Consider the following 144179-nt stretch of genomic DNA (forward strand, 5'->3'; position numbering starts at 1 on the left):
TTTAGTCACTTTGTACCATGGTGTTATTATTGCCGATTGAGGACTTAGTTTAGTCACTTTGTACCATGATGTTATTATTGCCGATTGGGGACTTAGTTTTAGTGACTTTGTACCATGGTGTTATTATTGCCGATTGGGGACTTAGTTTTAGTCACTTTGTACCATGGTGTTATTATTGCCGATTGGGGACTTAGTTTTAGTCACTTTGTACCATGGTGTTATTATTGCCGATTGAGGACTTAGTTTAGTCACTTTGTACCATGATGTTATTATTGCCGATTGGGGACTTAGTTTTAGTGACTTTGTACCATGTATTATTATTGCCGATTGAGGACTTAGTTTTAGTCACTTTGTACCATGTATTATCATTGCCGATTGGGGACTTAGTTTTAGTGACTTTGTACCATGATGTTATTATTGCCGATTGAGGACTAAGTTTTAGTCAATTTGTACCATGGTGTTATTATTGCCGATTGGGGACTTAGTTTTAGTCAATTTGTACCATGGTGTTATTATTGCCGATTGGGGACTTAGTTTAGTCACTTTGTACCATGATGTTATTATTGCCGATTGAGGACTTAGTTTAGTCACTTTGTACCATGATGTTATTATTGCCAATTGAGGACTTAGTTTAGTCACTTTGTACAATGGTGTTATTATTGCCGATTGAGGACTTAGTTTAGTCACTTTGTACCATGGTGTTATTATTGCCGATTGAGGACTTAGTTTTAGTCACTTTGTACCATGTATTATCATTGCCGATTGGGGACTTAGTTTTAGTCACTTTGTACCATGGTGTTATTATTGCCGATTGGGGACTTAATTTTAGTCACTTTGTACCATGGTGTTATTATTGCCGGTTGAGGACTTAGTTTAGTCACTTTGAACCATGATGTTATTATTGCCGATTGGGGACTTAATTTTAGTCACTTTGAACCATGGTGTTATTATTGCCGATTGAGGACTTAGTTTAGTCACTTTGAACCATGGTGTTATCATTGCCGATTGGGGACTTAGTTTAGTCACTTTGTACCATGATGTTATTATTGCCGATTGAGGAATAAGTTTTAGTCACTTTGTACCATGATGTTATTATTGCCGATTGAGGACTTAGTTTTAGTCACTTTGTACCATGGTGTTATTATTGACGATTGAGGACTTAGTTTTAGTCACTTTGAACCATGATGTTATTATTGCCGATTGAGGACTTAGTTTTAGTCACTTTGTACCATGGTGTTATTATTGCCGATTGAGGACTTAGTTTTAGTCACTTTGTACCATGGTGTTATTATTGACGATTGAGGACTTAGTTTTAGTCACTTTGTACCATGGTGTTATTATTGACGATTGAGGACTTAGTTTTAGTCACTTTGTACCATGATGTTATTATTGCCGATATAGGACTAAGTTTTAGTCAATTTGTACCATGATGTTATTTTGTCGATTGAGAACTTAGTTTTAGTCACCTCATACGACCATCATTACGTGTAATATGGTATGTTTATAGCGCCATATGACTTTTGTCTTCAAATTTAGAGTGATTATTTTTAACGGCCTATCGACAGTCATGGTCATTTTGGGCCAAACAATACTAAGCTCGCGTAATAGATTTTAATTGGTTGGAATATATAAAATTTTAAATCTGTTGGGTTAGATGTTGTCGAAAGATGAAACCTCTACCATTTGCATCGCGTCGGTTTTCATCTGTTGCATCGAGACATGACGAGAGTTGGTACTTGCTACGACAGCTCGATTTGTTGCATGGAAATGAAATATATTCATACGTATGGAATGATGTCACGTTTTGGGTGTCAATTATTTTTTTGTAGACTGCAAATATACCTAGTTAGTTTAAACGTGCCTCTGCCATCCGAATGTAAATACAAGGCTTTATCTGGGTCTCCGAAGTTTATAAAAGACAACCGAGAAACTATCCCGACCTGAACCAAGGCTCCAAAATTAGTTGCCTCTTCTGACATTCAGTAAGTTACAGCAGACATATTCTTTCCCCGATTGTGCACGATTTTGATAAAGCATTATAACTTTACAAAAACTTGATTTGATTCGTTCCTAGAACATTCAACTGAAGATTGTCTCGATTTATCTGAGGGATTACCAAGCATTGAAATTTTAATGACATCTCTGTGAAAATGGCAGGCCGATCGTTAACATTCTCCCTACCCCTATTTTCACCAATGTTACCAACGTGCACGACTTTAATGCTGCCATTTACCTTGGGTTACGTATAGTGGAGATATCTACATAATTATATAGTTCTATGATAAGGCATAATTGTACCAGCATAATTCGTACCAAGGATTTCTGACAATTATTTGTGGTCTTCATTTGGATCATAAAATTCTAATAACAGTTTGGTGATTGTGTTTCCTGTTTCGTCTGTACGGGTGTGAGAAAGAATGTTAATTTTAATGTGATTTTAACTACACCCGGTTTTGAATAGGTGTTCATGTATCCGGAAACCATCACTAATCATATGATATAGGTAATGTACAGTCAGACTATCGCAGAGCCCAAACTCTCGAATCTCCAATCCCCAAACATATTGTGTACAGTTATGTTAGGGACATCATACAGCTGTTCCATCTTTCTAGTCATCGCCAGTGATACCAGGGACATCATACAGAGGGCCTGTCGTTAAAGGACTCGTCAGTGATGCTAGGGACATCATACAGATGTTACACTCTTCTAGGACTCGTCAGTGATATTAGGGACACCATACAGCTGTGTTACACTCTTCTAGGACTCGTCAGTGATATTAGGGACATCATACAGCTGTGTACACTCTTCTAGGACTCGTCAGTGATATTAGGGACATCATATAGCTGTTTTGTCCCTCTAGAACTCGTTAGTGATGTTAGGGACATCATATAGCTGTTTCGTCCCTCTAGGACTTGTCAGTGATGTCAGGGACATCATATAACTGTTTCGTCCCTCTAGGACTTGTCAGTGATGTCAGGGACATCATATAACTGTTTCGTCCCTCTAGGACTTGTCAGTGATGTCAGGGACATCATACAGCTGGTCCGTCCATTTAAGACTCGCCAGTGATGTCATGGTCATCATTAAGCTGTTTTGTCCTCTAAGACTTGCTCGGGATGATTGGGCGAATAAAGTGGAAATTTATGAATTCATCAGTTCAACTTCTCAGCCAATCGAAAGCATTGAATGGCATATGCCACTCCTTGCCGTGTAAATTATCGAAAAAAAAATCCTTGGGTGTCACTTCAATTGAAGATTCAGTCAGACTTTGGTTAAAAAATATTTTAACACTCCACCCCTTTTTGTTGTTGAGTATAATGACATACATTTTATATTATTCGAATGTGCAGTCGAGAATTACTCTGGCTGAGATGCTGATTATTTGATAAAAATGTAAACATGCAATATTCCTTACATCGAAGGCACAAGACATATTTTAAATTTTGTAACATCCATCTTATCTCTCAATTCTAATCTCTCTCTCCATTTCCTCCAGTTATAGTTTTCTGTTGTCTACCGGTGGTCACGTGTCTACTATGATGTGAAATGTCCCGCCATTGTATATTTCATTTTGAGATGCACTTCTTTGTGTATCTCTAACTCATGTTTTATGTTCAAATCTGCTGTACGTAACTGAACATCAAATATTGAACAAATCGTTTAAACTTATGTTACAATTTCCTTGCCTGCTTACAGCCATCAGTTTTCCAACAGTAGAATGTTATTTACAACTGGAATATCCCGGCCTAGCGACTCCAAAATCTCTACAGTGGATAGTTGTTCCATGATGAATATTTGTCATTTTTCCTCGTTGGTGTCTTAAATTCTGATATAAAATGATTTTTGCTTTCCTTTCTTTATTGTATTCCATTATAAATTATTTTCTCCTGAACATTTGATATAAACTTTTGTTTCTTAGTCGGCTTTTGATGACCACAAATGCCAATAAATTGGCCATTCGAATCCTTTGTCCATCTGTAGACGTGAACGGGCCATAGTTATTGTCGTCAATGTCATCACATTTTTCTGTAGTTTTCTGATTATCAGATTTCGCTCGTAAATGAATTTGTTTAACTAGGAAATTTGACTGCTTACACTGATATAAACTTATAAATCGTGTGTTGATCGATGACGGAAATTTGCTAGTTACACTGTCATCAGTACATTTAAAGATCGGGAATCTCCCCACTGGTCAATATTGAGAGGGACTGACCATGTTCAGAGATGATAAACGTCCCCGGACTGGTGTCTATTAAATCATCATTCCACATCAAGCTTGTTTCCGAATACCGAATGTGTAAATGGTATATTTTAGCTCACGTTTTCCTGAAAGATGATGTTGTTTGTCAGCAGGCTGCAACATTTAAAGGCAAAGGTCAAAAGGATGTGAATTTCTATAAAAAACAATCTGATTAAAATCAGCTGTTACATGGCTACGTTTACTATGCACTACGCCTGAACGTAGTGCATAGTAAACGTAGCCATGTAACAGCTGATTTTAATCAGATTGTATAAAAAAAGGATTTTTTTTTTTTTTTTAGAGAATACCGATAAAATAACGAACCCAAGACCAGGCGTTCTTGGAGGGTAAGCGTTTTCAGCTTCAACGACAACAACCGCCATACACATCTAGGCCGAATCCAGTTTAATCTTCCTCTTCAAAAGTAGAACTAGATTTGTGACAACAGAACCACTAGGCATATCAACTACCTTTGAAAATGTCTGATTTTATAACGTACAATGAATAAGAATATTTTAAATGGAATCCATGATGTCGATCATAAAACTTCCCCGTGGTTTTCGTCAAACTGCATCTCTCCCAAAACCTGTGAGTAATTGTTAGCTGTCCCTGCTAATTACATGTACCATGTACGTAAAGATTGGTGTAAGCGGCTGTTGCTGAAGACCATGCAATGACCTTCATTCCAAGTTCTACAGGTATTTTTTTAAGTGAGGTTGTCATCAGCTACTACAAGGAGACCCCCGCCTCAAAAGGACACTGGCTGTTTCACGAGGCGATAAACCCAGAAACACAAACAATAAACTTACCAGTTTGGAAAACCCAGTCTTGTTTTCTTTAACTTGTCTAGACAAGAGAGGTCAAGGTGCAAATTTAAATTATCGGAACCAACATCCACTGTGTTTTGTTGTTGATGTAAAACCAATCCTACCACAAACACAACAATTCCACGGATGGTATTAAACCGTGTCTGTAGCTCAAAGTATTTCACTGTAAAATAATTATATTTTTATGGAGATCTTATAAAGGTTAATGATGATGATGTTTTTGTGTGAGTGGACATTTTCTTTATGTATCAATACAATTGAAAAAAATAAAAAAATATATATATGTATATATAAATATTTATAGAGGTTGTATGGTTGACGATTGACATATATCGCATTGGGAAACAATCTATTTTGTTTTCTGTGTTCCGGATTTGAACCAGATATACATGGCGGATGTCGTCGATGACACATATGACGCTTACCCTACCAAAACACCGGGTCCAGTTGCCTTGTATTCTTTTTCGGCGGTTTCCGTGTTAATCTTTTTAGAATCACGATTTTGCTCCAACTTTCCCTCCGTGTTTAACAAACTAATATTCCAAGTCTAACACAAGATTATATATTAAAACAAATCTAATATCATTTGTTATCATGTAAACTTCCATAAATATATAAAGATTTAAGCCGCGAGCTCATGCAATATTCAAGTTCACATCCATTATCGATAACCACAAGACTTGTAACGATATAGGGCCAGGATTGGCTGATTAATAAACAAACATGACGTAACCCTCACGCCATATTTAGCTACAGTGGCGCCGGAAAGGCATATCATCATATTTCGGTATAATTGTCGATGAATATTTAACGTTGCTTTACACAGATATAATGGCGTTTCTTTGTTACAAATGTAGCGATAATAAAACCAATTATACTTTTTCGTGATAGTTTATTCATAGTTTCATTTTCAACAAGATGTATTGGTTTGGAATTGCTGAAAAGCAGAGAAGTCTTGCAACATGCCAGTCACGAAATGACGTCACAGTGACCACGGCCTTTTGTAAAGATTAGTGAAGAAACTTCACTCTCCATTATTAATTTTTTTTGTTACTTGTATTTATATAGGTGTAGACTGTGGACATATATATTTGCACGTTTTGTATATTTGTACCTTACGATTTCTCAATACATAACCCGGGCCTATCCTGTCCATGTATACATGTTTCTGACACCTGAGTGAGACAGTGGAATGTTTGAGGACATGCATCTCGAAATCCTCGTATGCGCATGCGCAGTCATATCTCCTCACACGCCTCAGCCCCTCGCACTCTCGCTCAAAGCTAGGACAGGGAGCTGGACAGTCGAGCAGTAATCCTTGGAACGTGTCTTCTAACGACCATGTGATATTAACATTTGGCACCAGGGTGCCATTGCTGTGAGCGGATAGGTGCAGTCAAGATCACATGACGTGATTGTTACGTCATTGTGATCAACCAGAAAAACATACTGAAAATATCAACAAACAAAGACAAAACATACTGAAACTCTAAACTGACAAAGGCAAAATATACTGAAACGGTCACTCAAAAAGACAAAACGTACTGAAAATTTTCAACTCAAAAACACAAAATATACTGAAACGGTCACTCAAAAAGACAAAACGTACTGAAAATTTTCAACTCAAAAACACAAAATATACTGAAATTTTCAACTCAAAAACACAAAATGTACTGAAATGTTCAACTCAAAAACACAAAATATACTGAAATTTTCAACTCAAAAAGACAAAACGTACTGAAATTTTCCACTCACAAACACAAAATATACTGAAATTCAACTCTCAATGATTAACAAACTGAAATGCTGATGCTAACAATAACACGTATAAAACTTGTTGTGATCGTAAACTTGAAAGCTTTGCACGTGCTCAACTTCCTTGTTTTGTCGGCATGACGACACTGCTAAATGCAGCCCGTGTCACATTCATGTACACTAATGGAACCTTTAGACATTTACGAGAATTTTAATGTTTAAGTTACATGATTCGGGGCTTTCATATTTACACTGGTACCGTGTATTTCCCTTGTCGGTGGGTTATAAACCCTTCAGTACAGTGAACTCAGACTGTAACACGTAATGACCGTGCATTTCCGTCTGCGTACGTCTACACGTGTTACAACAGATGCCCGTGCATACTTCATTACTGGCATATTGCGACCACATGTTTGATGATAATGACGGGGCTCTTCATCAGTGATCTGTAGTACATGTATTTGTATTTACTTTTTAACATCTTCTGAATCGCACGTAAGACCAGGCCTGGCGAACCTAGATGAACAAATGTACAAAGATTGTGTTAGATGGCACTGTACAGTAGAACATTTGTGTAACTCATGAAAACTGGGAAAAATAACATATTACAGAAATTTAAGCTACATAGAAGGACTAAATAAGAAAAACAAAACATATTCAATCATTTTGGGGTTTCATTATTACATAATAAAGTTAATTATTCACCTTCAACAGAAGGCGCCATTCACCATTTCCAAAGTCACAAACGCTGCTAAAAATAAATAACATGAAATGAACATCATCTGTAATCATCCATTTTCTCCGTGTACTCCGGCTTTCCTCCATCTCCAAAACCTGGCACGTCCTTAAATGACCCTGGCTGTTTAGGACGTTAAACAAAAACAAAAACAAACCAAACCAAACAACGAATTAAAAATTTTAAACTGGGGATTTATCTTCCTATTTCACAAAATATTCCAGTCACGTTTGATGGTATCGTATCCAAAAAGATAAAATGTAAACTGTGTTCATTTTACAATAATTGCGAAACAATATAATATATAATTACACTCATCACCCTTACTAGACCGGATTGAAGCGCGCAAGAGGTTTTCCTATGGGAGGAAACCGCGGGAGAACCTGGAGGAAAGCCACGTGATCTGGCAGGTGACCCCGTACCTTTTCACGTCCGAACGGGGAATCGAACCCCGGTCGTCTAGGTAGAAGTGTTACCACTGTGCCACCCGAAAATGGTAGCTGTGTTATAAGCTACAGGTCAACAGGTGCGATGTGTACAGTGGACCACCGCAGGGCATCCCTTACTATCATATAGCTGTCCCGTTCTGCCATGTCATACGGCCATGTCACACGGCCATGTCATAAATACCATAAGACACATCTGTAACAACACTATTGTGACGTTATAATAAATATGCACCGTTAATGATTGTCTGGTAGACGGAAACCATCCGAGCCGAATGTTTTTGCTTATTTTCTCAAAATAGCAATTATGTGATAAATAGAATCTTACACTCGTGGCTATATGATAAGAACTTTTTTAAACTCGTTCAATAAAGCTCGTGGCATATAAAATTATTGAAATCGTTTCATAAATTTCATAAACCACTCATATAAGATCATCTATTAAGCCTCTTCATCCGTCTTCTACGTATGTTAGTACGTTACGCCAAAGTGTGTCAGCACTCTAGCGGTTTCATTCCTGGATGGATTTTGATAAAACTTCATTGACTGACCCATATAAAAGACCTAAGGGTAAACGTTGGTCAGTTATAGAATAACACACGTGTACATTATGTACAATGTAAGTTGTTATGAACACAGGTATATTTTCTTAAAGAAACACTTACTAAAAATGTCACATTTTGCTATATAAAGGAAATAGCTAATCTGTTGCTGCTGAAACGACCGGTGATGTCTTTGTTATTAATTTGTTTGATAAATCGCTAAAGTAAAGAACATCAGCTTTATATGCATGCAATGTTAATCTAAGTATAAATTTTGAGTATTAGTTCAATTTTTTTTTTCAATTTCTTTATTGACTGTAGGCCATATGGCCCATAAGTACATATTATAAACAAAACAATACATGATAATGGCATAGAACAATCAACAGGTACAGAGTATATCGAATTATCTTATACTAAAGTACTCACTTGACATTGTACACTAACCGTAACAAAATAAAAGAAATCAAGTATGTGGTATATCCGTCAATACACTAACTACGTATAGCCCTCACCCCTGACGGCTGCATACCTCGCCCGCACTCATTCATAAGGTCGGCTAGTAGATTAGAGTGTGCCAGTCTACACACACTGCCGATACACAGTCTAATATTGGTATATGTGTACCCAAGTACAGCACATGTGAGTGACGTACAAGTGGTGACAGTACAAGGATTTTACCACGAGGTTTAACTGTAAACAAACACACGACAACACGGGAGGGAGCTTTGATGACGTACACAGCGAGGAGGTAAGTGTTTACAAACATTTACCTGTAAGTGTGTTCAAACTTGTTAATGTACGTAGATAAAAGGTGTTGTGATGTTACACCGGAAGTATGACATTGTCTTACTAAATCTCCGCTGGACTTGTCGACACCATATCGATCTTTAACAGTCGACATACTTGAGATACAGACGGCCATAGTGTTCATTAGGCGCTGGGAAACAATGTAAACACGGCCAAGACTATATCTCTCAGTAGAAAGGTTATGTCATACATGACACCAGATCCACACAGGTATTTAGGCCATATCTGTTGAAAATCAGTGTTACTTTGATTTATTTTTTATAAAATACTGTTTTGAGATCACATGTATGTGCGACTTGGCACTAACTAAGGTGAGGCAATGGGTCTTAAAACTGACCCAAATACTTTACCTGTATATTGTAAACATGTCCGCTGTTTTAAACCTGTACGTATCTCCAAAAACGTTTGTACGCTTTAAACCATTTACACGTACATATCTTATAACGTGCAAATTAATGTATGTGTACACATATATATGACGGTGGTGACCGGTACTGGATTGGTGACGGTGGCGACCGGTTCAGGGTTGGTGACGGTGGTGACCGGTGCCGGGTTGGTGACGGTGGTGACCGGTACCGGGTTGGTGACGGTGGTGACCGGTTCAGGGTTGGTGACGGTGGTGACCAGTACTGGGTTGGTGACGATATGGACTGTTCCTGGGTTGGTGACGGTGGTGACCGGTACAGGATTGGTGACGGTGGTGACCGGTACTGGGTTGGTGACGGTGGTGACCGATACTGGGTTGGTGACGGTGTGAACCGGTACATGGTTGGTGACGGCGTGGACCGGTACTGGGTTGATGACGATGGTGACCGGTACTGGGTTGATGACGATGGTGACCGGTACTGGGTTGGTGACGGTGGTGAACGGTACTGGGTTGGTGACGGTGGTGACCGGTACTGGGTTGGTGACGGTGGTGACCGGTACTGGGTTGGTGACGGTGGTGACCGGTACAGGGTTTGTGACGGTGGTGACCGGTACCGGGTTGGTGACGGTGGTGACCGGTACTGGGTTGGTGACGGTGGTGACCAGTACTGGGTTGGTGACGATGTGAACCGAGTACATGGTTGAGTGAACGGATCGTGGACCTGTCCTGGGTTGATGACGATGGTGACCGGTAACTGATTGGCTGGCACGATGGTGACCGCGTACTGGGGTTTGTTGACGGTGGTGACCGATTACTGGGTTGGTGACGGTTGTGAACCGGGTACCTGGTTGGTGACGGCTGGTGACCTGTACTCCGGTTGATGACGATGGTTGGTGAACGGTAATGGGTTGATGACGATGGTGACCGGTACTGGGTTGGTGACGGTGGTGAACGGTTACTGGGTTGGTGATGGTGGTGACCGGTACAGGGTTGGTGACGGCGTGGACCGGTACTGGGTTGGTGACGGTGGTGACTGGTACTGAGTTGGTGACGGTGGTGACCGGTACTGGGTTGATGACGGTGGTGACCGGTACAGGGTTGGTGACGGTGTCGAATGTTACTGGGTTGGTGACGGTGGTGACCGGTACTTGGTTGGTGACGGTAGTGACCGGTACCGGGTTGGTGACGGTGGTGACCAGTATCGGGTTGGTGACGGTGGTGACCTGTACAGGGTTGGTGACGGTGGTGACCGGTACGGCGTTGACGACGGTGGTGACCGGTACTTGGTTGGTGAGGATATGGACGTTTACTGAGTTTGTGACGGTGTGGACTGGTTTATCGAACATTCCTTATTTAGACTAGATAGCAGTATAATTGGCGTGTTGTGGTTACAGCACAATATCGTATTGTATAAATCAATGTGACCTGGACTGACAGATACATGTCTGTCAACCTTCCAACACGTACACAACCTGCTATATACTGTAAAACCTCCAGATTTAATTAGTGTTAAGTTGATCTGGTACTGCCTGATGTCGCGACGTCTAGATCAGTCACAACATTTACAACGGAACTCCTTACGAACCCTTGTATATCCACCATATAAATGTATATTGTACTTTGTAAATTGCAATTTTCCCGACCAGGTCGGCTAAATCAATAAAAATACCCCGACCATCAAGGCAAACATAATTTCCCCCTGAAGTTGGTTTGTATACGTTAAACGCTATTATTTGTTGGACGGAGTGACCTTGACCCACTTTCAAGGTTACAGCGCTAAAATTTGTTAAAAGCTTTCAATTACATTGTATTATTTAGTTAGTTATAACCGAAATGGAGACGAGTAAATGTTAACTCTTGGCTTGTCTATTAATACCAGTGTAGCTAACGAGCGTGAACATGCGATACAGGCCAATTGTGCCTTACGTTATTGTTGAAGTACTAGTAGTATATAATTGATGAAATTTGAATATCAGGTTTTCGATCTCTATCCAACGAAGACCTCAATGTTGACTCTCTGTTTACGGTCAAGCTGGATTTGTCTGCTGTCCAGCTTGAATTGGACAGCGGTCAAACGGTCGATATGTATTACACGAAGAGTGCTGTGTTTTTTTGTTAATTTTGTAAACAACCGCTCAGACCGACTGGCAAACTTCAAGTAAGATGATTTGTTAGTATCCTGCTTTAAGCTCCTCGCCGATCAGCTCTGAAGCCATGATATAGGTTTATTTTAATAGATGACGGCAGACCGATACACGTTTACCTATCTCCCCCATGTCACCAACAATATCGGGAGATACCGGCGCCTCAAGTGAGTACCTCGAGTGTGTTGGACCATACTGCGATCCACCAGGGCATGTTTGCTTTCTCATTCCACGGCGATCATTGAGGATCGATAAGTCACCAGGACTGCTTTCAAGGGGTTTCTATTCTAAACCCGTGTGTAAGGTAAACACTGACGCAGGTAAGGGGCTTCAAGTTAAACACGGCACCTACTTACACAACAGTATGTATGACAGGATGTTCGTCACGTGCTCCGGACCTGTCAAAAACGTTTCGTTACAATATCAGAGGAGCTTTGCGTCATAAGTATATGATATATACAGCACATTTGCTGAACGGTGAGATATATTTGGCGGCGCTTTACCCCACATATATGTTTGGTTGGTAGCGCATTTCGCGTTGGTTCTGTATGATATTGGTGGCGCTTAGCTCTTTGGTTCTGTATGATATTGGTGGCACTTAGCTCTTTGGTTCTGTATGATATTGGTGGCGCTTAGCTCTTTGGTTCTGTATGATATTGGTGGCGCTAAGCTTTTTGGTTCTGTATGATATTGGTGGCGCTTAGCTCTGTTTCTGTATGATATTGGTGGCGCTTAGCTCTCTGGTTCTGTATGATATTGGCGGCGCTCAGTATATGGTTCTGTATGATATTGGTGGCGCTTAGCTGTATGGTTCTGTGTGCTATTGGTGGCGCTTAGCTCTACGGTTCTGTATAATATTGATATGAGCTATTTGATGGCGCACATGAATGTTTTATTTGAAATGTTTGGACGACTTGTCAATGAGAAATAGTTTACTAAATGATTATATATATATATCTTTAATTATGTTGTGACATATATGAATATGCATAAGTGTGACCAAGATGATAGCACCAATAACTACCACGAACAATAATTATTATTACCACGTTATATACACTGTACCACCCTGGTCTTATATTAGAGACGTTCTGTATAATGTCATTGTCTACTCAAGGAGTTCAAACAATTCAATGATGTCATGTACGGATCCCAATGGAGAGGAAACCACGACCAATAATTCGCTCTGATACATTGTATAGACCTTTGGTTGTGGCCAAGGTTTGGCGCCGTTCAGAGAGAACATGTCTCTTGGCCTTTACCTCTTATCGATATAGTTTTGTTTTCTCGTCAACCAAACCTTATCCATTTCGGACCAATCTGCAGTTTATCGCTACATTGATCTTTCGTCTTAAACGCTGAGAAAGCAGCGGCGATTTTAGACGGCTTCCTTGTCATCATTGGGATATTTATGACAGCGAGCCAATTTCCGTCTGACGAGTCTGGCACAGACATTTGTACCAAATAAGCACGTGATTTCTCGACCATAATACCCCACTAACACGATATCTACGTATATGAGTTTTAGTCTTAATGCTTAATAGGGGTCAGTAATTATTACTAAAGCTTGATAAATCAGCGTCGACGTTTTTATGTTTTCCGGAATATGTCTACTGCACATATACATTAATAAATGTCCTATTTATCGTGCCTGCAAGAAGACAAAAAATAGGGAAATTCAAGAGTAAATTTAACATTTGCTTTGCCTTTGTTTACTTGCTATGTTCGTGGGTAACCAACGATTCTGGAACATCCCCTGGATTTGCTAAGAACAATTCCAGACCGGGCATGATCTTGGACAATGGAGCATAAATCCCGATTGATTTAGATGTTCAAGCTCAGGCGCGGATAACCATCGGTCCCTGTCAGATCCGCCGTGTGTGATCTAAATGTAGCCCTGTCAAGATCGGCCGCGGCTAACCACTATTCCCTGTCGTCGGCCGCGGGTAACCACTATTCCCTGTCAAGGTCGGCCGCGGGTAACCACTATTCCCTGTCAAGGTCGGCCGCGGGTAACCACTATTCCCTGTCAAGGTCGGCCGCGGGTAACCACTCGTCCCTGACAAGGTCGGCCGCGGGTAACCACTAGTCCCTGTCAAGATCGGCCGCGGCTAACCACTATTCCCTGTCAAGGTCGGCCGCGGGTAACCACTATTCCCTGTCAAGGTCGGCCGCGGGTAACCACTATTCCCTGTCAAGGTCGGCCGCGGGTAACCACTAGTCCCTGTCAAGGTCGGCCGCGGGTAACCACTATTCCCTGTCAAGGTCGGCCGCGGGTAACCACTCGTCCCTGACAAGGTCGGCCGCGGGTAACCACTCGTCCCTGTCAAGGTCGGCCGCGGGTAACCACTCGTCCCTGACAAGGTCGGCCGCGGGTAACCACTATTCCCTGTCAAGGTCGGCCGCGGGTAACCACTATTCCCTGTCAAGGTCGGCCGCGGGTAACCACTATTCCCTGTCAAGATCGGCCGCGGCTAACCACTACCCACTGTCAAGGTCGGACTCTGGTGATCACTAGGCCCTGTGTTCATCACGACCGCCTGTATAGATTTGTGATACAACAGTGACCATTTTCACCCTTCAATCGTCTAACAATATTATATTCATTTTGATATAAGTCAAAATTAGGCAAAGCAATTCATGCTTGTTCATTTCTTCGCGGACGCATCAATATTTGCATAGGATTACATTTACTGAATGCAAAATAAAGGTATCATTTTTATCGGAGTTACTTCCCTTCGTTTTAGCTTTACATGTATACAGTGTTCATGCCAGCGCCCGGTGCCCGTACGCCCGACGTGGTTAAAATCTATGGTAGACTAACTAATACCATATGTTTATTTAGCATCGTATCTTTTTCTAACTCCACGTTAAATCTGCCAGGACTGTAATAGTAGTGACAGATGTATTAAGTTATCGCTACGGACAAAGCATATGTCATCACCTGAACTCGGCCATATGTTATACAGCATCACGATAAAATGCCAGACAGTACTTGTCGAAATCATCACAAATTAAGCGGGTTTTTTTTCTTTTCTTTTTTAAAAAATATTGTTACGAGCGTCAGGAAGTTCTTTGTGATGACTCGCCTAGTTTGTTCCCGAAGTTTAAACAGACACGGCATTTATCTACTTTTATTACGATGTGATGTTGACTCACTGCCATGAAGTGCCATTGATGCATCACGCTGGCATTTAAATGGACGTACAGTAATTATAAGTCTATGTTTGCCGCTGGGTTTATCACATCGTTAACAGTCATGGTCATTTTAAGCGAGGTCTACCTGTAGTAGCCGGTGGCTACCTCACTGAACAACGTATCGGACTGCCGAATGATAGTCTGAGCAATTAAGTGTCTAAGTCCATCGACACCATATACATGCAGGGCGGTCTGTGGTTTGTTTTTCCTGAGAAATTAAGTGTTTCGGGTAGGGATTGGACAAAACATTTTGAAGCTTCACCGAGAGAGCGAAAGTAAGCCCGTTGACTTTGTACAAGTTTGTTATTCCACACGTTGACTCTACCTATTTGCATAATTTGCCTGATGATATACTTTGACTCTACCTATTTTTACAATTCGGAAAATACTTCACTTGGACTGTACCTATTTGTACGATTTGGTTAATGATATATTTGGACTCTACCTATTTGGACAATTCGGTTGGTCAATGAGGCACTTTGACTCGACCAGTCTGTTACGGCGAGTTATTCCGGTGATTTACCGTGAAGTTCAAGGACAGTCCGATCTATATCGGTGTCCGAACTTAGATCACGTCGGTCCTTCAGCCAGCTAATTTTATGTACGTCCCACATATCACTGTGAATGGATGGAAATAAATCAATTCCCTGCGTCTATGATCGTAGTCCGGATACGGTCCATGCTATTCATAACTATATACAGTGTACAGTGTATATAACATACAGTTGAGTGTAGACTAAAGGTTACACCCAAGTGCACTCCGAGTGCACTCCATTTGGACTTGGAGTGCACTCCGTTTGGATTACAGGTAAACTTGGAGTGCACTCCAAGTAGACTCCGAGTCTACCTGGAGTCCTATAAGACACCATGTCTGCCCCAGGTCTATATAATCAGACTGTAGTCCGGATGCATATTAGGTAGTCCGGATGCCAAGTACATAGTACATATGCCCAGTAGGTAATCCGGATGCCCAGTATTATACGTGTAGTCCGAATGTTCTGTACGTAGTTCGGATGTTCTGTAGTAATCCGAATGTTCTGTACGTAGTCCGAATGTTCTGTACGTAGTTCGGATGTTCTGTACGTAGTTCGGATGTTCTGTACGTAGTTCGGATGTTCTGTACGTAATCCGAATGTTCTGTACGTAGTTCGGATGTTCTGTACGTAGTTCGGATGTTCTGTACGTAGTTCGGAGGATGCCCAGTACGTGGTCTAGATGCCTCGTACATAGTCCGGGTGTACAGTTCGTAGTACGGATGACAGTACAGTGCGTAATCCGGATATACGGTTCATAGTCCGGATACACAGTACGTAGTCCGAATGTACGATGTACCGATGTACAGTTCGTATTCCGGATTCGCAGTACGAAGTCCGGATGTACAGTACATTTGTACATATCTAAATCACTTATCATTACCCTCGTGACGTTGCATGTTTTACTAAACAATAGACGATTAAGTTTAACATGGATTTTTTCTGCCGACCTATAATTGACTAAATCTATAGTTTTTACATAATATTGATCGAAGGGCGACAGAAGGCCGAATGCCTTTCTTATCTTGGAAATGAATTATTTTTAATTGCAGTATGATCAGTAGAAACTTCACCTTCACTAGTAGATACGTGTGACATAAAAGGCCTGGTGACACTACATAAGCCCACGCAGAGGGATAAACGATTGTTTCTCGGAGACAATCTGATATGTTGCGTGACCTTCGGAATTAAACCCTGAGTGACAGGTTAGCGATGGCGTTATACGTATTGATATTGGTAGTTGTAACATTTCAGGCTCCGGAAAAGCATGTTTAATTATATAATACCGTTGGGATTTTTAAATCGATCATTGCAATGTATTATTTACGTGTAGTTAAACTTATTCGAGCTTGCCATTATTTGCATATTTTTGTTGATGGTACACGAGGCTTGCATTTGCTATTTATCTCATTGGTACTGTAACAGAGCGCATGAAAAATTAAATTTAAATCACTGCCTCCGCTAGGGATCGAACCCGGGACCTCTGGCTTACTAGTCTTACGCTCAACCGATCGGGCTAAAGAGAAGATCTCTCTAGCCGAGCGGTATATTGCGGCTAGTATTTACCAGGGTTACATACTCCCCCTCCATGAAAAGAACTCGTCCTCGAGTCTCCAGGGGTAACAGCGATGCTTGTGGAGCAAGGCTTGAGTATTTTTCCCGGGTCCCTACATGGGCGCCAATGTAACAGAGCGCATGAAAAATTAAATTTAAAGCACTGCCTCCGCTAGGGATCGAACCCGGGACCTCTGGCTTACTAGTCTTACGCTCAACCGATCGAGCTAAAGAGAAGATCTCTCTAGCCGAGCGGTATATTGCGGCTAGTATTTACCAGGGTTACAGTTCCCTCCTCAGTTACCTCCCTTACATACACAAAGGACCGGTAGCAAGTATCCATCTTGGGTAACCCGGATTACCTGCTATTGTTTTTCTACTCTCAGCTAGACTTCGCTTGGAAAATATGTTTTGTATTCATAAGTGAGCGCAGTCTAGCGGTAAGAAATGGTACTAAGGCAGGTAATCCAGTCTACATCCTTGAGTAGGATTTCTTGCTACATCGTGTGCGCATCTTTATGCCGCCTGTCACGTCGTCATGGAGATGGTTACTTCCGCATCAAGTGTGTTTGTCATAAGCACATTGGACACTGTTTGCCTGAAGTCATTTTAAGAAGTGAAACATAATGTTTATCAAGCAAAGGATATATTTACTCTTTACGCTGAAACCCAATGCTTTGTATGTTTTTTTCTGCGTCTTAAATTGATATTAACCAATGAAAAAAAATCAGCATGTTTATCCATTATCGGACCGTTGTGAGTGGGGCGCAAGCCAATCGGAACACAAGGGATTCCGAATGAGCGCGAACTTGGCGGAGATTAGAGAGAATTAACCCGACGAGCATACAGTTGTATGTATATACATGCTGGAAATTTCAAGTCATGATAAACTATGTAGGTGTGTTTCCCTGAAAAGCATTCGGATTTTTCGCAAGAGTTATCTCCCTTTGTTTTTTTCAGTATTTGAATTTTGCATACCCCCGAAACGAAAGTGAGGCAGGGGTGTAGTGAAATCAGACGGTCCCGTATGTCTGTGTCAGAATCTTGTCCGGACGACTCCATTACTTTTTGAAACCCGTTCCCCTTTTCCCAGATATTGCGTCTAGTTCTGGTCCGTAAAGCTTGAAATAAAACAAGGAGCTAAAACAATTCAAAAAATTAAAACATATATCACACTTGCCCAAAAACTATTGTACGTACAAAGTTGTTTAACTAGAGACGACTAACAATCATCGCCAATGATATGGAGCACAATTACTAAACTGGTGTCAAAATGCAATAATTACGATTTTGAAAAAAAAAGGTTTTAAAGTTACTCGAATTTGAAGCAAATTCTAAAAATGTGCACTTGCAAAATTGACCAACTATAGTTAACCAACTCAAAGCACGGCAGACAGCGTGTCGAACATATCTTAAGGGAGAAAAAACACGTCCGAGATTTAGTGACAAAGACACGTGCAAGCGAAGATACGGAATGCATCATTGTATGGAGGGCCCAGAGATTGTACACAGAGTGTCAGTAACATACTTCTTCAATGGAAGATGTTTGTTTTATTTCAGTGTATAAATGTTTTATTTCAGTGTATAAATGTTTTATTTCACTACAGCGACTCCGTGGGTTTCATTTTATTCCAACATTCTTTCATATCCACGAACCGTCGTGGAGTACTGCATGATCCGTCAGAGGTGAACTTTACACAGACCCAGATTGAGGCAAGCAGATGGCTTGTTAACAACTAACTACGATCTACTACTGATCGTGTATGTTTTCAGTGACGAGGAACAGTGAAATTGTTGATCCACAATCGCGAGGAAGTACCAAAACACAATGGTGATGTAGAAACATTACTGAGATTTACACAGAGCCCATGAAAATATGTAAAGTAAACCAGACGATGTGTTCCGGAATGCCAACCGTCTTCGGTTTTATCGACGACCCCGCCATATAAATCTAGGTCGGATCCGGAAATATTATGAAGATGAGAAACATGGAAGTGGACCAGTACCTACAGGCACATTTCGATAGTCCAAAAATAGCTTTAAGTCTCAACGAACAGTAACACAAAACGAAAACAAAGCAAAAATCAACTTGCCGTTCAGGAGACCCTGTTTGATTGTTTCCTTAACATTAAACACCCACCAAAGTAATCGTGATATTCAAGTTAAGTTTATTTCCAGTACAGGATTTTGCACCAGACTCGGTGAACAACAGTGAAATTTTAAATTTTAAATAATTACAATTGTAACGTTGAATTATGTCAAGGACATCAGATTTTAAATCAAACTTTAGATTTTGTTTTTTTCGGGAAGCACGATGTTGCTATTGAAAAAGGTAAAGTTGAACTATGAGGGTTTACTTCATCGTTCTTATCATAACGCCGTAGCCTATGGTAAGATGACGAAGAGTTTATATCCGATGTTCTTAAACAATATCAATTTTTCTTGATGCGATATCGAAGGACTATAGTCTGTTTCATATTCTGGTAAGTTCCCTTCATGAACCAGATTCCTATGAAAAACACACGGCAGAAAGTCGACAGAAAGTCGACGATGAACTGCACAGTCTAACGACATTTCAAATTACAATTAAAAAGTTGTCCATCCAGCAAAATCCAACTGATATCGGATATCAGTTTTCAATTATCTGTCGCCACACGAGGAAACTTGGTACCATTCTACAGTATTAGATTACGTAAGAGTGTCGAACTAGATGTTATACAGGAGAATCGTATGTGTATGGATACTTACGTATATATAATTACACTTTGTCACCAAGACGCCGTGGAAGCTACAATTATACAAAGGACACCTGCCAAATTTGATTTTGTGACGGACTTCTGTCTAAAGAGGTATGGTCGTTTTCCGCTTATCCTGACCTAGGCCACGTACAGCGATAGTCTGGGCTAAAAATACAGATAATACAGTACCAAAATAGATCGTCATGGTCCATTGGCGCGCTATATATGTGTTGTGAACGGTTACATGTATGTAGTCAATCAATACCATAGGAAATCAAGTTAAATTGACGTGTTAAATAGGAATTTTACACTACTCATCCATGTATGCCTGTGGTCGACGCTGCAGTTCATTTACATTTTACTTTGAATAATATGGAGTAAATCGGTTGATTTTACTCTTTTTTATCCAAGTGAAAATTTTCTATCTTAACATTTCTATCTTGATACTAAATATTTTATATTGAATATGCATTTAATGTTAAAAAAAATTCTTTCAACTATGATCAAGAAAAATTATATGGTAGTATTCTTAGAAACATAGAAAAATATGAATAAGATACATCTTGAGAAAAATATGAATAAGATACATCTTGATGATTTGAACTCCGAACCTTCGGGTTGCTAAGCGATGATTCTACCATATGAGCTATGCGGACTTATGGAATTGCGAACTTTATGTTATCGGTTATTGTCAGTCTAGTTAATGCGAAAATTAAAATATTTTATCAACTACGTTTTTTCAATTTTTCGATACCAGCGCATCGGAGGACCACTTTTTAAGAATAGGATTTTAGTTGTCTTTTGGTACATATAATAAAATAAAACATTGTAAAAGTTGGTCTTCCGATGCGCTCTATGTCAAAAAATAATATGAATGCGGGAAAACCCCCCTCGAAAGTTGCAAATAGCCCGATGATGCAACTTTACGGTCACTTAATGAAATATCCATTGCAACGAACAAACAATTTTTTCGCAAATAAGATTTTTTATATGTTATAGGTTTAAGGTTTGTATTCAAAAACTCAGTTGTTAACAATAATTTTTTGATTTTTGAAAACGGTCACCATTAGGTCGAAACAGGCCAATATGCGCCATACCTCTTTGATGTTATGACCGAGTAAGCCGTTTGTTATATCATAGAGGTAGCTGGTAGTGTCTGGTTTATATCATATGAATAAAATCTCCTACTGATGACCACGGAATCATAGAGAGGATGACGTGATGGTCGCCTTCTCATAGAGTAGAGACAGTATCAAAGATGTCACCTCACCGACAGCTTATGTACTATATACGTGTCAATAAAATGCAAAACAAGAAATATCTTTAAAACAGATAAACGGCACAGTTTTAATGCTGGTAGTTATAATGTAAAACTACTGGTGAAATAAATCAACGAACTAATGCGTTTCAGCACGGATAACAAATTTATATCAGTTTGAATCATTTTTGGTGATTATGAGACTGCATTTGAATCAGGGATATAAATTAATCCATTAATGTGTCATTTGAAAAGATACATTCACTTATTCAGCTTGCATTCAATCTTATTTTGTTTCGTTTTTAACTGCATATCTGCATTTTGCATTCACCGCAACATTGACCAATCACATACTTCATTTTGACCAGTAACGCCACCTGTCGCGTCATATCCGGGGCCAAAAGAATATTATACGGCGTCCTACCCAAGTCGAGTAGTGGGAGAGGAAGGTTCTTGTATCGGAGTCAGTGGGGCTAGAGGGTGGGGCCGGGGGGTGGGGGTGGGAAGGGGTTGCATGTACCGGTTACTAGTGCCGGTCTGCGGGTATAGCCTGTGTAAGGTGATCGATATACATGTAGATGACTTGCCATGGTTTATATGTGTCAGTTACAAAATGACAAATGTCGTATATCAATGATTTATGAATTAATTGTCGGTTTCTCTGTGGACAGGCCACTACATGGTTGTCCAAAAGTGCATCTAGAACGTGTATACACGATTTACGATAGAATTCGAGGTCAGCTGATTGATGAGGTTCAAAATGACATTTTATGACTTTCATTATCACTTGTATCTACTATAACCCATTCAAATTAACATGTCATTAACAGTATCAATTTTACACTATAAATATACACCCTCGAGGTTGACCAATTAACACCTAATTAAGCCTATTTATCAGGTATTGAGGGCTGGTTAGGTTTCTCGGCATGGAACTTTGTGTTAATTTGACACGGTCCAGTGACTCTGACGTAATACGGGTCAGTCGTCAGCGTGTCGCACCGTGACAAGGTTGTCTTGCCGTTACGTAAGGGGCGAGATTGACCTACTTATAAGTAATGATAAGTTTATTATCATTTAAAAGCTTCGACCAGAGGGTACATACCTAGTTCTTCTTCACAGAAAGGTGAGTAATTTTATCAACACTTTAAACAACAAGTGTCAAATGCCTTGATCTGAGTAGGGCCACGTCGAGAGCCCTTGATATGAGCACGAACTTTTATCTTCAAGTCCTTGATGTGAGTGTAGGGGTCTAACATGCGTAGTATGAAAGCCGACTTCACGAATACAACACCAATAAGTATATATAATGTTCGTAATATCAAACTTTATTTCTTGTACACGTACCTTGACCACTTCAAATAGGTCAGTGTTTGTCAACATATTGCTTTGTACACACGGTACAATGTACAAAGGTGTACTAGATATACGTTACAAGTGTCTTATGACATTTTATAAACATTTACATTAAACAGTGTATATTTTGTAGTTAAAGTTTATTTCTGGTTCAGAACTGTTCAGAACGGTCCTCTATACCAGTCTCAGTATTTCACATATAATGATATTATATAAGTAAATTTCTATAAACTCCGATATACAAATACAAGTGTACATGTAGTTTGGTATACTAGCTTTGTGATAGCTTTAGTAAATTTGATAAACTAGCTTTACAATTGAAGATATTTCTTGTTTCGATAGTTATCTAGTTCATTTTTAACTTACTTGATGCAGAGACAACATGTTCTGGTAAGTTATTCCATACGATACAGTTTAAAAAAAACTTTTTTCACATTCGTAACCAGCGTTTGGGTATATTTTTAGAGTGTCCCTTGGTACGGTGGCTACCAGCGACATCTTTCTTTAATGTAATAACACTGCGACACTCTTTGTAAGGTTCAATGAGGCCTCCTAGGATTCTTATAAAGGCCAATGTTGATTAATAGAATCTTTCCCTACCTTGAGGGTGTGACAGAGAAATCTCAACCTGAGGGGGAGATTCTTGAATGTCCAACCCGAGGCTTGCCGAGGGTTTGGACATTCAAGAATCTCCCCCGAAGGTTGAGATTTCTTTGTTACACCCTCAAGGTAGGGAATGATTATTTTTCTCCCACCTCTTTTCTTTATGTGTTTTCCCATCGGCGATCTCCGTCTGTTTGTAAACAAGTACACATGTCAAAAAAACCGCGGGAAATATGCACACATTTCCATTCATCCATTTCACGTGGGAAGACGTCACTCACTCATCACTGTCCGACTCGGAGTAAATCACACGAGGTCGCTTTGAAATCGACTTTGTGTTGTCATTATGGCTGTGGAAATGGATGTTAAATGTTCCCCCACTGATTGTGGATCCATAAAACACCGATCTTGTGACATCGGACGGAGTTGGGCACAAGGAAATGCTGTTGTGCGATCTTTTTACTTGTGACAGTTGAACAATTTTGTCGCGATCGGTGCAAGTAGGTGCACTTGTGCTCTCAGTTTCAGTTGTAGGCCTACAGTTGGGGGATTCATTTGTATTTGAAAGAATGGCAGACATTTTTTGTTTTTGGAAACTGTTCAGTTGTCTGTAGTTGTTTAGAGACTGGGGATTTTTGTATTATTGTGTACACAATTTGTTTGTTGACGTAGCAGACGACGTAATGTAAACAAAAAAAGTAGTTCCGGTAGTACTTCCGGTGAAGAGAGTGAGCGCGTGCAATCTGTCACACCCTAGGGTATGACAGATTGCACGCGCTAAAAAAGACAGAGAAATCTTGTTCACTCAAAACGGGAGACAAATCAGTGAAAGGTGGGAGAAAGATTCTTCATTCTTGAAAGTATTTGGTTGTCCTTTGTTGAACTCCCTATAGATCATGAATGTTTTTTGGAGATATGGCGCCCATCTTGGACTTGCATAGTCCAGTTGGGACTTAACTTATACGTATATTTATATAATGAAAAAAGGATTTAGTGCTTGTAGACTGGGACGTCCATCTGAGTAATGAAAACATTTCTTTTCTTTACTTTTACTGATTTAAGGTCTTCGAATGTTGAAGGTCGGGTTTCAGAATGGCCTATGAAGCAAATACGATAGTTTGTATGTGCTATTGGCAGCCTCTGTATGCCTACGTTTACAAATTAAAAATGTACAAACGTGAGAGCATATAGCGCCCTTTTTGTGATAAAAAAAAAAAAAAAAAAGGTTTTTTTCGTAAAATGCTACCATATCATTTCTTCACTTTTTTAGAAAATGAAACATGAACATGCTGATAATATCATGTTAGATATCATATATGCAAAGCAAAGAGTTACAATTTTGAATTTGAATACATTAGAAACAGGAGATTTGATGGATTTTAAGTAAGAACATGCATTTTTAACGTTAAGCGAAATGTTCTGAAGGTCGAAAATACAACTTCCTATTCCATTCGTAAGTATGTGCTAAAACATATTCAAACAGTATAAAATAAATTGGCTAAGATAGTAATTAGATTTGTGCAAAGTAATTATATTCATTGCCAATGTTGCTATGTAATTTTTAAAATAAAACGAGCAAAGGGAAAATCTTTTTTGCATTGATTGTCAAGTGAAAATAAATGTTTTATACTTGGTTTTATTAGTACTCATGGACTGACAACTACACTAAACACCCAATAAAGTGTAATTTCCACTTTCACAATGGCCGTCATCTTTCCTGATAACCACAAATATTAAAAGTTTTTACAACTGCTGAATCAATTTCCTGACAAGAACGCTACTAGATAGATTGATGTTGTTTCACACATTAAACTGCCTAATCTGGAATCCGATATCGCCTCCCCGTCCTAGAATCTGATTGGCAATGTCAGTGTTGATCTACATCGTAGTTAGTGCCTGATGATGGTTGGCAGCGAAATCTACATTACTTGAGGTTTGTCTTAAACGTTTTGACCTTTGGATGCAAAGCCTTACTGGTTTCCAAATGCATGTAGTAGCCTAAATAGTATAGGATACTGGCTACGTAGGCGCATATTCACAAAGGTTCTCTGACCAGTAGGACTCTGGGGAAATAATCCTTTATGGGATTGATGGTGTCGGAGCTGTCATACTGGATCAAAATATTGAACTTTAAACTGCTGTTATGCCTCGTGTGAATCTGACATTGTAAAATGTCCCGTGTGTACCGATAGCTTCAGATCTCAAAGTCACCATAATCACTGGGATGTGCTCACTGATGTAACCAGCTGCCAGTGATATTTGGTATGTGACACAGGATATTGTCCAAAGGTTTTCCATGTCAATTGTTGAAAAATCACAATTATCCGCAGTCGCATCTAGCTTGACAAATAGTGTCTTGGCCCTTCTGGTGAGGTCTGGCTCATCTTTCACAAGCTGAGCTAAGTTGCTGTGAACACTACGGCGCGCTTCCATTTTGTCAGGCAGCGCCCTAACCTTTGCGTTTCGCTCGTCCTGGTCTTCTGTCATATAAGGGATTCTATTTAGACATACTGTTGCTATTCTAACGAGTGCCTCAATGATATAAATGAAATGGTTGAAGGCAAAATGTACTTTGAAAAACCGCCATTACGTGAATCGTCCGTAATATGACTCGACTACGCATCCGGATTTAGTTATGGATCCTTAAGGTTAGCTTGTAGGTGGTCATGTTGACTCTGCCAAAGTTTTAGAAAAGACGGCATCTTTGTTGTCAAACCACCTGATTCCAAATCTGGCAAAACATCCCTAAATCCTCCATCAACAACGACATTGTCATCTTTCTCCAGCCAGGGGAGACTATCGATGATGACTTTTGTAGTTTTCGCGTCATTATCGCTTCCAGGAAAGTATCCTACTATATCCAGAATCTAACCATCAGGCAGGCTATGATGATGAACTTCAAATAGTTCCGCTTCTTCTGGTCACAGTAGGGGATTCTCTGGAGCTTGTGATCAGATTTCTTGGTAATAAATATATACAGTGTATGTACCGTAAAATATGGTAGTTGCCCGCTTGCCAAAAAATGCTTCGGAGAACACTGTGTTGGGCTCAAAAATGTTTCGCTTCGTAGGATGTTCATGTCCAAGGAACATCGGAGCAATAGATATACTATGGAATGAAATGTTTTCGATATACACTGGAAACTGACATGTTAAAAAGTGTTGAATACTGCTTCCATGATATGTCTGTCTTCACTCTTTCCCAGAAAACAGTAGGTCATCATCGTGGTTTGGAGTTTAAATACCCAATGTCAATAGAGGACGAATACTATGAAAGATTTTCTAGAAACATATACTGTATATTTAAAAGATCATTGATGATTTCCTTTGGTCTGGAAAGTAGCTGAGAAGTCAGCATTTCTCATCGGTGTGAATTTCGACGTCAGAGTTAATATTTGTTTCCTTATGAGATGATATAAACAAATTCGTGAGGACATTTAGTGATTATAGATGAGTTGGTGATTTCGGCGGTTGTGCAAAACGGCCGAGTTTTTATAGAAACTCTTCATACATAGTGTACATTTTACGTTGGAAGACTGGTCATAAAATAGATCCTCTATGGATAATAATGGGATGTTCCGTTACGTATCATCATCGACACCAACGTTTTAATCTTCAGGTTGTGGCTTTCGTTTCTGATAATTTTAGAAACACTTCGCACACATGCCAATCTCAGTAAAGTTATTGTCATCTGCTTTTAAAACAAAGCAACAAGTTGTGCTGGGAAGTCATATGTTTCTAGCAGATTTCTTGAGTTTTTATGTCTCTCCTAAAGACAACTTTACAACGCGCGCTTATACGCCTATCTCTCATTGTGATAACGGTACTGTATTATGTGTTTAAAGTTTTCCTCAGACGCGATTTTTATCAATAAGACATAAACGCTTTATCGTAATATTTCAAATCATGGTCATAGAAGCTATTTACTTGAAGAAAATGTAAACAGTAAGTTCAAAAGAACAATGAGATAGGGGTATACGGGATATATTGTTACAAATTATGTTTAGTCAGTATCGGCCATGTAACCTATCGTATTTAACTTCTTAATTATAATTAACTCTGATGGTCATTTAAGGACATGGCTTACATATGTCGGCATTACTTGTATGCGTACTATGGGTTGTTATATATTACGAAATTCACATATGTGAATTAAGGTTTGGAGTGATACAGGGTGGTCTGTTATGTCCACTATCGTTCAAAAAGTTACTGGGATGACACGCATCAAAGCCAAAAACAAATATTTACATTTGCTCCGCATTTCCCCATTGACACAATGCTAAGAGGCAGTTGCCGCCAAACGCCTATAACACCCAGTGGGTCATGTGACATTAAAAAGGCGGGATTTTTCGGCATAGCCGTCTAATTTTCTTTTGGCCCCGGATATGACGCGACAGGTGGCGTTCTGGTCAAGATGAAGTATGTGATTGGTCAATGCAGCGGTCAATGCAAAATGCAGATATACAGTTAAAAACGAAACAAAGTTAAAGGGACCTCACGGTAAACCAATATCTATTTTGTATTTTTTATCATATTATTGGGTATATCTTTAAAAATAAATAACCTTCTGAACAATGACCATTCGAATTTGATGATGTATATACATAAAAACATCAATTATTAAAAGGTTATCACTCTGAATATGCAAATGTTGTGACTTATACGGAAACAAAAATGGCTTCCAATGTGAATCGACTGCGGTTGAAAACTATAACAGCTTCCGCAATGAAGAGAATAATAGGAAAATGGGTCAAACACAATCCTAGAATTAAACTTGGGAAGCAGTACAATAGATTGTAACAGTTCAAACATGAAAACAGCAGTAATACGGACGCCGCTCGTATTCTGCTTGATTGTTTGATAGTAGGTCATGATACTCTCGGTAATATTTACACAAATACAGTCTGTACCAGTACATCGCTACTGTCACATATATGAACAGTGTTTACACTTATTTACACATAAATAATATTTACAGACCGTGTTATTTAACATTTAAACCACTGTGTATAATATCTTATCCAACTAACCCAGATGGAATATAGATATCGCCTTGTAAGCTATCGTGTGTTTGTGTTGCCACGATTTCAAAACAGTCACGTAATGATCTAAAAATAATTTCCGCGCTAAATTTAGAGGGGGATTCCCAACTAAATCGAGTGGTCAAGCTGGACATAGGGATTGACTGTGAACATTGGAACAGCACAGAAACATAACTGGAAAGGAACAAAACGCGTACATACACTGAAAATTGCAACGTTTTTACCGTGATGTCCCTTTTAAATTGAATGCAAGCTGAATAAGTGGATGCATCTATTCAAATGACACATTTGCAGTCTTATTATCACCAAAAATGATTCAAACTGATATAATTTTGTTATCCGTGCTGAAACTGCGCATTTATTAATTACATCGTAGTTCGTTAATTTATTTCACCAGTAGTTTTACATTATAACCACCAACATTAAAACTATGCCGTTTATCTTTTTTAAAGATATTTCTTGTTTTGTGTTGGTTTATTTTTTTTCGAAGTTGACGAAAATGGTAAGACAATGTAAATGTAAGTATTGAACAGTGGTTTTAATGTTGTTATAGTCGATATAGCAGCAAGATGTATGGTGGGCAAATGTAGCATGGAGACCCTAACGGGTTCCCATGTCATTTGACCACCATACATCTTGCTGCCATATCGACAATAACAACATTAAAACCGCTGATTGGGCAGGGTTAGGATAAAACGATAAATGCTAAAGCTCTCTTAACGCGATATCATTTTCAATGAACTGAATATTGAAGACATTCAAGGTGTCATTTGTTAAAAAAATGACCCTTTCCTGAAAATGCTTAAAAAAACGGATATTATCGACGGTATACTTACTGTTTTAGTATTTTGGTATTTAGTTTGTTTCCAAATTTCCTATTTCGTTAATAAATAGGCATTTTTTATGCATTTTGTGACAATCTGCATTTTTAGTTTAGTAATTTCATTACGTCATTTGTTAATTAGGTAAGTGCATCGTCTATATATTTTGGGTTAAATGTTTAGCCAAGGGAGCTAACATTAATGGCACAAAGCAATATTTCGGTGATTGGTCGCTAAAGTAAAAAAAAAGTTTTTAAACCGACCCCTATGGGAAATTAACTTTGCCGGAAACCCCACATTTGGAAATATAATTGCACCAATATATTTCTCCGCTCTGGATGTCAACAGAGTTTAGCCGCGGAGATTGTAAGCATACAAAAGGTCCCCTTGATCTAATTTGTACTATTGAGTAGCCACGTATTGCCCCACATGGTGTCAACTGTCAAGGTCTTTCACATTCGGTATCATCTTTGTATGTATTTCCTTAAATAGTGTCCATGTCATCAGTAAATAGATGTCTGATTGTAGAAGGGGCCGCGATAGCTCAGTCGATTAGAGCACCCCGCCAAGTAACCTCAGGCGAAGATCCAAGGTGCGTGGTGTAAGGGTCCCTACCCATGTTGGTTTGTGTTTCTCGGGAAGCTGAGAAATTGGCCTGTCTTTGCTGTTGTGGTTATGTTCATGGACAAGACACTTTATGCTTATCGCTCTGGATGGAATGTGACATGACTCCCGTATGTTGTTCAGTGAGGTAGCAACCAACTACTACAAGGAGATCCCGACTCAAAATGACCCCGAACAAGCAAGCAAACAAACAATTGTAAAGATCTTTGAATGTCATTTACTAAATAAAATCAACAAAAACAAAAAAAACAAACAAAACAAGAGTGGTCCTAACATTGAGCCTTGAGGAATTCCCGACGTTACCCTTCGTCCATAAGTCTGTGACATTTACCCTTACTTTCTGTTGTCGACCTTTTTAAAGAATATTGGTTCCCAGGAAATCATTTAATCGGAGAAAGCATAAGCACTTGCTTTTGTTGATTGATCGGTTGTGCGGAACATTGACAAATTCCTTTCGATAGACCATATAAATGCAATTTATAACCTGATTTTTATCCAGTGGTTATGTCCATTTATGCAAAACCTCTAACAATTTTAGTGTAGTTGATCTCTCCTGATATAAAGAAAAACTGCTTACATTCATAGATATATGTGTTTATGACATGAATTGTGTGCAGTTGCAGTTATGTCACGTGAAAAAATTACGACATATCATCTGGTCATTATACACAATGGATTTAATGTAAACCGATTATGTGCATTCTATATCGATGTCGCTGTAAGTTCACTAAGATTTTGTATCTCGACCCTGATCTGGAATGAATGGTTAATGTTTGATCCTGGTTCTAACTATAGCCGGAAACATATATCTCGTGGAATCACGCTGGCTTTACATCATAACTGATGGCATGTAACGATATTCTCGTCAATTTAAAATTATTATCAAGGCCCAATGTGTAATATTTTGAATCCGAAATCACAAGAATATTTTGATATACACGCTTGCATATTTATCAATGATGGACCTTTTGTCAGGTCAATATGGTTATCAAGCGAGGGGAAGCCGGCGGTCAGTATTTTAGGTTCAACACAATATTAACCGAATCAAACGTTTTTTTCTATCAGATATGGAACTTGTTTACAAAAGGATAGAATTGCATTACATTTATTTTGATAGATGGAAATTTATATTCGGCGCATTGTAACATTACAATAACTATGACATCAGAAGCGCAGCATATAAATCGGCGTTTCTAAAAATAAACACAGATCAGGTTAATATCTTAAAATATTTACTTCCACGTGCATGTTTTTCTATTATAACACCATTACATGTATCAAAAGTCTTGATTTTGATATTACATTGTATAGTTGTGGGATCGCACAACGTTATAAAATGTGCGATGTGCATGCGATGTGCGCACGATATAATAATTGTGCGATTGTATCGTACAGGCGAATATGAGCACGATGTGCGATCGAAACGAAGTGTGCGATAGCTATCATGGTTAATATGGATTTAGAAATTCAGCTAATGTTAAAACGTTCGGAACGGTTTTTATATAAATATATACGTCTCTGATACGACTCATTTCGTATTTTTGTCATTTCGTAATATCGATCGTCCGATCTTACGAAACCACACAGTTGTGCAATACAATCGCACAATTGTGCGCACGATATGCTCGCGCTGTTTTTGACTTGTATGAAAACTACAAAGAATACCAACATTATAACGAAACCATAATTCCAACCAAAAATCGATGAAACGAGGCAAAATGTAAACATAAATATAGATTAACATGGAGACCATTGAAAGGTTACAAGGAAAATAGGACCAGGCGCTGCGGAAGAGTAAGCGTCCTCTGTTTCCTCAAAACACCCGCCATGCAAATCTAGGTCACGGCGACACCCGCCATACAAATCTAGGTCACAGCGACACCCGCCATACAATTCTAGGTCACAGCGACACCCGCCATACAATTATAGGTCACGACGACACCCGTCATACAATTCTAGGTCACGACGACACACGTCATACAATTCTAGGTCACGGCGACAACCGCCATACAATTCTAGGTCACGGTGACACCCGCCATACAATTCTAGGTCACGGTGACACCCGCCATACAATTCTAGGTCACGGCGACACCCGCCATACAATTATAGGTCACGGCGACACCCGCCATACAATTCCAGGTCGGATAAAACCTAAGGTGCTGACAACCTTCTGATAATACCATTATCTTATAATTGAATATGCAGACAAATACACATAACAAGAAACATTTTTTAGCAGATTAAAAAACATTTGAACATATAGGTATTTTATCAGATTATCATAAATTATTCTCCTAGACAACTATACCATAAGATTTTTGCCATTTTGAGGTTGCCAATATACTTGATGTGAATATATAATGTATGTTGTACTCGGGGGTCGATATGGTCCGGTTGTTCTAAATTTAGAATCGTAGAGTCCGTATGTTTTATATCGACCTGCAACTGATGATTTCTTATCCAATAAGAACAAGGCATAATCTTGACTCATTTCAATATCAGATACAATATAGCAGTTCCGTGTAATGTCATACGATTTAATATAATACAATGTAATAAGTCAATATTACAATGCTAATGGGATTTCTGGTGCTGACCGAAGTAAAAAAAATCTGAAGAGAGCTGACGAAAAACGAGTGAAAAACGGAAAGACTTAAAAAAAAACAAAAAAAACAACCAAACAAACAAAAAAACAAAAACAAAAAAAACAGAATTCAATCAGTGTTGGTAAAATGCTAGCTTGAAAATTGTAGAACTGGAAACAATATTTGGAGGAAGCTTTGATATTCCATTAGGGTATGGTTCGAGGGAAGAACGAAATCTTTGTTGTCTGAGTGAGAAATGTGAAAAGTAAAGTCTGTTGTTACGTCTGGAATGTTTAATTGAAAGGTATCAATCACTGATGACCGTTGCTGACCTAGTTACTGGTCACTTTGACCGATGTCGAACCTAATTTTGTGTGTGAACAGTGCTGACCTAGTGACATGTCACGGGTGGTTGGTGCCGACCTATTTACAGGTAACCACAGTTGGTCGGTGCCGATCTAGTTACATGTCATTTGGACGGGTGCTGACCTAGTTAGAGGTCATGGATGGTCGATGCTGACTTGTTTACATGTACATGTCATGGTGACTGGAACCGACCAAATTACAGGTCACGCATGGTCGATGCCGATCTAGTTACATGCCACGGATGGTCGATGCCGACTTATTTACATTCCATGATGACTGGTGCCGACCTAGTTACGGGTGACGGATGGTCGGTGCTGACCTAGTTTCTTGTCGCGGATGGTCGATGTTGACCTAGTAATAGGTCACGGATGGTCGGTGCCAACCTAGTTACAGTTCGTTGGTGACCGCTGCCAACACGAACTCCGACTCAGTTGCTTGGCACAGTTCATGTGCATGTTTCGTTAAACATCCCATACCATCACAGCCCGGTATTTGACAGTATAGCTCTGAGCCATGTAGAACCGAAACCTTGACACATTTTTGTTGAATCAGAGCAGTCATTGTGAGACTGTTGCGTGCATGAAAGTCAAACAATGTCAACAACAATTTGTGTCCGATGGAAATGTTAAATACACATGCACTTCCTTCTACACGAACACGTGCGCACGTGCAATGCTCGCGGGATTGTCCCGATTTACACGGACGTGGCAGATAAGGCTATACGGTTGCCTTAACTGGGTCCCAAGGGTGATATTCCAAAAGTCCTTCCCAGTGCCGATAACCTGAGTTGTACAAAACCATCTATAAGGTAAGTGTTCTGTGCTTAGAACCAGACGGACAGACAGTTAACTGTATTACATGATCCTACTGCTTAAGGGGCATCTAAACAGCAAATCCAGGCAAAACAGTTGATATTTTACAAGGCTTTACATCCCTACTAGGGTGCAATTTAATAGAAGTAACTTGATAAAATTTTGATATGTATCATGTCAAACTGTGGGCCTTGCTGTTGACATTTAATTTGTTCAGTAGTTCGTAAATTTCAACAAAACATGAGAAAAATGCATGTTTCAGGGGGACATAATTAACTCATTTGTATCGCATTTATTGTGCAAAACAGTCATGTCGTGTTGCTCACAAGGGTCTAAAGCACAAAATAGGAGCATTGGTTTGACTAGATTGGACTTTATGATATGTATTAACACTGATTTTATTTAGACCTTGAAATGCAAATGGCGGTTGTGAATAATATCACACAATTATGGCATATAAGAAGGTATTTCAAACGTCAAAAATGCTCATATTAGATACTTTAGAGAACTCTAGACATGGCAGGAAGACTGTGTTTAGGAAAAAATGTTCATCCGTTGAGTTTGGGGTAAAAGATATATATTTCTGAAAAAGGCCCAAAACTCACCAGTTTGACAATTTGTCTTGAAAAGGTCATTCTTACTATAATCAGATGTCTTAAATGTATGATATAGGAGCATTTCTAATGGCCGAAATGCCTCCCTTTATGCCATATTTGTGTAATATCATCCACAGCCGCCATTTGCATTTCAAGGTCAAAACAAAATATGTGTTTATACCTACATAAAGTCAAATACGGTCAAACAAATGCTCCTACCCTGTGCTATAGACACTTGTGAGCATGACAGCTGAGCTATTTTTCAGGTTTGGTTATCTTTGTGACTTAGAATTATTCCATGCTACAACTTACCACAAAGTAACTCTATAGAAGAAATTGTTAGCATCTACAACAAATTATATGTGATTTTAAGACACTACATGTCCAAACAAACATTTTGGTATATTACATGACTATTTTTGTGCAAATTTTAAGATATTTATTCGTGTTTGAAATTCAACATTATTCTGCTGTATAGATGACCCTTAACTACACGGGCTCAATTGAAACAATTTGATATAATGTAGTAATGGTGTTTTCTTCTTTGAGAAAAATCAAACAAGACAGACAATGGAATCAATAATGATCTAACTCTTTAAAATTGTACACTGGGTGTACATTGTGTTCATTTGAAAGGAAGTCCCTCATTTTCTTAATTCCACACTTTCTGCGCCAAGTATCAGTCAATCTTTCACAGTTCTATATCTGTTTGACAAACACTCTAAATTGTATATCTAAATCCAAAACTGTTATCAACCTCTGTGTTTTTGTACCATTTATTTGGGACACACATGTATATAGATATATATATAGGGTTATAAGCTTGTGAGGGATATCATGTATAACCATGATTTCGCGTTGTCGTGATTTTGACTTCCGAAACCTTGTAGGTTTTCTCGATATAGCCCAGATTTATAGTGGACAATTTACGGTAGCAATATAACGCCTTCCTGTATCGTCTACTTGTACATCCGACAAGATAGATATTTGTAGAGATTTGAGCTTGCATTAGTTCACCTTTCAGAATGAAACGAGTTATACAGTATATTGGCCTACATTATCTACCTGTACACTCTAATCACGTGATATATGGACACTTATTTGTCAAGGTGTATCTTCAGATTGGTGTTTACAACTACACGGGTTTCAGAATTTCGTTTAAAATACTCAATAAACAACTGATAAAACACTTAAATGCCTGAGTAGATAAGACCGGAATTTCATTTTAAATGCACACATTTTTGACAATGATCCTTTGTTACACAGATGCGATATTTATCGGGGAAATTTACATCTACAGTAATAAAACTTGGCAAACAGTGTTTGACTACGCTGGGTTTATAATCCAGTCTGAACACCTCGCATTGTTTGCACAGAGAGAGGTGGTCGGCTACGCATACTTTCGGAATCATTAAAATTCCACCATAACATAACTTCCGGTCAGCGATTTCTATGATAAAAAAAACCTGTTTTTAATAATCGCAATCTATCGTGATCTTTGTTCTAACGAGAAAATACGAGATACAGGCTGATGTAAGTAAGCGGTCATGGTGTTATGGTGTTATATTCAGAAATCTGTCATCACCTTTGGGACAGAAGTGCGACAAAAGTTATCTGCTGTACATATTTAATCATTCGGGCATTTATCTCTTAGTTTCTGAATTGTTTCCCCCTAATATCTTCCTTGACACTGTCTCACATATGCCGTTGAGCTGAATGGTCGTCCCTTTGAGGACATCCTTGGTAGCCAAGGCTTCTGATTGCTGAATGTGAGACACAATTTGATTGGATGCCTTGGTATTCAAGAACACGGCAGTTTGAACAAGACTATATCTGCCACGATTTTGTAGAGTGTACGCGGTCAGAAGCATTGGCTAGCCAAAGTGCTGTGAGGAAGGCTTTGAGTGTCCCTTAACACTTTCTACCCTGGAGTTAGATGTTCGCCCTGTGAGCGACTTGGGTTTCCCTTAACACTGTTCGCCCTTGAGTTAAATGTTCGCCCTGTGAGTAAGGATTTGGGTCTCCCTTGACACTGTCTCACATTTGACCTTGAGTTAAATGTTCGCCGTGTGAGGAAGGCTTTTAGTCTCCATTGACACTGTCTGCCCTGGGGTTAATTGTTCGCTCTGTGAGGAAGGTTTTGAGTCTCCCTGAACACTGTCTGTCACACTATTGACCTCGAGTTAAATGTTCACCGCTGTGAGGAGGACTTTGGGTCCCGTCCCTAGATCGAGACAAATCGAATTGTATTAGATTGAAATTGACTGCTCTGTTTCACGCTCAGCGTGAAGTAGGTGTTAAGAAATTGTGAATGTGTTCTGCGTATGACATTTCAGAGTGATTGCGCTATAAGAACGTCTGGTAGACACAGACGTCATCTTGTGACCTTACCAGTGCGTAAAGCCATGCACTAACGATAATGTTTTAACAATTAATCAATACACCCACGCGATGTATTGATGACGGTTTATTTCTGCTCGTGCCTCTGTTCGTCTGAAACATGGGGTGGTTACGTTGTTAATAACCTTACTAAACTACGCAGATTTTACAAAGGCAATTGTTCCCTTTTTAACATTGCACGACACAATGTTGGTTTTTTTTTTCTTTAATTTCTAATCTCGCCATGTTCAGGAAGAGATAAAACGTTCTTGACGTTAAACAAATGACTACTTCCGTGCCAGAAACACATGTGGATGTACAGACAACATGCATTCTATCTAACCAGAAACATTTCACGGGAGATCCCGCTCTTTGATAGATGGCAGTCTGATGATATCAGGCGTCACAGCATCAGGATCTACCGAACGTTTGTCTGCAGTGAAGCTTAGCATCCTTTAAATAAGTGTTTCAGAGCCTTTTGATAACGGGGATTTGAAAGGCCGGTACTGCTTATAACGATATGCAAATGTGTTTAGGGATAATTAAAATGTAAATTTTATAGCATCAATTTTCTGATTATGTGCTTGTGTTTAGAAATCTTTAAAATAAGTTGAAGTGTTTTTGTTTATTTGAAGTGAACACGTATTACACATAGCAGGCCATTGATATGCATGGTTTAGCCTTTCTTTACAGCCGAAATCTCAGTGTCGTATCTTAAAGACTTTATATATTTACATACAAGAGGCAACTACAATAAATTAATTCACACATATAATAAAGGTGATTAATTACAAGTAATTATGCACATAATTATATATAAGTTATACGTATGTATACATTTACTGGCGATGTCTGAATGCCTGTTTTCCTGACATTATCTCATTAAATTGTCCGGTCAACCAGTAGCAGGAATGGAATGTTTAGATACCTCGCATTTTCGCCTAACGGCCACCTTTATAGAGTACTTCTTACTGCGGACTTTCATTTTCCAGTGCATTTGGCTTTGTCCTATATGCCTTTGTTTTCCGTATATTGTAGATGTATGTGGTGTTGTTCTGGCCGTGAATGTTACAATTATTGTAAAAATTAGACACACATGATATTAACACCTATCTCTAAATTTGAGATCTTATCTTTTTTCCTTGTATCTCCATTGACAACTTTTTGCCTTTAATTAAGCGTTCGCCCATGTAAGGACTTTTGGTTTTGTCCACTGTTTCTCCTACTTAGTGCTCAGCATTTTGCGAATGGGGCGACTGGTTCGCCCACCACAGGTACCTGTACTCGTCTCGTCTGCCAATACTCCCAATATGTATTGAATGTATTATCAGACGAGGCGAGTACCTGTGTCGGAAAGTTGTCAGTGTAATGTGACCGAGTGAGAGTTCTTGCTTGGTGTCTTCGACAGTACGTTTCAGTGAGATAGCACTATAAAATCGGCATCAGTTCCGCGCTATCACAAGGAGACAATCACATAGTGCAGCCTCCCAAAACACACACACACTCACCACATGGATGCATTTCCCACTTGGGGAGGCCGTCCTTAAATGACCATAACTGTTGATAAGTCGTTAAACAATACAAACCAAAGTAAACGGAGCAATACAAATTGATAGTTCAATACAGAAGAACCAAAATAATTTAAACTGCATGATACAGCTGTTTCGTACCTCTAAGATTTGTCAGTGATTTGGGGCCGCGGTGGCCGAGTGGTTAAGGTGTCCCGATACTATATCACTAGCCCTCCACCTCTGGGTTGCGAGTTCGAAACCTACGTGGGGCAGTTGCCAGGTACTGACTGTAGGCCGGTGGTTTTTCTCCGGGTACTCCAGCTTTCCTCCAACTCCAAAACCTGGCACGTCCTTAAATGACCCTGGCTGTTAATAGGACGTTAAACAAAAATAAACCAAACCAAACCAAAGTCAGTGACGCTAAGGCCTAAAAACAGGTCAAAGGTCAAAATCTGGTTAGGGATGTGTAATAGCTCCATCATTTTAATAGATTCAAAACTTGGCATGCAGGTTACGACAAACCTCGGAGAATAAAGTCCACCAGCAGTGTCTACCACCTACCATCTATGACAAGTACATCATATTGATATGCTGTTGTAGTGTCTAGAATATACTCTTCGTAATGTATGTGTATGATACTGATGAGTCGGAAGACTCAAAAATAATAAAGAACTTGATGTACATATTTCTTACGAGTAAATATTAAAATGTATCGTAGTTTTTTTCGAGATTGTTTTCTTATGCAAGTACAAATATTTTTATTTTCATGTAACATGATAAAGAATGAAGCAGATAAATAGGAATTCCTTTATTTTTTTACCGTCTTCATGAATAATTTTTTTTTAATTTTCACACGTTAATATTGAAATAAATATCACGGGCACAACGTTTTTCTGTGGTTGTTTGAAAGGAGACTTCATACGAAATGTAATATTTTCGCATTAAAATGTGCATGCCATAATTTACATGTATATTGCATTCTCATATGACATACATTTGAAGATAGTCGTATGGTTTATGATCACATGAAATCAGATATGTTTTCGTTATGAGTCAGCAAACATTTAATTTGCAATAAACAAATAATTTTAATTCTGTCATATGAAATTTAACACGAACAGAAAAAAAACTTCAACTGATCTTCATATCCTTACGGTGGCGAACTAGGTGGTTTCTTCTGCGGCATTCCAAGCGAATGTAGTTTCGAATTAATCAATATGGTGTGAAAACGTTCAATTGTACGTTATACCAAAAATAATTTGATGTTTAAAATGAAGACGGAAAAGATTGTCATTTAGAAAAATTCATTAGTAGCGGGGATAACAATATCATCTATCACAACTTTGTCTTACATTATAAAATGTATATTATAAACTTGGGACTCAAATCTGTAAAACATTTCCCGATAATCTGAAATTTATTTCTGTATTTCGCGCTGTAATTACGGTTTTATCCAACAGAATCCCCATTTTCTTAGAACTTGTCATTATCGTCAGATACAGTTCTACTTAGAAGCACGACAGATGTTCTTGTACTGCCCAGTAGGGAGATATATACGAGGCCCATTGAGGTGTTGACGTTGTCGTGTTACGCGACGCCGAAGATGAAGAAAAAAATATAAATAGTTGTAGTCACCTGTCATAACCTGTTCATAACGGAGATATCTCTGGTTTGTTCTCGTATATCGGTGTGAGAATGTGTATTCATGTAGGCCTACAGCTAGTATATTACATACAAACAATGTGATACCACTCTTTGCGTACATATGTACAGTTGATAAAGTCCATTGATTGAACTCGCGCCAACACAAATGAAATTCCATGTACTGTTCTGACAACAAGATTGCATGGAATGCATACATGAAACAGTTTATGTGGATATTACGGCAAACTTGAAATGGCATGAAATTTCTTCTGAATCAATTTTGAAATGAACAGTTTAAAATTTACCGTGCTCACCCTGTAACTACATTCGGTAGAATTACTGAGTTTCATTTATATGCCAATAGCAGTTTAAGTGATCTTCTCGCCCGTTTAATACGTGCATGCTGTCTGCATTGTAATTGGTATAAGCATACGTAATAGATTCTTCGACGCTTAAATTGACAGTTAATTCAAATATGGAAATCAAATAACTGGAAAAGGTTTGCCGACTTGCAATGATCCGCAATAAACGATTCTGATACTATTCGACATGAAACCAGACTGTTCAGAAGAATCTACAGACGTTTTAGTGATACATAGGATGTTTTTACATTCCTTTTTGGGGAAATATATTTTTAGATAAAATTACTGAATAAAGTGTGGCTAATTTTAAAGTAGATTTTAAATTAGAGCTTAATTACAATTAATTTTTCAGGTTTAATTAGACCTACCAGTTATCATGTTTGTGAAGACGTTGCCGGTTTCAAGGTCAGTGGGGTCAAACACAATACAGTTACTCTCCATATGTACAGATTTATTAATCCGAAATAGGGACTGAAGTCTATAAACTGTCAAGGATATCTTATCTTTGCGCTATTTGGTATGTAGACTGTTCTCTATTGTCGGAAATCTAAATCATGTAAGTTTTATCAAAATGAATTTCATGGTCCTATAATACAAATATAGTAAACTCTTCAGACAATTTCTATTAATATATATCTACATGTATTTAATTTACTCTATGTACAAGTAACTGGTTAAATCGACTATATCCCTCGACTTCGCGTACCTGTGTGTTAGTCTGGGAACTAAACAACCCTGCTGAACTAAAACACATCTGCTCTCGGATTCTTCCGTCGAGCCAACAAGGCGAGAGGTGGGCGGAGCTTGTTACCGGAAACGCAAGCAATTGTTAGCTGTAAGCGACGCATGAGAAATTTCAAAGTTGACGAAGTAGTTGTAATTTGCCAAGTGAGGCAAGGGCAGGCAGAGCTTATTACCGAGCTCGTTGTCATTTGCCAAGCGAGACAAGAGGTGGGCGGAGCTTGTTACCGAACGCGCCTTTTATGTGCAGACCATGGTTTCTCAGTTTTTGGCATTGTCACGGTTTTCTAAAGCAGATGGCGATCCTTTGTCTGTCTGGAAAACTATAGACAGTATTGGTAGATGTCGGGTTGATCAATGCGATCAAGAATTGAGAATTATAGTTTTACTCTCGGCATGAAGATGGGTGCTATGTTACAAATCACTGACCGGGTATTCGGACACGAAATCAGAAAAAGAAATAAGTTATTCCAGTGAAATGCTAAAAATGAAACGCAGACACCATGGTCTGTATATTTAATTCAATCTGGTTGCTTTGTGTTCCATTACCATCTAAATGAGAGGACACCTTTTAAATATCCCTCCGGTCCGTATCGGTATAATAAAAAAGGTAGAATATGTGATTGGGGGAAATATAACAAGTTAGTTGTGGCCCTCGACCTGGTTTCGGATAGCTAGAAACTTGCTACATCCCTAAACCCTATACTTTAACTGATATAAAGATACATAATAATTCCAGGTTTTTGTGTCATGAATGTCATTAAGCATCTTTATATTTTCAAATCACGATTTGTTCCATTCGTTTGCGACAGACAGTTATCGCGTGACAAACTTGAACTCGTTTCCAGGATTCCTTTCCGTCAGGTCAGATTGTCACTCCGTGTTGCCTCCGTCAGAAAAGACTGGCAGCGATTTAAAGACCATTATCTTCCTGGTATGGTATCGTGGTAATTACAAATAAGTATAACTGATGGCGCATTCGATCAGTGCGATTTGGCCCATGCTGTTTCTGATCATTTAGCCCAGTTTGACAGCGCGGCAGTTTCCATATACAGTTATCACTATGCAGGAAGTTCAATAATACCGTCCATTTCCGGGTTGACATTTTGTTTTTGCGTTGTCGGTTGAGCGATGCTTAATTTTAAACTGGAGTCTGACTTTCTTCAAGGTACGTGTTTATTCTTAAAGGGATTTCACTTTAGGGTGCAATAAAAAGACAACATTAAATTTGAAGGCTATTTCTGGGGATTTTCGCTTTCATAATTGGATCACGGTTTGAGTAAGAGGAAATTCTTTTTTCGGTATTGACAATATTCAAATGAGCTTGTTACCTCAACGCTTTTCCGGGCAAGGCTCGTCCAACTGCTAACTCCAGAACGGACCGATGATGGTATTGAATGAGACGTGTAAGAAGTCGGCACCACAGCAAACCTCGCACAAAGTGGTTTATATTTATGTGTTTGTTTATATAGCCATTTAAATATAACCGTGGATCCAGTAGACATTACGGTCTTTGTTCATGGCATGTTATGGCCAAACAAATACACGCATCTGCCATTCACTTGCCGCAACGCATCTATAAAGCTCACGAACGCAATATTGATGATCAATTCAAAGACATTGAACTTGCCAGCTTTTGTAAAATGTTTTTTCAAACTTATTTGATATGATTGAGTTTACGTTTGTTTGTTTTCGGTAAGTGTCAATATACAGGTCATAACCTGGTCTCGTTAAACCAGTAAAGTTTTAGTGTCTGCTAGAGGATGATGGGAATCAAAATTGATGCTGTCTGGGACTTCTAGAACGAGTTGTCGTTTTTTGTTTGGGCACGAGTTGTCAGTGTCATTGTGGGGAAAGGTGTGCTCTGTTTAACTTTTGGGACGAATTGTCGGATAACATTGGGGACTAGTTGGTGGTTTAACTTTGGGCACGAAATGCCGGTGTAACATTGAGGGAAGGTGGCAAATTGTCAGTAATGAAGAGATATTTTTTGTTTAACTTGCATTGACAAGAAGTTCGAGTTGCTATAAATACAGCTTTTGTGTTTCTGAAAATGACCGAATGCTGTGGCTGTTGTCACATGACCACAAAACTCCAAACTAGCAGATAACTTTGTGTTTCACTACCTGTTTGTGTCATAACAGACATTTTTAGCGTGACGTCGCTAGAATCTTCGCGTGAGATCCGTCTGTCGATACTTGTTTATTTGAACACAAACATCAAGTCATAGTTACAAGAACAGACTGAGTTCATCCCGAGTTTGAAATGTTTGCCGTTGAAGTATTTACTCCTTCTTTGCTAAAAACATTGAAAGTGTTTTGCTTTCAATGATAATGACGTCCTAATTGACTCGCCATCTTTAGATTCCACTGATGTACGACCAATTATCGGCTCCGGGTCAGATAGTTGTCGGGTAATTTCATCAGCACCCTCATTCAACGTAACAGCGTAATGAGCAGAGATAGCAAATGGGTCTCTAAAAGAACACTTTTCCGGTTTTAAACCACACAAAAGAGGTTCCCCAGGCCTGGAGTTTAATCACCTTTATGATGTGGGAAATTCCCGGGGTATGTACTATAGAGGTCTGGTAGCCCGTATATAAATGGCACTACTTATCGTTAGAGTACAAACGACACTAAGGTTTTAAAGTATACGTGGTACCTGCAACACCAAGGTTTAAAAAAGATGCTGATATATCGGCATAGAAAGTGCGGAAATTCAACTTTAAAGTAGTTAATGTGTAGCTGTGTAGAACAGAGTTAAGGAAGTCCTAACTTTTGGTTCTTAAGCTTACACTGACTAGTCTTAGAAGGTACAGTTGTATGATGTCGCTATCATCACTGACGAGTCCTAGAAGACACAGTTGTATGATGTCCCTGTCATCATTGACGAGTTCTAGAAGACACAGTTGTATGATGTCCCCGTCATCACTGAAGACTCCTGGAAGACACAGTAGTATGATGTCGCTATCATCACTGACGAGTCCTAGAAGGTACAGTAGTATGATGTCCCTATCATCACTGAAGACTCCTAAAAGACACAGTTGTATGATGTCGCTATCATCACTGACGAATCCTAGAAGACACAGTTGTATTTTTATATTCATTACTCAATTCGTTTGTAAAGGTGCTCCTCGCTAGTACACTTTTGTACAATATTTGGAGGCAAATAATTGCCGGTACAGAACACGAACTCGGCTGAGAGATCATGTTCTTTCAATTTGCAGGTCTTTGGATTAGGGAATTAAAATATCAGAATTGGCCTGCGGGAGTACAATATGTTTACATACTACTCTAGTCCTCCGCAAAAACATTTCTGGGTCGGTGTGTACTTTAAAATGGTACAGTATTATACCCCAGTCTCGCAGTTATGGCCCGTTTCCTTGTATGATTCCTGACATGAGCTCATCCGGAGGTGGAGACAGTGAATTTCTCTCAATTCAAGCTTGTTGTACAATTTTATTTGTGTTTATTGTTGAACTGTTCTCTGTTTCCTTTGGTCCGAGAGTGCAGGACTTCCGTATTTTCGGAAGGTCTTTGCCGATATCGCTCTGTACATACCCATTAGCGGAAGACGCAAATTAAAAATTAACTGACACCATCGGATGCGCATAAAATACATTCAGTATAAATGTTGTCATCTGACATTATAACCTTCAACATAAACGTAGACTTGGAAAAATCATAAATTCATAATCCTAGTTTTAATTGTACGTAATATCCTCGCATGTATAGAATGAGTCGCGCAAACCCAATATCCAGATTTTATATATTTTTTTAAATTCCCTCATGAGTCGACCTTATTTTATTGACTCGACTTTGTGATAATAGAAATATATGGAAGTCACATTTCACAAAGATTCCTACATTACAGGAGCGCTGTACCGCCGCGTTAGCCTGACATCAGCAAAACAGTCGGTCTTTAAATCGATTTAATGAAATTCTTATCAACCACGTCATAAAAATGTTTTAAAAATACGGATGTCGCCGTTTAGAATATTAACGAAACAAAATTTGATAAAATGAATGTTTTATATTTCAATTAATACTTTAATAGTCCGTTTTCCGTTTGCTTCGCTACTTAATGGCGCAGTACAAGGGATGTATTGATCATACTTCCTTGAAGGAACCAGGAAAAGACGGGAACCGACGATATCCACTTCCGTAAGTCATGTTGAATTATCAGCCCTACATGATGTCCGTCTGTCCGTCTGCTGTTCCATGTGACCGATAGGTCAACGACCTGTCTGTCCACCTATCTGCTATCTCGTGTTACCGGTAGCGGTTTCGGTCTGTCCGTCTGCTGTCCCATGATACCGATACATCATGATCAGCGGCCCTATATAGTGTCCGCCTGTTGTCTCGTGCGACCGGTAGCTATAGGTCAGCGGCCCTACACGTATATTGTGGCCATCTGTCCGTCTGTTGTACCGTATGACTAATAGGTGAGTACAATAGGCTAATAGGCCCTTTATGTTGTCATGCGACCGTCTGCTTTCCCGTGTGACCGATATGTCAGCGGTGCTTGATAGTGTCTGTCTGTCCGTCTGCTATCCCGTGTGATCGATAGGTCAGCGGTCCTACATGATGTCCGTCTGTCCGTCTGCTATCCCGTGTAATCGATAGGTCAGCGGTCCTACATGATGTCCGTCTGTCCGTCTGTCCGTCTGCTATCTCGTGTGATCGATAATGGTACAACGTAAAGCGGCATCCCTCCCTCCGATTGTTATCTCGTAATGCCAATATAACTCGGTCTCTGACGAGAAAGTGTGGATCAAGATTATCGACATCTCGTGCTTAACGAGAAAGTGCGGATCAAGATTATCGACATCTCGTGCTTAACGAGAAAGTGCGGATCATCGACACCTCGTGCTTAACGAGAAAGTGCGAGTCAAGATTATCGACATCTCGTGCTAGATGAGAAAGTGTGGGTCAAGATTATCGACACCTCGTGCTTAACGCGAAAGTGCGGGTCAAGATTATCGACATCTCGTGCTACATGAGAAAGTGTGGATCAAGATTATCGACACCTCGTGCTTAACGAGAAAGTGTGGATCAAGATTATCGACACCTCGTGCTTAACGAGAAAGTGCGGATCAAGATTATCGACACCTCGTGCTTAACGAGAAAGTGCGGATCAAGATTATCGACACTTCATGCTTAACGAGAAAGTGTGGACCAAGATTATCGACATCTCGTGCTAGATGAGAAAGTGCGGGTCAAGATTATCGCCATCTCGTGCTAGATGAGAAAGTGCGGATCAAGATTATCGATATCACGTGCTACATGAGAAAGTGCGGATCAAGATTATCGAAACCTCGTGCTTAACGAGAAATTGCGGATCAAGATTATCGACATCTCGTGCTAGATGAGAAAGTGCGGATCAAGATTATCGATATCACGTGCTACATGAGAAAGTGCGGATCAAGATTATCGACACCTCGTGCTTAACGAGAAAGTGCGGGTCAAGATTATCGACATCTCGTGCTAGATGAGAAAGTGCGGATCAAGATTATCGACACCTCCTGCTACATGAGAAAGTGCGGGTCAAGATTATCGACACCTCGTGCTTAACGAGAAAGTGCGGGTCAAGATTATCGACATCTCGTGCTAGATGAGAAAGTGCGGATCAAGATTATCGACACCACGTGCTACATGAGAAAGTGCGGATCAAGATTATCGACATCTCGTGCTTAACGAGAAAGTGCGGATCAAGATTATCGATATCACGTGCTTAACGAGAAAGTGCGGGTCAAGATTATCGACATCTCGTTCTTAACGAGAAAGTGTGGATCAAGATTATCGACACCTCGTGCTTAACGAGAAAGTGCGGGTCAAGATTATCGACATCTCGTGCTAGATGAGAAAGTGCGGATCAAGATTATCGACACCTCGTGCTGCGATCAGTAAGTGCATAATTTCTTGCTCATTTTTGTACTATCGGAAGTTGGTAAAATTTGCTTTTGAAATATTGGCAAAGCAATTTCTTTTATACATGTATAATATATGAAATAAAGACACCTGAAACGAAAAAACGTAGAATATACCCTATGTACACTGTATGAAATGTTTTGGTTATATACCAGGTTTCTCTACCGTTTACCAGCAGACAGACGAAAAAACAATTTAATGATATACACAAGACAATCAATCAAAGATGCATGTAGAAGTCTTTGTATAACGAACAAAAATCAATCTTTTCGCTGATAACGACTCCACACTTGCCTTTTATACGTGATTCTAACGAGTAGGAAAGTGTTCGCCACAACACCAGGGTGATCTCGTGCAACCCGGTATTTCCGTATCCTATGCCAAATGCGCGGCCGTCTCTTGGCAACATTTCTAAATGCCGCCAATGTAATGCTGTTATCTTGCCCTATTCAATGATACTGCTCCACTGGTCTTCCGGTATGGAATTAATTTGTAATCCTGGTCAGGTTATATAAAATAGGGGAATATTAACTACAGTGTTAGTACATCATATAAAATAGGGGAATATTAACTACAGTGTTAGTACATCATATAAAATAGGGGAATATTAACTACAGTGTTAGTACATCATATAAAATAGGGGAATATTAACTACAGTATTAGTACATCATATAAAATAGGGGAATATTAACTACAGTATTAGTACATCATATAAAATAGGGGAATATTAACTACAGTATTAGTACATCATATAAAATAGGGGAATATTAACTACAGTGTTAGTACATCATATAAAATAGGGGAATATTAACTACAGTATTAGTACATCATATAAAATAGGGGACTATTAACTACTGTATTAGTACATCATATAAAATAGGGGAATATTAACTACAGTGTTAGTACATCATATAAAATAGGGGAATATTAACTACTGTATTAGTACATCATATAAAATAGGGGAATATTAACTACAGTGTTAGTACATCATATAAAATAGGGGAATATTAACTACTGTATTAGTACATCATATAAAATAGGGGAATATTAACTACAGTGTTAGTACATCATATAAAATAGGGGAATATTAACTACAGTGTTAGTACATCATATAAAATAGGGGAATATTAACTACAGTGTTAGTACATCATATAAAATAGGGGAATATTAACTACAGTGTTAGTACATCATATAAAATAGGGGAATATTAACTACTGTATTAGTACATCATATAAAATAGGGGAATATTAACTACAGTGTTAGTACATCATATAAAATAGGGGAATATTAACTACAGTGTTAGTACATCATATAAAATAGGGGAATATTAACTACAGTATTAGTACATCATATAAAATAGGGGAATATTAACTACAGTGTTAGTACATCATATAAAATAGGGGAATATTAACTACAGTGTTAGTACATCATATAAAATAGGGGAATATTAACTACAGTGTTAGTACATCATATAAAATAGGGGAATATTAACTACTGTATTAGTACATCATATAAAATAGGGGAATATTAACTACAGTGTTAGTACATCATATAAAATAGGGGAATATTAACTACAGTGTTAGTACATCATATAAAATAGGGGAATATTAACTACAGTGTTAGTACATCATATAAAAAAAACAGTCATCTACAAGAACAAACTACACGATAATGTCCGTAAATTAGGGGGATTCGTTAAAGTCTGAAAAAGGATAAAATAAAATGTCAACAAATTAGGACAGAATATATGATAACGTAAGTAGTACCCTGGTTCACATAACTTAGTATCATTTCTCTCCGCTAGGCTGCGCTCATTAATACAAATTGTATTTTCGAAGCAAAAGTCAATCGTAGAGTAAAATTGGTACTTGGACAGTCTGACTAGGTTAATAATGAGGACAACCTGTGTGATGACGTCTTCAAATAATGACATGCTAACGTCAGTAAACAAGGACAAAGTACACGATAATGTTAGAATACAAGGATAAAATACACGATAATATCAGAACGCAGGGACAAAGTGGTGGATAACGCTAGCAAACGGGAACATATTCCACGATAACGCTATCAAGCGGGAACAAAATCCACGATTACGAACATAGATACACCGTCAATAAACAATAATTGTTTATTTACACTATGTATGTACATAATTATGTTCCATTTAGCCAACACATGTGCCGAATCCGACGTCCATGCCGCTAAAAGTTGAGTCAATGAAACATATCAAATTAAAAAACAAAAATTGAAAGGTATTGCTTCCACATGCAAGCAATGAACGACACAATTCGAACATAAAACAATACATATATATAACATGACCGTGCTCAACGACAAACGAGAGGAAACAAAAAATATTTTGATCCCAAATACGAGAAAACGGTACAAAAATATAAAGCAAACAATGAAACTGGGGAAAACACAAAACACATGAAATGGAGAAAATACAAAAAAAGCAAATGGAGTGGAGGAAATACAAAACAACGGAAATAGAGGAAATACAAAATATAGGAAATAGAGGAAATACAAAACAAAGGAAATTGAGGAAATACAAAATAAACATAGGATATGGAGGAAAACAAAAACAAAGGATGGAGGAAATAAGGAACAAAGGAAATGGAGGAAATACAGAACAAATAAAGGAAATGAAAGAAAAAATAAAACAAAGGAGGAATTGGAGGGAATACAAAACAAAAGAACTTGAACTTTTGGCTAATCAAGAAATATCGAAAAACGAACAGACATTTGAGAGGAGACAGTGTTCGATAAATGTTAGCACTTAATGTGCCACCTGTGGCAATTGTTCCACAGATAACATTTCTTTTTCTTGGTAAAAAAGAGCGTTATGTGCTCATCTCTCAAAAGCGTAGCCCGAGTTTCCTCTGGCCCTGACTGGTGTAGTCCCAGAGCGCACTTCTAAATGAAAACGTGAAATTCTCCGACACATTTGGGTGTTGCTAAGATTTTGGTGCAAACACTTTAAATAAAACCCGGGCGTGACATAACACCTACCTTACATATATGGATAAATAAGATATTTATTTACCCCAAAACACCCATTTAGACCCAAATCGATGTTCTATTCCGTCCGTATAGACCCTCGCTTTACGCTGGTCACAATTTCAGACCGGCCTACACCAGATATGGTGTCAGGGCCAGAGGAAGCTCGGGCTATCAAAAGCGATGACAATAGCTTGCTAAAACCTATGGTTTTAGGGCTAAAAACCTGGCATTGCTTGTAGAGTAACATTTCGTAAAGTCCATTAAAAGATCATAGTTTTGACAAATTATTAAGTCTTTGTCATCATACTCCATCTGCGTTTTCCTTATAATGCATAAATCATCTGTCATTCCTGGAAATGTCAGAGACGCCTTTTGTCGTGATTTAGTATGCAAATCATCGGGGATGGACTGGTTATTGGTTAAATGGAGTTTGGTGTCTCCGACTCAATTTATCTTGATTTCAGCCCTCTTCTTCACCCTGCACGACGCAGAAAAGATACATTAGCCTTTTATTTCTGACAGGCAACTGGATGATCAACTGAAGAAGAAAAAAAAGGAAGAAATTTCAGCATTGGTTTGAAAAAAAATATGATGAATTCGCATTAAAATGATGAAGTATTAGTGATAAAAGATAAGAGTTAAATATGGTTTATTAAAAAAGTATTAAAATGTGACACTAAAAGTCTCCCCGAAGCCACATTGGGTCTCAATCTTGATCCACAATTACGAGTGGAATGTTAAAGTGCACACAATTGTATCGGCCTTATATTTTTCATCATCGAATTGTGCTGTCAAATCGCAGGCGGGCTGTGGGTGTTGTACCAGCGCTCGTGATCGTTAATCCCAGAGGCTATAACGTAATACGAATTGCGACGCCTCCTTATTACATAATAAAACTGAGAGCCTCCGAGAAGAAAATTCTCTCTGTTTATGTTATGGAATTGTATCTTCCGGAACCCATCTGTGTTGAGCTTTAATTAGTATGGGATTTAATACTTGTTCCTGTGGAGCGAACTCGTGTAAACCTATAAAGTACGCTATCAGGAAAATGCATTCTTATATAATATGTAAGCTATATGCGGTTTTATACTGGTATGTAACTTCCTCTGGGGTAGGTATCAGTTTATTCTAGTGTATTACGAGCTTTAACAAAATACAATTTAATCAATGAAGCTGGTCGAAATCCTTATCTCATTTACAGTAGATGTAGCGAGTTCGTCTGTGTTGCTGTGATTCTAGATCAAGTTCTTGGTTTCATTTGTAATAAAAGTCCGACTTGCCAATACTACATGACTGTCTGATTATACATGTACTGTCTACCCTTGGTACCAAGGAGTGATTGGTTGATGTGGATTGTCTGGTTGTTGGTGAAGGTCTATCACAGATACCGAGTAGTGATTGGTTGATGTGGGATGTCTGGTTGTTGGTGAAGGTCTATCACAGATACCGAGTAGTGATTGGTTGATGTGGATTGTCTGGTTGTATGTGGAGGTCTATCACAGATAACAAGTAGTGATTGGTTGATGTTGGATGTCTGGTTGTATGTGAAGGTCTATCACAGATAACAAGGAGTGATTGGTTGATGTAGGATTTCTGGTTGTTGGTGAAGGTCTATCACAGATACCGAGTAGTGATTGGTTGATGTTGGATGTCTGGTTGTATGTGAAGGTCTATCACAGATACCGAGTAGTGATTGGTTGATGTGGATTGTCTGGTTGTATGTGAAGGTCTATCACAGATACCAAGGAGTGATTGCTTGATGTTGAATGTCTTGTTGTATGTGAAGGTCTACCCTTGGTGCCAACGAGTTATTGCTTTGTTTGGGATGTCCTGCCAGTCAACTTTTGATTACTATCCTTCTATTGAAATGTGTCCTGGCGCTGAAAGTATTTCGTTTTGAAATCTTCCATTTTGAGCTCGTGATTGATAGCGTCTCCTGTGCTGATTTCCGATTATACGACAATGCTATGCATTATACACGGTCGTGTCGGAGAAATTGCGAATTTATGTCCAGGAATTTTCCAATACAAACAAACAAAATAATCTGGTATGCAACGCCAAGTGTGCTATTAGACAATAAGGCGGGAACTTAATGAGACTGGCAGAAACACTTGGAAGGACCAGTCACACCGAGTCTGCTTCAATTATTCTGGAGGCCTGTGTTTGATGCCGTGATTGAAGTCGTAGCCACTGTGTTTGCCGAATGTCTCTACCGTTGTCGATTACCCCAAATATTTACCAATCTACCGTAATAAGATATAAGGGATTTGGAACGTGATCGAGTTGTATCGATAAAAATTATAACATACCGCAGAGCCAAGTCAGCGATTTATACGTTATGTTCATTATATATCAAAAGATTTCGGGCTTCGGGATTAATTTTTCGTTGTCACGTTTCGCTGAACCTCCAATCATTTGTTATCTGTGTATACCATAATTAGGTTCATCAAAATAATAACAGGTTAGAGAGTAAAATGTCGATACATAATTGTAACTAATTGTGAAGCATGATGGATAGGATGAATCCGTCTGAGTTCATCAGGATAATGTCAGTCTCCGGTTTCGAGCCGATCCGCTATAACTTTAGCGACGGCGCATGTCAAACTGAGCATTCGGCTAAGATTCCGACTTTAATTAATGTAATTAAGTATTGATTAGTCTGCGATGAGTCTGGAGCGACACACGTAGGTCATCCTAAATACACAGGCGGGTGGCCTTCAATACGTCTTCCTTACGTCATCGGAAGTCATCGTTTACAGGCTGGTCCAGAGTTCGGCAAATATAGTGTTTCCTTGTATGGCTTCCCGGAGTTCGGCAAATTAGTTATTTCCGTGTTTGGTGTTGTAAGGCATTGGCTACTAGCATGTGACGTTGTATTTATTAAAGCTCCGCCGGTATATAGGATCAAGTTCGGCAGCAGACGTTTTATCTAACTTAAGACATTGCTAATGTTTTAAAACGCTGTTATGTATACGTCTAATAATAGATCGGTAGAGGAGGGTTTACGACAGACAGTATTAGATTAGTGATCCTAGACTCCTGTACAGTCCGACGCTGGCTTCATAAAACACTAATAAAGGGACAGTTTAATTAAAGCTGGGATTGATTTATAACGACTCGCCGTATATCGAAATGTATACACAGATTATAACGTATACTATGTTAATTCAAAGCTCTATATTGATATTTGGAATGACCTTGAAAGCTGTAATCTATATAATTTTAAAGATGGTGACAGAAATAAACTCGAGGTGCTATTTAATATACAATTACTTTTAGATTTATCTGCAATAAACAATTTAGCAGATAATTTAATTCTGCTGAACGCCTACGTAATCATTCGCACGATTAGATATATCTCGCCAAACAGTTCTGTCACTAAACAGGTGTTAAGAATACAATGAACGAATTATCATAAAGCCGTCATTATCATCGATTGTTATAAATATTTAGAGCAAAACGTCGACTGCTGTAAGAGTATCGGGAAAACAAAATGTCTGACAGCGAGCCATCTTTGATTTGGACAGTTGAATATTACATTCGCTGTTTGTTGAAAAGTGCTGGAGGCATATTTCTGAAACTTAACATGCAGGTTCCCCTTTGTCCCTACTTATGAGTCTGGAAAACAAAATCGTCAACAGGCAGCCGTCTTAGATTGTGACTGTTGAAGTTTGTTATTGCCATTTATGGAAAAGAACTGGAAGGATATTTTGAACCTTAGTATGGATGGTCCAGATTGCTTGTAGTTGTGCCCATTCAATTTGGAGTAGAATCTGGAAATCAAATGGCCGACAGGCAGCTATTTTGGATTTTGATAGTTGAAATTTGAGCTCGATATATGTCGGATAACTTTCCTTGGGTCCTATTTATACTTAAAATGCAGGTTCCAAATGTCATCAAACGTTTATTAGGAAGGAGAGAAAGAAATGAAATGCTGAGAAAAATCAGTCTTTCATAAGACCGATATAGAGCCTTCAGTGGATGACGCTATGGTATATCTAGGATCACGTTTAATTATTACAATGAAAAGTAAAAGGCATGACGCTGTAGGATATCAAAACTCCGTTTACAACCAACAACGATGAAAGGCGTGATTCGGAACAGGGATATAGCATTGCTTTAATGCGTACGCGATTGTGCGTGTGTACGTACATGTATGCACGTTCCTTTCAACTTTTGTCATGGCTAAAGCGACTTCAATTATAAACGGGTTTCGATCAAAGTTCATATATTGGTCAAATATGAGAATACCTTGAACTCGTTCAGGTTTTGCGTGTCAAAATTAAGAACAAGGTCACTGTTACTAATTATAGAAACTCTTTCAAGGTCACTGTTACTAGGCAAAGAAAATCGTTTGTCATCCTTCAAACGATTTCATTTTTACGAAGATTTTCATCAAACTTCACATGTTGTTCAAGTGCAATAATATCACAAACCAGTTGGCGTCAGGCCTTTTAAATTGCAGGATATTTCATAAGGTATTCTTGGCACGCGATTGGATTTGTATCGGTGGCGATGCCTTATTTTTCATTTTTCATTACTTTTGGGAGAAAGCGAAAAACAGCGAGTTTGGATATGGAGACTATTAATCGAAGTAATGAATTAGCAGACCGTGCCATGATGAGTTGAAGAAGCTTCAAACGTTTTTTTTTTTTTCTTTTGGGTCGTTTTCCTTTTTTTTTTTTAAGATCATTTTTCAATTTTAATTATGAATAACGTGTTGATCACCAGGCATTAAAGTCAGCATTTGTCAGTATATTCCCACTGTTTCGATTTGGTCTTAATGTGTTTTTAACGTGAACCATTCGCGCGTACTCTAACACCTAATTTGTACGGGCCAAATTAATTACTACACTAATTACCCTGAATTCGCGTTCCTTTCAACGCCTTACACGATATCTCGTTACGCGCAGCAACCTCAACAAATTATTTCATTTTCACCTTCATCGTGAAACACATCAAGGGTTACAGTGGTGTCTGCACATGTGTAAGGCCAATAGGTCGTGATGCACGCGCACGAATTCAATGGAGTGTGTATATCATATGGCGGGCACTGTCATCGTAGTTCTCCTTCAACTTATCCAAAATGATAAATAGAACACAAACACATGAATGTATTTCACAGCGACAGAGAAACCGCATGATTTGATTAAATCAAATAGCATTTGTCAAACATATAGACAATATAATTAATACTAGCCGTTCTATAAAGCTATCAAAAGGCACCAAATTCATACAAATTAAATATACTCTCATTAGATGAGTTATACGGTCGAATGGTCGACAGCAAATTCAAATTTCATTATCAAAATAAATATACTTGTGTACCACGCTACCTGTGTCGCCTGAATGACGAGCCCAGGTACTAAACCACGTGTAGGCCCGTATTTGCACCACTCGCACGTGCAAATACGCCCACAGCGCAACCTGTTGGCGTAACATAACAAGGAGAAATTAATTTCATCCTAATTTCGTAAAACGGGTGAAATTATATTTCTCTTTTTTTTCAATTGACACATGCTGAATGTTATCACATATAGAGGCCGTGTCAGTCGGTTAGAGCTGAGAAACGGGTCGTTTTTTCTGTCCTTGGCCAATACACTTTACCCTTATTATTTTGGGTGGCATGTGATGGACCTCTCATATGGTGCTCAGTAAAGTGACCCCGGGTGAGAACTGTTCGGTTTTCTGTCCATGGCCAAGACACTTTACCCTAATTATTCTGGGTGGCATGCGACGGACCTCTCATATGTTGTTCCCGCTCCAAAATGACCCTGGCTGTCCAAAGGGGCGATAACCATAGTTGCCGTGGGAATTTATCATCATAATTGCATGACCGTGGATCCCGAATAATATCCTCAAGAAATGTTGATGAGATAGATTATCAATATAAAGGCACACCTTGGATCCATATGACATACCAACCTGTTCCGGGAATTCATTTCTGTCCTCTTTGGAGGCATAACACTTTCATACAAATTTGAGAATCGGGTGTATTTATAAAGCCGTGTATTTGTCACATACCATTTCACTCCATATCGGTGTACAGTAAGTTAACATGTTTGTTGTTTATCTTGCGTCCGCGGTTTTTTTGTACTTGAAGAGCATTATGTATGGCGAGTATCATGAAAATCCAGAAAGTCTCCGTCGACGTTCAGTCTTTCTCACAGTAAAGTTTCTTCTTTGTGATTGATAGAAGAATTGACCAGTCTTTTCCATGTAATTTTCAAGTGTGATCGGGCAGTGTTTTAAGTAGTTCATGAGAAGTATGTTAAGATTGTAATTTGATAATATCTTGACAATGCCCGATAGTTTGAAGATTTGATTGGTTGCCCAGTATAAGCACAACAAAAGTATTTGATTTGATAGTGTGTTCGAGTGTAAATCAGTTTACGTGCGGAAGAATAAGATTTTATTTTTGTTTACTTCCGCCGTGATTCTCCGTAGTCCGAGCATGCGCTTCATTATCGTGTATAATTTCGGAAGCGATGTGTCCTTTTTGCTTTTACGATGGAAGACATCGAGTCTTTTTGTATCTTTCTGGAGAGGATTATTCCAGAACTGCGATGCGTATAAAACACTAGGAACTATAACGTTACTATATAGATTGGCGGTTATTGTTTGATTAGACTTTACAGTCTTGTTTAAATCTTGTCACAAGACTGGAGAATCTTCCTTCCTTATCGCACCCGTTCGGTTGCCCGACTTTCAGATCTTTCGTTGTCACCATTCCAACATGTTTACACCAGTTCAATAGTTCTAGTTTTTCCCATTTTTGGTTCCTTCTAAGTTTTTTTTTCTCCTCAAATATTAGAATAGCAATCTTACTTTCATTGTTTTCGAATTCCCTAGTTGTTCGCCAACATATCACGTACATTTAGCCGAATTCGTAAACATGTGGGATTCGAAGCAAGTAAGGCGAGGTCATCTGCCAGTATTGGGATTCTCGTCTGAAAATTTAAAGAAAGGACGTTTTCATTCCCACTGGGGTAATAAAACAGAGAATTTCGTTACATTGCACTTAGGCTGTACATGTACATGTATGCCTGAGAATAATCCAATATCGATGTACCTTGTGGTACCTCGGGGAGACTTCAAACGTCTCTTAGTGTTCAAAGAAGTTTGTCAAGATCACAGAATACGAAAACAAAAACAATGCGGGCTTCAAACAACTTATAAAGCATACTTTTAAGTTAAGTAAAAAGTTCAGATGTGATATACTTTATAATTTTGCATGTTCTGGTTTTATTGCACGCGCATTTCGTGCGGTAAAGGGTCTACACATACCGTGACCAAGTCCCTAACAGTATGTCAAAGTGCATCAATGTTCCCTTTATGACGTAAGAGCAGGGCAATTGGTGTGTAGCATGCGTCCATGCTCTGTGTATGAAGTACTTGTAAAAACACTTTGAAAGTTGTGTGTATGTTGAGGAGGTGTAACAACCAAGTACTTGTGACTTTATTGAAACAGGAAGTGTTTCTGTAAGTACCGGGGTCGTCTCCGCTTACCACTGCTGGTATATGGGGTTCTAAGTGTCAGACACGAGCCTTCACTGAAGCATGTCCAGGCTCCATTAATCATTAATGGGCGGGGAGGAGGAGGAAGATGGGGGAGTCGAGGGGTAAAAATGTTCACAACTATTTGTTTCAAATTCGGGTTCATCAGTGCATTTTGTTGGATTACATATATATATGTATGTGTGTTCCTATTGTCACACATGGATGTGTGGTGTAAGCTGCGGATATTTCTAGCAAGACGATTGGGCGCCGTTGATCGTGAGTTCGAAGCCCGGTAAGGGCACGAGTCATAAAGTTGTCTTCCTTCATCATTTGTGCTAGTGTTTTATATATCTATTTTTTTTCACAATGTATCATATGCACTATGTGTTGTTGATCCAAAGGTCAAACTTTTGAAGTTTCTGTTATATATTTAACTTTCCGTACAATCTAGCTTCCGTATCACATGTGAAAATGTTTTTTACTTAAGATGTAATTTCTGTATTAGAAATTCTTGGAGTTTCCTCGCTAATTGCGCAGTTCTGGTAGTCTGGCCGACTCATTATATATAGGCGAAACATTGAACAAAACTAGCTAGATACATGTTGTCTGCAGTCTAATCTCCTAGTTTCCTGTCCGTGGTCTCACTAAGGCTGGTGGTAGGGGATTTATTTCCTTGTTTCCCGTCCCTGGTCTCACTAAGGCTGGTGGTAGGGAATTTATTTCCTAGTTTTCTGTCTCTGGTCTCAATAAGGCTGGTGGTAGGGAATTTATATCCTAGTTTCCCGTCCCTGGTCTCACTAAGGCTGGTGGTAGGGAATTTATTTCCTAGTTTCCCGTCCCTGGTCTCACTAAGACTGATAATCAGGAATTTGTTTTCTATCTTAATTGACTTGCGTGTACAACAACAAATATTTGATTTTTATTTGTTATTTATTATCAAGCAGATGACAAGTGAGGTCTTTGTTAAGTGTGTAATCGGATCTTTTTTCGCCCGATCCGGCTACGGTTATCATAAACCTGATTACAGATGTGCGAGAGTCTATGGGCCCCTTCGTCTCGATTCAGAACAGATTCCTTCATCTGCTGTTTGAAATCGTACTGGAATAAAACTGTAAAAAGGAAAGGTTTTAAAGTGGATAGCTGGGATTAATTAGGTGCGACGAAAGTATGCTGTAAAGTTCGGTCGTAGGCTAGTTTTAGATAACGTTAAATACCTATATGGAGATTCGGGTAAACTTGGTCTGTCGCGTTAAAATGTCAGTAATAATAAGAAGAAACCTCGCGATCCAACGACGTTTATGTCTAAGTTGAGTCCAGGTTAAATCTCAAGTGATTGAATTATATAGGAAATTGTTTCCGCACCTCTCTCGTCATTAACTACTGGAGAACCTCGGCGATCCAGTTACCTAATTAACCACCGTTCCAGCAAAATAAAATTGAATTGTCAGACGAACAATTTTCTACAGAAAATGTCAATCTGTTCTCTAAAACACTAACTTTGTTGTAATGGCGCGACTGGGTTAGTGATGGCTGGATTGTGACTAGCGGAAATAAAATTTATAAATACATGTAGGTTTACTGTGATCAAATGCTGTGACCGGTAGAACGAGTTTTGTTAGCCAGTCATGTGCTTATTTACCGGTAATCAATTATTACATAGTTACCCAGCCATTGGCTACGTCCTATCTGGACAATGTATGGCCATGGGTGAAACTGTGGATCTTCTGTCATCAAATAACTGAGGCCGTGTTTAGGAAAACATTGGCGCAGTGCTGACGAAACATCCCTGCTGTCTAGTTTCGCTCGTCGAATTCCTCCTGGAGTTTATTTTGTGTTAAACAATACCAGAGCAGCAACAGGGATCAATTAATGTGCCGGTAGAAGAACTAATTAACATGGAGGTCTAATTAATGCAGTTAAAACCGAGTAATCGTGAAAGATTCTACCGTTAAACCTTCTAATGAAGTGCAGTTATGTCCAAGGTCAACCTAAAGGATTTTATCGAAACTGACTTCCTTTGTTTGAGCGAGTGTAGATTCCCGATCTGCAGTGCCAGTTGTGGAGTATAGATATACAATCTAATTGATATAGCACGTGGATAAGTATTTGAGGTATACTATTTAAATATTTTGTGTTCAATCAGCCATGAACTTTAGAGTGTGTGAAGTAGTGTCGGGTGGAAACCTGCTTTAAATTAATATGCGTTTTGAGTTTGTTTCATTTTGAAACAGAGTTGGCATATTTCCAATATATGTCTGCGTGCTGTTTCACAGCCGTGGGTTTTGATTGAAAATACTTCGACAAAGTTCAGTTTAAAATGTCACCGCCTGATTAAATTTGTCATTAACAGTTCATTTTTTGTTTTTTTGTTTTGTTTTTTTAGTAACCAACATCTCGATAACACAACCTGAACGATTATTACTTAATGATACTGCTAGCATGATTAGGGTACAGCCTTTTGTAAATCTGTAAATAGCTTTCTGTTTTACAAAACATGTCCGTGTGTTGTTGTTTCGGTGGGGGGGATGGGGCACGAGATTAGGTAATATATCATTCTTTAGCCCATACAGACGTAATACGATACACAACCAACGCGAACACACACCGCCAGATTTAGGAGATGTTTGCACGACTTTCGTCATGATAAAGTTGAGGAAATATGACTGGCCAACGATAGACAATATCCATACGCCAACGCGTGGCCAAAAGGAAAATACAGGTTCAGTTCTATACTGAGGACATCTATAATCTATACATTTTAAATGTCTCTTTATGTTTCATATATTATCATTTAGCCTTAGGTTACAGTGTGACTGTAGAGAACAATAGAGTGTTGAATGTAATTGACATTTCCGGTTCATGAGTGTATGACGTACTTGTTCCGAACGGCTTTGTTTTTCATTTCCGGGATTTACTTAACTGAATAAACTTTGACTATTCACTTTTCTCAGAATATCTTTATGCTCATATTGCCGTGTGTCATTGTTGATGGATGTGTTGTTTTCTTGTTGTCGGAGTACAGTTTGAGGATTTCGTATGCTGTTGTGGGCTGATTCAGATATTAGGATAATTTTACCTTGATGTTAATTTGCCTGCATTTGTTTTCCTACAGATAGGACTTGACGGTGGCCAGGGATCCAAGAAGGCCGAGAATCACCAAACGGTAGGTAAGTGCCGTGTGCAAGAGACAATTGAGGGGCGTTGCTTTAACAGTGGAATGTTTTGTGATAGTATTTGTTAATCTCATAAATATTCCATTATATTAGGATATGATTTATACAATACCATTATTAATACAAATTGTTTTAACATTAAGAACAGATGGTAAACAGAGTCAATTACGCCAACGAGATATCACTGGAACTCTTCATTATCCTATACAAATTATATTTAACCAAGATGTCCAAGAATAATAACATAGATGTCAGAATGAATTTGTCTTCAATTTATAGGGAGGTTGTCACTGTTATGTTCACAACAAAGGTTTTGACGGGACATTCTTCTTTGGGGCTCAGTTGTTAGAGCACTGGATCAGTATGCCGGGTACCGGCGGGGGGAGGGGGCTTAATAATGACATCTTGGACTTGATAATAAGCAGAAGATGTCTTACACTCAAAAAAAACTTAAGTCGTTTGTTTCCTCTTTTGCTACTTTTCGTTTTTATCGCAAGGTTTCACAAAAATGAAGAACAAAAAAACAATGCTTTTGAGTCATGACCCACAAAGCATATACCTTTGTGCAAGTTGCCTTTATGACCCCTAACTTATTTCAGAGTTGTCCAAATGGTACGTAGTAAACTAGCCGTTATGATACGACGACATCAGGAAAAACTATACAGTATTATACTGTACAATGCATTTCTTCTCTTGGGTCATTTACTAGCTTGTAGCTACTGCATTATCCAGTGTAAAGCTGGCTAAACAAACCCCTGATCAATGGCTATTGTCAACGTTTACATAATTATACAGGCCTTTGTTGTGTAATTGAATTTCATGATAAAACATTATTGGTAAATATTGTTTGATGAAGGACCCAGGGGGTATCTGACTGATACATATATTTGTGTTTGATTTTTGTTCGCCTGTTTCTACACCGGAGGGCTTAAACTGTCAGCATGAATCATTTTGACGTACATTGTATAGTGCCTAAACTCCATGTCAAATACTGGAGGCGATATATCATATTCTAAACGAATGTGACCTTGACCAATATCCAAGGTCGCGCAGCTGAAATATTGGAAACTTTCGAAATGTTGGTAGCTTGCTGGGATGAATATCTTCTGCTGTGCATATTACACTAATATGACGTAATACACTTTCTGCACTGATATAACCCAGGGTTGGTAGTGGTGGGTGATGGCATATATATATATATATATATATAGATATTAAGGTATGGCTCACCTTCAGCAGCCTTCCTCTCCGTAATGTAATGTCTTAAAATTGTTATAATACCTAGACGTTTGTGTAATTTAACGTGTAAAATCTGGTATATTGACCTCCAGAATTTCACGTAGTAAATTCTAGTATATTGACCTACAGAATTTCACGTAGTAAATTCTAGTATATTGACCTACAGAATTCCACGTAGTAAATTCTGGTATATTGACCTACAGGATTTCACGTAGTAAATTCTGGTATATTAACCTACAGAATTTCACGTAGTAAATTCTGGTATATTAACCTGCAGAATTTCACGTAGTAAATTCTGGTATATTAACCTGCAGAATTTCACGTAGTAAATTCTGGAATATTAACCTACAGAATTTCACTTAGTAAATTCTGGTATATTTACCGATGGGATTCCACGTAGTAAATTCTAGTATATTGACCTACAGTATTTCACGTAGTAAATTCTACTATATTGACCTACAGTATTTCACGTAGTAAATTCTGGTATATTGACCTACAGAATTTAACGTAGTAAATTCTGGTACATTGACCTGCAGAATTTCACGTAGTAAATTCTAGTATATTGACCAACGGAATTTCACGTTGTAAATTCTGATAAATTGACCTACAGAATATCATGTAGTAAATTCTGGTATATTTACCTACATGATTTCACGTAGTAAATTCTGGTATATTGAACTCCGGAATTTCACGTATTAAATTCTGGTATATTGACCTACAGAATTGCACGTATTAAATTCTGGTATATTGACCAAGGGAATTTCACGTAGTAAAGTCTGGTATATTGACCAACTGGTTTGGCGACCTCTCCGAGGACAACATCGGTGCATTGGTACAAAACCGACGTTAGTCTCGGTAAAATTAATATCTATTTGACAGAAAAACCTTCTTTGTTCACAGCCTCATTTACATGTAATAACTCGATAGAGCTTCCTTATCTAAAGTCTCGTATACTAAACTCAATACTCCTTTGAAATCTACACCGTAACTCAGACTCCCTATCACCCTTACATGATGTATTGACGGTCTCTCATAGCCGATTGTATTCACTGGCAAAACCATCATAACTTAGTAGTCAAATTACCATTACTCTCAAGCTCTGTATTAAAAAATCTGGGTCACATTTATTAAAACTGCGTTATAAGCAAACACTGTTACCGTAGCCGTAAGCCTATATGCATACTCTATTTGTAAATTGTCGTTCCTTCATTTTTCTGATGTCATCACGGTATCGTATATCGTTGATAGACTCATATTAGTTTTAGTAGTTTCTGGCGGAGTAAATATGCTGATGTGACGTCATGCGGCGTGCACCGTCCATCGTTACGGCGTCGCCGTGTTTCTTAAAACGAAGTCTTCTCCACTATAGCTAGAGGCGCGGAGAAGGAGCGATAGAATTGGCGAAAATTAATCACCTTGGTCCAGTTGCAAGGTTTCATGTGTTAACGTATTTGTCAAAGACAAGAGGACCTTGTTATTTAAACAATAGATTGGTTAAACCATGAGACTTCTAAAGTTGTTAATGAATGGCACGTAACGTGCACGTGACTTCTTCCAAGGTCGTACAGATCAGATACATTAAATCCTTAAGCAATTCTTCTGAAGAAATTAACGTAATGATATACGGGAATGACGTGTGACCAAGTGAATTGGTAGTATCAATTTTGAAATCGTTTTTGGCATACTAATATACAAAGATCAGTTCATTAAAATTCTTGAAGCATGCACGTATGATGCACAGATGACAACTCTGTGAAAAGTTCACTAAGTTGTCTTTGTAAACATATTTGTTACGGCATTCTGGAAACCAATGCAATTCAAAATCTGACATGCTTTGAAATTGTTGTCCTCATTCACCGATTGTAACTTATGGAGCTAATGCTATTTTCATTGTAGCTTAACTTGTTATTTGAACTGGGTATAGCAGACAAGGGTTGGCTCAATACACAGCCATTAGGATGTGAAAGTTTTGCCCTTTTCGTGTTGTCTGGTCGCAGTGTAGTGATTTTTACTACCCTGTTTTGTTAAATATTTATATCTAACTCCTTAAACACAGTCTAAACCGGCGGCTTTCGTTTCCTTCATTCTTAATTATTAAACGTTGGCGATTTACACAGGTTCGCTCCTGGCCAACGTTTTGTGGCGGCCTTCTCGAGATGTATTCCCATATGTTGAAGCATATCTACAGTAGAAAGCCTACGTGGGGCTGGTTTCATACATGTATTTATCATATGTTTATATAATGATTCTAAATGGTAAGGGTTATTGAGTGTATGAGTCGTTAATTGGAAGGATTATATCGGATGTGAAGCTTGGTTTTTTGTCAGTTGTCTTATCTTCGTTCTTGGAGAGATTGGTACGAAGTGACGGATGGATTACTAAATAGATATCTGTTACAAACAAAATCTGCGCAAGAAAATTATATATTAAACTTTTGATAAAAGATAAAAAGAAACCCACCACAATATAACGGTACAACTGACCGGCTTTTGTTGAGATGTAGTACCTCTTTTATCCACAATGACAAATATCAGTCTAGCGATTGGTCAGTTATTTATGTCCGGAGCCAATGAAATGATTTAGAGAGAGTTTTCAAAATGACACATTCCAGAAATAAGACTTTAGGACTTCGAATCAGGCCTACATGTCGCAGTGGAGTCCATAGTATCTTGGTATATGTTTTTATGTGACAAAGTATCTCGGTATATGGTTTTATGTGACAGTATCCCGGTAAATGGTTTTTATGTGACATAGTAGCCCGGTATATGGTTTTATGTGACAGTATCTCGGTATATGGTTTTATGTGATATAGTATCTTGGTATATGTTTTTTATGTGACATACTATCCCGGTTATGGTTTTAATGTGACATAGTATCCCGGTATATGGTTTTATATGACATAGTATCTTGGTATATGTTTTATGTGACATTGTACCTCGGTATATGGTTTTATGTGATATAGTAGCCCAGTATATGGTTTTTTGTGACATAGTATCTTGGTATATGGTTTTATGTGATATAGTAGCCCAGTATATGGTTTTTTGTGACATAGTATCTTGGTATATGGTTTTATGTGATATAGTATCACGGTATATGGTTTTATGTGATATAGTATCCCAGTATATGGTTTTTTGTGACAAAGTATCTTGGTATATGGTTTTATGTGATATAGTATCACGGTATATGGTTTTATGTGATATAGTATCCCAGTATATGGTTTTTTGTGATATAGTATCTCGGTGTATGTTCTAACATGTTTTCAGTAAAACATGCGATAGCCTTTGGTTCCAGTCTATGTACAGTGTGTAGTAATATCGCCATGGAAACAGTCTGTGACCGTTTAATTAAACCATGGAAACGCCGCGGATATTGGATCAAACAAGACATAAAGTGTTAGGTACTGAACTGTTGAATAGGTAAAAGTGTTTTAAGGGACACGTAATCGTCTGTACAAAGCAATATTGGCTTGAACAAAATAACAAATCAATAACTTCATAACATTGAAACAACCTGGTTGTTTTAGCCATTGTTGTATCTATATATGAACAACCGACAGATTCTATCATCTGCCATGGACGTTGGTCCGTTTGTCCTCTCAGGCGGATACATACAGGACAAATGTCTACCGCGAACTACACTCCCGTCTGTCCTCTCGGACGGATACATACATGATCACATGTCTACCGCGTACTATACTCCCGTCTGTCCTCTCGGACGGATACATACATGATCAAATGTCTACCGCGTACTACACTCTCGTCTGTCCTATCAGGCGGATACATACATGATCAAATGTCTACCGCTTACTACACTCTCGTCTGTCCTCTCGGGCGGATACATACAGGATCAAATGTCTACCGCTTACTACACTCTCGTCTGTCCTATCAGGCGGATACATACATGATCAAATGTCTACCGCGAACTACACTACCGTCTGTCCTCTCAGGCGGATACATACATGATCACATGTCTACCGCGTACTACACTCCCGTCTGTCCTCTCAGGCGGATACATACATGATCACATGTCTACCGCTTACTACACTCCCGTCTGTCCTCTCGGGCGGATACATACATGATCACATGTCTACCGCGTACTACACTCCCGTCTGTCCTCTCGGGCGGATACATACATATACAGGATCACATGACTACCGCGTACTATACTCCTGTTTGCTCCATTTTAATTAATCATTATCAAAGGAGCGATATAAAACATATTTCCTCTGATGCCGCCATGCAATGTTTTATATATGTTAATTGTCATACATGTTTGTTTTTTTCCCTTTGGTGAATGAAGGAAAGGTCAAGGAGAGTCAGTTAATTAGTTCAATAATTGATTAACACCTCCGGAGTTGAAACGCTTGCCTAACTGTCGACTCTGTTAATGAGCTGAATGATGTACTCTTCCGTGGTGTAATGCAAAGTAAAATACTGTGGATCGATTGATGTGATTGGTCGTAAATAATTGATGATAACCAATCGCGATTTACGTTACAAGTGATGACAGTAATTTGCGGAGCAGATTAAGAAACAGTCTTGTCTTGGGTCCCTTTGCTCGTAACATGTTATCAAAGAAACAGTCTGATCAGTAGTAACGATAATGTTTCTCATTACAAACGGATCCGTATGGACATGTTTCTAACCCGTTAATCCGGTTCCCCTGCCATCCGGTTATAACAAACTGTTGTCTCACTTCGCTATTCAGCAATTGCTCTTCCGGTTGTCTTTTTATCCGGCCAGAACGAATCCGATCATCTCACTATTCTATCACCATCAATCCGGTTGACCCACTTTCCAGTCACCACTAATCTGGTTGTTTGACTAGCGAGTCACCACTAATCTGGTTGTTCAACTAGCCAGTCACCACTAATCTGGTTGTTTGACTAGCGAGTCACCACTAATCTGGTTGTTTGACTAGCGAGTCACCACTAATCTGGTTGTTCAACTAGCCAGTCACCACTAATATGGTTGTTTGACTAGCGAGTCACCACTAATCTGGTTGTTTGACTAGCGAGTCACCACTAATCTGGTTGTTCAACTAGCCAGTCACCACTAATATGGTTGTTTGACTAGCGAGTCACCACTAATCTGGTTGTTTGACTAGCGAGTCACCACTAATCTGGTTGTTCAACTAGCCAGTCACCACTAATATGGTTGTTTGACTAGCGAGTCACCACTAATCTGGTTGTTTGACTAGCGAGTCACCACTAATCTGGTTGTTTGACTAGCGAGTCACCACTAATCTGGTTGTTCAACTAGCCAGTCACCACTAATATGGTTGTTTGACTAGCGAGTCACCACTAATCAGGTTGTTTGACTAGCGAGTCACCACTAATCTGGTTGTTTGACTAGCGAGTCACCACTAATCTGGTTGTTCAACTAGCCAGTCACCACTAATATGGTTGTTTGACTAGCGAGTCACCACTAATCTGGTTGTTTGACTAGCCAGTCACCACTAATCTGGTTGTTTGACTAGCGAGTCACCACTAATCTGGTTGTTCAACTAGCCAGTCACCACTAATCTGGTTGTTTGACTAGCGAGTCACCACTAATCTGGTTGTTCAACTAGCCAGTCACCACTAATCTGGTTGCCAACTATCCATATCCATCACTTACATTTGTTTCCGATTGCTCCACTATACCCAACCACCGCTAATTCTGTTTGTCACACCATCCAGCGACCACTAATCCGGTCGTTTCTCTTTTTTCCCGGTATCCAGTCACTACTTACTTGGATATCCCACCATCCGGTCACTTAAAAAATTGTCTCGCTGTCCAGTCAACACTAATCTGGGTGTCCCTCATCCAGTCACCACTTAACCCGTTGCCAACCCCCCCCCCCCCCCCCCTAAAAAAACCCAGTCACCACTAATTTGGTTGTTGCTCTATCCAGCCACCACTAATTGTATTTGTACCACCCTTCAGCCACCACTAAGCTTATCATTTTACTATAGAACCACCATTGATATAGTTGTTTCACTACCCGGTCACCAATATAGTTGTTTCACTACCCAGCCATTTTTGAATGACAATGCTCCACAAATGATATACTGTACTAATGCCGTGTTTACTTCTGAAATCCAAACGTTGAAGTCGCCTCAAAATCGTAACTAAATATTCGCTTTAAAATTGAAATGTGTTTGTCAGTAAAACGACGCAAATAGGTCGTTAGACAAACAAATCTGGCCCATGCCAACCCAGAACGTGCACGAGTGGTTATGGAGACGTGCCATCACTTCCTATTATCGGTGGAGTATGCAAGAACCCTTCTCAGCTGTATGTGACAGTTCGCGCTTGGCTAATGTAGATTTCTCCATATCTTTATTGGAACTTCACATTCATTTTAATAGGTTGCATGAGGTACAGTTGTACTATACCAGGCTATGATAAACTATTGATAAGATGTACTTTCGAGGAAAAAGTTAAATACTTTTTATTGCAATCCAGTGGAATATTGGAAGGAAAGGTGATCGTTAAACGGTCAGTTGGACGTAAGAACTTCCTCTTCGTAAACTCTCATTCAGGCGAACTGTTCTGCTACATGATACCGAATGGATGCTGAAGTAGCTGGCGACCGTGTGAATTTGGTGTGTTTTCGACTCTACCGCTATCATTGCCCGTAAATCGCTACGAAATGAAGAGTACATTCGCACATAGGACAGAACAGGTACACTGTGTACTGTTAGTGAATCGTTCTGTAATTTCTTTACCAGTTCTGCAGCATTGACCCTCAATTGTTGTTTGTAAGTGTGGTATTTTAGGAACAAGGTAACCTCCTTTGTAAATAGAACTCAATGAATGAATGAATGAATAAATGAATCTGAAGGAAGGAAGGAAGGAAGGAAGGAAGGAAGGAAGGAAGGAAGGAATTTCCTCTATATTGTAAATTAAAATATACAATGATATTCAAAAGACATATCCATCAAACTGATACAATCGGTAAAATATCAACTGTCGTATAAAAATGAGTTTCATTCCTCTAGTAATTTACTACAACTCGTTATCAAATGTTTAATTTTACCGACAACAGCAATTCCACACAGACAACAAACGCTTCATTGAAAGACCATGCATCCAAGTTTAAGAAAATGAGTTAGTTGTTTTTTTCCGAGATTTAAATGATTTGATGTCAGTGCAATCAAAAATTATCTCGTGTCTCGTCCTAGAATACTGTAAATGTTGATATTTTAGCGGAAATATTATTTTAGCGGTTTTCACGCTGAAAGAATCCCGCTAAATTATGTTTACGATAATTCCACGTCCTTTATATGACTTTCAATGGCAAGCTTTTTCTATCAGCTAATTCATTGATGTGCTAACTTTTGATACCCGCTAAAATTTTAGCGCGCTAAAATAGGTACATGTATGTATACAGTAGGTTTATTAGCTTATCGCGTGAATGTATCTGTCTGTGGTACACTTTCCGGAACTTTATAAAGAGTGAACGTACTTGTAAATTAGATCGACATCTTTCGCAAAACGGTATGTTATCATATGTAATGGAAATTGGCCGTAACGCCTTTCAGGAATCGATCGAGCCGCGTTTGGAAGCTTCCCAGAGTATGTAACGAGAATGTGAGGGACCAAATTGTGTGAGTAATATACAGAACGCACGAAGAACTATCATCAGTTTAAATAATATTTGGTTATATATCATTGCTGTGGAGCTGTTTGATGGTACACGTGTTCTACGTAGAACTGCGGAAGAGGAAATATTGATACTAAACAGCGGGACAAAGGCAGATTTATTTTTACGTATCACGAAGAAGATGCATTCGTTTGATAGAGAAACTCTTATTGTTCGCCAGTTCATGGCAAAACTGAACCATTTGTCTTCCGTGGCTCTTCCTGGTTTTAATCAAATGTGTGCGTGTAACCTCTACACAAAATAACGGGTAGATATTAACCTATTGTCATGGTGACGTCAGACAATGCGTGTAGATTTCTCGTTAATGACAAACATTTACTAAATAGCATGATGTGAGAGACAATTGGATGTCATTTTGAATACAACTGACGGTAATGTGAGAAACAGTGAGTTAACAGATGAAATAAAAGCTACAATGTACAAAGACGTGATTGGTGATGTATGGTTCACCGGCGGAACACATAGACAGTGTAAAGTATGGCGGCACGGTTAATTGGCATACATATATATGTATAATTAAACATCTCGAAACCAGTTTTCTCTAATGACACGTGAAGTCCAAAGGATATGTCATTGAAGGTTCCATTGGACACGGGATATTTACGGGGTGACATTGTGGTACAATATCGGTGACAATTACTATCACGGCTAATTAGAACTGAAGTGTTGTGTTGATATAATAATTGAAGACGAAATTAATGTTATTGATTGTGTATCAACAGGGAATAACAAATGACCTTTATAAGATATTGTAATGATGAATGATGAGTGATAGCAATGTTTAGCCAACAAATTGTAGGGGGAATAGTTTATTTATTTTTTATTTCTTTGTAATTACCGAATGCTGGAAAATGTTTGGATCTCAGCCTATACCACTTCAGAGGTTAAACGGATCACTCCAACGCACAGGCGTTATTCTCAAAGCAGGAAATTAAATAATTTCAATTTAAAGTCGATCATATACCCATTTATTCCGTAAATTAATATGTGTGTAGAAAATTTAAAATGATAACGATGGACCAAAGCCAATTCTCTTATTGAAGCGGTGACATACACCAATCTGTGTATCTCCTGGTATATGACAATCGGAACACCTCTGGTGTGATTTGGCGCGAGTCACATCCGCTGATTTCCGAATGGATTTAGGACGTTACTACGAGGGAGTGTTGTGAACCCACCACGGCTGTCTTATATGGTATAGTTAAGTGTCCCTGTCGTGCTTCTGGTCGTGTTGAGAGTCACACTCCTGACGTAACCGATTACGATTGTATATGTCGTTGGGAATGTGTATTGTAACACAGAACAGCAACGAGGGGGTGGACATCTCTATAGGGGCGGGGGTTGGGTGGGTGGGTGGGTGGGTGGGGGGTTGGTTGGTTGGTTGGTTGGATCTCTATTGCTCTAATTGTGGCTGTGTCCTTTGGCAGGACACTTAACCGTAATTACTCTGGATGTCACGCAACGGGCCTTCCGTATGTTATTCAGTGAGGTAGTCACCAACTACTACAAAGATATCCCGCCTCAAAATTTCCCTGACTTTTCACAGGGCGATAAACCCAGCAAACAAACAAACAAACAAAATCATCTTCCTCATCAACATATTCGCCGTCAGGAGTTGACGATTATGACTAGGCCCTTAATTGTTGTTTACTGTACGTGTGAACACATCCACATTAGGATCAGAACAGCACCACGCTGTAATGTACACTTTAATGGGGGAAACAATGGTCGTTTATCACGCCCGAATTACAACTTGAGATAATATGTTGTCATTATTGACGTGTCACTTTAATGACTAAATACTAAAAATGCCACTCCGGTAAACTCAGTCATTGTGAGACGCCTATCGATATCGCCATAACTGAATGCCATATAATCGGAGTAGCTGTACATGTACCGGGTAATCTATCAGGCTTTATTCCTTCTTACAAATGTATATTATCAGGATTCAAAGTCTCGTCTTGAAAATGGCACCTACATTTCCCTGCAAAGACGATATAATTCGCGTTTACAGAGAAAACAACTTCATTGGGAATAATAAAACGTCAAGTCGAACCACCATAAAAAAATCAAATTCAATATGGAGGAGGTAGACAAATTTTTTTTTTTTTTTTGTTGACATTTGTCCTTGCCGGGGCTCGAATTCACGATCTACGGCACCAAATCGCCTAGCAAGGCATACCCGCGAGATTGCTACCTGTGCGTTTATATATTATTATAGCAAAGCTGCAGCTCAGATATAGCCAATATATATATTGGTTATAATTCAGTGGTAAGTAAGAATGATCGTTACAAGGGTCTTGGTATACCTAAACCAGAAGTCGAACTCGCTGAGGCAGACTCCGACTATCATACCGTGCCATAAATATCCGGGGAAATCAGGTGATGGTGATGTGGAAAAGCTCGGTAGATATTTGATAAAAATGATATTCGATTCGATTTTACAGCAAACGCTGTCAGGAAAATATGGAAATTTCATAGACTTCAGTTAATTATATAAAGAAGTTTCAGTGGTGTGTATAATGTTGTACGTTTGCTCCTCCAGTTCTTTCTGTGTACGAATAGGACTAAATGGGAATGCTTGAAGTGTATAACTACAGCGCAGTGATCCCGTATGGGGTGGTGTCCGGAACATCTCATACTGAATCCCCCTAAACACATGTTTTGAATGTCAGACAGAATTCCGGAGGCCTATAAGGGAAATCTCTACGGTAAATGAATAGTTACTTCCATATTTTCGTGACAGCTTTAACACCTTGATTTATTTCGTGTTTCTCCTCTTATTCAGAGTTTTATATTTTCAGTTAACCTTCACCACACGTTGTTAACAAGTACTTAAATGTGTGTCCCTCTAAACCCCGTACGTACATGTACATCCTCTATCCGTATGCCGTAACGAGTCATACTTTCGCAGACGTGACATGGCGGCCTTCGGTGTTGTTTTTATTGTTTTTACGTTTCAGCGTTCCGCCTATTTCGGCGAGATGTAGTATTTTGCAGACAGCCGCCAAAGGTCGTGGGTTCTGCATCCTATTGTTGGTAGACTGCAGAAGCTGTTTTTTTTTTTCAATGGGTTAGGTTAAGGCTGTCTGATAACAACCGTTTGAGAAACATGGACCATTTCGATGCCCAGGGAATGCATTACCGGAAGTAAGATTTTAACCAATCAGAGACGGGTATCTAACAGTTGGCGTTTATTTGGATCCAAGTGCCTCATCAGTGTTAGGCGTTGTAGCCGATTGTCCGTGATTCATGCGTTAGCGGGGCCTCGGAGAGTGTTGTTACAATGCAGGACTGCTCCGGTGTGTCAGTTATATCGCCGGGGTAGAGATTGAATCCTGGTTGTTTAGGTCCGTGTGCCTAATCACTGTAATCGTTCTGAGATAGTTCTTTAATTAAATGTTTTTATCATTATCCGCGGTTATAGACCTTTACTTGATGCCCGGAGGCTGCGAACCAACGTTGTATTAGGACGACATATGGTTCACCACATGTAGAATGACGTGGGGAATGCCTAGTGGCATTCAGGAAAATCATTTGACAAGAAAGATACTGCAGCAGGGCAGTATTTCATTTTCAGGCTTGGGGGCTTTGTTGAGAAAAAGGGTGTTGATTATGATACTACACAAGTATTGTGTGATAATTAAACAGATATGTCCTATTTTTCTTTCTTGGTCAAGGTCGCACATGTGACACCTCTGTCAAGGTCACACATGAGACACCTCTGTCAAGGTCGCACATGTGACACCTCTGTCAATGTCAGACATGTGACACCTCTGTCAAGGTCACGCTTGAGACACCTCTGTCAAGGTCACACATGATACACCTCTCTAAAGGTCTTGTACATATGTATACTTTAAGTGAAGGCCACGTCCGTCCTCAGTCAAGGTCACGCCAGTACCCGTCTTATAAAAATAATATCTCGTCAAAGTCAAATGTTGTGCTTCCAAAAGTTGTACGTCGTATTTGTCAAAGTCACACACAAATAACCACAAGCCCACACAACAACCACACGATTCAACATCAGGAAACACACGGGGCTGGTTGATCGATCAAATCTGATGTAAGCAAACACGACTTATTCATTAGCTACTGTCAAAATGTATAAAGCCACGATCAATTTGAATTTGGCTAGAGAATATTTTATTTTTCATTTTTAGCGTGGACGTTTTTCAGTATATTTCGGGATTTCAGCGTCTGTACTTCAGTCGAGGGTCGCATAGCGTTTATTGAGTAGTTATGTGGTTTTTAACGTCCATCCTTAGCTCACGAAATCCGAATTCTTTCCATCTTTAGAATATCTGTGTCCTTAAGTTTACCAGATTATCTGTGTCCATAGTAAGTTTTTCATCGCGAGTTTCAAAAGATTCTATTTGCGAGGCTTAACGAACAAGAAATCGATCTACTATTGGATTTCTAATTAAGAAAAAAAATCGACATTTGGAAGGGGTTGAATGTCCTCGAAAGCCATCATGACGGGAGGCAAATGTTGGTTTTGTGTTTTTAGGCAAAAGAAAACATCGACAAGGCACTAAACTGACATACATATGTTCTGTCACAATTAACAGAATATGCTTCATAATTAACATGTGATTTTTATAATTAACATATTGTCTGTCATAGTTAAAAGTTTATCTCTCATAATTAACAGTTTTTCTTTCATAATTAACAATTTATCTTTCATAATTAACAGCTTATCTCTCATAATTAACAGTTTGTCTCTCATAAATAAATTGTTTCTTATCGTTAACCTGTTATCTCAGTCACAATGAACGTGTTGTGTTTCTCATAATTAACAGGCGTTGTCTCATAATTAACTGCCGATATCGTCTCATTTAAACAATTGCAAGTTATTTACCATAATTAACAGGTGCTCTCGTAATTAATATAATGTCTCTGATAATTAACAGGTGTTATCACGTATCTAACAGACCTGTCTCATACCAAGCATCGCAGCATCGTTCTTTTAACTGCATTTCGATCTGCCTGCCCAGGAGATTGAACAAAGACTCTTTGAACAAAAACGTAATTAATTCTGCCTTCAAAATGACAATATACGAAGGGCGAGAATAGTGAATCTCCACTCGCGCCGAGCCACCTCGCCAGGGGGAGGGAAACCCGGGCCGCTATTTATTAGTTAGTTATGCAGATGTGTGTGGAAGAGGGGTTGTGACTCATGTGATATAGAGTTAAGGTTTTGTTGTTCAGAGGAGAGAGAAAAGTTGGACGGTTTGAAGGGCAAAAATGGCGTACCTCACGCCCTATAATCGTGAGAGCACTATCGCTGTCAGGAACAGAAACAATGGGAGTGAAATGGAGTGAAGTCCCGCCTCAGATTGCCGATATGTGGTTATGTGTTGTACGTACAGAAGGTTAGGGGGAGGGGGGAATACGTTCCCTCTGATTTTTCTTTCGCACACTGGCATACATTATTGATAGCCACAGCTATCTGTTCTCAAGCTGTTAAGGCTCACTGCATTAAGCGGAGCAGAACGTATGTACACAAAGCTCCCCATACTCGACTGACTCTGATATATCAAAGGTAGTCCGGACGAGGTGCTGTCTGATTTAGATATTATACATAACATCTGGGTTTGGTATGTCAGGTAGCATACCTGTATGATTCGCACCTGTTTAAAAGTATCTAGATTGGATAACGCGGCCCTGACTTTGGATATGTAAATACCAGGTCTCGGTACATATTGGAGGGATAAGTGTCACTAACGTGTGTACTGATAGACATGTAGATGGCCGGAGATCACTATATCAGAAAAAGTTGTACACCTATTCGGGAGAGTTGTGTGTCCTTCGCCGTCCTTACTGTTTACAGTGACGGCTGTGATCTGTGGGAATAGTAAGAAGCTTGACGTTTTTGTGCCGTTCGGATTTAAGAACTCCTGAGTTAGTGATCTCCTGGTGTAGGGAGACCTGTCCCTGACCTAGGATTTATGTGGAGAATAACAACACCAAATTGTCGAGGAGCGCCCCCGTCTGGGTACGTCCTTACAGGTAACGCTCAGACCACCACACCTGCCTGTGTCGCTCTGTGAGGGGCTCGTGTTAACGTTGTTGTCTGCTTGTAGCACAGCTTGTGTGTTGTACCTTTAACAGCCGTGTATGAGTTAGATGGTGGTAATATCGTTAACTTGATGGACCATTCTTAGTTTACAATGGGATATATGACTTGTCACAGGTAGGCCGAAAACTTCACTTATCCTATGTTGACATATATATATATATATATATATATATATATATATATATATATACCTGTCTAATTATATATCTATGTATGTTTGTTAAATGATATCCTCTTACCATTCCACCTATCCACCTAACCCGGACTTATAATCTTGTAATGGGGGCTAGCGTTGTCTGTTGAAATTGTTGTGACCTGTTATTTATGGTATATGTACTATAGCCCGAGTTTCCTCTGGCCCTGTCACCATGTCTGCACTAGTACGTGGGTGGTGGGGTGGGGGGTTGGTGTTGTGTTGTGTTGTGTTATAGTACGGGTGACGGGTGGATTAATTGACTGATGTGTGTTTCTTTTTATTTATCTGTTCATTTATTAATTAATTTTTATTTATTATTCATTACTGGACGCATTAATTGTAGAATAATTTCAAGATAAATTTCATCAGTATATCAAAATGGCATGATTTCTACTTTTTGTGTAATCTGTTTTGGGTTCCGTGGGACAATATTTCAGGAATATTTACAAAAGTCAAAAACGTATTCTAATTCAATCCACTGTATCCCGGCAAATTAAATTGACAGTTTACTGGTGTTTGCTTATAATGACGGTAATTTCTTTCCGCAAAAGTTTTGAGACTCGCTGCTCCAGGGCGTTTCTTTGTTGTCATGTTCGAGATACATAATTATGGATCATTGCTTAATAATCAATATTTTATTTAAATATTATTTTTAGTTTTAAAAATATCAACGATAATAAGCTGCCATTTTATTTAAAAAGTAATACAAATTCAACTGTATAAGCTGATAACATATGTTTATAAGGACATTTTTTATCCTAAAATAACCGGCAAGGTCGAACACGTCAAGGCTATGTATATTAATTAGCATTGCAGAAGTGATATGCGGAACTTAAATAAATATTCGATACTCGAAAACAGAACACCCGCAGTTTTAGATAAGACTAAGTGGCGAGTTAAAAACTTCCTGGGGTTGCTACACGTAATACAGTGTATGTATATATAGCTACCTTATCTTTGAGTTAAATCCTTGTATCCTCTTTAGCGTTTACCTGAACACGTAAGAACCGTTTTGCACCTGTGGATTTATATCTTTAATAACGTACACTTTTAGAAGTCGTATATGAAAATCACCACTTTTCGATCAGGTGTCAAGTCTGCCCAATGTACCACTTATAATAGCATGATAATTAGTCGTGCCGTATTGAGATGTTTCGTTTTCTCACCTGTAGTAAACACGGTGTCAAGGGGACTGGTACTTCAGGCTAGGATCATACTTCTACAGCATTGGATTCATGTCAACCATAAACCCAGTTGACCGATTTTGTTATCCCCAAAACCATACACTCGGTTGACCGATTTGTTATCCTCAAACAATACATTTATCAGACCGACTGTAAAACTGTTAAAATATTCAAAAATTCAATTATTCCACCGGAAAGAGCATTTTAATATATATATCTTTAATTTGGGCGTAGCGTTGTTGGAGTGAGATTTACGTACCTAAATTTAGGGTATTAGGTTGTCAAAACAGATCTATATGTGTACGTTTCTAAGGCTTGGAACACCAGAATGCGCGCACGCTACTCGTGGAAACTGCTAAGCATGGTTCTGTAAAATATACTAAACAAGCGACAAGAAAAGCTTACGTAAATCAAGATAATGCTATGTTTTATCAGGAAACATTTATTTTTAAGTTATGATTCTAAATATTTCCTGTGATATTAATGTTGTAGGAGTAATATAAGTTCGTACTGTACATAGTACACCAGAGGGTCGGATTACAAGGCTCACCTTGTACGTGTAGGTACATAATAAACTTCAATTATTGACAAATTACTGACGCGCCATATGATCACCCACCCCGAGAGCTTATCACCATATCACAAGTCAATTCATGAATTATTGGAACATTTCGTTTAACCTTACGATATACGTAAGAAAATATGCATTTACACATGAATTTCAAGGGCTGCGCCTCCCCCCCCCCCCCCCCCCCCCCCCTTCCCCCCCTCTAGACGTGTTTATCTGAATACCGTTTATTCCCCAGAGTGTTTGGCAGATAAGGCGTAAGACCTGTACCTGCTGCCCCCATTGCATGGATCTTAAGATGCGACTAGACTTATTTCTTTATCATTTCTATACATTGTGGCCTTTGAGTTCATCTTCCGTCCTTTTGAGAAAGACCGTGGTGCTATGTCCTCTAGCCGTGGTATACCAAAATCTTTAAAGTGGCGCGCCCTAGCTCTTGCACACGCCAAGATCTGAATGTGGGATGTGCAAGAAAAATGGTCCATTCCGGTGTCAACATGACCAAGGACGTACAATGATAGTCCTCGACATGACGGAGCGAGAGAGATGCTGTGTACAATGTGGCTGCAACATGACATTGATGCTATAAATCGGTTAATGAAGTTGTTCCTATTCGAGTAAACATGGTTTATGAAATCTGTGTATGGATAAGTTGAGTACTTTAACGTTTCGTTCATCGGAAAACCGTTTTCGTCCGGACGGCGTGGAATGAATCGTAATCTTAGTTTTAAGGGAGGGAATCAAAGTTTAAGATTGATATATGCTTGAAACGGTACCCTTTCAACATAAGTTATGATCGAAATAATATTTTCGATAAAAGCAGTTCATTACAAAATATAGAAGCTTACGCGCATGGCGTCCTAGGTGATGTGCCGAGAATCACATTCCTGGAGTTTGGAGTTCTAGACACTTTCACGATTGCTGGTGAGAGCGGGAACCAAATGTCAAGGCTAGTTGGCGTTACCTAAAATGTCTTTGATATGCTATCCCTTAACGGTCGTATAATTCTATGGAGTCTTTGTTCGTCGCTCTGTTCTCATTTTAAAGCACTGTTCTGAATTTAGATTTTAACGCGAAATAAAACATTTTGTTTAAACATACTGGCATGTCGTAAATTGTAAAAGGTGGCATTTAAAACAATTTACTAATCTACCGTTTCGGGTATAGGGGTAATAAAATTCAACGTTGCGATGACTGTTAAACGTTTACACGTTTGGCCATCAAAAGTGGTCTGAGAGGAGTGGCCTTTGTTGTATTTGTAAGCCTTAGGGACAACCCAGCAGTCGATGAGGGATCTCGTACCCCATTGAACATATAGAGTCGTCGATCCCGTACATGATAAGCTTTCTTGCGCTACCTGTGTGGAAATAACAATGGGTATTCTGACTTAATTTATCGACTTACTTTCTGCAGAATTGAATTACTGGGAGATATCCGGTGGGCATTTCGGCAGGGGACATTTTTTCAACAGCGAGAGCCAATTGTTGACATTGAATTTGAATAAAGTGGGCTTTTCTTTATTTCATTTGTCAAACTGTTGCGTATAGCTGCATACGAGTACCATTAAAACTTATAAACGTCAGTCTTAAAATATAGTGTTATTGAATAACAGATATGAGTTTTATTTTTATTATGTTTGAATGCCATACAATTCCGTTTAGTCGAAGAGCATAATGTACACAGCCTTGAAAACTATATATACATGTTTACATAATGCTGACGACGAGGAGATGCATTTAATTCAGAAATAATACATGTACAAGTTTGACACGAGAAGCAGCACTTAAACTGAATAGCCAGTTTCTATCCTCATTCTATCCGTCTCGGCGACGTGATCTGTTTAGTAAGTAAGTGGTATTCATTCGAGTCTGGTGACTAAACTCCCACAACGTATATGATTTTCTATTACTTTTGAATATCCTTTATATTTTGTATAACTTACAATTGACTTAAATCATTATCTCGTATTCTCAAATGTTTCCTAACCGGGTTTCAGTTTCGTTAAGCCCTGTGTCACCAAGACATTGTAGGTAACTAGTCATCTGTTATCAAGTAACAAAACAGTCTTGGCCCACTAAATCGTGTACCGAACCCCCAGGGATATATCTTTATTTTTGTTTTTCTGGTCGACGTGACCTGGATAAAAGCCTCCTTGTGACCATATTGTATGTATGTCGTGTACCTAACTGACAAACCAGACACAAACCGGACCCATTAAATATTTGTAACGTGTGCATGAGGAAGTGGGGCTAGCAAGTGCACGTGAGAGACTTCGTAAATAGTTAATGGCTGTCTCTATCACAGACGGGTATTATAAAGGCGATGTATCTTTAAAGTGTTGTGTATATAGTACTAATTCGGATTATTTGATATTTAATACGTTTATTTTGAATTATTCTACTTTTGTATTCTGACACATTTAGAAAATATCTGATCAACCTAGTCCTTTTTAACTATATATTTTGATATTTTGTCAGACATTGTCACCTTTGTCTTGTAAAGTTGAATTCTGACTACTTTTTTATCATTCAAAAAATATTTGGTAGATGGTTGTAACTTGTAGCCCTGTTGCAAAATTCAATAATGACATATTAGGACGCAGTCCACTTTACGGCAAGCGCCATTTTGGAAAGCTATGCGACATCGGAAATGTATCTCCCCTTGTCCACCGTGTTTCACGTGTTTCATTGTTACCCCCCCCCCCCCCCCCCCCCCCCCCCCCCCCCCCAAATCCTCCCAGACCCTGGGGACAGAACATATCATTCTGACAGGCGAACGCAAATTTTAAAGGCCAGAAGTTAACAAAGTGTCAAGGGAGACATTAGGCAGAAAAACTTTGTTAGAAAGAAGAGAAGAGACCGATCCGATATTTTTTTCGAGTCTCCGCTGACCAGGTAGTGTTGGTATAACTCGCCGTTTTTCCGCTATGGTAGACACATTGACGATTACATTTTAAACGTACTTACAAAATATATTACTCTTGATGATATGACATGTATACCTGTAATAGAGTTAAAGATTATGTTTTCCATGTTTCGCCGAGTTTATGATTATCTAAACTTGTCTAAGACGCTTTCTCGAACTGGTTTCTGAACAAGCTTTGCATAATCATAACCCTGTTTCTTTTCCGGGAAGGAATGGGTTTGTTTATGAGAGTATCTAGTCATATATTTATCAGTAAGAGATTAATACCGGGTGTTGTCATTGTCTTATGACAATGAAAATTTCTTAAGTGGTGCGTTGAGTGTCTTGTTTCGTTCACCCGTGCACTGTGTGCAATATAAGAAGGTGCGCATGTCACATGAAACGGGGAGTTAAGTTTCTGACAGGTGACAGTGAATGATTGTGTGTTCACCTGTACGTGTCGGAGTGAAATCCCCATGTGTAAGTTCCGGTCAGTCTTACAGACGCAGGGTTCGACATTAGTCTGTATGGCCGCGTTAGAGACGACTGGCTATCGATTCTGATAACACGTGAATCATTGATCAGAAATAACAATGTTCACTGTAAGCAGAATACGAAAATCCCACTTAACTAGTAAAGCGCTTTTGCGCAAAAGATATATTCGATCATAAATGTATTTGATCGAGTATAACAACACTAAAAAATAAGATAAACATCTTCAATCTCAAAATCTAAATAAAACAAGTAAACAGTATTAACAAATTATGGGTGCTATGATGTTTTCCCTCCTTGCAATTGCTAAGGTGAAGATAGAATGTCCACGGACAGAGGGTACATTAACGATTTTTTGTATAGTGTTATCATACTGAAATGTCATAGTTAGGATATGGCAGCATGGCACTGCATCTACTGATAGCAGGCTAACCAGACCTTACTGACGTCTAAACAGCTGGACTCCAAATATACAGCAACATATACTAATTTAATGGATTTAAAAATGTCTGGATAATGGATTAAATGCCATAACCTTCCTCTTTTCGCAAAACTTTCAAGCTAGATACCAGAAGCAAGATATTACAAAGTATCCGTTATTTCTTATTTTGGACATTGAGGTTCTGCCAACATACGGAGGAAAAAAATAAACTTCAGTTCGTTTGTGGATTAGTAGTTTCTAAACTTTCTATTTATTTTCTCACACCGGACCTGCAGGATAGTACCGAATAAATATTTAGGAAAATGTTAATAAATTGAATATTTCGACCTTTTTTATTCCTTATTTAAAACAATGTCGTACAAAAATGTAGTAATCAGTGAACGGGAAAAGAGTCGCCTGCCAAATGCCAGTGTGACCATCAAGATTATAGTGAAACCTGTGTAAAACCTAAGGAAAAGCACCATTCGTGGCGTCGTTCTTCTGGCGGTGTACATGACATACGGTAAATGAAAACTTTTGAATTAAAATTTACAAAATTTAAAGAAGAAAAATGAGAAAAGCGGATTTGTCCCTGGAGAAATCTTGCAAAAATCGACAGGTTTAACACATAACTGTGAAATTCTGGGATTCTTATTTTAGGAATGATGGGATATCGGATATTAAATCGGACAACCCCGAGATGATTATTCTCATTATTCAGTATTTAGCCAAGAGAGATGAGGACGCAATAGTTTTATAGAATGTAAACTAACAGGCTATACACGATGCTTCTTTGGTCTGTCCTTTTGACCCTGAAGGTTAAACAGCTGGAATAATATACGAAATACCATTTAGTGGAACTTATGACTGAGAGGCAAATAGTGCCGGCCGATTTTCCAATGTATCGTGAAAATCATGCAGTCCTAAAGAGCATACCAATACCAACGAAAAATGAGTGCGCGTGTACTATCATATTATTATACCGCCATAAATTTTAAAACAAATTAATGATCACTGTATTGTATCCAAAACAGGTAGTACATGTGTATTACGATAGCTTCTACCAATGATATCTTGTGGTTTTTTTTTGCATTTTTAGATTTTTATAAACCGGAAAATCCAATACAATGTTAATCTAACCAGGCGAGGGGTTCGTTATCTGTTGTAATTCGAGGCTGATTTATTTCTCGCTTGTCATATTCTGATTGCGATTTGGGCATTTGTTGATTCAAGCTTTACGTGAAATCCGTTTTCCTGGAGATAATTAGGAATTTCTAGGAGTCTTTCCGACGAATTTATGCCTAGCTAAGGGAATCAATATTCAGAATTTACTTTACAACTTGAACATTAATCAGAAATTTCTGGTATTTTTTTTTTCTGGTTTCTTTGTATTTGTACTTCCCACAATAATCATCCAGAGGTCAAACAAAGACGAGAATTAGCATCGAACGATGGTGGAATGAGAATGCCAAACCACGTCATTAGGGAAACACATCTCTTCTTTGACAATTCTCAAAATAATTAGGGTAAGTCTAAAGGTACACTGTTATAATGTATTAGATACACGATAGCATAGATGGAAGGGGGGAGTCATTTAGTCCGGGTTGATAAGGGTCCGTTGTATACAGTTATACCATATTGTATACTTATGAGTGTGGAGTTTTGAATTATTGGATTTCGTTTCCCACTACATTTGTATATATAATGAAGTATGGCCAATTTCTTCATTTTCAACATGAATCTGTCTTATTTACAGTTTACTAGAGAGATATCTAAAACTATTTACTTATTTAAAAACTATCATGCTAAGATAACAACTTTTGATGAATGATAACGTTGATGTTATTAAACATAATTTAATAAATGAAAATAAATGAAATTTAGATAATGAATGATAACCCTCTTGAAAGGGGACACATTATTGTACGGATACAGATTCCAGGGTCGCCACCTTGGCAGTAGTCTATACATGTAAGAATGGTCTGAGAAATAAAATATTTTGTACCTAAAATAAACATCATTGTAGATGATATACTATGCCTATAACGTTTGGTTTCGATCACTCAGTTGGGAGAAAAGTTAATGAATGGGGATGCTTGTAACTCGTTGTTTTCTAGACAGGGTTGCCTGCCATAGTATTCTACCTCGCCGCTAGACGGCGCTCGTTGATATTAAGACATTTCGGCCCCACTAACTGCGGACGGATTATTATTGGATTACACCAAGGAAATCTGCTGTGTGTGAAGCTATTTGTTAAATTCTATAATTGTGTTAATCACTAATGATCATTAATTTTACTGTTTCCTGTTGAAGTCATTATCAACCTTTGTAATATGATTCATGTAATGCCCTCTTCCAAACGTTCGGCATAGTGTTACCTTTAACTTGATATTTGACTATTGAGTTGACAATAACATTGACTTTTCCATTTGATTAAAACACTGATACCCATCGAATATTTTTCGAATGCGCGAATTGGTATTTAACATGTCTGTCCTTTAAAATAAAGGAGGGGTGCCGATTTGGGCCATTTCCTCAGTTATCTAAGGTCAGAAACATATGGTATACCATTAAAACATCAGATTTATGTTGTGGGTTCATAAAATGTTCGGGGGTCAAAGGTCAGAGGTTGAAATATCAAATTTTCACGCGGATAAAGTTCGTACATGCAAATTCAATATTGGAGTAAAATAGTAGTTTTTTTTCCAGTTTCTCCCAAAGAAGTAACAGGTTGTAAAAAAAAAAAAATAAGTTGAAAACTTGAAAAAAAAATAGGTCACAGTGACCTAGTTTAGCATCTAGTCTATTTTACGGTAATGTCAAATTCTTTAAAAGTCTACTATTGGCTAATTGGGTTTTACACTGAAAACTCCAGCCGTCGATAAAGATCACGTGATATCATCGTTGAAGATGTTACATTGTGTGGTCATAAAGTAATCAGTATATTTACGAGTGAATTGACAGTTATCGCCCCTTGCCGTTTATTTTTAATCGTTGCCGTCATGTCGATCTCGTGCTTGAGATTGTCAGACAGTCAGCAAAAACCACTTATCGAAAATGTAATATAACGCTTACCATGTGACAACACTCATCGCCAGTCGGGAATAGATTCAATCTTCGTACCGATGGAATTACAAAACGGCCTGGCAGTAGAATGGAGACCAAAAACCACATATCGTGATAGCAAGTGCTACTGTCAATACCCTTTCTATTTTACTTAGTTACGCACACACGTGAAATCAATCTCGAGAATGCGTTTCGTCCAATTCATTCCGTAATTTGTTACTCCCGTGGTGCCTTTCATCCCCTCCGTCTGTTACAACGGCGGTGTACAAATGGCAACGATTCCCTTTCTATAGAAATCTATCGACGAAAATAACTGAAAATCGATTAAATAATACTGCGTCTTTCAGTATGTTATAAGAATATCTAAAAATAAATTGTCTGAGAAAACCTATACTGCATCGAAAAAATATATATATTCGCACTCTTCAGGAATAGGGAAGTTGTTAATCTTGGAATAAGCTTAGCTTACATGATGCATGCGAGAGGTTAAATGTATGGACTGTTATTCGATGCGATTCCCCAACTGCTTCACGTTTCCTTTCCATTAAAGTATGCAAGTTACAAACATTTATCACAATTCAGTAGTTAGAGGTGACGATATTGCATGCAAGGGTCCCAAGAGGTCAAGAGTGCGACTCGTAAAGCAATGATACATCTGTGTTCAGACTTCGTTAGTATGGCTGAGTTTTACTGTAGAACGTGAACTGTTTGGGGTACATGTATTTTCATGCATTTCCTAGTTTCAAGTTATGTTGACAGTTTCACAAGAAAAAAATAATGGCTAAGCCAAATAAAACAACGAGTAGTCTAGTTAGTTTTGCACACGAAACTAGGCATTGTTTATAAAGGGCGAACTTTAAATATTACACAGTAGCTTTCTAACGCATAGAGCGTCTATGTTGATAGCTAATTCACTTATTGCTGTATGAACCCTCATCACTGTCATATATTTGCCAAAACGACAGTATCTCGTTTCTTTTCAAAGCCATTATCATGTCTCGCTGGTGTCGAAGCGACGTCTTCACGAAAGTTGTTGTGAAAACGATCGTATCCAGGTGTGAAAACACCCAGTCAGCATTACTGGGTATATCGCAGGTGTTGACAAATCTCGACACTCGTCTTGCATTTATTACGTGAAACAACATGTAGATACAGAGGAGTGCGACATTAGCAGTAATAACATGTATGAATGATATACACACAAGTCAGAGATAAGTATACGTAATTCATATAGCGTGAAATTAAGTTCACTTTATCTTTGTGTTGATGCGACGATGTTGCACCCTTTGTCATTACTAAAGGTTTTTAGTTTTCAAATGAACATGGAAATGTATTTTATCACATCAGACCAAACCGTTCTGAAACGCTAGACGCAGGAGGTGTTATATTTTCCCTTGGTCTGGGGCAAGATATATACCCTTTGTCCGGGGCAAGATATATACCCTAGGTGTGAGGCAAGATATATGCCCTTGGTATGGGGCAAGATTATGTACCCTAGGTCTGGGGGCAAGATATATACCCTGCATAGGTCTGGGGCAAGATATATACCCTAGGTCTGGGGAAAGATATATATATATACCCTCGGTCTGGGGCAAGATATGTCTCCAGGTCTGGGGCAAGATATATACCCTAGGTCTGGGACAAGATATATACCCTAGGTCTGGGGAAAGATATATACCCTAGGTCTGGGGAAAGATATATACCCTCGGTCTAGGGCAAGATATGTCTCCAGGTCTGGGGCAAGGTTTGTGCTCTGTTACCGGGTATTGAGGAGTTTTCAGTTTTCGATATGTCGTTGGTTACCTTGGAAACAGTAAATTTTACTTACTGGAGTGTAATTCTGGAACCGTTTTAAATAATTAATTAAACTTTATACACACACCAGTCAAGGGGACAGTCACCTGGTCTTAAATGTGTTAATTACACTTTAATCAACGTTCCATTCTTTATATTGACTAAACATCCTATAAAATATGCAGTTGTATATATTTATCTCAGCGAGGTGTCTCGCCCGTTTATGAGTTCCCTTGGCGGGGGATCTGGACGACTATGTCCTTGTGATTGATTATAGCGTGTCATGAAATGCACTTCCATATTATCTTTTAATTACCACAATGGTGTACGCTGATTCTATGTATATTATTGTCCTCTCTGTAAACCTAATATGATACCGAGGTTCAAGCTAATGACAGACCAATCTGGAACAAGCAGGTGATGATTACAGCAAATGTCAGATTATTTTGACAAATGTTCGATCTTTAAGACACACATTTTTTAACGAATCAAACACAATTTGTCATAGCCGCACCGAATCATTCGTCTGTGAGAAAAAACAATTAGGACAATTGGCGGTCACCTGGTCACGTGACAGGAAACCGGAAGCTGAGTCAATTGACAGATTGCTGCTAGATAGGTGATCGGTTTGCAGCAAAACTATTCTGTCTGAACAAAAAATCATAAATATTCTATTATTGCTGGTTAGGTAACACACGTGTGTCTTCAACATATCAACAAGAAAAACGTGAACTTAGTCATCTGTCGACTACCTTCCTATAGCTTATCGTAACTCGTTATCTTGGGTATAACGGCATCAGTCGTTAGGATCTATATTGCTTTACTCAGTCGTCGAGAATAAGTTTCACATTTAGAGAAAATCGCGGTTTTATGTCTTACTGAACGTCTTCAATGTGATTTAACTTTCTTAATGTGCATTTATATACCATTATGAATGGTTCGTAAGCAAGCGTTTCCTACATATTTTGGTAACTTGTATAGATTTTTATTTCAGCCGAAGTAACTTATTTTTTTTTACTGGTGATGTGTTGGTGGTCATTTAACGGAATACTTCCGCCGTCCCTATGTCTACAGTTGAGGCTTGATTACGGACAAGCGAGGGGTGTCATATATCTGCCATTAAACAATGCTTTACATTGCGACATGTATATGTCCACTTCCGCCAGCGTCCGTCCTCCGTTCGGTCAGCGTCCGGTCTCCGCTCGATCACCGTCCGGCTCCAGCGGCTAGAAAATTACTGGCTGTTTTTTTTTTTACATTATTCTTAATATAATGAAAACTAGTTAATCCGAAAACATACTTTCCTATTGTCTAAACTTGTCAACCCCCCGCCCCCCCCCCCCCCCCCCCCCCCAAAAAAAAAAAACACTAGAGAATTCGCACATCAAAACAAAACCACAAATCTAGCTCAAAAACTAGGAGTGTTTACATTAAATTATTCATGTTTTTAAAGTAAATTTTGCCAAACAGCATTTATATGTAAAATATTGTTTATCTCAGTTTCGTTTCGTTCATGTCCTCTTCGTATACGCATACTACGCCGAATCCATCATTTGAGACAAAACTGATACATTTATTATGCCGTCCCACGAACAGGCCATCAATTCGTTTCAATTTCCCGGATCTTCCCATGGACTGATGGTATCAGTTTCATTGTCATTTCCAGTCCACACAGTCAACCAGAACACGGACTTTAGGGATTTACGTTGGAAATGATACATACCAAGATCATAGAAAATATCGATACCATAGAAGTGGAGAATTCCCTTGAACGCTTAGCAGTCTCTATGCCCGTATATTTCAAATGGTTTTCTTCGGCTTACAAGCTACCGTCATAGACGTTGTCGGTGACGGTAGCGGTATCGTGTTGTGATAGGTCTGTTTGTTTCTTTCGTTTGGAAATTTGTTACTTAATCGTCGTAAATAGAGTTCACGTGACGACTAAAAGACATTTACTATGTATGAACTAGTCATCTGGTGTAATAGGGATTCATTTAGGACCCGCAATGCAATTTCTGATGACGCGGTTGTTAGGGTAAGAAATGATTCCAGGTTCTCGGGGGAAGTTCGGTAAATGTGGGCTGTAGTTGCAATTGTTTCACTAATAAGAAAACACTTTCCATCAGTATAGAATCTGAATTGCATAAATATCCTGTTCTTTGTCGATGGTTTCTTCACCTAAAGGAATGTTTTACAGTAATACATAGGCCTCGTTATACTGCGTCGTTTGACGTTGAGCATTACAAAGTAACACGGTCCTATTTGAGTTTTATAGCCAATCCACACTACAGTCGGTGTAGGACTGTCCTGATAGGACATTGTATCCTAAAAGGAAAGCTAGACAAGTAGGGGCAACAACCGCCAACGAGAAACAATTAACAGTAGAATATTGACATCCATCAACAATATCGCCATGATATTTTTTAATAACATTTCTAGAAAACGATTGGATTTCGTTCAAAATTGAATGTGTTTTTATCCGTTGGGAGGTAAAGCGTTAAGCTATCACGTTTTGGCGGGATATTTTCTATCGATTAAGCACAAAACATGACCACTTTTGCTTTGCAGCAGCTGAATCCGGTCTGTTCGAGTGGCATTGCGCCTGTTCTTAGCGCTATCAACCACCGCTGAAGTTTTGGTTTTACCTTTCCATAGCCGTTGGCTTTAATTCTGTCTGCTTCAAATTGTTTCAGAACCAGACATCATTTCAATGGAAACCAGTATTGTTCGGTTTAATATAAAATATTCCGACTATCTTATGACGTCTTTATCCTTTCCTGACAGTAGGTTGCCACAAAATCTCGGCATTTATGCAAAACGCTATGTACACTCAGAAAACACCCTTTATCGTGAATTTGAATTTGTATGGTAGTGTTCCCATCAAGATACATGATCAGATATCAATTAAGTTAATGAAAAATTATATACCAAATAGTAAAGTAATGTTATTTATCAAAAACCTCTTCCTTGTCATTGATGATGACTTGATGTCTATGAATACCCCACAAAGATTAATGGCCCATACTATTTTGTTTCCTGTGAATGACGTACGTGTAGCTAGTGATCAGGCAACTTTCGTTTTTAAAATGTCATATGGTCTATGTTTAGTTATGATATTTGAGTGACATAACATGTTAAAAGCGAATACAGAAAATCACAGTCTGTCTGTCAGTCTATCATTATGTCGGTACACACTGTTCATCAGTATATAACAGTTTGGCAGAAACGCATAACTAACAATTTAGTAGTGTACCTTTCCCGTGAAACTGTCGAGCGTACAAATAAGGAGAAACAGGAGTCATACTTCTGTAGTTCCCCATAGGTGACTTTGATCCATGAGCCAATGTAATCGTTAATCTTCAATTCTAATTCACCATTTTCCATGTTGATAAATTAGCATTTGCTTAATGATGTATATAACATTTAAATTTTTTCATTGAAATATTTAGATATGCTTACTTTTCATATTTTGCACGTGTTAGCATAATGACATGGGAAAACGAGATATGTAACGTCAACGTAGTCTTGTTTATTGCAGGATAATGCATTTAAAAATCAGTAAGTATTGTTTACAATGTTGGCGAAATTATAGATTCATAAATCTCTTAAAGATAAACACCTGTTTGATACGAGTCTGTAAAATTAGCATATTTCGGTAGACATCAAATACATTAGGGAATAAATTGTTGGCAAATTAGAAATAAACAGAGCAGAAAATAGGTGTTTATGAAGGATTGGTATGTCGATACAGGTAATGGGGGGGGGGGGGGGGGGGGGGGGGGGGAGGTTTGGTGTAGATACATTTGTATATTTTGTTTTGATGACTGAAATTAAAGCGAACATGTCACTGACGTCCCTTATTGGAATATATTAACCGCAATTGGCTTCTCGTATGGGGAATGCCACACGCCAATGTTGTTCTTTGAGCACGACGTATGCTTTAGCAAATAAGTTATCTTAAGATATTGACATATTTACTAACGGACTATACAAATAGAAGCCATGTATATGCACTGTTTAGCAACCAGGCACATAATAAAAGGACATTTGGACTTTACCGTTGGAAGTGAAGGGAGTTTCTTACAGACCTGTAAGTCCATTCGATATGATATGCGACTCAATTTGTATTGATAATAACATTCAAACCCTGTCCACAAATGAATGTAGATATTCTTTGTACAAAGAAGTATAGTTTACCACGTGATCAAATACAGATACTGCATAGGTGTGATTGTACCCGACAGGTCGCGGTCTAAAGCGGTCTAAACCTAGGTAGGTATGAAGCAAACTTCGTCCACATATATGACACAAATGGTGTGATGTCAGGAATTTGTGTTGTGAGAAATCAAGGAATTATATGTTGTTTCATATGCGACTCAATTTATAGCTACATTGGCATGATATTCAGCAAGAGTTCTTGTCATACTATATTCATCTTACTGTTTAGATACCATTCCCATCGGAGCAATACTGTATAAGCAGAGCCTCTTCAATAACGGTACAGATGCATGGACATAGCATCTGAGGTCTGGACAGTCCTTTGTGGAGTTCCATTTCACTAAGTTAACCATTCGTCTATTACAATACTCTAACGTCTGGATGTCTCCGACACGACAAATCGATTGTAATTTATTTCAATCTCATCCTTGTTTGTCTTAAGTAAGGAGAAAATGAGATAAGCTATAAGGCAACAGGATCGTGATTAAGGTAATTATCTTCTATAGGAATTCGTAATAAATCAGATTTACGACAGAAGATTTCCCGGAAGTATGGGGGTAAACATGACAGTTGGTAGAACACCAAACCGTTAATCCAAATGTTCTGGCGTCTGTCTAGACAAATAAGAAAGGGACGACAAAACGAGTAAAGAGTTAGATTGACAAATAGTGAGGACAGCAATATTGTTTTATGGTAAACAACAATAAAACGGTTAAACACGTTCTAAAAACTTGGGTGGTCAGGTTGTTGTGTGGCACGGTGGTAACACACTTGCCTTTCACCTAGAGAGCTTTGGTTCGATTCCCCGATCGGACGTTGAATGGAATGGGGTCACCTGCCCAACCATATGGGTTTTCCTCAGGTACTCTGGTTTCCGCCCTCACTAAGACATCACGCGCCTCTATTCGGGCAAACAAGAGTGATTAATAAAAGTTGGTATCACTTGTTTCGTAATTGTTGTAAAATAAAGTTTACATAAAAACCTCCAAGGACAAATAGAACAGGGAATGAGGTAACATAAATACTCTAATGGCTTCTCACAAACAGAGACTGGAAAAACAAACACGTCTTAAGCCATCTGACCTGGCTGGACAAACATACAGTAACGACAAGCAGGTTCTAACGTCACGAATGATGCTTTGGCGGCCAGTCGAGAAGAACATCAACTGTAGGTAATGCCAAACATCAAGACAGAAAGACAATGGTATTCATTACTTGACCTGTGTAAATTGCCACTTGCTAAATAACCTGCCGGCAAGATATCTAAAATAACAAACTAATAATGGACCGTTGAGGATAATTAACCCGTATTATAAGATAGATTTGCTATCATGGAAACCATTTAAAGTTGATAATTCTCGTTTCTCTCACTATATCGCCGTTTAGCTAAACGTGACACTTATCCGTTTATGAAATCGAAATTACACGTTCTGTTCTATAAATCGTTGTGCGATAAGTATTGATTTAACACCGTGGGTGTTTCCCTGGGGAAAGTGATCGCTGTTTGACGGCTGCCTGCGTAATGTTGTATATTACAGGGGAGCGTGTTCTGTGTTTGTGAAGTAAAGTTTATGTATATCTCTCAAGCTTTGGACGCATTCAAATGAAACCTGGTATTTGTGTGGTAGTCTACATCTGCCATGGCGTCAATCCATTTATAAACAGAGAATTTTACCAGATACCTACAACTCCGGTAATTAAGTACGGCGATGCTGCTCTGTTTTACGTAGGAATTTCTGGAGTCATCGGAGCAATTATTATTTACGTCTTTAAAATCCAATCTATTACGAAAAGACCGATGAACATCTAATAGTAAAAAGGGAAACGATGGTTTCGAAGACAGCATGGCCAACACCGCGTATTTTAGGGAATACAAACCAGTACAGGGTTATCGTTCCTCGGCCTCTGTACATATAAGATTTGTTACTGCTTCGGAATGCTGTTTTTGTCATGAAAGTTTTAGGTGTCTGGCTCCAGAAACATCTGGCCCTCGCTGTCATCATCATTTTTACTTAACTTTAAATTGTCCACAGGAAAGCATTATTAGAATTAAGACATGTCCCCTAACTAAAATGCTTTCCTTTAATTCCAATATTACTTTTCTAAGGAAGTTTTTAAGTCAAGGGAATTCTTTACGTTACGAAACATTGATGAAACGGCGGCTTTTTGTTGTCTTTTGATAATAAATTATGCAAGCATTGTGCTAAATGATTAATGATTGTCTTGTTCCTATAGAAACAAATGGTCTACGATTCTAGCTGTGCCTTTACCTCGTGCTGTTAGAGGGGTCAGGAAGTGTTCAATCCCATATTTATCTTTGTTAAATCTCCTCCTCTCCCTGCATGAGTAACGTATACCGTCGGTGAGTTGGTACAGCTATCAGAGTATAATCGATCTATACATCTGACCATTCTTCCTGGGGACGGACAGTATCACTGGGTCAGCAAATGCCTATCCAAGCTCATGTGGGGTGCTGTCGATAAGAAAAATCTTATTTTGTCTCCGGGGAGGAGAGTTGGAACAATATTCTCCGTCTGCTTACATATTTATTGATATTTAAATCAAATATTCTTATGACTAATATCGGGATATAATGCATACCATGGCTACCTAAGCTGTATATCCTTATATCACTCTGATATAGAAATGAGTTCGGGTTAATATTCCTCTACCAATCTTTCCCTCTATCAGAGGTCAATGGGGGAATGAGGCAACGACAAAGAGTTACACCTATGGCGGAGGAAATCAATAAGTTAAATTATGTTCTGGCCCCGAGTGGCATCAAACTGTCAAAACCATCTCGTTGAGAGATTGGGTATCGATCACGTTAACAGATAACCGGCCGATATGGAAATATTGTATGAAGTAGTTCAACCCTGAGCTGTTACCAACTGGAAATATGAACCACACGAGTATTCCTTCGTCAAGATTCTATACCAGCCTTTGTTGTCAAATTACTTGTTGAGAATAGAAATTTTGATAAACATAAATCTGACTGACTTGTTGTCAAGCACGTGCATGCACGTATATCATCGCTGTAGACGTTGTTCTTCTTGTCTTTCTGTGCATTGCATACATACAACGTAGCTTCCTACGTAGGTCCTGTCGTTACTAAACACGTCATCAACTCAACATAACTTACTATACTAATGTACATGTATCTCGCTATACATTTATGAAAAGCTTACTAAACATGTGCCCCTATTAGGCTTAGGTCTATATAAATTTCCCTTCAGACATAGAATACTAAAGCGTGTTCAAGGTCGGAACAAAGGCATGTAGCCTGCTACCAAATCATAAACAGATAAATTCATCAGATGAATATTTTTAATAAGAAATAGAAATAGTTTTACACTGACATCAACAGATAAACTTCCCCAGTAGTAAGATGCAATTTTCATGAAATGTTCACTTTATCATCGCGAGTTATAAACAAACGGCGCCCGACGCCTTTTACTACTGTCAGAACAAGACAAACCTTTTATGTAAATAATACTTTTTAACTCTGACAGGCAATTACTGCCGAGAAACGAGTCTATTTCAAAGACGTAGTAACGCATATAGGGAAACCTCGAAGTTCAGGTTGTACACCGATTACAAAAGCACAGCAGCCTGTTTACCTGGTGACTCGCTTGCTGCTGCCAATGTTTGCTGGCTTCCAAATGCAGTGAATCTGTACTATCCATATTGCTGGGGATGTTATGAGGAGAGAACGTAGCTCGAAGACAAAATCTAGTTAGGGAAAGAAAGTGTTCACTTATCTCGATATTGAGGTCTTACTAGGTTGTAATGTGGGATAGAGAATGGTAGAGGAAACCTTGTTCGCCGGATATAATCGCCTCGAACGTGGTAGAATGAAGGTCGTATCACGAATATGAAATTATGATCTAGAGTTAGGGACTGATTGAGATTTGGGTTGAGGAAGAGACTGATCGAGATTTGGGTTGAAGACGAGTGGCATTTCCCAGAAAGAGTTGCTAAGAATAATGTACAGACAAGGTGCTTTTAAGTTACAAGTGATTGCACAAAAGTCACACAAGATATTAGCACCCTTTTAAAACAAATTGAAAGTAACAGAATAGCGAAAATGGATAAAACATTTTTACAGTTAATGTGTCAGGTGGTGGAAAACTGGAAACGTGTTGTTTTAAAGCGAACTCCTTTTAATAATATTCGAAACGAAAGGGACATAATATCAAAAGCAATTATCAATGCCTCAGTAAGTTTCCGTCTTTGTCTCATGTTCGACGAAACTTTGGGGACAAATGAGTAGAGCCTTAATATTAATCGGTTCGGTCGTTTTGGGAAAAGATTGAGTTTGTCTTGAGGAGCGTCAGTTTTAACTCGTTATCGCTGGCTTATGAGGAACTCGCTCTTTGCACAGTAAAGTAATTGAAAATCGAAAGTACCGACAATTTAACGAGTTAGTTTGTTGAGATAATTACGTAGAAGTTTATCAAATTGTCATGTGTACATTACGGAATTCCTATATGTTCCCTGTTCGACCAGGGAGTCTCGCGAAATTAGCATCACCGAAACGTTTATCGGGATGTACTGTCCAACAACTGCCTGACTATACACTGTACATTCCTGGCATTCGTGTCACTATCTAGCACGTCACGTCTACGTCAGAGAAATGAAAATTGACAACTTTAATGCATTTTGACACATCTTGTTCACATTATCTCATTTTTGACACGTTGTGGCTTAAGTATTCTTCGGCGCCTGTGTAACAAATTGTCATTACGTACATGTACATTCTGTCGCGCTGAGGAATGTTGGAATCTTTTAAGACCAGCCAGTCTCGCTCATTATCAGCTAGGACCGGATACAGGAAGTCAGTTCCAATTAATGCTGCATAATTATTGATTATAAAACACATTGTACTGTCACTTCTCGCGACAAATTTCAACTTCGAAATCAGCTTGAGATGATTTTCTAGTACATCCGTTATATAGATATAGCTTTGTCTATATCTATTCCATATGAATAAATGGTTTTCATTAAAAATTCTGATCCTCTTTTATGCAAATATTGTTTTGTACCATGTAAAACAAAAGTGTTACGATTTAGAGGATATATTACGATGTACTAACCTTCAAATACTATCTGAAATATTTTAAAGTAATTTGAAGCGAGGGTTACTTTATTTTTTGTCTTGATTAAAATGCCATTACTGCTGAAGTTTCTAAAATGTTTACACTATTTCCGGTCTTGAAATAGCCACCAAGGAGTCGTCGGATGTTGTATGGTTTAATGTATATATATTTACACACAGAACGAGAAGCGCTGTCTATCATTAACGGCCGTGTATACAGATCTTAATTGAGGCTGCCGTTGGTCTGTCAGTCATTATTGGATGCCAGGGCCGCTTTGTAGGCCAGGCCGAGATCGTTGTAATTACAAAACATCAAACGAAAATATAATTGTCGTAAGACTCTGTCTCTAATTACAAACAGCCGACAGTAAAGGTTTCCCTATGTAATCCTCCATTTACACACCGGAAATTCTATTTCATTTACCTACGATGAATACTGTTGATAATTAAATCAGAAGTTTATTAATTAGCATCAAGTGCATGTACGTAATAGCGATGGAAACTAATTTGGTATCAGAAGTCGTACCTGTGTGGCTATTCATGTTTGCATTGTTTGAAATTATGTTTTGATATTGCGTGCGAATTTGAGGGCAGGGTGATTTGGGAGATTGGGGTGATCTTGTAGTGTGCCTCTTTTGTACCCTCTCACACATACACACTCTCACTCTCCCACTAACATATACACACTCTCACTCTTCCACTCACACATACACACTCTTACTTTTCCGCTCACACATACACACTTTTCCACTCACTCATACACACTCTCACTCTCCCACTCACACATACACACTCTCATTCTCCCACTCACACATACACACTCTTACTTTTCCACTCACAAACACACACTCTCACTCTCCATCTCACACATACACTTACTCTACATCTGACACACACACAATCTCTCACTTACACATACACACTCTCACTCTCCCACTAACATATACACGCTCTCACATATACTTATTCTCACTCCCTAACGCACACATACCCAATCTCTCTTTCCAACTCGCACATACACACTCTCTCAATCACTCACACATACTCTCCCACTCATACTTACACACATACATGCATAAACACACTCTAACACTCATACACACTTATCTTCACTCATACATACACACTCACCCTCTCCCTCTCACACGTACACACACTCTCGCACACTTATACGCATACCATCATTCTCTCACATTCTCTCACACACATACCTCATTCATCTTCGCCCTCTTACTCACACTAAGCCTCCTCACCCAAACACATACACCCTCGAACTGCCCTTACACACATAAACCCTACCCTCGCTCGTCCTCTCATACTCGCCCACCCTCGCTCGTCCTCTCATACTCGCCCACCCTCCCTCGTCCTCTCACATACTCGCCCTCCCTCCCTCGTCCTCTCACATACTCGCCCTCCCTCCCTCGCCCTCCCACCACAAACGGACACAACGTAAGGTATCTCTTCTGTCACAGTAAACTGTGCATTTGCATACCTCACAGTGATGCGGCGTACCATTAATTTTGTTTATTATGCTGAAGGACAACACAGATTGTTGAAATATTTTGTGATGTCTGATATTTCACGTCCACCACATCAAAGGGTGGCCCGGGGTATCATTTCATCTGTCACCTCCAGGCAGATTGATGAATGATCTCTTTTATCGTTTCACACGAACGTTTCTTGCTCGTAAATTCGACAGTGGTTTCGTAAACATGTTCGTGGAGCGTTCACTCGCCGATGCACACATGTTATGACTTTATGGAAAACGTCTTTAAGATAGGTCAGTCTTGTTACTAGCAATCACTGTGTATACACCACCGGGGTTGATAATTTGCACCATATCGTTCATACTATTGTCAACACACGTTGATGCGTTGTCTATGCACCTCGTTATTTCGACACCATGTGATGTAGAATGCTTAGTGTTCTATGGTTACTCTGGTTAACGATTGAGCTCTTAGGTCATACCACCTTGATATCAAAAGTTGGTTTACTTTTGTGACGAGTTTACGTCACTGGAAACAGATAACAGGGCCCACTTTTAAGTTAAATATTGATATTGCGTTATCCGGACAGAAGAAGCACGACATTCGATTCGCAGCAACGTTCATAGTTGTAGAGAGTCAACAACGCGATACTGTGGAGAAAGCGAAAAGACATATACCCATTGTTTGAGAGAAATCAGTGTTAGCGTTTTCTGAGCACCAAATTGGACAGAGAAGGGGACCTCTGGCCTATATCCCTCGCTTACGATCAGGTGTAGCCCTCAGGCAAAGGGAACCTCTTCATTCTTTACCAGTCCCACATCCCTCCCTCACGATCTTTACCAGTCCCATATCCCTCCCTCACGATCTTTACCGGTCCCATATCCCTCCCTAACGATCTTTACCGGTCCCATATCCCTCCCTCACAATCTTTACCAGTCCCATATCCCTCCCTAACGATCTTTACTGGTCCCATATCCCTCCCTCACGATCTTTACTGGTCCCATATCTCTCCCTCACGATCTTTACCAGTCCCATATCCCTCCCTAACGATCTTTACTGGTCCCATATCCCTCCCTCACGATCTTTACTGGTCCCATATCCCTCCCTCACGATCTTTACTGGTCCCATATCCCTCCCTCACGATCTTTACCGGTCCCATATCCCTCCCTCACGATCTTTACCAGTCCTATATCCCTCCCTCACGATCTTTACCGGTCCCATATCCCTCCCCCACGATCTTTACCAGTCCCATATCCCTCACTCACGATCTTTACCGGTCCCATATCCCTCCCTCACGATCTTTACCAGTCCCATATCCCTCCCCCACGATCTTTACCAGTCCCATATCCCTCCCTCACGATCTTTACCGGTCCCATATCCCTCCCTAACGATCTTTACCGGTCCCATATCCCTCCCTCACGATCTTTACTGGTCCCATATCTCTCCCTCGCGATCTTTACCGGTCCCATATCCCTCCCTCACGATCTTTACCGGTCCCATATCCCTCCTTCACGATCTTTACCAGTCCCTAATCCCTCCCCCACGATCTTTACCGGTCCCATATCCCTCCCTCACGATCTTTATTGGTCCCATATCTCTCCCTCACGATCTTTACCGGTCCCATATCCCTCCCTCACGATCTTTACCGGTCCCATATCCCTCCCCCACGATCTTTACCAGTCCCATATCCCTCCCTAACGATCTTTACCAGTCCCATATCTCTCCCTCACGATCTTTACCAGTCCCATATCCCTCCCTCACGATCTTTACCGGTCCCATATCTCTCCCTCACGATCTTTACCAGTCCCATATCCCTCCCTAACGACGTTTACCAGTCCCATATCTCTCCCTCACGATGTTTACCAGTCCCATATCCCTCCCTAACGATCTTTACCGGTCCCATATCCCTCCCTCACGATCTTTACTGGTCCCATATCCCTCCCTCACGATCTTTACCGGTCCCATATCCCTCCCTCACGATCTTTACCGGTCCCATATCTCTCCCCCACGATCTTTACCAGTCCCATATCCTTCCCTCACGATGTTTACCAGTCCCATATCCCTCCCTCACGATGTTTACCGGTCCCATATCCCTCCCTCACGATCTTTACCGGTCCCATATCCCTCCCTCACGATCTTTACCAGTCCCTAATCCCTCCCCCACGATCTTTACCGGTCCCATACCCCTCCCTCACAATCTTTACCGGTCCCATATCCCTCCCTCACGATCTTTACCGGTCCCATATCCCTCCCTCACGATCTTTACCGGTCCCATATCCCTCCCTCACGATGTTTACCAGTCCCATATCCCTCCCCCACGATCTTTACCGGTCCCATATCCCTCCCCCACGATCTTTACCAGTCCCATATCTCTCCCCCACGATGTTTACCGGTCCCATATCCCCCCTCACGATCTTTACCAGTCCCATATCCCTCCCTAACGATCTTTACCAGTCCCATATCTCTCCCTCACGATCTTTACCAGTCCCATATCCCTCCCTCACGATCTTTACCGGTCCCATATCCCTCCCTCACGATCTTTACCGGTCCCATATCCCTCACTCACGATCTTTACCAGTCCCATATCCCTCCCTCACGATCTTTACCAGTCCCTAATCCCTCCCCCACGATCTTTACCGGTCCCATATCCCTCCCCCACGATCTTTGCCTGTCCCATATCCCTCCCTCACGATCTTTACCGGTCCCATATCCCTCCCTCACGATCTTTACCGGTCCCATATCCCTCCCTCACGATCTTTACCGGTCCCATATCCCTCCCTCACGATCTTTACCGGTCCCATATCCCGCCCTCACGATCTTTACCTGTCCCATATCTCTCCCTCACGATCTTTACCGGTCCCATATCCCGCCCTCAAGATCTTTATCGGTCCCATATCCCTCCCTCACGATCTTTACCAGTCCCATATCCCTCCCTCACGATCTTTACCGGTCCCATATCCCTCCCTCACGATCTTTACCGGTCCCATATCCCTCCCTAACGATCTTTACCGGTCCCATATCCCTCCCTCACGATCTTTACTGGTCCCATATCTCTCCCTCACGATCTTTACCGGTCCCATATCCCTCCCTCACGATCTTTACCGGTCCCATATCCCTCCCTCACGATCTTTACCAGTCCCTCATCCCTCCCCCACGATCTTTACCGGTCCCATATCCCTCCCTAACGATCTTTACCGGTCCCATATCCCTCCATCACGATCTTTACCGGTCCCATATCCCTCCCTCACGATCTTTACCGGTCCCATATCCCTCCCTAACGACGTTTACCGGTCCCATATCCCTCCCTCACGATGTTTGCCAGTCCTATATCCCTCCCTAACGATCTTTACCGGTCCCATATCCCTCCCTCACGATGTTTACCGGTCCCATATCCCTCCCTCGCGATGTTTACCAGTCCCACATCCCTCCCTCACGATCTTTACCGGTCCCATATCCCTCCCTAACGATCTTTACCGGTCCCATATCCCTCCCTAACGATCTTTACCGGTCCCATATCCCTCCCTCACGATCAGGTGTAGTCATCAGGCCAAGGGAACCTCTTATTCTTTACAGGTTCCATACCATTCGCTTACGATCATGTGTAGCCCTCTAGATCTGGTCAATACCTTTTAACGGACCTGCATTAGTGGTATAGAGGTCGGGGAAAGTTTAGCGTTACACTTGGTGAGATGGAGGTACAACTGTTTCTCGAATATATCCTAGTATCAGTGAGTTTGCCAGATGTTACAAAATGTACCACGTATTGCTAGAAAACTAATTAAGACGGAACAAACATGAATATCCTGGACTGTATTTTTGAGTAAGTGGACGATGGTAGATGGCGAGGGTAATGATTCATAGCGGGGTGTGGCATAATTGGAATTCGTTCGGGACGTCCCTCCCTTTTTTATCCAATTATCTTCGTCAGGTCAAGGAAACAGAATCATTACGAATGTAAACAGTATTTTCTCAGCTGATATACCTATGTTTGTATACATATAATCCGTTTTTTATCTTTTGATTTTGTTTGTTTTTTGTTTGTTAGTTTTTTTTTCATTTGGCGCACTCGAGAGTCATTGTACAATACATCTGTTATTAGGGAACATACGAGGTCTGATTAATTATATTGGAATCAGGTACAATGGTTCAGGTACAATATAACACGGTTGTTTAGGTATAATATGGCACGGCAGTTAAGGTACGATATGGCACGGTTGTTTAGGTACGATCTGGCACGGTTGTTTAGGTATAATATGGCACGGTTGTTTAGGTATAGTATGGCACGGTTGTTTAGGTATAGTAATGGCACGGTTGTTTAGGTATAATATGGCACGGTTGTTTAGGTACGATCTGGCACGGTTGTTTAGGTACAATATGGCATAGTTGTTTAGGTACGATCTCGCACGGTTGTTTAGGTACGATCTCATACGGTTGTTTAGGTACAATATGACACGGTTGTTTGGGTACGATATGACACGGTTGTTTGGGTACAGTCTGACACGGTTGTTTAGGTACAATATAGCACGGTTGTTTGGGTACGATATGACACGGTTGTTTGGGTACAGTCTGACACGGTTGTTTAGGTACGATATGACACGGTTGTTTAGGTACAATCTGGCACGGTTGTTTAGGTACAATATGACACGGTTGTTTGGGTACAGTCTGACACGGTTGTTTAGGTACGATATGACACGGTTGTTTAGGTACAATATGGCATAGTTGTTTGGGTACGATATGACACGGTTGTTTAGGTACAATCTGGCACGGTTGTTTAGGTACAATATGACACGGTTGTTTAGGTACGATCTGGCACGGTTGTTTAGGTACAATATAGCACGGTTGTTTAGGTACAATATGACACGGTTGTTTAGGTACGATCTCATACGGTTGTTTAGGTACAGTATGACACGGTTGTTTGGGTACGATATGACACGGTTGTTTGGGTACAGTCTGACACGGTTGTTTAGGTACGATATGACACGGTTGTTTAGGTACAATATGACACGGTTGTTTAGGTACAATCTGGCACGGTTGTTTAGGTACGATATGGTACGGTTGTTTAGGTACGATATGGCACGGTTGTTTAGGTACGATCTCATACGGTTGTTTAGGTACGATCTCATACGGTTGTTTAGGTACAATATGACACGGTTGTTTAGGTACGATCTGACACGGTTGTTTAGGTACAGTATGACACGGTTGTTTGGGTACAGTCTGACACGGTTGTTTAGGTACGATATGACACGGTTGCTTAGGTACGATATGACACGGTTGTTTGGGTACAGTCTGACACGGTTGTTTAGGTACGATATGACACGGTTGTTTAGGTACAATCTGGCACGGTTGTTTAGGTACAATATGGCACGGTTGTTTAGGTACAATATGGCACGGTTGTTTAGGTACGATATGACACGGTTGTTTGGGTAAAGTCTGACACGGTTGTTTAAGTACGATATGACACGGTTGTTTAGGTACGATATGGCACGGTTGTTTAGGTACGATATGGCACGGTTGTTTAGGTACAATATGGCACGGTTGTTTAGGTACGATATGGCACGGTTGTTTAGGTACAATCTGACACGGTTGTTTAGGTACGATCTCGCACGGTTGTGTAGGTACAGTATGACACGGTTGTTTAGGTACAGTATGACACGGTTGTTTAGGTACAATATGACACGGTTGTTTAGGTACAGTATGACACGGTTGTTTAGGTACGATCTGACACGGTTGTTTAGGTACAGTATGACACGGCTGTTTGGGTACAGTCTGACACGGTTGTTTAGGTACAATATGACACGGTTGTTTAGGTACAATATGGCATAGTTGTTTAGGTACGATCTCGCACGGTTGTTTAGGTATAATATGACACGGTTGTTTGGGTACGATATGACACGGTTGTTTGGGTACAGTCTGACACGGTTGTTTAGGTACGATATGACACGGTTGTTTAGGTACAATATGGCACGGTTGTTTAGGTACAATATGGCATAGTTGTTTAGGTACGATCTGACACGGTTGTTTAGGTACGATCTGACACGGTTGTTTAGGTACGATCTGACACGGTTGTTTAGGTACGATATGACACGGTTGTTTAGGTACAATATGACACGGTTGTTTAGGTACGATCTCATACGGTTGTTTAGGTACGATATGACACGGTTGTTTGGGTACAGTCTGACACGGTTGTTTGGGTACAGTCTGACACGGTTGTTTAGGTACAACATGGCACGGTTGTTTGGGTACAACATAGCACGGTTGTTTGGGTACAATATAGCACGGTTGTTTGGGTACAGTATGACACGGTTGTTTAGGTACAATCTTGCACGGTTGTTTAGGTACAATCTCATACGGTTGTTTTGGATGAAGATTCGTGTTTTTATATTATCACCACATCAGGGTGTATGGTAATTGATAAAAAACAGCGACAGTGGGTGCCACCTGTACAGAGGTTTATAAATAGCTCACACGTGTGTGCGCGTGCATTACATGCTCCTGGTAAATATCTGTCGGAATATGTCTCGGATCAGTCTTCGGGACTGAAACTGTGTGGTTTGGTTCCTCATGTTATTAAGATTGTATTCCTGGAAACACTCGCCATCTTTATTTGCCGTGCAATTTATGACTTCACGATGTTTTTGTGAACAAAAAAGGGGATATTAAAAGTATATTCTCACTGTGAAAAAAAACCTACAGTAATATTCTCTGTCAGTGATAACATCATGATAAAGATCCTGGTAAGTTTTATGATAGTCATTGAAGAGTGTACATATAATTTGTTGTGTTTTATATGTCCAGGGTTGAGGAGACATCCGGAGACGATAGCAAAACACAGAATGAACGAATCGTCCTATATTAATTAGGCATTATATCATTACCGCGGTGGCCGAGTGGTTAAGGTGTCCCGACACTTTATCACTAGCCCTCCACCTCTGGGTTGCGAGTTCGAAACCTACGAGGGGCAGTTGCCAGGTACTGACCGTAGACCGGTGGTTTTTCTCCGGGTACTCCGGCTTTCCTCCACCTCCAAACCTGGCACGTCCTTAAATGACCCTGGCTGTTAATAGGACGTTAAACAAAATAAAACTAGATTTAAAACTTAGGTAAACGGTTATCTGAGATTCATAATATTTTGATATCAATAGATTAAAGTATACTCCTTTCGTCCCGGGACGAATAGTTAAATCAACAAAACTTGATAAAGGATGTTGTCCATGTGTTGCTTCAAACATGTTGTAACGAGTTATTTGATTGGCCGACACATTTACTAATTATCCAAGTTCGATAGTGGATAAATCGTCATATGTATTCTCGATTGTCGTTATTATTATACTCAACACGGTTATCATGGTCTTGTTAGACTGATTTTATTTTTTTTTATGTTGTACAATCATGTGAATATGAAAATCATGTCGGACTAAGATGTCGGTAAAATAGAGTTCCTGGCGGTATGGATCTCCTATCTAAGATGTCGGGGAACTTTAGCTCCTGGTGGTATGAGGTTCCTGGTTGTTGAGGACTCCTATATATTACTCTACCCTGTAGATGTCAGACTATAATGTTGGTGAATTTTAGCTCCTGGTGGTATGAGGTTCCTTCCTGGTAGTATGAGATTCTTGGTGGTATGAGGCTCCTGGTTGTTAAGGACTCCTATATTACTCTACCTTGTAAAGGCCAGACATAGATGTCGGTGAATTTTAGCTCCTGGCGGTATGATAATAACCTTTGTTAAACAACAATCTGATCAAATCCCATTTTGTCCTTCCTCGTTAATGTATCATATTAGGGATGCTATAATGCTGTATAATGAGTTTTCCACATCACTCTTATCTTGATGAAGATCAAATTATTGGCCGCGCGTGATCCAAGCTTCGCTTTGTATTGGTAAACAGCGCTATCTGATTGGTCAACAAAGGTTAAACGTTTTTGTCATGTAATCATGTGATACAAAAACGATTTTTTTTGGGATAAAACTGATATTGAGAAATACAATTGACGTCATGCTGTATGCTACGAAACGCTAGATATTGTATTGTATTGTATCGTATCGCTTTTTCGTTTTGAAAGACATTGTACATCCTCCTCTGGGTTGGCTGTTAGGAAAAAAGACTTTTTTGTATGATGTACATATTAATATTGTCTTATAATACTATGTGTCTTCAACGTTTTCTAAGATACAACATATCTACATGCAGGGTCATGCATTGAACAATATCTATCTTATTTGTTGCTTGTCCGTGAACTATTTTGATGTAATCGCCACGAAAATCAGCGGCCAACCTTCCATCCGATCGATGTTCGGAAGTCCTCGGATTATTTGGATTGCCAGGACGGCCGCTGCGATTGTAGTTACCATAATTTCATTAGATATACATAGCATTGGTTATTGAAATGTTATATAACTCTTGTAGCCGTTATCACCGCCTCGGTCTGTCACACATACTGAATTGGCGCGCGGCATCACGCGGCTTCGTTGACACAAGTGATTGCTCTCGTGCCTGTGCGTGGGAGATGAATAGACACGAATTGGTTACCGCTGAAAATTACCCGCACAGAAAATATCGTACAGGCGATGTCGAAGGGTGATGGGTCATTGAGGTGCCTTGTAAATTCTCGTCTAGTCATGTCCAGTTATCAGTTTCTATTGAATTGGTCGGACATATTACCATACATTGAATTAGAATTATGTAAAGTTGTATTTTGAGCGTTTTTGATAAATCTGTATGTCGTTTAAGAGAATAGAGCAAGGCGTTTGGCTCTGATTTCCCCTGGGTACCCGAGCGTCAAAAAATGGATTGATTTGTCTATTTAACAAACGTCTTCTGAATCCGGCAATGCGTATCATTTCGTCTTTGGAATATTGATTTCTGATACCATGTAGGCCTGCCGAGGTTCCTGGACCAGGTAGCCTTATACTTAAAGGGAAATAACTCTCATTTATAACCGGCGTTGTGGCAAAGCCGTTATAAATGTCTTGTCTGGCCCTTGTAGAACGAATGTATATACCATGACTGTTTTGTGAGAAGGAATGTTTTTACTCGACTTTTGTGTAACTTGACGCATTCTGTGTTGACAGGTTTCTTAGCAGATCAGATCAAGAACCATCGTCTAGACGGACAATCCCCAGGAGGACGCTTAACCCATCGTAAGTGTTATATTTGTACTGTAAACGACAGTTGATGTGATGTAGGTTTTAATGTGTCCTTCTGGTATAGTAGTCTTCTACTTAAGTACACCCCGGTACAATAAACAGACACCAGTCGTTACTGGATATATAGTTTGTCCTACAAGACAGTTAATACCCGTTAAACCGTTTTCTTCTATGTCACAGTCTGAAAATGTATCCCCCCCCTCCCCCTCCCTTTGATTGCGTATATCATGTGCCTGTAAGTTTGTTCCGACATTATTCCGTCTCAAATTATTAAAATGTCGATGACTGTAGAAAAAGATATTTTAAATAAATATTTCATTCATTTTATCTATTCAAACTTTAAAGATTACCAAATGTTATATTATACCACTGTATTTTATGAGTGTGCCTACTACCAATTCGCACAAGTGTGAATATTGAAAGAGGTTCCTATTCTCTGGAAATATAATATGATTCCATGGGCTCCATAATTTTTCTCTTATAGCAATTTGATACTAATTTATAACTAATTCGCGATAAAATAATTTAAAAAGTATGATATAATAATTACAAAGTTCTGTAGTCACCATTTGTCTCTGAAACGTGCTGAACAAAAGAGGAAATTTCAGATATTGAAATGTACATCTCAAACAACAGCTGATATCGGCTGTGTACATTTACATTTGGCAGTATTAATGATTGCGGTTACGTTACCAATGATAGTGATTAGTCCCCTTCCAGTAAAACCTGGGGACTATAGGTTTCCTCTCCGTCCGTCAAGTACGTCTATATACGTAACTCCAAAGTTTGTCAACGCTCCAGCGGCTTCATTCCTCGCGGGATTTGATAAAACTTCACATAATGATAAAGGACCATAATATCTCTGACAAGTTCGAGTTTCATGGGTCATTTGGTCAGAGTCGGGGTCACTGTTACTGTAGCGGGGTTGGTAGGGGACATGTATTGTTTTAGCAATACCAACTATGCTCGTTCTATCCTTTGCGTGTGGGGCCGCGGTGGCCGAGTGGTTAAGGTGTCTCGACACTTTATCACTAGCCTTTTCCGTCCAAAAAAATACTGTTAGAGAAAAAATCAGGCATGATATTTTTTTTTTTAGAAATTGGCAGTTCCCCTTAATTAGTACGCAATTAACAGTGTCCGCAGCCGTATTTTGTAAATATATAAATCTGTGAAAAACAATAGCATTAAAATTCGATAGGTCCTACAGGAATATATGTTACTATTCGTAAGCAAAACGCCGTGCGGGCCCGTCTCTCGCCCACCCACGTGACCCCATTCGGGTTTCTCCGTGTAACATTCTATCACAATGTTCTAACCTGGCTATGGCGTCTAATTAGAATCTGTTTTTTTCGTTTGAGGTAGGGACGTTTCTGATTGGTCGGGAAACATATAATAATCTTGTTCTAGATCTTCTCCCTATTCAGTCTCTTGCACTCAACCTTCGATGCGTATTGAACAAAATTTCACAAGTTATATATACATGTCTGTATCTCGGTTTATACAGCTCTCGGAGGGTCGTTCATGTAAAACTCGACACTCCAATATATACACATATCCATCGATTTTTGTTTTTATTTTTCCATGTACCACATTTGCTTCTAAAATTCGCCCAGACATCATTTTTCTTCGGTATACGGCCAGGTTCATAAAATCCTCAACGTGTACGTTATTTCATTGCTGAAATGTTATAAATCATTCCCTTAATTTTATCTTTACAGAGAGAAAGTGGTGACGTTAGAATGATCATGGTATCCAAAGATAAGGTTCATTTGCTGTACAACGACGTAGAAAAGGAAATGCACGTGTCGCGAAGCGGATTTTATCGCAAAGTCTCGCGATATAAGACACTAGGATGTGTGTTCATTGTTGTGGTTGCTACACTTTTGATCACTTCAGCATGCCTTTCTGAGAAATTTTGTTGGCGTGAACGAACGTGTGAGCTTCCACCGGTTCCAGTTCAGGATTCGTCACATGTGTGTAAGAAACTACAGGACGGAAGTCCGAGGAAGAAATTTCCGGAAGCACTTATTATCGGTGTAAGGAAAGCAGGCACGGGGGCCATGCGCTTCTATCTAGATATGCATCCGTACGTGGAAATTGCAAGTGCTGAAATTAATTTCTTTGATTTTGAATATGAGAATGGATATGAGTGGTATAAAAACCAGTTACCAATGGCATTGGACGGTCAATTAACAATGGAAAAAACAAGTAATTATTTCCATAACAAAAAAACTATCCAACGGATTTATAACATGAGTTCATCTGTAAAGATGATTGTGGTTGTCCGTGAGCCCGTGGAACGGTCCGTGTCTGATTATATACAGAGGAAGCTCAAGAAGAGCGAGAATGATGAAATCAGTTATCCATCGTTTGAAGAATTCGTTATCGATCCCAGTACGGGCGAGGTGGATGCATCTGAAAAGATCATTAAACCTTCAATTTACCACAAACACGTAGTGAAATGGCTTAAGTACTTTCCCTTGGAAAACTTACACTTCGTGGATGGTGGTAATTTGATTCTGAATCCATATGATGAAGTGAAAAAGGTAGAAAGCTTTCTGGGAATACCTCACTGTTTAACACGAGATAAGTTCGTTTTCAGCTCAACAAAAGGCTTCTACTGCATTAAAAAGAACAAAGGTCGCAGGGAAGAAACAAAATGTTTACCGGAAACTAAAGGAAGACCACACCCACCTGTCGATCCGGACGTGTTGCGCAAACTAAAAGTCTTCTTTAAACCTCTGAACGAGAAGTTTTTCCGGACGATCGGTCGCTCTTTCAACTGGTGAAAATTTGTGATGTTCTTCTTCTTCAGGCAGCTTTCCTGTATGTGATTCTGAACATTTTTATGTTCAGTGAATTATTCTGTTGGCCATCTGATAGAGAGGCCAACACTTGTAAGTAGCGAACCTTAGCGAACCTATTGTTTTAAACTTTGCTCTCGTTGGCACACTGTTGCTAAGTGTTCACTGTAGATAGACGTGAGGGTAGTCAGGGAAGGTAGACGAATGCTGTATATCTTCAGGGTAAAGTGCTCTTACGTGCTACAGTTGATTAGAACTGAATGAAGACGGCTTGACAAGTCGTATTGGTGATATGGAGGCATACTAAACTTGCTTGAGGAATATCTGAGTAAACTGTGTGTGGATTATCCAGATAAACTATGTATGGAGTACACAGGTAAACTCTGTGTGGAATACTCGGGTAAACTTGTGTGGAGAACACATGTAAACTTTGTGAGGAGTACCCAGGTAAACTTTGTAAGGAGTACCCAGGTAAACTCTGTGTAGAGTACCCAGGTAAACTCTGTGTAGAGTACCCAGGTAAACTCTGTGTGATATACCCAGGTAAACTTTGTAAGGAGTACCCAGGTAAACTCTGTGTGGAGTACCCAGGTAAACTCTGTGTGATATACCCAGGTAAACTTTGTAAGGAGTACCCAGGTAAACTCTGTGTGGAGTACCCAGGTAAACTCTGTGTGGAGTACCCAGGTAAACTCTGTGTGGAGTACCCAGGTAAACTCTGTGTGGAGTACCCAGGTAAACTCTGTGTGGAGTACCCAGGTAAACTCTGTGTGGAGTACCAGGTAAACTCTGTGTGGAGTACCCAGGTAAACTCTGTGAGAATTACGCAGGTAAACTCTGTGTGGAGTACCCAGGTAAACTCTGTGAGAATTACGCAGGTAAACTCTGTGTGGAGTACCCAGGTAAACTCTGTGTGGAGTACCCAGGTAAACTCTGTGTGGAGTACCAGGTAAACTCTGTGTGGAGTACCAGGTAAACTCTGTGTGGAGTACCCAGGTAAACTCTATGTGGAGTACCCAGGTAAACTCTGTGTGGAGTACCCAGGTAAACTCTATGTGGAGTATCCAGGTAAACTCTGTGTGGAGTACCCAGGTAAACTCCAGAGTGTAACCAGAAAAACTGTTAGATATACCAAGGTAAACTCTGTGAGGATTACCAGGTAAACTCTGTGTGGAGTACCCAGGTAAACTCTGTGTGATATACCCAGGTAAACTCTGTATGGAGTACCAGGTAAACTCTGTGAGGATTACCCAGGTAAACTCTGTGAGGAGTACCAGGTAAACTCTGTGAGGAGTACCAAGGTAACCTCTGTGTGGAGTACCAGGTACACTCTGTGTGGAGTACCAGGTACATTCTATGTGGATTACCCAGGTAAACTCTGTGAGGATTACCCAGGTAAACTCTGTGAGGAATACCAGGTAAACTCTGTGTGGAGTACCCAGGTAAACTCTGTGTGATATACCCAGGTAAACTCTGTATGGAGTACCAGGTAAACTCTGTGTGGAGTACCCAGGTAAACTCTGTGTGGAGTACCCAGGTAAACTCTGTGAGGAGTACCAGGTAAACTCTGTGAGGAGTACCAAGGTAACCTCTGTGTGGAGTACCGAGGTAAACTCTGTGTGGAGTACCCAGATAAACTCTGTGTGGAGTACCAGGTAAACTCTGTGAGGAGTACCAAGGTAACCTCTGTGTGGAGTACCGAGGTAAACTCTGTGTGGAGTACCCAGATAAACTCTGTGTGGAGTACCCAGATAAACTCTGTGTGGAGTACCAGGTCAACTCTGTGAGGAGTACCAAGGTAACCTCTGTGTGGAGTACCGAGGTAAACTCTGTGTGGAGTACCGAGGTAAACTCTGTGTGGAGTACCCAGATAAACTCTGTGTGGAGTACCCAGGTCAACTCTGCGAGGATAACTGACTTATTTACTGTCGTCTGATTCGCTACAGTAATTACACATTCCGTTAGATATGTAGAACTCTATATTGTTGTATAGACATAATCTTGTTGTTTCCGTTGACTCTATTATTCATAAACACATAGCTATATACATTTCAGTTTAAACACATTCCATTATAGAGTTTACCTTTTATGATCACTTCGCGTGTAACTAGTTCATTTAGTCAACTTTTCGTTGTACATTTTGTTTTAACTCTAAATCTCTAAACAGTGATAGTTATTAATATTTAATGTTATATTATCTTCATATCTAAAGACATATATCCGAGCAGGTTTGTCCAATACTGCTTCATTATCGTTGATGTAATTATTAAACAGATTTCAAGCGAATTCACAAAGAGCGGACTGACGGTACCTATGTTACTGTACACATGTACGTTAGTTTTAAGAAACGTAACGACTTTAAACCCAGCATCTCTGCATTTCTTACGAACACGGAGCATTATAAACTTCAGATTAGCTATTTTCTATGATGTTAAACTGCGTACTATAATGTTTTATTAGGTTGTGACGTTGGCAGGTCAGACGCCATCTTCCTACCAGTTACACGTGTCTTTGTATTTCCATATAATTTGATATTTTTGCATTTATTCCTGACAGATTAGAACTGTTAACCACACATTCATTTGAACCCCTAACAGTCCCATAGTGTACCAACCTGATAAATTTATAATCCATCACTTTTAAATTCCCTACCGAAACTACCTTTGTACTAGATAGAGCCTTAACGACATGACAGGACGAATATAGTAAGAGTATTGATGGAATAATTCCCGGCTTTACGCTCCTTAAAACAATTTGGAAATTCCTTAACTTTGGAAATTATTTTACTTGAAAAATTCATTAAATTGGGAAATTCCTGAAACTGGGAAATGTGCTTACTTGGAAAATTCATTAACTTGGGAAATTTGTTTACTTGGAAAATTCATTAACTTAGGAAATTTGGTTACTTGGAAAATTCATTAACTTAGGAAATGTGTTTACTTGGAAAATTCATTAACTTGGAAAATTTGGCTACTTGGAAAATTCATTAACTTGGAAAATTCCTCAGCTTAAAATTTTCCATACGGCCGCTTTATTCGATTTAAGTAAAACATTAATGAGGGATTTTCTTTAAACATTGTTGTAGGTATCAGATACCAGTAGTCGCGAAATGTTTATATTTAGCAACAAGAACTGTGGACAGGACCACTGAACTCTCGCATAACTGGATCGTTCCCGACATTAGTATGTCCTTTAGCTAGCTGATGACGTCAGAAATCATTCAATTTGACCTGATCAGATTTGATATTTCCATTTGTACAAATCATTACAGCTCTTGTTCTTATTCGTGTGTGTAAATTCGCCTTTAACACATGATACTGTGTTGTTTTACATATACAGGTGACTTTAATGCGGAGGCCTACATTTTGTTTACAATAAACAAAATTATTTAATATGACCATAGACTACCATCGCAGAACAATCAGTATTCGGTAGTTAAAATATAATGACTGATATTCAGTTTTCATTTACGTGTATAAGTGATATATGTATTATATAATAATTTGCGAAACCGCCAATTTAATACAAGTAACTGTATTGGTACCCCTATGTATATGTTTTGAATCTCTGTTATGCTTGTATTGAGACGCAGGTTGGTTTAAAAAATGACCACTGTACGTTATAGTGGTCAATATTGTAGTTATCGGTCATCGCAGTAGCTTGTGTTTACACTGAACTGACCTCTGTTTACAGAAATGTTATAAAAATGTTTTGTTGCTGACAATTTGTTGATTGTTTTGTGATTCTGTTTTAAATATATATAGAATTTATTTACCTGTATGGTGACATGTTATTTCATGTTTTGATTACATATCACGACTTTGATTAGATCAAACGTCTATATGCATTGTTGTGTACATACCCGATCTATCTCCAAACGCTCCGTGATATGATGAAGTTTAGTACTGTGTTTTGTAAGTAGAGCAGGACAATTCAGTATTTAATACTTTCCGATAAAATCCGTCACAAAGGTACTATTACACGTGCTTTCATTAGATAATCAATAAAATTGAACATTTATCATACATAATTTAGATTAACAAAGAAAATATTGAATGAACACGTGTACATGTTACAAAAGGTTTAAAGCGGTAATATCATGATTCTGCTTGTAAATCTATTTTAAGGTTTTTGCTCTCGTTGTGTCAATTTTGAGTTAGAATTACGACTTTGTTTGAACGTCAATATTCTCTATTGTTTCTGGAGTATATCATGGGGTGGGGGGGCTGTTTTAAAGGATATATTTTATCAGGATCGGTTTTGTAGAACGTTACACCTTTAGCGGGTGAACACTACCTCTTTATATTAACAATGGCGTGATGTCATCATGGACTGTTTTCTATTTACTGATCCAGTGAGCATAAACAATACAAATATGTAACAATACACCAATTTTGTCAATATGTAAAGCATATATACATTGTATCTATTTCAATAACTCCATTGATAGTATAATGTTATATAAGATATAAACAAGTAAATATTTATACCAACTGGGAAAAAATGTCATTCAACTTACATTTTAGTTATGGATTTCTTATTTTTAGAGATGTGACATAATGATTAGGAATGAAGGTTGAAAGTAGTTTAATGTTGAGGAAACTGCACGACGAATCTGCTAGAATACTGAAAAAAAACTAGAACATGGTGAAATGTGTGTCTGCACGATGTCGTTTCCTCATCAATTACACGGGTTATGGTTCTATTTGTTTACTCTTGAAATAAATATTTTCTAATCATGTAAATTAAAGACCTTGATGTCAAATTTCAATAAAGGCCCATGGCGTGTGACAATAACGTATGTAATAGTCACAACCGGATGTTCAACGGTTTGTCTGTTACCATGTTCAAGTACCATGTTTTTGATGGATGCAAAACTATCTAAATCGGAGGTGACAAAGTGATTTTTACTTTTAATTTAAAACCCTAATTCATTTCAAACATCCCATTCCGTAGCTTTTCTAGCTTTGTATGGTACATAGTATTCTTTGGTATTAATTAAAGAAAATAGTTAAAATATCGTAACCAGAGAATAGTCATAGTACTGACTGACATTTATACTTTTACAGCTAGACCAGAAACTATATATAGTACTGACTGACATACACGTTTACAGATAGCCCAGAGACTATATATAGTTCTGACTGACATATACGTTTACAGATAGCCCAGATACTATATATAGTACTAACTGACATATAAGTTTATAGATAGCCCAGCGACTATATATAGTACTGACTGACATATACGTTTACAGATAGCCCAGAGACTATATATAGTACTGACTGACATATACGTTTACAGATAGCCCAGACTATATATAGTACTGACTGACATATACGTTTACAGATAGCCGAGATACTATATATAGTACTGACTGACATACACGTTTACAGATAGCCCAGAGACTATATATAGTACTGACTGACATATCTATACGTTTACAGATAGCCCAGACTATATATAGTACTGACTGACATACACGTTTACAGATATCCCAGAGACTATATATAGTACTGACTGACATACACGTTTACATATGGCCCAGACTATATATAGTACTGACTGACATATACGTTTACAGATAGTCCAGACTATATATAGTACTGACTGACATACGTTTACAGATAGCCCAGAGACTATGTATAGTAATGACCGACATATACGTTTACATATGGCCCAGACTATTTAGTCCTGACTGACATACACGTTTACAGATAGCCCAGAGACTATATATAGTACTGACTGACATATACGTTTACAGATAGCCCAGAGACTATATATAGTACTGACTGACATACACGTTTATAGATAGCCCAGAGACTATATATAGTACTGACTGACATATACGTTTACAGATAGCCTAGAGACTATATATAGTACTGACTGACATACACGTTTACAGATAGCCCAGAGACTATATATAGTACTGACTGACATACACGTTTATAGATAGCCCAGAGACTATATATAGTACTGACTGACATATACGTTTACAGATAGCCTAGAGACTATATATAGTACTGACTGACATACAGGTTTACAGATAGCCCAGAGACTATATATAGTACTGACTGACATATACGTTTACAGATAGCCCAGAGACTATATATAGTACTGACTGACATACACGTTTACAGATAGCCCAGACTATATATAGTACTGACTGACATACACGTTTATATATAGCCAAGACTATAAATAGTCCTGACTGACATATACGTTTACAGATAGCCCAGAGACTATATATAGTACTGACTGACATACACGTTTACAGATAGCCCAGACTATATATAGTACTGACTGACATACACGTTTATATATAGCCAAGACTATAAATAGTCCTGACTGACATATACGTTTACAGATAGCCCAGAGACTATATATAGTACTGACTGACATACACGTTTACAGATAGCCCAGAGACTATATATAGTACTGATTGACATATACGTTTACAGATAGCCCAGACTATATATAGTACTGACTGACATATACGTTTACAGATAGCCCAGACTATATATAGCACTGATTGACATCAGACTATATATAGTACTGACTGACATATACGTTTACAGATATCCCAGACTATTTAGTCCTGACTGACATATACGTTTACAGATAGCCCAGACTATATATAGCACTGATTGACATTAGACTATATATAGTACTGACTGACATATACGTTTACAGATATCCCAGAGACTATATATAGTTCTGACTGACATATACGTTTACAGATAGCCCAGAGACTATATATAGTACTGACTGACATACACGTTTACAGATAGCCCAGACTATATATAGTACTGACTGACATATACGTTTACAGATAGCCCAGACTATATATAGTACTGACTGACATATACGTTTACAGATAGCCCAGACTATATATAGTACTGACTGACATACACGTTTACAGATAGCCCAGAGACTATATATAGTACTGACTGACATACACGTTTACAGATAGCCCAGACTATATATAGTACTGACTGACATACACGTTTACAGATAGCCCAGACTATATATAGTACTGACTGACATATACGTTTACAGATAGCCCAGACTATATATAGTCCTGACTGAGATATCTACACGTTTAGAAGAAAATAGTAGTATAAAGTATAGTTCATCAACTTTAAATGATAGCTACATTATTTCTAACGTACGATTCAATTCTAACTGGTACGTTATAGACAGTTATAAATATACATGTATTTTATGATTACTTTTATAAGTCGTAGTGGGTTTTTTTCTCCGATATTGTTAGCTCACCTGGTCCGAAGGACCAAGGTGAGCTTATGCCATACCGTGGCGTCCGTCGTCCGTCCGTCCGTCGTCCGTCTGTCGTCCGTCCGTCCGTCAACAATTGACTTATTTGACTTCTTCTTCATAACCGCTGATCGGAATTTCACTAAATTTGGTCAGAAGCATCCTTATGGGTAGGGGACTCAAAATTGTACAAATGATGGGGCTGACCCCCAGGGGGCCTCTGGGGCGGGGCCAAAAGGGGTCTATTTAGCTATTTTGATATAAACGACTTCTTCTCTGAAACCGAGCAATGGATATCGCTCATATTTGCTTGGTAGCATCACTATGGGGTGGGGATTAAAAATTGTACAAATGATGGGGCTGACCCCCTGGGGGCCTCTGGGGCGGGGCCAAATGAGGTCAATCGGGCTATATTGATATAAACGACTTCTTCTCTGAAACCAATCATTGGATATCGCTCATATTTGCCTGGTAGCATCACTATGTGGTGGGGATTCAAAATTGTACAAATGATGGGGCTGACCCCCCAGGGGCCTGAGGGGTGGGGCCAAATGTGGTCAATTGGGCTCTATTGATATAAACGACTTCTTCTCTGAAACAGAGCAATGGATATCTCTCATATTTGCCTGGTAGCATCACTATTGAGTGGGGACTCAAAATTGTACAAATGATGGGGCTGACCCCCCGGGGCGCTGAGGGGCGGGACCAAACAGGGTCAATTTGGCTAAATTGATATAAACAACTTCTCCTCTGAAACTAAGCAATGGATATCTCACGTAATTGCCTTGTAGCACCTACTTGGGGTAGGAATTCAAAATTGTACAAATGGTTGGGCTAACCCCCTGGGTGTCTTAGGGGCGGGGCCAAAAAGGGCCAGTTTGGCTAGATTGATATAAACGACTTCTCCTCTGAAACTAAGCAATGGATATCTCACATATTTGACTGGTAATATCCCCTTGGGGTAGGGATTCAAAATTGTACAAATGATAGGGCTGACCCCCCTGAGGGCTGAGGGGCGGGCCAGAAAGAATTAATTTGCCTAAATTGATATAAACAACTTCTTCTCTGAAACTAAGCAATGGATATATATATATCGCTCATATTCGCCTTGTAGCATCCCCTTGGGGTAGAGATTCAAAATTGTGACAATTGGTGGGGCTGCCCCCCGGGGAGCTGAGGGGCGGGGCCAAAAGGGATCAATTTGGCTAAATTGACATTTTTAGAATTACAATAAAAACAATGTTCATGTAACCATATAAAATGCCTATGATATATTGACATAGCAATACCAGTGGCAAATATCTCATGAAACCAGGTGAGCGATACAGGCCCTCTGGGCCTCTTGTTTTTGATATGTCAGTATTTTTGTTTCTGATATATCGTTTATTTCTGATATATCTATATTTTTGTTTCTGATATATCGTTTATTTCTGAAATGTCTTTATTTTCAATCCCGTTTCAGGCTGCGATAAACTGTGTTTATCAGTCTGGAAGATATCCCAGCAAAATCAAAGTAAAGCATATTGTTTTACAGTTATATTTTGTGTTTCGTAGATATAGAATCATTTTCTATGAATTCAGAAAAAGTTTAACAGGTTTGAGATCGACATGTTATAATATTCCGGTTTTACGGAATCTACTGTTACAATGTCCATTGTTATATACGTTTTATTCTTACCAAAAGAAATAAAATATAATGCTGATGTAATTTCGTTTGTGTTATCGGTGTTTCGAAGGAAGCCGTTTTAGGTTAAATTGGTATATTATCGTCACGAGAACGCCAATACACTGCCTCTCCCGTCCCCTCATACATACAGACATTGATGAGAACGTCAATACACTACCCCTCCAGTCCACTCATACATACAGACATTGACGACGAGAACGTCAATATACTGCCCCTCCCGTCCCCTCATACATACAGACATTGACGAGAACGTCAATACACTGCCCCTCCATACATACAGACATTGACGAGAACGTCAATACACTGCCCCTCCCGTCCCCTCATACATACAGACATTGACGAGAACGTCAATACACTGCCCCTCCCGTCCCTTCATACATATAGACAATGACGAGGACGTCAATACACTACCCCTCCCGTCCCTTCATACATACAGACATTGACGAGGACGTCAATACACTGCCCCTCCCGTCCACTCATACATACAGACATTGACGAGGACGTCAATACACTGCCCCTCCCGTCCCTTCATACATACAGACATTGACGAGAACGTCAATACACTGCCCCTCCCGTCCCCTCATACATACAGACATTGACGAGGACGGCAATACAATGCCCCTCCCGTCCCCTCATACATACAGACATTGACGAGAACGTCAATACACTGCCCCTCCCGTCCCCTCATACATACAGACATTGACGAGGACGTCAATACACTGCCCCTCCCGTCCCCTCATACATACAGACATTGACGAGAACGTCAATACACTGCCCCTCCCATCACCTTACACAAACAGACATTGACGAGAACGTCAATACACTGCCCCTCCCGTCCCCTCATACATACAGACATTGACGAGAACGTCAATACACTGCCCCTCCCGTCCCCTCATACATACAGACATTGACGAGGACGTCAATACACTGTCCCTCCCGTCCCGTCATACATAGACATTGACGAGAACGTCAATACACTACCCCTCCCGTCCCCTCATACATACAGACAATGACGAGAACGTCAATACAATGCCCCTCCCGTCCCCTCATACATGCAGACATTGACGAGAACGTCAATACGCTACCCCTCCCGTCCCCTCATACATACAGACATTGACGAGAACGTCAATACACTGCCCCTCCCGTCCCCTCATACATACAGACATTGAACCAGTGTACGGATACTTGTGTTTATGTAACTAGTGTTTATCTAGGTTTTAAATTACGTTCTTTAGAAAAAAAGACTTCTTTTCAGTAAATAACGCACTTGACATGCAAACACAATTATACCCCAACGAACATACAAATATAATATATCCCAACGAACAAACAAATATAATATGTTCTGGGATTTAATTTTATGGTCACAGGGAAGCAACTCTTCTTCATTCTAGTAACTTTAGTGGAAGCTCGTCGAGATTATCTGCCAACCAGATCAGAAACACCGACTCAAGTTCTGACTGAAATATCTACACGTTTACAGATAGCCAGAATCACCATTTTTGCAAAATCTGTCCCCTTTCCCCCCAAATTAGGTTCAAATCCATTCATAACTTTATGACAAGTAGCGATTTAAAGGCATTACCTCTATTTCCCCTATTGGGCCCCGTCCCTCCGACCCCTTGGGGGTCAGTCATCATTTATGCAAAATCTGTTTACAGCAAATGATAGTGTACCACTTCCTGATTTTTGGGATGATGGGTTTGATATTGACAAACTTCTTTGTGATATTTCATCATACGAAATTAATACCAGTTGTGTAACTACAACCAGTGCTACTAGTCAGCAAACAAAGAACTTCCATTTCAATAATTGTACTGTGCATATCAACATGAGTAATTGAATAAAACAAGGAATGAAATTAAATGCCAGCACGCTAAAAGCAGTTTAAAAGATGATATTTAATTTTTTTTTATACCATTGTTATTAAATTACCATACAGTTTGTTTCTACTATAATTGTTATTAACTTATTCAGTTTTTTTTTAATTTTCAATTTGCATTATTAAAACTTGATCTTTGAAACAGATTTTGCTTTAGTTACTAGTATGAAGTCTTGAAGAAAATGGAATGATGTAAATGTGGGTATAATAAAACAATTATTGTACTTCGCCTCGGGAAATAGTTCATGTCTCCGGGGACAAAAAAGTGCTATTTCCCTCACACCCATACAATAATTGTATAATATAGTCCTGACTGACATATACGTTTACAGATAGCCCAGACTATATATAGTCCTGACTGACATATACGTTTACAGATAGCCCAGACTATATATAGTACTGACTGACATGTACGTTTACAGATAGCCCAGACTATATATAGTACTGACTGACATATACGTTTACAGATATCCCAGAGACTATATATAGTTCTGACTGACATATACGTTTACAGATAGCCCAGACTATATATAGTCCTGACTGACATATACGTTTACAGATAGCCCAGACTATATATAGTACTGACTGACATGTACGTTTACAGATAGCCCAGACTATATATAGTACTGACTGACATATACGTTTATAGATAGCCCAGAGACTATATATAGTAATGACCGACATATACGTTTACAGATAGCCCAGACTATATATAGTCCTGACTGACATACACGTTTACAGATAGCCCAGAGACTATATATAGTACTGACTGACATATACGTTTACAGATAGCCCAGAGACTATATATAGTTCTGACTGACATATACGTTTACAGATAGCCTAGACTATATATAGTTCTGACTGACATATACGTTTACAGATAGCCCAGAGACTATATATAGTTCTGACTGACATATACGTTTACAGATAGCCCAGACTATGTATAGTACTGACTGACATATACGTTTACAGATAGCCCAGAGACTATATATAGTACTGACTGACATACACGTTTACAGATATCCCAGAGACTATATATAGTACTGACTGACATATACGTTTACAGATAGCCCAGAGACTATATATAGTTCTGACTGACATATACGTTTACAGATAGCCCAGAGACTATATATAGTACTGACTGACATATACGTTTACAGATAGCCCAGACTATATATAGTACTGACTGACATATACGTTTACAGATAGCCCAGACACTATATATAGTACTGACTGACATATACGTTTACAGATAGCCCAGACTATATATAGTTCTGACTGACATATACGTTTACAGATAGCCCAGAGACTATATATAGTACTGACTGACATACACGTTTACAGATATCCCAGAGACTATATATAGTACTGACTGACATATACGTTTACAGATAGCCCAGAGACTATATATAGTTCTGACTGACATATACGTTTACAGATAGCCCAGAGACTATATATAGTTCTGACTGACATATACGTTTACAGATAGCCCAGAGACTATATATAGTCCTGACTGACATATACGTTTACAGATAGCCCAGAGACTATATATAGTTCTGACTGACATATACGTTTACAGATAGCCCAGAGACTATATATAGTACTGACTGACATATACGTTTACAGATAGCCCAGAGACTATATATAGTCCTGACTGACATACAGGTTTACAGATAGCCTAGACTATATATAGTTCTGACTGACATATACGTTTACAGATAGCCCAGACTATATATAGTTCTGACTGACATATACGTTTACAGATAGCCCAGACTATATATAGTTCTGACTGACATATCTAAACGTTAAGAAGAGAAAAGTAGTAGTACAGTTCATCAACATCCACTAATAGCTATTTCATAACGCACGATTCAGTTCTAACTGGTACGTTATATGTTTTTTGTCGTCGTGGTTTTTTCTCCGATATTGTTTCTGATATGTCAATTTTTGTTTCTGATATATCGTTTATTTCTGAAATGTCTTTATTTTTAATCCCATTTCAGGCTGCGATAAACTGTGTTTATCAGTCTGGAAGATATCCCAGCAAAGTCAAAGTAAAGCTATTGTTTTACGGTTTTATTTTGTGTTTCGTAGAGAAAGAATCATTTTCTGTGAATTCAGAAAAAGTTCAACTGGTGTGAGATTGACACGTTTGGTCAAATAAGGCATAACAACAAAGTAACGAGATAAAACGGGCGAGAACAATGTCCTCTGATTGTTCTGTAAGCAGGTTTGGTTTATTTTGTTTAACGTCCTATTAACAGCTAAGGTCATTTAAGGACGGCCTCCCGTGAGTGCGACATGCATGCGTGTAAGCAGGACACCTGTAGAAATGGTACTATTGAAAAAGTGTAACTTATTCTCAAAATTATTAATCCACACTGCTGGCCATTTGAACTTCATAAAAGGGGAAAAACAAACTGTTCCAAATCTGTGCAAGAGATATACATATCAGCGATATCACGAACGAGTGGTCTTGGCAGCCCATCTGCCTTGTCGTTCCCGAGAATGACAACATGGCCAGGGACCCAGCACAATATACATGTAATGTAAAGCCTAGAAGATACACAGTGTAAACGTATTGACTATCATGGTATTTTGATATCACGATTATTGACTGTATTTCATATTTTATACACATTACAATCGATCACAAGTAGAATATTTACACAAACTACATTATGTAAAACAAAACACAATAGAAAACAAGGATGGGTAGTATTGCAACAGCAATACAAAGTCCCTTGCCTGACCTAGGAGTGCACCTATTTATTTCCTATTTATTTTCGAAAGAACTTCAATAGATATATTAAACTAGTTTCCCTAACAGAACAACAGGAAGAATATTTCAGGTTGCGGACAATACATATTAAAAAAAAAAAAAAAAAAAAAATACATAAGTATACCTAGTTTGTTAAACGTAGGTGAAATAACACGGAAGTTATGCCCCGGACAAGCTCTAATTTCGAAAAAAAGTGATATTTGACCTCAAATGACCTATGACTTTGAGCTATTTTACTCGCAAGGTGACGAGATATAGCCATTTTTACTCCGAAAAAAAGTGGGATGCACAACTACATGTTATACTCATAATGTATACCAAGTTTCGTTAAAATCGGAGTAGTGCTTTAGGAGGAGTTGTCCGTTGCGTGACAGACAGACGAACGAACGGACGGACGGACGGACGAAGGGTATAGCCCCCCCCCCTCCCCCCGTTTTTCAAACGGCAGGGGACTACAACTACACACTGCCCATTATTCTCCTTTATGAGGTATACAGATACGAACACACAGTCTGTCGCGTATGTTGGTTATATCCATATCCAAATGAAACAAACAGTAATACATTGTATATGTGTGTACTCTACTGCTATCTATCATCAATAGTCGCACATGTCGTAGTAAGCAGTTCGTGATCAAACATATGATGCTAAAACCTATAAACCCATTTCAACGGAAAAGCCGTGTGTTGTCAAGTTTCCCCCCTCCGAACAGGGCCCAGTTAGTTGAATCCATTTTTGTTCGTAGCTGTCAATTTCGAAATTATATTTGATGCATACGCCGACATTAAATTAACTTAATGCATGCCATGTACAGTAATTCATATGAGTGAGGCCGAACACACCCTATGCATATTACAGGCCATCTTGATACTCTTTGGACATATTTTGTCCTGTTCCATCAGTCTGCCTAAGTGCTTCCTTTAACCTATCGAAGTTATACAACCTGTCCCTTTATTGACTATACGGTTTTTACAGTTCATCGTCTTCTCTACGTGGATCGCCTTCCTGTTTTCATCAATGTCTACTCGATTCGTCTGCCGAAAGCGTGCCATATTTGCCAATAATCTGAGTCGCCGAGACGCTTTCAAGTATAGTACCTGAAGTATTTTCAACCAGCGTAGGGGGAGGCCACTATTATAAATGATTTTCAGGATGATTCTGTTTGAAAAAAAAACAACACAGGAAAGTTTTACTGATCCTCTGAAATCTCCAAGGGGGTCGTCAAGTGACCCAATTCTAACCAATAAAATGTAACAATTCTGTCCGATATGCGATTAAATTGTATTCGTTTTGGGTACTTAAAAAGTCTGGCATCAATCATGCCCGCCAGTGTTTTACAAAAACAGCTAGTTTGAGCAATGGGATGATAATTTGAAACGTTAGTATGACTCTTTTCAGATTTCAGAATCACTTGCTTTTTTCCATGATTTTGGTTTATTATTATTTCCATATGAAATTTCAGGTGTTTTTTCAGGTTGCGGAATTGGAATCACTTGCTTTTTTTCCATGATTTTGGTTTATTATTATTTCCATATGAAATTTCAGGTGTTTTTTCAGGTTGCGGAATTGGAATCACTTGCTTTTTTCCCATGATTTTGGTTTATTATTATTTCCATATGTCATTTCATGTGACATGTTAACATGTTAACATGCTGTTTTGACATACTGACATGTCAAAAAAAATGAACAAAAAATAGTAAGAATATATAGTGAAACTTGATTTTGTCATTTTTTGTCATGCTGTTGTCATGATTTTGTCATTATTTGTCATGATTTTGTTATTATTCTTCTGAGAGGCCTGACATTCTTCAATTACAGTTATCTTGGGAGATTCTATGATGAATACCAAAAAAACATGGCAGCCATTACAATAGAATTCTGATTGAAATACAAGAATCCACATCAAATGACCCTGACGTTTTGAAGGTGAAGTAAAAGTTTGATCAAATCTATTTTTGGAATAAAGACAGCTAAAATGAATCCTCTGTTCCAAGGAAAAAGTTGCCAACAAGTGTATAAAAGGAATCATCGTACGGGAAATATGTATCATATCTATGATGTCAAATTCAGCATACACCATGTTAAAAATATTCAGTCTCCAATCACATTTTACCTGGGGTGGAAACTGACAAAAAGCAAAAGCTGGATATCAGTGTTTGGTTTGGTTTATTTTGTTTAACGTCCTATTAACAGCTAAGGTTTGGTTTATTTTGTCTAACGTCCTATTAACAGCTAAGGTCATTTAAGGACGGCCTCCCGTGCGTGCGACATGTATGCGTGTGGTGAGTGCGCATGTGTGCCCTGGGAGGCTGCGGTATGTTCGTGTTAAGTCTCCTTGTGATAGGCCGGAACTTTTGCCGATTTATAGTGCTACCTCACTGAAGCATACTGCCGAAGACACCCAGCAGCACACCACACCCGGTCACATTATACTGACAACGGGCGAACCAGTCGTCCCACTCCAAATATGCTGAGCGCTAAGCAGGAGTAGCAAGACTCTGGTATGTCTCGGCCAGGGGACAGTTCCTCACAGGGGCGAACGCTCAACTAAAGGCCAAAAGTGAGGCATTGTCAAGAAAGAAGAGAAAAGATAAGATCCCAAATTCAGTCGCCTCTTACGATCATGCAATGGAGGCAGCAGGTACAATTCTTACGCCCTACCTGCAGGGCAGGGATATCAGTGATAATGTGCATTAAAACAAAAAATGATTATTGGGAAGTGATAAATGATGTAGACCGTACATGTTTACGTGGACAATTAGTTTGTGAAATATTTACCAAAGATTTATGTGAAGTGCAAAGAACGGATTCATTTCTTAAACAATTTGAACTGTTAGTAGCACATGTCAAAACAGCATGTTAACATGTTAAAAACAGCATGTTAATATGCTAAAACAGCATATCAGCATGTTAACATGTTAAAAACAGCATGTTAGCAAATCATGAAAAAAAAGAGTAACCTTTATGTTTTAAAAATTTACTTTAAATGATAGAGTTACCTCCCTTTGACAGTGTACCAGACAACAGCTGTCTTTGGGGGGGGGGGGGGGGGGGGGGGGGGGGGGGGGGGTCTCATTAACTCCCTGAGTCACGTCACATAACAATCATATGATGTGACCGTTGGAAGGTTATTTCTCCAAGCATTCAAAATTGTGTTGTTTACTCAACGATTTGATACTACACAGACAGAAACGTTTTACAGAAGTGTGTCAACACAGACTGAGATAATACATATGTCCCTATATCTACAGGAGGTAAATAAGTTTCCACTGTTTTTAAAAGCATCTTTCAGTTAATTTTTAGTTTTTACTATGATGATATTTTTTTCGTTTCAAAATGACTCAAGACTGTCAAGGCTGATTACAGTAAATCACCCAATTATGAAAGACTTACACAGATTTGCCATGTATAATAATAACATGAAAAAAGTATCAGTATCCGTTTCATATATAAATATATCAAGCTTAATATTCCATTCGGTCTAGCTTCCCGCTTGATATTGATTGTCAGTGATGAAAACACTCTAAGTAAACGCTTGGAGAATTTAATCCATTATCTACGAAATCAACATTATCCGCGTGAAATTAGGGACCACGGGATAGCAAGAGCTAAGAAAGAGGGACCAATTCAGTTACGCACACAGGAGAAGCTAGGTTCCTGTAATATTATTCCTTTTGTAAGTACATACATTGTTAGAGGTAGCGAGGATTTTTTGAAAAACAGCGAAAGAATGAAATCTATACTCGATAAAAAGAAAATTGTAAACGTCAACCAAAAAATCTTAAACGTATCTTCAAAATTTGATTCTGAAGTAAGAGAAACATCTGTCACAAAATGTATGCAAAAGCGATGTAAAACATGCGATGTTATTATAGCCTGTCAAAGTTATACATTCAAAAATGGTTTTCACTTCAAAATTAAAACTGATATGAATTGTACTTCAAACAAGAGGCCCCTGGGCCTTAACGGTCACCTGAGATTTGAATATTTCAGTTAATTTAATTGACCCTTTTTGAACCCACCCATCAGCCCCTAGGGGTCAGTCAGGGCCAACAGGTGTATACCATTAAGCTGTCATCCAATGCTGATAATGTTAACAAAGTTAGAATGAATTCCGAGACAAATAATAGTCAAAAATGTGATTTCCCTATATAAACTATAGTAAAATCTACCCCCTCCCCAGGGGCAAACCTGTGACCCCAGGGTCATGAAGTTCATTACATTAGTAAAGCACTATAAGACCCTTCCACCTATGAAGAGTATTTGATTCTGTCTTAATTGGGTTTTGAGAAGATCTTTGAAATTTCAGTCTATTTGACCCTTTTTAGCCCCGCCCATCAGCCCCTGGGGGTCAGTCAGGGCCAACATGTGCATACCATCAAACTGCCATCACAAGCTGATAGTGTTAACCAAATTAGAATGAATTCCAATAGAAATCAAACAAATAAAAGTCAAAAATGAGATTTCCCTATATAAACTATAGTAAAATTTACCCCCTCCACAGGGGCAAATGTGAGACCCCAGGGTCAGGAAATTCACAATTTTGGTAAAGCACCTTAAGACCCTTCAATCTATGAAGAGTATTTGATTCCATCATATCTGAGATTAGAGAAGAAGATTTTTGAAATTTCAGTCAATTTGACCCTTTTTAGCCCCGCCCATTAGCCCCTGGGGGTCAGTCAGGGCCAACATGTGTAAACCATCAAACTGCCATCACAAACTGATAATGTTAACAAAGTTAGAATGAATTCCAATAGAAATCAAACAAATAATAGTCAAAAATGTGATTTCCCTATATAAACTATAGTAAAGTTTACCCCCTCCCCAGGGGAAAACCTGAGACCCCAGGGTCATGAAATTCACAATTTTGGTAAAGCACATCAAGACCCTTCCATCTATGAAGAGTGTTAGATTCCACTATATCTGAGAGTAGAGAAGAAGATTTTTGAAGTTTTAGTCAATTTGAACCTTTTTAGCCCCGCCCCTCAGGCCCCTTGGGGATGGGGACCATATAATTCACAATTTTGGTTGACCTTTAGCCATAGAAGCTTCCCGCCAAATTTCATTGAATTTGGTTTGGGGGTTTTGGAGAAGAAGTCGAAAATGTAAATTGTTTACGGACGCACGACGCACGACGACGGACAAAAGGGGATTAGAATAGGTCACTTGAGACTTTGTCTCAGGTGACCTAAAAATGTTATATATGCTCTAATATGCAGTAAATGTTCAGATTTTTATATTGGTCAGACTGGCATGGAATTACGAAAACGTATGACTTTACACCGCCAGCAAACAAAAACGGAACACTTGCGATATTTGATTGTTAACGAACACCGTCATATGTGTGCTGATGACAATTTTTTTGTTTTGCCAATTTACCAAATGTCCAACTCTGATGTATTACACAGAGAGAACAAAGAAATGTTTTTCATACAGCTAATGAAGCCAAAGTTAAATTCTGAACGTGATAGGACAAAACAAATTATGTATACAATAGATTTCTCAGTAACTTACCGAATGTACATGTACATGTATATGTAACGCAATTGCGTTCCGCTCGTTTATTTTTGGACTCATTCCGGAAAATTGTAACATCCGGTTACGTAAGATACCCGTGCTGCTGTGGGGTCAATCACTTTTCGTCCGGGTGTCAGCAGGGTAAGTGGTGTTGACTTTTAATCTGTGAAATTAATTAGATAACCGTCGCCCATCCTTTCCTAAATTTCATATTAATTTGTCTGCTGGATATTATTTGCCACTATCGTACATGTATTTTTATTTTCACGTGTAGTATTTTGATGTATTTTCGATGTATAGAACTTTGTTTAATTTGAGTCTCGTGTGCCGGTGTCATGTCGGAAGTCAGGTTGTTGCTTGAAGGAGTTATTCCATTTTGAGAGCACTCGCGGAGTGGCTAGTGAATATTTCCGCCTCTCGGGCTGTTTCTATACCGGTTAAGCGAGGGATGGTTGTTGGTAACCTCGTAAGTAGATACGGGAGAAAAGACGGGTGGTTAGCAAATGTTGTATTCTGACCGGACATGCCACGTGCTTGAGACTCGGGGTAAACTACATTTATTTCATTTATATGGTTAGTTGTGATTAAACGATGGTTGGCATATGTTTTAGGCTAGACGTATATAATTGTGAATTCCTCACTGTGCCTCACGGGTATTATTTTGGTACTTTGTTATTTTTACACATGTTAATAACTTGTTGAACTTTATATGACGAGTCTATTTTCTTTCTCACCAGTTTACTAAATATTGTCTATTACTTGAAAATTCATTTGTATTTGGAATCTGCAAGCGAAAGCGGCAGTCGAACCCTGGGCAAAAACTTGGTAGCAGTCCGACACACGTGGCACCCCTGCGGTACACGTATATACATGTATATTATTTTGCACATTTTGTATGTACTGTTTTTATGTACAAATATGAAACTTATATTTGATAGTGTTTACAAACGCAATTACCTATTGAAAGTTTACATTATTTCAAATTACCGCATCTACTTTACATGTACTATACGGCAAAATCTTTGTATACCATGACCGGTTTTAATTTAGTACGGATCTATAGATTTGTTGTACAGATCTATAAGATGTAATTGCTCCAATCAAGTTTTGAATGGATTGGTTTGTTTAAAGCGTATCATATAGTTGGTCTCAACCCTTGTAAACTGGACAATTAAGTGTTTTATAAATTATGTACCCTACTATTATGACGTCATCAAACTATGTACCGAATAATATTCATAATCCCGTGAAGAGCGGCACGATGTAGCCGCAAAAGTACTAGGGAGACAGCAGATCTGTGTTTGGCTTTTTATTTTATTATTATTTACCGTCACATGGACATTAACTTAACATTAACATTATTCTATATATATATATATATATATATTTTTTCTTCAGATTTTTTCTCTTCTATTTTATTACTATAGTAAAAGTCAAAGATCCTATTTTCAACTTTATATTTTTTCAAATACATCATATCGGAACAAGAACTGGAGGATGAGAAGGCTACAGCAAATATTCGGCAATTTCATAAATATTTTTTAATTTATAAAACAAATAAAACTCAATTCGTGTTTTTTTTTTTTTAATAATTTAATACAATCTTCAACACACTTTTCTTCAGTCTTCAAATGACTAAAATTCAAGAAGGTTTTCAACCTGAAAAGATAAAATCTCAAGCAAATACAATTAAAGAAAGGTATGTCACCTCTGTATTTGAAACCAAGATACAGGGGAGAGAATTGATGACACCTATGGAGGTTTTTTCTCTCCCAGAATACCTCATTTCAAGATGGCTGCCCTTGGTCATTTAAGGACGGCTTCCCGTGCGTGCGACATGTTTGCGTGTGGTGAGTGCGTATGTGTGTTTTGGGAGGCTGCAATATGTTCGTGTTAAGTCTCCTTGTGATTGGCCGGAACTTTTGCCGATTTATAGTGCTATCTCACTGAAGCATACTGCCGAAGACACCCAGCAGAACACCCCACCCGGTCACATTATACTGACAACGGGTGAACCAGTCGTCCCACTCCTAATATGCTGAGCGCTAAGATGGAGTAGCAACTACCATTTTTAAAGACGGGTACGTCTCGGCTAGGGGACATAACCCAAAGCCTTCCTCACAGGGGCGAGCGTTCAACTAAAGCCCAAAAAGTGAGGCAGTGTCAAGGGAGACGTTAGGAAGAAGAAAGTTGTTAAGAAAGAAGAGAAAAGATAATATCCCAAATTTAGTCGCCTCTTACCAACATGCAATGGGGACAGCAGGTACAATTGTTATGCCCTACCTGCAGGGCACACAATGAAAGGATAAACGAATGCACGCCAAAGGGACGCATGTCCTGCAAACAATGTTGAAACTTCTAATAGAAAAAAAACAAAACAATCCTGCTACATCTAGTCTATTAAGTCAGTAAATAAAACCAAATCCAATATGGTATACAACTGAATGAAACCGCTCTCGAACATGATCCCCGACATTTGTAACGCTGCCGGTGTGCAAAAGTCTTACACTTCACATTGCTAACGAGCTACGGCAGTTCAGTTTTTAAGTGACGAGGGGTTCTCAAAAAGACACATAATGAATCCTCTTTAAGGTCATACACTAGAAATGTATCTACAGCACAAAAGAAATCCCTTAGTACCACAACATGAGGTGGCTAAAATTTCACACTCTCCCGGCCTGAACACGAGGTCGTTGAAACAGTTTCGGAATCGACACTTCAGGACAGCTTGTTCCTCGCGTTCCACAGATTGTTAAGTCAACTATTACCTTCTATCATGGCATGTAATAGCCAAATGCACTGTCTCCATTTCTAATCAAATTTCACTCCAAAACACACCATGTTTCTTTGCAACATGTTCCCATGGCATTTGCCCACCAAACATCTTGCTATCATATCGACTATACCAACATTAAAACCCTTGTTCATTACTAAATGTACAGTTTTTCATACGAATATACTGCAGCATAATAAAGCAGAATTAGAGGGATAGTCATACATATATATTCCAAGCCTTCAAGGGAATCGAACACAAGATCGGGTCACGGGTATTAAACATTAATTGTTGAAATGAGGTCAAGGTCAATACCGGACCAGGATAGTTGAGTGTATTTTGCTCCGTACATTTTACCAAATTTATCTATCTTAAGATGGGATGCTTATATCTGGCACGCCATATGCTGATAGTTTGGTAAATCAAGTTCTAAAAACTTTTTTTATGAAACGTTAGTTGAAATGTTGATTTTGCTGACCATCGGGAGTACAATGGACTGACCAGTGACTACTACTACTCACGCTATTGTGTGTATACATCTTACCTACACCTTACCTTACCTACACCATACATCTTACCTGTTACCCGTGCGTTACCTGTATAGTAGTCGTGCAACGAACTCTCTATATACCTATCATGTCGAGATCTAGGCAAAGTGTAGTGGGGAAGGCGAAACTTGGTAAACAACTGGATATTTTGTTGGAACCAGCGGAAAAGGACAGAATTGAGGAGCTGTTTGAAATGGTTTCCTCACTAGAAACCAAAAATGATATGCATAAACTTATGGACAAAAAATTAGACACAGAGAGGATAGTTAGTTAACAAGAGGCCCATGGGCCTTAACGGTCATCTGACAAACACTTACAGCAGGGACACACCCCTCAATGCAGCATTATTACCATAAATTATCTATACGCAGCAAGTTATGTTTCAGATCAAATTTGGTTTTTATCCATTTAGCTTATCCAGGAAGAGCAGCATCTTAAAGCAAAATTTTAGCCAAGTTCCCATTTTTGGGGCATGTCCCTCTGTCCCAATGGGTCAGACAAGACTCATTTATATTAATTAGGATTGCCCTTCCCCAATGATGTTTCATACTAAATATGGTTGTAATCAATTAAGGCATTAAGGAGGAATATCATTTTTAAGAAATGTTTAACCTAAGCGCTCCTTTTGACCCATCTTTCTTTCCCCAGGGGTCAGACTTGTCTCATTATAAAATATGATTGCCGTCACCTTATGTTTCATATCAAATTTGGTTGTAATCCACCAAAAGGTTAAGGAGGATTAGGATTTAATAGCAAAATTTCATCAAAGTTCCCCTTTTGGGGCCCCGCCCCTCTGGCCCCAGGGGTCACACTAGCCTCATTTATATAAATGACCGCCCTCCCCAAATGATGTTTCACACCATATCTGGTTGAAATCCACCAAAGGGTAAAAGAGGAGTAGCATTTTACAGCAAAAAATCACAAAAGTTCCTTTTTTTGGGGCCCCGCCCGTCTGGCCCCAGGGCTCACACCAGCCTCATTTATATAAAATGACCGCCCTCCCCCAATGATGTTTCACACCAATTTTAGTTGTAATCCACCCAAGGGTAAAAGGAGGAGTAGGATTTTATAGCAAATATTCACCAAAGTTCCCTTTTTGGGGCCCCGCCTCTCGGGGCCCCAGGGGTCAGACCAGCCTCATTTATATAAAATATGATTGCCCTCCCCCGATGATGCTTCAAATCCAAATTTGGAAGTAATCCACCCAAGGGTTAAGGAGGAGTAGCGTTTTGAAAGAAAAAGTTAACGCACGGCGGACGGAGCACGACGACGGACGAAGTACGATGGTTTGGTTTGGTTTGTTTTTGTTAAACGTCCTATTAACAGCCAGGGTCATGATGGCTATAGGTCATTCTGACCCTTGGGGTCAGATGACCTAAAATGCTTAACGGCCCATCAACACTATCAAGGTCATAAGGGCCAAAAAAGTGATTAAAAATACGAGCAAAAAGGGCAAGAGACAAAATGACATAAAACAACGAAACATGGAAAAATGTAGATACACTGTATACACTGGTACACTCACGATAAGTTTAAAATCAAAAAGTGGCTATGGTTAGTCAAATCTTGTGATAAAGACCAATAACTTTCAGATAGTTCAAAATTTTGTATATACTATCAGACTCGAACAGAGTCTTCCGACTTGCCATTCTGTTGTAAAAACTCTCTCGTGCAAGTTGTAGATCAATGTGTTAATAGGACTTTGGTTTGGTTTATTTTGTTTAACGTCCTATTAACAGCTAAGACCATTTAAGGACAGCCTCCAGTGCGTGCAACATGCATGTGTGTGGTGAGTGAGTATGTGTTTTAGGAGGCTGCGGTATGTTCGTGTTAGGTCTCCTTGTGATAGGCCGGAACTTTTGTGGATTTATAGTGCTACCTCACTGAAGCATACTGCCGAAGACACCCAGCAGCACACCACACCCGGTCACATTATACTGACAACGGGCGAACCAGTCGTCCAACTCCAAATATGCTGAGCGCTGAGCAGGAGTAGCAACTACCATTTTTAAAGACTCTGGTATATCTCGGCTAGGGGACAGAACCCAAAGCCTTCCTCACAGCAGCGAACGCTCAACTAAAGGCCAAAAGTGAGGCATTGTCAAGGGAGACATTAGGAAGAAGAAAGTTGTTCAGAAAGGAGAGAAAAGATAAGATCGCAAATTTAGTCGCCTCTTACGATCATGCAATGGGGGCAGCAGGTACAATTCTTACGCCCTACCTGCAGGGCAGGCGACGCATGTCCTGCAAACAATGTTTAAGCTTCTTACAGAAAAAACAATCCTGCTACAACTAGTCTATTAAATCAGTAAATAAAACAAAATCCAATATGGTATACAACTGAATGACTCGCAAAAAAACCCACTCTCGATCATGCTTCCCGACATTTGTAACACTGCAGGTGTTCAAAAGTCCTACACTTCATATTGTTAACGAGCTACGGCAGTTCAGTTTTTAAGTGACGAGGGGTACACGGAAAGACATATAATGTTCATTTCGTATCATAGAAATGAATCCTCTTTAAGATCATACACTAGAAATGTATCTACAGCACAAAAGAAATCCCTTAGTACCACAACATGAGGTGGTTAAAACTTTACACTCTCCCGGCCTGAACACGAGGTCGTTGAAACGGTTTCGGAATTTGACACTTCAGGACAGCTTGTTCCTCGCGTTCCAGAGATTGTGGAGTAAACAATTGCCTTCTATCATGTTACATACAATAGGCATATAGCAAGCAAAACCCTTGTTCATTACAAAATGTACACCGTTTTTCATATGAATATACAATACTGCAGAATAATAAAGCAGAATTAGAGGAATAGTCATGCGTTTACGGCCTTTAAGCCTGCAAGGGAATCGAACACAAGATCGGGCCACGGGTATTAAATATGACGTGGTAACCCGCGACAGTCGGCTATTTCAAATTCGTCTCATTGACCTTTAAAACCATTTAAATCTTCCAATATAAACATGACCGAGATATTATAGTAACATCCAGTAGTGACAGTACCATCCAGTAGTGACAGTACCAAGCAGATGTTTCAACACTATAGATACATTATCATTACCTATTACGTTTATAGCATTTATATTGCAAATAAGTAGATTTGTGTTAAAGTAAACGAAAAAATTATCTCTTTTTTTGATACGCCCGTAATAATTAGGCAACATGCACTCAAAACCATGGCAGCCTCATGGGAAAAAGAATTTTCTATCCTTCCTGTCAATTTTATTCTTTAGAAATTGTCCATCGCGAAGTATTGTAACGTTTTACTACGAACCAAGCATCTACTTGGTTCAGGAAGGTTATGTCAAGGAATAGATTCCAAAACATTATGCAATTGATTCATGTAGCAGATTTTCGTATGATATGTCCGAGAGAGGTAAATTACAATGTATAAATCTAATGCAATTGTCAAAGAAAAACACTTTAATAAACCGTGCCCTGGCCGAGCCTCTGACTCAGATCTACGGCCCATGACCACCTAGCCAGAAATACATGCAGCTTACATCATTATACAATCTTTAGTTTGAAGCCTGGTCAGAGCACGAGTCATAATCTTTCTTTCTTGTTATTATGTTTGATATCTGAAAATAGATATAATGTATCCTATATATTTCTAGTTAGTGAACCGAAGGATAAATGGAGCTTTGAACTTCCAGTCAATTGAAATGTTTCATATAAAATAGATCTATTTTTTCAATTTCTTTCCCCTTTCCCCCCCTTGACTGCTGTCGCCTTTTATGCGAAAAAAACCCCAAACAAACCGATATCAGTGACATAAGAAACGGGAATCCTGACCCAGATACACCTTTATACATGCGAAAGGTTCAAATCTTATTTCATATCGCACCCAAAAGCAGCGTAAACGCTTCCTAACGTACGTCAATATTGTAACAAAGTTAAATGGTGAGGTTTATTATGTTTTGTTCTTAGTTTATTCGCCAGCTACTCAGTAGCTATGTTTTATTGATCAGCTAATCGTTATTTACATTTTGTAAAGTGACCACTGTGGTCTATCTAAAGTAGTATGCACATCATTTTATGATGTAAGATGTACAGTGCTATTTTCATTCAAGTTTAAATGAACTGTCCATTGTAAATTAATACAAGTCTCATATGAGTGTTTACACAGCAGTGTGCTCTAGCCGATCACAGATTATTTGAAGTTTAGTACAAAGACAATGTTTTATAATTTCGAGCCCAGATATTTAGTACAAGTATTATGTTATAAGCATAAGGGCAACAGTAATTCGTGTACTTACGATTTATTAGTTATGAAGCCGATTTCATCCTAGTCAAATATGTTGCCATCGTCAACTATGGCAGTGAAGGCCGACCGGCGTTTGAGTCAGACTAGTAAATTTAGAGTCGTATCCGGCTGTATTATAGTTTATATGAATTCCGGATCACATAATTAGTTCAGAATGTATTAGTTATTGTGAAATCCATTTATGTTAATGATTTTGTACTTTAAGTGGAACTATATAGAATTGAAGTCGGGGTTGGAAGTTTCTTGGCGTAACTTTGTTACGCTGACAGCTTCCGGTTGCCAAATGACAGTTCCGACTGTCACTGACAGCACTTGGGTATAAATACCGCGTTCCTTGCGCTAGACAGTCAGTAGCCATTCGACCGGCATCGGGTTTCCCCCTGTATACTGTCAACGACTATTCAGATGTACGTTCCTATTTGAGAGAGGGTTATTACTTGGTGTTATCACCAGTACTTTACCGTAGCCTCACGATTCGTGTTGTATTATATTCTAAGGACTAGACTTCTATACATAAGCCAGTGTTATCACTGTCTTGATCCAGTACTATTCCTTCTATATAGCCAGAAGTATAACATCATTACTGATTACTAGTGAATACATAGACACATCTATCAGCTGTTAATAATTGGTATCACTTCGGATACATTATCCAAAGAGTTCACTATTTATTCTCTTTATTCATAACCAATACTTGTGGTTTATTTCCTAATCTAACTATTCATCTATTGGAAATCATAGATCCGAACTTTGTTAAATTATTGCCTTGTTAATTATCAACTATTTATCAAATACTCTCCATTTTAATGTCATTGTTACTTCACTCCATTTTAATGTCATTGTTACTTCATAAGTACTTATGAATGAATCTATTGTGGATGGATTGAGGCGCAGTCACTGAATAATTTGAAGAATATTACTCCATAATCCTAGTTGTAACGATTCTTGGGATTGTTAATCTGTATTTTTACAAACATGTGCTGTAAGTGAATATCTATTCTTTCTCAATAATAACATTTATACTTGAAAATCTGGCCTTTGTTGTTCATTTATAATTCAAAAGTGATTACTAAGACATTACCCTGACTGAGGAAGATATCAACAAGACTGACCCCTCCAGGTGGAGTCCGGAGACGCTAAGATAAGACATTTGTATGTGACATTCCTGGTAGTCTGTGACTACTCATTTCGTTATACTGGCGAAGCGACCCTTACTTGAGACCGAAGGCGGAAATCGTTACAATATCTTTTATGTATCCACTTTTCACTTATTATTCAATTCGTATGCCACATAATCCAAAAAATACAAAGTAACGTCGAACAATCAACAATTTAAATGAGATACTGAAACAAGAGGGGTAGACAAGAAATGCATTTGCCGAGGCCAAACATATCAATAGCATAAGACAACCAAAAAAATATTTGAAATGGATCGTGTGTACACTTTGTAAAGCAAAGTATCAGGAACAGGAATTCAAAGTGGTAAAGTGTAAAAACAAATCTGCGCTGTGGTATATGCGAGTATTTGATTGAAGGATAATCCTATAGTTTTGGAACAAAAGAGTTTAGGTAGTAGTGTCAGTTTAGTTTATTTCGTTTAACGTCCTATTAACAGCTAACAGTGCGTAGTGCGTATGTGTTTTAGGAGGCTGCGGTATGTTCGTGTTAAGTCTCCTGTGATAGGCCGGAACTTTTGCCGATTTATAGTGCTACCTCACTGAAGCATACTACCGAAGACACCCAGCAGGACACCCCGACCAACCCCACTCCTTGTATGCCGAGTGCTAAGCAGGAGCAGGAACTACCATTTTTAAAGACTCTGGTATGTCTCGGCCAGGTAGTAGTGTACCTCATGTGGACAAACCAAACCAAAACCTCATGTGGATTAATGTTGCGTCCCATTATGTTGATCATTGGTGTATTTATGTAAAATATACATTGTTGTACGTTGTTGCAACTTGCGCACCCCGATAACGTCACATTGTTTACCGGTCCCGCGTTTTTTTTTGATTTCTTATAATGTGTATTTCTTGATTGATCGGATATGATTAAACCTCAACCAATACGAGGTATGAATGTAGTTATACGAGAAAACGACATGTTGCGCACACGACTTCCACTTTGTCTCATTGCATTCATGATCGCAGCTTGGATCGGCTGTCATGGCAACAACGAGGTTTGGTTTTATTTGTTTAACGTTCTATCAGCAGCTTAGGTCATTTAGGGTGAACGCTTAACTAAAGGCCAAACGTGAGGCATTGTCAAGGGAGGCATAAGGAAGAAAATTGTTCAGAAAGAGAAAAGATAAGATCCCAAGTTTAGTCGCCTCCTACGATCATGCAATGGGGGCAGCAAGTACAATTCTTACGCCCTACCTGCAAGGCAGTACAACTACGAGACAATGACGATGGTTGTACCACACTGTTGAATCTACAAACTTGTATGCACAACTGCAAACTTCTAAGTATACATTATGCGTTTTGAAATTATCTGTAATCACGATCGATTGCATTCGTCTACCAACAATTTTCGTTTCTATATGCCGATTTCGATACTTAAAACACTGACGCATTCCAATACTGAAGTATGAAGATTATAACGTATTAAATCGTCCTAGAACACCCAATTACCCAAAATCAATACTCGTGAAATAGATACTTGTGAAGATAATGATCGTGGAGATTCCACCAATTTCTGTGGTGGTGTGGAATGGGAAGAGAGGTCATCCCAACTCAAGTGAATTTGCTGACCAAGACACAGAACTAGATCGACAAGTCACTCTGCGTAACATGAAGATCAATGATTTGAATTCTAATTTTTGTATGAAATTTTCTCTAGATATGGTACGGTATATGTCAGGAAAAGGCAGCACCAGTAAGTCATATTAAATGGGTTTGCTTTCTGATAATGTCCGTCATTGTCCTTTGCTTAGCAAGGTATGGATGACCAGGTTTTACCACAGTATCATCAGAGAAAACACTCCCCAATCAGGGCCCGGTTGTTCAAAACTATCGTGTAGCTAACGACATCGTTAACTTTAACGAGTCGTTAGCTTCTTAATCTGCGTTAGTTAACAACGGCGTTAAATGTTGCGACAGTTAGTTTCGCACTTTCCCCCCACAGTGCACTTTGGTTCTGTTTCTGGCTTGTCAAGAAGGCTGAAAAGTAGAGAGAGAGAGAGAAACCCTAATTTTAAGCAGCAGCGAGAGTAACTTAATAAGTAGCAGGGTTACAGAGATGCTGGACACCATCAGAGGCAGGCACTGAAATGATCTTAGTAACTCCCAGAAGTAGAACTTGTGGAAGTCTTCAACCGAAGAGGTGAATGCCCTGGGGGTGGCCTGCAGGTCAGAGGAAGAAGTAAGGAACTGCTGGCGGAATGTCTCGCAGTGCGAAAGAAAGTTTACCCATCATCGCCTGGTGCGACAGAAGACTAAAAGAGGGCCTCCTCCAGCTGCGTTGAGCGTAGCTGAGGAACAGATTGTTGATGCCATGCAGGACACGGCAGCGGCAGCTTACATTGGAGTCCCTGGTGGACAGAAGACTGCTGTTATATAGCTTGATGTTGAGTTTATAAATCCTAAATTGACTGAAAATTGATGAAACAGAAAATGTCGTCATTGATATCATGTGACAACAACGGTCACGTGGGTTCAACCACCAATTCGAAATATAGTATATTTGACATTTCTTGAATATACGAAGTATATAGTCGTGTCACGTCAGTAGAATCAAGTGCATAAGGCAATTTGATATACCTGTAAATATATAAGAGAGAGCGTTACCCCTGTAAAATGCCAGTCTTTTTAATTGATTCATGGTAACATGTGTAACAGCCATTTTGTGTAGCCCCTTATGCTCATTCAAATCATACCCCTCGATGAGACGAACAATCCTACCCTATCTAACACTTAATGGAGTTTTATTCTGTGTATTGTGATATGTTCTATTCTTAAATGAAATATATGTCAATTTCGTTATAATAATTAGATTAACGGATAACAAGACTGGGAAATAAATTACACTTTACTTTGATCGAGATTAGAACCATAGTCTGTTTCTGACTTATAATGTTTATATATTTTTATGGGAGTTGTCTATCTTTTTCTGTAACAGTTTGGTTTATTTTGTTTAACGTCCTATTAACAGCTAAGGTCATTTAAGGACGGCCTCCCGTGTGTGCGACATGAATGCGTGTGGTGAGTGCGTATGTGTGTTTTGGGAGGCTGCGGTATGTTCGTGTTAAGTCTCCTTGTGATAGGCCGGAACTTTTGCCGATTTATAGTGCTACCTCACTGAAGCATACTGCCGAAGACACCCAGCATCACACCCCACCCGGTCACATTATACTGACAACGGGCGAACCAGTCGTCCCACTCCTTGTATGCTGAGCGCTAAGCAGGAGCAGCAACTACCATTTTTAGAGACTCTGGTATGTCTCGGCTAGGGGACAGAACCCAAAGCCTTCCTCACAGAGGCGAACGCTCAACTAAAGGCCAAAAGTGAGGCATTGTCAAGGGAGACATTAGGAAGAATAAAGTTGTTCAGAAAGAAGAGAAAAGATAAGATCTCAAATTTAGTCGCCTCTTACGATCATGCAATGGGGGCAGCAGGTACAATTCTTACGCCCTACCTGCAGGGCAGTTCTGTAACAGCAATGCACAGCAATGCAGTCAAGTTAATTACAGACTAAATTGTATCATACATTTACATTATATGTATCCCTCAAATATTTGAAAATAATAATAATTGTTAACAGATGAATGATCTTAAATTTAGTTTTACCCTAAGTTAAGAATATATTCAATACATGTGTATATTATTGTCTTCCTGCTTAGCGCTCAGCATAGTTGGAGTGGAACGACTGGTTCGCCCGTTGTCAGTATAATGTGACCGGGTGGGGTGTGCTGCTGGGTGTCTTCGGCAGTATGCTTCAGTGAGATAGCACTATAAATCGGCAAAAGTTCCGGCCTATCACAAGGAGACTTAACACGAACATACCGCAGCCTCCCAAAACACACATACGCACTCACCACACGCATACATGTCACACGCACGGGAGGCCGTCCTTAAATGACCTTAGCTGTTAATAGGACGTTAAACAAAATAAACCAAACCAAATTGTTCCCAGATATTTTAATATTGGTTCATTGCAGGATGATTAATATAAAGCTGAAACAACTGGAAATTTTCAGTTTAAGAATTTATGTAGTCAAAATTAATTAAAAACAATATATTTGCCTCAGAAATTCACTGTCATCTATCTTATCTGTACTGAAGTAATGGCATGTAAATATGTTATGAAATCTACATTATCAATTTAATACATGTCTCTTTATATGCTTCAGTATACTGTAATTAAATGCGAGATTCTTAAAGCTATTGTGGTTTGGTAGATTGGCATGTGCACATTTGATCTTGTGATAAACATATCTTTTTATAATTTAATTACAGATGCCAAGATGTGTAAGGCCACAAAAACAGTTCCATCCCAAAAAGAAGAAGACGGCAGAAGATGTGTATACAATACAGTATGCCTACTTTGAGAGGGAGATGGTGAAGACAGAGTTACAGATCCAGCTGCTACAAAAACTTCTGGATGGTGAAACTCATCAAGACACTGCTAGTCTTCTAGCTGCTTTGTCTCATTAGCACAAGCTTATGACACACAACGGCTAGTATAACTATCGATCTTGTTTAAATGTTGTAGTTGTCACTTTCTTAACCTCTACATTTGTTTTAGGAATACTCATTGTCCATCTTTCCATCACTTATTTCAGTTCCAAAAATGATAGTCCAACAACAACACTGGTCAAACTCTGGTTTTATTCAAAATGTTTCTTGCCTATTAGCGTAACATGTGGACATTGCATCTTTGGTTGAAGTTCCTTTTTATTTTTTAGGGCAACAGATGCTTTCAAATACTTTCAATTTAAATTTTTTACAATTTTATATTACAGCGAGTTTGATGAGTTGCATAACTATACATTTGATTTGAAGACTTTTGGTAAGAAGTTTCATGTTTCTAACACCAAAAAGTATTTTCTGCAATACTTTGGTTTGGTTTATTTTGTTTAACGTCCTATTAACAGCTAAGGTCATTTAATGACGGCCTCCCGTGCGTTGGACATGCATGCGTGTGGTGAGTGCGTATGTGTGTTTTGGGAGGCTGCGGTATGTTCGTGTTAAGTCTCCTTGTGATAGGCCGGAACTTTTGCCGATTTATAGTGCTACCTCACTGAAGCATACTGCAATACAAATTTATTTATTTTATATTGTTTGAATTTTTTTGAGCTTGGACTTTGAACGGACTACAAAGGACAGATACCTCGACAGTTTTGGACTATCCAGAAGACGCGTGCTAGGTGATGGCAACTGTTTGTTTAGGGCCATAAGCCAAGTTTTGATAGCCAATGAAGATTCTTACATTGATTCAAGACAAACAGCAGTTAATTTTATTAGAGGTAACCTCCATATGTTTAGGGATTTTTCTCCCCACCCAGACGATCCAGTCAACTTTGAACATATGCAACAAGAACTTAATCAATTGTCAAAAGATTGTGTATATGCAGAACAGGAATGCGTTATAGGTGTCAACATCCTGGTTACACATGGCGGTACTGAAACAGTTCCCAGGGTTTTTACATTACACCACTATAGCAGGGAGCATTTTCAAACTTGGGAGGGGGGCATTATGATGCTGCAATGGACAAAGATGATGTAAACCAGGTAATTACTTAAGATGATACCATTAAACCCTCCTGTAGGAAATTTGAATGAAAGATAAAAAGTTTCTCATTATTTGTAAACTCGGCATCACAAGTACCAAAGTCTACCAGTCAAGTCCATGCGTCTTGCCACCAGAAACAGTTTAGATACAACTTCTTTGAAAGACTCTGGTATGTTTCGGACAGGAGCCATATCCTTCTTCACAGGGGCGAACGCTCAATTGAAGGCCAAAAGTTAGGCATTATCAAGGGAGACATTAGGAAGTTGGAAAGAAAGAAGAGAAAAGATCAGATCCCAAATTACAGGGCAGACACAAATGAATACCAATATGTTTGTTGACAGTTTTCATAATAAATTAAAAAAAAACATCCACTTCTCTAGTAGGAAAACAGAATAAGAGAATAGATAAATCAATTCATATCCTTTTGAATGTGGAGAAAGATTATTATTTAAACAGAATCCGATACACTTAATACCATAAACCAGAGGATTTTCAAAATTCAAGATGTTCAGATGGACATGCATCAGGTATGAATATACCAGAAAACTCCATTACTAGTGTTAATGAAAATCAATATTCTGTCCAATCATCAAGTAACAATACTTCTCTACATACTGTTACTAGGATTGACTCTTCATGTAATCTACAATCTTGTTTTGAAAAATGTAACATCTATCCATGTGTTAATTTATGCATACACATGCTCATGTACTGATTACAACCTTTTTTGTGTAAGCACCTTCATAAAATACATTCATCAAGCAATCTGCCTATCCCTTTATCGGATAGAGTTGACGACATCAAATTATAACTCTAAAACCATAACAAATAAAACCAACCGCCAATTTGAAAGATACACGAGGCCTGCTTAACAAATTAAGAATGAACTTGAACAACCAAATATTGAATCTTCTTTAAGTTTAACAAATATTGATTCAAATTTGGAAAATGTATTTAGGGTTTTAACAGCCTTCGCGAATTTTGTTGCACCTAAAAAGATATCACTTAAGAGCAGGGTAGTACCAAACCAGAAGTTTGAAAAACAGCCAACAGTGAACCAGCAGCAGCAACTACCATTTATAAAGACTCTTGTACGTCTCGGCTAGGGGACAGAACCCCAAAGCCTTCCTCACAGCGGCGAACGCTCAACTAAATGCCAAAAGTGAGGCATTGTCAAGGGAGACATTAGGAAGAAGAAAGTTGTTCAGAAAGAAGAGAAATGATAAGATCCCAAATTTAGTCGCCTCTTACGATCATGCAATGGGGGCAGCAGGTATAATTCTTACGCCCTATCTGCAGGGCAGTTTTACATTACAGCACCATAGCGGGGAGCAAAATAACATCAATCTGCATATTGTATTTTCAAACTTGGGAGGGGGGCATTATGATGCTACAATTGACAAAGATGATGTAAACCAGGTAATTACTGAAGATGAAACCATTTAACCATCCAGTAGGGAATTGGAATGGAAGGAAACTCGACATAACAAGTACCAAAGTCTACCAGTCAAGTCCATGCCACCAGAAAGAGTTTAGATACAACTTCTTTTAAAGACTCTGGTATATTTCGGCCAGGAGACAGAAGCCAAATCCTTCTTCACAGGGCCGAACGCTCAACTAAAGGCCAAAATTGAGGCATTATCAAGGAAGACATTAGGAAGGAGAAAGTTGGAAAGAAAGAAGAGAAAAGGCAAGATCCCAAGGCCAAATTGAGGCATTGTCAAGGCAGACATGAAGAAGTAAGAGAAAAGATAAGATCCCAAATTAAGTCGCCTCTTACGATCATGCCATGGTTTGGTTTGGTTTATTTAGTTTAACGTCCTATTAACAGCTACATGTAAGGTCATTTAAGGACGGCCTCCCGTGCGTGCGACATGCATGGCGTGTGATGAGTGCGTATGTGTGTTTTGGGAGGCTGCGGTATGTTCATGTAAAAATCTTACGCCCTACCTGTAGGGCAGACACAGATGAATACCAATATGTTTGTTGAGAGTTTTCATAATAAATTAAAAAACATCCACTTCTCTAGGAAACAGAATAAGAGAATAGATCAATTAATTCATATCCTTTTGAATATGGAGAAAGATTGTTATTTAAACAGAATCCGATACACTTCATACCATAAACCTCTATTACTAGTGTTAATGAAGATCATTTTCTGTCCA

The 144179-nt window shown here is 39.1% G+C and overlaps 1 protein-coding gene across 6 annotated transcripts; it reads left to right on the forward strand.

The window, feature by feature from the left end:
- The first annotated feature begins 8974 nt into the window (after positions 1-8974).
- Positions 8975-112267, forward strand: LOC117343086 (heparan sulfate glucosamine 3-O-sulfotransferase 1-like). Of its 6 annotated transcripts, none has more exons than XM_033905371.1 (5): positions 8975-9297; positions 60135-60189; positions 105665-105733; positions 107458-109349; positions 109422-112267. In XM_033905371.1, the coding sequence occupies exon 4, from the start codon at positions 107479-107481 to the stop codon at positions 108526-108528; it is 1050 nt and encodes a 349-aa protein (XP_033761262.1). In that variant the 5' UTR covers positions 8975-9297; positions 60135-60189; positions 105665-105733; positions 107458-107478; the 3' UTR covers positions 108529-109349; positions 109422-112267. The 6 variants fall into 6 exon arrangements, with proteins under 6 accessions (XP_033761262.1, XP_033761263.1, XP_033761261.1 ...); XM_033905372.1 differs by having other exon boundaries at positions 60135-60185; XM_033905374.1 differs by lacking the exons at positions 8975-9297; positions 60135-60189 and adding an exon at positions 74345-75277 and having other exon boundaries at positions 109422-109515; positions 109636-112267.
- Positions 112268-144179: the final 31912 nt, after the last annotated feature.

Source organism: Pecten maximus, chromosome 15 (genome assembly GCF_902652985.1).
Source record: "Pecten maximus chromosome 15, xPecMax1.1, whole genome shotgun sequence".
Taxonomy (NCBI): Eukaryota; Metazoa; Mollusca; class Bivalvia; order Pectinida; family Pectinidae; genus Pecten; species Pecten maximus.

Bases quoted from the DNA above. Each gene is read 5' to 3' on its own strand.
- LOC117343086 (XM_033905371.1), top strand. From the start codon at position 107,479: ATGATCATGGTATCCAAAGATAAGGTTCATTTGCTGTACAACGACGTA.